A 136,058-nucleotide genomic window follows, 5' to 3' on the forward strand; every position below is an offset into this window, starting at 1 on the left:
CCAGCACAGCAATCTTACAATATTCACTTTGTGAATAGATATACTGAGCACCTGATTATTGGAAGCAGTTGATTATTAGTATTAGTATTTTCTGCTTTAATGATTTTTATCCTGATATATAAAAATTTATTGTACTAGAGGCTAATTCTTTCTAGCACTAGACCCAATAGCAGCTATTCTGCTTCTGCAGATCATTAGTTACCACATTTAGTTGCTATTTTAAATTTAATTTTCATTAGTCTTCTATTTTGTTGGCACTTAATGTGCAAGTTTGTTTTGGTTTTGTATTTATAGAAGAGCCATTAGCATACTAATGTTTATACATAGATAACATAAAAAAATGTTAGTTCGTTCTGGGATTCTATGAGCACTAATTTTTTCCTTTAAAAATGATTCACCTGTTGGTCATTTGGGGAAGTGCAAGACTAGATTTCTTCTAAAACCAGGCAGGTAGAAACCTCAGATTTATACTAGATGAGGGCTTGGAGCCTGGCTGAGCTGACATATACTTATATTTTCCACCCCACTGAGAGGAGGAGAAGGCAGATTTTGCCCAACTTCCCATGCAATACAGATCATAAAGTTTACTTAATATTGGTATAATTTCAGAACCAATGCTCCTAATCCTTTGATCTAAAATCTATGGTAACTGGGGCGCCTGGATGGCTCAGTTGGTTGGGCGTCCGACTTTGGCTCGGGTCATGATCTCATGGTTCCTGAGTTCGAGCCCTGCGTAGGGCTCTGTGCTGACAGCTTGGAGCCTGGAGCCTGCTTGGGATTCTGTGTCTCTCTCTGCGCCCCATCCCCACCCATGCTCTGTCTCTCTCTGTCTCAAAAGTAAATAAAACATTACAAAAAAAAAATGTAAAATCTACTGTAACCTGTTTCACTGCATGATCTCAGCCCCCAGCAAAGTCCTCCGAACCAAATATTTTGGGGTGTATTCAGTCTCACAGGTGTTCACAAAGATGCCTGATCAGGTATCATCTGTTGTTTTCTGCTTCTTTCTCTGGGCCTCCTGGTAGGTAGCTCTAGAGAAACTGGTCCCTCCCCAGCCCTGCTACATTTGCGGGACGCTGCTCCTGATGCTCTGGGTTCTCGAGTTCAAAGCAGTGAAAAACAAGAATCACCGCCCACCCCTTTTTCATGTAACATTTTGTTAGCAAAATACCAGAAATCTCATGTGTCAGCATCTTACTGATTTCCTATAAAAAGGAAGAGATTTTTTTTTTTTTTCTACCTACACCTTCCTTTCCCTCAGATCAAAAAGTAGAATTGTGGGCACCTGGCTGGCTCAGTTAGGAGAGCATGAGTCTCCTGGTCTCGGGGTCATGAGCTCAAGCCCCACATTGAGCATAGAGATTACTTTTTTAAAAATTAAAAAAAAAAAAAAAGAAGTAGAATTGCTAGCTCAAAGGGAGAAGGGGGAAGACAATCATCTACAAACCAAGGGGAGAGGCCTCAGAAGATATTGACTCTGCTCACACCTTGATCTCAGACTTCGGGCCTTCAGAACTGTTAGAAAGTAAATTTGCATTGTTTAAGCCACACAGTCTGTGGTACTTTGTTATGGTGGCCTCAGCAAACTAATGCAGGAAGAAAGAGCTTGAGACTTTGGAAAAACAGAAGTAGCATTGAGGGTCCTGTTAGGTGGTGTCAGTCGTACATGTTTTTGAAATTCTATGTGTAGGGGCGCCTGGGTGGCTTGGTCGGTTAAGCGTCTGACTTAGGCTCAGGTCATGATCTCATGGTCCGTGAGTTCGAGCCCCACGTCAGGCTCTGTGCTGACAGCTCAGAGCCTGGAGCCTGTTTCCGATTCTGTGTCTCCCTCTCTCTCTGCCCCTCCCCTGTTCATGCTCTGTCTCTCTGTGTCTCAAAAATAAATAAACGTTAAAAAAAAAAATTAAAAAAAAAAGAAATTCTATGTGTAACCAAGTGATTCATCAATAGATTTACTTAGTATATGGTGAAACATTCATTCTAGCCATTTCCGTCCCAAGCTCTATGTGTTCTCTGAGTTCCCACAGACATGTACCTGTATTATAAACCTATGTCCACCACTAGATTATGAGCCCCTCAAAAGCAGGGGTTAGGGTGGTATTTCAGTCTTCTTTGTATGTCTGGCACCAAGCACAGAGTAGGTGCTCAACAAATGTTTACAGAGTGAAGGATTTAATAAATAAATAAGTTAATAGGAAAAGGCTACTGGGGCGCCTGGGGGGCTCAGTTGGTTAAGCGTCTTGACTCTTGATTTCAACCCAGGTCATGATCTCACGGTTGGGCTCTGTGCTGGGCATGGAACCTGCTTAAGATTCTCCATCTCTCTCTGCCCCTCCCCCCCGTTCATGCACACTCACGCTCTCCCTCTCTCTCTCTTAAAATTAAATTAAATTAAATTAAACTAAATTAAATTAAAATCTCTTCTTTATTAAAAAAAATGAAAAGCTACTTTAAGCCAAAAGATAACTTGAGGGAGTGTTTTCCTAGGGGATTTACTGTTTCCTCATCGGTTCAGTCAGAGTTGCTGTGGCACCTAGGCACTGGAGCAGAGCCACCCAGAAGCCACTGCACACCCGTCCAGCCGTAAGTGAGGTAACCTGTGTCCTGCCTGAGCAAGCATTTTGGAGGGAACATAACCCAAGGCCCACTGCCCTGGGAAATCTTTTGTGGCCTCCTATCCCTAGGATGGGCCTCCTGATTAGTGCCAGCAAGGGACGCACTAGCTGAAGTAAAAGCTTGGCCCATTCAGACACATCTGTTGTTAAAAGGTTATAATCTCTCCCCTTCTAAACTGCTTTCTTCTTGGGAGCCCTTTGCTTGCTGTGAAACAGGTTTACCCTAAAAGGGGCAGCAAGCTTTTTCTGCAGAGGGCCAGGTCGTAGATACTTCAGACTTTAGGGGCCGTGCAGTCTGCATGTTGCAACTATTGAACTTTGCCCTCAGTGCAAAAACAACCACAGTCATTGTGTAAGGAACATGGCTCTGTTCCAATAAAACTGTGGACACTGCCGTTGGAATTTCATATAACTTTCACGTCACAGACTACCCTTCTTTTGATTTCCTACCATTAAAAAAATGTAAAAATCATTGTTAGAGTGGGGGTTGTACAAAAATAGGCATCCGGCCAGATGTGGCCCACAGGCTATAGTTTGCTTCCTGCAGCACTAAACCAGTATCTTCCCCTTCAACCTTGTCTGTTTCCTTCTGTCTATTCATTTTGCTCCAGTTAAACAATGATATTCAAATGTTACAATTTCTAGAAAGCAAGGGACTCTCAGATCAGTCATTTACAGCTTGGTGGGAATGAGCAAATATCAAGGCTGCTCCTCAGAGCCTGGAGAGATAGTGAAGATTAAGAATACTCCAAAGGAAACAGGAAGACAAAACCAAGTTGAAGCCAATAAAGCCTCACCGCAACTTGCAAAACAGAACTCACTTTGGTTGCCGCTCTCGAAAAGTTAATCTTCCATTGGAAAAGAATGAGTTTATTTCTCTCATCAGAGTAAAGGCCCTCATTTCAGATAAAGGCCCTTATTTCAGATAAATCAAGGAAGTCGTTGATGTGGTCTTGACCTCACACTTCTATGTGTGCGATTAGCTGACCTCAAATTGTGAAGGGCTGGTCCCGGCCACGGTGACTCACAACTGATGCGATCTGGTGTTGTGCCAGTCTGCACAGAATTAGAAGATGGATTATTGTGGATTTGTTTTCCTTTAGGAATTAGGGCTGGCACTGGCTTAGCTTCAGTGCAGCCAAGGTATTAACTGAAATGCATTTCGATCTTAACAGCCGCATCCCATTTAGCCATGTTGACTTTGGAGTGACTTCCAAAGCAATCTCATCAGAGTGAGTCGGCAGATGAAGGCTAACTTTCCTGTCAGACCCCTAGGCAAGGAGAAATGAAATGCACCACATAGGTCTTCCTGCTCCAAAACAAAAACAAAAACAAAAACAAAAACAAAAACAAAAACCTGAAACCAAACGGTGTGAAGTTGGCTTAGGAATATTGGTTGAACTTTCAAATGGATCTCCTTTAGTCAATCAGCTTCAGGAAGATGAAAGGCAAAACATTCAAGGCAGGGGCACCTGGGTAGCTCAGTCGGTTGAGCTTCTGAATCTTGATTTCCGTTGGGGTCATGATCTCATGGTTCGTGGGTTCGAGTCCCGAATCAGGTTTCACACTGACAATGTGCAGCCTCCTTGGGGTTCTCCCTCATTCCCTCTCTCTCTGCCCCTCCTCTGCTCATGCACACGCACGCGCTCTCTCTCTCTCTCTCAAAACAAATACATAAAATTAAAAAAAAATGAGGCAGATAAAAATGCTACCCTGTTGCCGGCCATGCACCATGCTGGAGAGAAGGCTGATTTGAAGTCCTTCCCCGCCTCACGCCCCAATCCTTCCCTGTTTGCTAAGTTCACTAAGCTCTATTGGAGCATATCCATGCCCAGAGGATGGCTGCCTTTGGATGACACTCCCCTTCACTGAGCAGTCACCTAACCTCTGGGAGCCTCAGCTTCCTCATCTGCAAAATGGGGCTTAGGATCCACATCCCAGGATTGCTGTCAGGATTACACGAGATAACACATGTGAGGATGCCTTATAAACTCTACACATATTGGCTTAGAACCCACATAGGAATATGTCCTAGTCAGCTGCCAGGAAACTGAGAAACAGACAGCTGAGTCAGTTACCCAGGTGGTCTTCTTCCCTCTTGCCACATCAATAAGCACTTGTCAAAAGGATGTCTGACTGTGGCAGGAGACATCTGATTTACAGAAACATGCATTTCTTGAAGGGTCAAGACCGGAAATATTTTTTCTGATGCAATTCAATTTGTTAGGATGCCTTCATTTTTATGTGCCGCATCCCTGCCAGGCCAATTCTTAAGATAAGCTTAACAAAAGAGAAAGAAGGTGGTAATGATGAGCTAGTGGCACTGTGCTAGTTGTTTTACAGACATTATTCCATCTCATCTGTACAACAACCCTATGAGGTAGATATTATGCTGCCCATCAGAAGTGGGCTCTGTGCTGACAGCAGAGAGCCCGATATGGGGCTCGAAATCACAAACCATGAGATCACGACCTGAGCCAAAGTCAGATGCTTAACTGACTGAGCCACTCAGGTGCCCAGATGTTGAATGCTTTTTATGTCCAGAGTGTTCTGCTGTGAGACCAGGACAAACCTGAGGAAGCTAGAGTAACCATGGATCGAAGCCCTAGGAAGCACAGCGTCTTCCACGTGAAAAGCCCCCTGATCTGTAACTGCCTTGTTGACTTGCAGTGTTCGTGTTCAGGCATGTGCCTGACTCTTCTGCCTGGCACCTGTGTGATCCTCCTGGGTCAGCTATATCTGGAACTTGTCTGGTGCCTGACTAGCCCTGTACTCCACAATGTCTAGCCTGACTCTAATAGGCCATGTCTCAGTATCCTGAGCTCTTAAATTAGTCCTGAGGAATGGCTAGCTAGTCCTGACCTAAAATGAGTGTGTATGTGGGTGGGCACATGAAGAGTAGCCACTGACATTCAAAAGCTGACCTAGCACACACTCATAAGCCATGTTATTCTCCTATTAGATATTGACGACCTCACAGAATACCAGCTTCAGACAAGGTTATTCCAAGATCATGAAAAACAAGGCCACTTCATACTTTTTGTCCAAGCACTCACAACAGCAGGGTCACGGTGCCAACCACCAAGCACCAAACACCCCTCTTTACGCCAAAAAGAGTGACTTTGTTACTTTTCCCAGGGACAATTTTATACTCATTATAATTTCCCTCCTTATAGGTAAAATGTATTGAGATACTCAATCATAGAAATGCTCCACTGATAGCATCTAATCTAAAGGGAATCTCCCATCTGCTTGGACCCTTCCCTGAGTCACCCCACCAAAGTCCAAATACGTTCTCTCTAACCCCCTCTTACTGAGATGCCCCGAGGTTTTCCATGGTGTACGTTGCTCCTTGCTGCAATAAGGTATGAGCCCAATTTGTTCAACTCCAAGTATGGTCTTGGTGTTCTTTAGCTGTGGTACTGACAACTCAACATTTGTCTAGAAAAGAAGCACCAAGTCTCCCAGTGGTTATATTTTGCTTTACATTCAGAGGTGGCTTCATACAACTGTCATGACCCAGTGGACTTCAGATTGATTATATTCACTCATCCTGGTCATGACCCAGTGGAGTTCAGATCGATTATATTCACTCATCCTCGTCTCATCCAGGTGCCCATTTCCATCCCTGGCTCTTCTCTAGCCCTGATGTCTTCAAGCCACACTCATACATCTGCCAGAATGGTTCTCCTAAAGCCCCTCCCCCATCAGGATTTGTAGCCGTGGATGACACTCTCACAGAGTTATCTTTTTTTTTAAGTTTATTTATTTATTGTGAGAGAGAGAGTGAAAGTCAGGGAGGAGCAGAGGGAGAGAGAGGGAGAGAGAGGGAGAGAGAGGGAGAGAGAGGGAGAGAGAGGGAGAGAGAGGATCCCAAGCAGGCTCTGTGCTGTCAGTGCAGAGCCCAACGTGGGGCTCAAACTCATGAACTCTGAGATCATGACCTGAGCTGAAATCAAGAGTTGGACCCTTAACTGACTGAGCCACCCAGGCTCCCCTCAGAGTTATCTTTTAGTTGAGATAAAATGAACCAGAACCAAGATTTCTAAATCTTTGACTATTGTTTCATTACCTACCACTGTTTTCGCTTCACCCCCACTGACCCTCCAAACTACGACTGCTTTGGGGATTTTTTTTCCTGTCTCCCACAGGACAAAAAAAAAAAAAAAGGCTGATTAGCATGGCTTCTTAGGGTCCTGGAGTAACATAAGAAAGATGAAAACAGGTTAAGCACAAGTCTTACTGTTTCCTGTTGTTGTGGGAGCAAAGCATGAACATCTTCCTTCTTGCTCAAAGGGAGTGTTTTGACTAAGATTTATGTAACTCACCAAAGCCCTTCTCTGACTGCAAAAAATCCTGATTCCTTTCCAGTTTCAACTCTTTCTATCACCCTACCTGCCTATTTACCAAGCAAAGCAACAAGGGAAATAGCCAATGAGGATGAAAGGGTCAGCCTATCAATACAATCTTTGCCCAATTCATAGATGTTTGTGTCCACAAATCCTTCCCCTTGGGAACCCTCAACTTCTTAAGACATCTTATTTCATGGATTCCTCAGCTTAACTCACCTTCTGGCACCAAGGCTATCTCTTCTGTCCTCCCTAATGCCCAGCTTCAACATCTCAGACAAATGCAAACTTTATGGGGCGCCTGGATGGCGCAGTCGGTTAAGGGTCCGACTTCAGCCAGGTCACGATCTTGCGGTCCGTGAGTTCGAGCCCCGCGTCGGGCTCTGGGCTGATGGCTCAGAGCCTGGAGCCTGTTTCCGATTCTGTGTCTCCCTCTCTCTCTGCCCCTCGCCCGTTCATGCTCTGTCTCTCTCTGTCCCAAAAATAAATAAACGTTGAAAAAAAAAAAATTAAAAAAAAAAAAAAACAAATGCAAACTTTATATAAATGCTAAGTATTAACTAGGCAGAAGCCAAAAGCAGTGTTCTAAGAAACAAGAAACAAACCAGAACAGTTTGCTTCGTTGAGTAAGGAAATGCAGAATGATACAGGCATGTAAATGCGCTTCATGCTGGAGAACAAAAGGGAAGAAGCCTAACCCTGCAGCTTGAGTTCCAGTCTTGTCAGCCTAATTGAGGAGCCCACTGTAGACTTCCCAGCTCTATTTGAAGCGTATCCAACACAAGCAAATGCCCACTGTTTGTTGCAGACCAGCAATTTGGCTCTAAATTCCTGGGAACTCATGAAGGCTCTTTTTGTCTAAAACAGAAGAAAACTCAAGCGTCTGGTTCCTTGACTCCTTTCTTCTGGGTCTACTGTGGGTCTGTTCTCTCAATCTCTCTCTATTCCATGAGCCTCAGGTACAGAAACCAGAGCTTTCTTTTTAAGAATTGGCCACAAAAGGGGTGCCTGGGAGGCTCGGTTGGTTAAACGTCTGACCTCGGCTCAGGTCATGATCTCACAGTTCATGGGTTTGCGCCCCGTGTCAGGGTCTGCTTCGGATTCTGTGTCTTTCTGACCCAACCCCACTCACGCTCTATTTCTCTATCTCCCAAAAATAAATAAACACTTTTTAGAAATTAAAAAAAAAAAAAAAAAAAAAGAATTGGCCACAAAGGCTCCCTTTTTCTTGTATCCCACCCTGATCCTGCTAGGCCTCCCAGGATGGAGGGCAGGATCCCCCCCAAAAAGGGACACAGTTGAACTTCTGCAGTAGTTTACATTAATTGAGTACTTGTCATATGCTAGGCGCTCTTCTTGAGAGCTTTGAGATGAGGAAACTAAAGGGACCCCATGAAGAACTGCTTCTTTTCCTGCTTCTATTCTTGCTAGGACCTACACCCCCACTTTACACACACCTTATAGAACAGAAATGTACATCCTCCTTGTAAACGTCAGGATTTCACGATGTCTTTGAAGTCTTCCAGCACAATAGATACCATCTGAGGAGTGACCAGGGGCGGTCTTCATGAAAGTTTTCCAAGACCACTGACTCATCAAGACCCCTGGCGTCAGGGCATAAGTGACTTATGGAGGACAGCTAAGCACTCTTTGTTTCTGGATTACTGGGAGGACACCTGCACCAGACCACCATCCTCAGTAAAAACCCCAGGCCCCAAGCTAAGAGGAGACTCATTCTCCTTTCCTGTCTGAGTCTCCTGGATGCTCTGTCCATATCTACACTCTCTCTATGTCTTTAATAGACTGTGCTCTCATTTACTTTCAGCTCACGTTTGATTTCTGTCCTGTGCAAAGTCAAGGATCCTCTTGGCTGATCCTCTGGGTCCTCAGACCTAGCAAGCCTGCATCAGCTTTATGTGCTTGGATTCATTAAACTCTCATACCCATCCTATGCGCTGAATACTATAATAATCGGCACTTTACACATTAGTAAACTGAAGCACAAAATTAAGTCGCGTGTGCAAATTTAGAAAACTGGTAAGTGGGAAAACTGAAACTTAAGTCTTAAGAGTCTGACCTTGGAGGCCACACTCATCTGCGGCTCGGGGAAGAGAAAGAAAAGGAGGGACTGATCCCAAAATGTTTGTCTATTAGCCACATAGCCATAGAGGTGTGGCCAAGGACGCCATGGTGTCCTGGAGTAAAATCCTTAGGGTTGGAAGTGCTCCTCACACTGGAATCTTAATATTCTTAGCCATAAGCAGGGTTTTCCAAGAGTTATGTGGGTACAGTCAGTTTTGAGGGGACCAATTTCCGTGTCTTCACCCTTCACGTGAGATTTCCTAAAATGGATCTTCTTGTGACCTTACTAGTGATGACTGCAGGCTCTCTCTCCCACCTCACTTCCTCACTAGCCCTTCTTCTAATTTACAACAGAAAAGTACACCTCTCATCCTTCCCAAATGTTGATAAGGTGCATTGGCTCCAGGTTGTAAACCTCTAGTGCACACACAAAGGCCCAGTTGGAAATTCTGGAGCTGAGAAAGTAAATAACTCTAACGATTGCATAATGTGTTTTTTTGGAAATTGATGTTTCCAATTCTTTGCTTTCAACAATTCTTTGCTTTCAACAAGACAAACACTAGTAGAACTGATGGATCACTAAAAATAATTGTTGATGCTAGACCACTACATGACTTTTGACATATAATTCAGGAGTTCCAGAATTGACTGACATTGCTATAATAAAACTCTTCAGATATTTGTGTGAACAAAATTATTCAGTGCTTATATCTATTAAAATGGAAATAGTGTGGAACTTATTAAAGGCACCCTCATTTAAAATGGAGTGGGGAGGCCAGAAGAGGTTGCCCTCACACCCCCACCCATAGCAAACCCAACAGAAGCAGACCCATCAATAGCAGACCCAACAGAAGAGAAGAACCTTGCCACCTGACTCAGCAACAAGCTCAACCAATAAGAAAATATCACAACTTGGCCAATTGGAAACCATCATCATCTGAACACTGAACACTGGCCTCAGCCCCTCCCAACTTTTTTTTTTTCTCTATAAAGCAACTCTATAAAGTTCCTCTCCTTTGACATCAGGACTTACCTGTGGTTTGTCATAGTTTGCATGTCCTGAATTGCAATTACTCTGCTATTCCTGCATAAATCTATTTCACTGACAAAATAACTGGCTCTTTCACTTTTAAGGTCAACGATGGGAATATAATATTACGTTCATTTGTAATATTGTTCACCCACAGGTATATGACTAATTGAGGCCAGGGGAGCGACATTCACTAGAGATGCATTTCCAAAATTATTTGCTTTTTGTCTTTAATAATGATCACAATTAATAATATTGTTTTGATATATTATATATTAATAGTCATTATACTAATATGTCAACCCAGAAGACTGTTTCTTAACACTTAGACAGAGGTTCCCAAGCTCTTGATGAATCAGTAATATTTCCACTGGGTCCCCAAACCAAAATACCTATCCATTCCATTTAGTTCAGTGCTTAGTTTCAAACAACTTAATAAGTATTTATATCCTAACAACATTGTAGCCATGGAAGAGGACTTCAGCTACTCCATTTTGACTTGTCTGTACTTTCTAATTAAGTTCTTCTTTCCAACTTTTCTCTAATTCAGGCAAAAGACCCTGCAGGCAAAGCATCCCCAGATGGGAACCAAACTACCCCCTCAAGCAATTGGGACTGCCCTGAGCCAGCATCACCCCTTGTGATTGATTCCGAGACAGTGATCCACATGACCTTTACTGCCTACCTGCTTGTACCCACCAGCTTTTTTTCCACCTCTTCCTTATATAAACCTGGAAGTATTTTTGGCACTTTGAAGACTTTCTTTGAGATGCTAGTCTTCTGTCTACATCTTCCCGCTGTTGGTCTCACTGAAATAAATTCTTTTCTTGTTTCACCTCCACTCCCGTGTCTTTGGATCAGCGGCAAGTGACTGAACCTGGTCTGAATAGGACCCCCAGAGTCAGGTACTCTTGCACTCGTGCACCCCAGTTACAGCCATTTGCAAAGATAAAGCATAAAGAGGAGAAATCATATCTTTATGTCATTCTTAAATAACCACAATTGCCAATGACATGTGTGTGCCCATTGTATGCTGCACAACTTCGCTAACCTGGGTATCAGATCAGGCCCCACCACCCTCATTTCCTCTTCCAAGCTGGCTTTTGTGCTGACTTGCTTTTTAATCACAGCAACTGCCAGAAAACAAAAAAGAAAAAACACCACCTTTGCAAAAAATATAACATCATCAAAGGAATGTGGTTCGACCTAATGTGAACACTGTGAACTACTTCCAAACTGGTAGTCCATACTGAGTTTCCCTTGAAAATTTAAAATATCCTGCAGTACCCATGTGACTTCATGGACACTTCCCAAATAGTTTGGGAGCTGCAGACTTAGAGCCCTAGGGTCACGGGAAATGTTTCTAAATTTTTCAATGTACACGCACACACACACAAACACGCACACACACACATATAGTTGTCGCTGTAGAGAAAATGGTTGGGTAATTGTAAGATTTACAAGTATAAACTATATTACATCAGAATAATATTCCTGGGAGGAAGTGGAATGGAAGTATACTTTGTTCATGTATCCCTTCAAAAGGATGATATCAGATATCAATTTGATATCGTGCTTAAATATCACTGGATACATTTAAAATAATGATAGGACTTTTGTTTTTATTTATTTATTTTATCTTATTAAAAAAATTTTTTAAGTGTATTTATTTTGAGAGAGAGAATGAGGAGGGGCAGAGAGAGAGAGAGAGAGAGGGGAGAGAGAGAATCCCAAGCAGATTCTGCATTGTCAGTGCAGAGCCTGATGCAGGGCTTGGACTCACAAACCATGAGATCATGACCTGAGCTGAAATCAAGAGTCAGACGCTCAACCGACAGAGGCACCCAGGAGCCTTAGGACTTTTATTTTTAAATATCAGTATTTTTTTTTTAATTTTTTTTTCAACGTTTATTTATTTTTGGGACAGAGAGAGACAGAGCATGAACAGGGGAGGGTCAGAGAGAGAGGGAGACACAGAATCGGAAACAGGCTCCAGGCTCCGAGCCATCAGCCCAGAGCCTGACGCGGGGCTCGAACTCACGGACCGCGAGATCGTGACCTGGCTGAAGTCGGACGCTTAACCGACTGCGCCACCCAGGCGCCCCTTAAATATCAGTATTAATGATATACATCACATCCTTTGCTACTGTTTAAATTTGTGATGAAACATTTAAATGTCAACCTAAATATGTGTGAAGGGGTCATCAGCTTTCAAGATCCTTTCAGGGCAAGGCTTCTCAACTTTGGCACCACTGGTATTTGGGGCTGGGTTAAGTCTTTGCTGTCAGAGGCTGCACCATGCATGGTAGCATGTTCAGCAGCATCCCCGTTCTGTTCTCAATAATGCCAGTAGTCTTTTCTCCCCAGTTGTGACAACCAAAATTGTCTCCAGAGATTGCCAAATGTCCCTGGAAGGCAAAATCACCCCAAGCTGAGAACCATTGTTTTAGGGGTGTTTGAGCAAAAAAAGGTATAAAGACCACAGCTAGATTTATATGAGAAGCAATAAAGCATAATTCTTAGGAACTTGGCCTTTAGTACTTCCGGTTCTATCCTATGTGTGTGGGGGGGTGTGTGGGTGTAGTTTATTTATCTATTTTGAGAGGGAGAGAGCACAGGAGAGACAGAGAGAGACGGAGAGAGACAAAATCCCAGGTAGGCTCCACACCATCACTGCAGAGCCCAACGCAGGGATCAATCCCACAAACTGTGAGATAATGACCTGAGCCGAAATCAAGAGTTAACCAACACTTAACCAACTGAGCCACCCAGGTGCCCCTCTGATTCTACTCTTTCTTGGCTTGGGGAAGATAGCTAATTTCTCCAAGGCTATCTGTTCCCAACACTTCTGTGCGTACCTCCTTGAAGAATCTCCTTGTTTAACGCATCATCTGCCCAAACCTCTCGGGCTGATATTCAGATCTTTTATACCCTGTCCTCATGATGAGGCACCAGCAGTGCAAGCTGAGGGTGGCCAATCACAAGCTAGTTCCTTCCCGCCCTCCCCCCCCCCCCTTATGTGTAGTATTCCTCAGGCACTCTTGGCTGCCCAAGAACAAAGGAAAGGGCAGAAAACAAATGGTTAAACTGGGGAAAAAAGTCTCCATCACTTTACAAATATCTTAGTAATATTATAAGAAAAGGGCAATCTTACCACTAGCCTAATCTCCAGGAACTCCCTACTGTCTTAATGATAATGCTTTGGTAAAGGGAAAAACAACTTTAGTTTGACAATAGCTAGGCTTCCAGTAATCCGTGAGTCTTCTTTAGCATATGGAAATCCCTTTAACTTGACTTTATTTCCCCCAACTCCACAGTACTTAACCAGTCACTCCTCACAACCCTAGTGCAGCTCTTTCTGCCCATGGGTCCTGTCCCAGTGCTTTAATAAAATCACCTTTTTTGTACCAAAGACATCTTCAAGAATTCTTTCTTGGTCTTTGGCTCTGAACCCCCACCACCACTCCAAAACCCCATCACTCATACTATCTATTAACCTCATGTTCTAGGAAGAAAGACACCAGACTTGGGGAACCTGGATGGTTCAGTTGGTTGAGCATCTGACTTCGGTTCGGGTCATGATCTCATGGTTTGTGAGTTCAAGCCCCACATCGGGCTCATTCTCAGTGCAGAGCCTGCTTTGGATCCTCTGTCTGTCTCTCTCTCTCTCTCTTTGTCTCTCTGTCTCTCCCCCACTCACACTTGTGTTCTCTATCAAAAGTAAATAAACATTACCAAAAAAGAGACACACTCAAAATTATGTGATCCAATTTCTCATCTGAGCCTAGTTCCATTCTCTATCACCAAATAACTGTGTGTGGTGTGAGCCCCTCGGTCTATTGCCTGATGGACGTGTGTGTGTGTGTGTGTGTGTGTGTGTGTGTTGGGGGAGAGAGGTGTTGTGAGACTGGCGATCTCAAATTCTCTCTTAAACTTCAGAAGAAGGAGGAGAAGGAGAAAAGGACAGTGAAGAAGGAAGGATTATTCTGTAGACCTTGGCATGAAATTCTTTTCCGGGGAGACAGGACTCACACTGTCCTCATATAGACTATCTCATATAGTCTATGAGTTGTTCTCATATAGGCTATCTTCCCCTTGCCCTCACCCATGCTGCCCCCTGGTCCTCTCTGCCAATTCTGATCCCACCTCTATCCTAAACCTGGTCTACTCACCCAGCCCACACAGCTGTCTTGCTTTCCTAAACTTCTTTAGCGCTCAGGGTCTAGGCCATGCAGTTTAGCAATTATGTTGACCTTGAAAAACAGCCAGTTATTGTACCAGCAAAATATCTTCCCTGGGGGATAGTTGAGGAATTGCAATTGGGGACATGCAAGCTATGGTAAACTATTAGCAGGTCTGAAGAGACAAAGGGAAGGTCAGCTCGTACTAAGTTTTAGGAGGAAATTGGAGAGGTCCGTTTTGAATAAAAGTTTATTAGAGAACAAGTTTGAGGTTGTGGTAGTTCATCCTTGGCTACAAGTGGGGCTTAGTGCGATGTTGCTGGGGCAGGGAGGGACCTTCCTTCTTTTTCTCTCTTTCTTTCTTTTAAATTTATTTTTGAGAGAGAGCACAAGTGGGGAAGGCATAGAGAAAGAGGGAGACAGAGGATCTGAGGCAGGCTCCACGCTGACAACAGGGAGCCTGATGTGGGGCTCGAACTCACAAACCAAGAGATCATGACCTGATCAAAGTCAACCGCTCAACGACTGAGCCACCCAGGCACCCATGTTTCTTTCTTTTAAAAGTATTTTTATTTATTTAAGTAATCTCTACCCCCGATGTGGGGCTCGAACTCACAACCCCAAGAGCAAGAGTCACAGGCTTTACTGACTGAGCTAGCCAAGAGCCCTGCCTTCCTTCTCTTAAGAGGAAGAAATAAAATTTCTATATGAAAAGTGTCCTCCCTTGTCAAGATAAGAACTCTTCCTTCTTCCTGCTGGGTATGCAGGCTGCAAGGAACGGTAAGAACTTGAGAGCTCCCCCTTCAGGGCTTCCCAGCTCCATTTAAAAAAAAAAAAAATGGGTTTTTTGTGATGTTTTTATTTACTTTTGAGAGACAGAGAAAGACAGAGTTGGGGGAGGAGGGGCGGGCAGAGAGAGAGGGAGACAGAATATGAGGCAGGCTCCAGACTCTGAGCTGTCAGCACAGAGCCCGATGCAGGGCTCGAACTCAAAGACTGAGATCATGACCCGAGCCAAAGTTGGATGTGTAACCAACCGAGCCACCCAGGCGGCTCCCCCCCCACCCCCCAGCTCCATTTTAAGTTTCCTTTACTCATTTTCACAATTAGGTACTATCGGGTCACATTGGTCTCCACTTGTTTCTTGTGTCCCTCGTGTGGCCCCCTTGAGATGATGACTTCTTTAGGTCAGAGAGTACCTGACATCCTAATTTAGGGTGTTTGTGTAACAGACTGCATCACACTACACTGAAAGAATACTGGCTAAACGGTTCATTGTCCAGGTCATCATATTTTAGTGTGTGCTACACATTTGGTGTGCGCCCTAGAAAAGTCTCTCTGGAAATGATGGGGTTTGAAAATAAATAGCCACTCCAAGTTATACAAGCATAATCAGGCAGGGCCGTGTCCTGGAAACTCCCCAGTCATTTCACCTCTAATGTGCCCTTCCGTGACTGAAGAGTGACGGGAAGGGCTGGGAACATTTGATACCCAAGCTGCTCTAGTTCATGTACTTTTATAGGCTCTAAGAGCGCTCTCCTAAGTAATTCCCTCAATTGTGGTTCATTAACAGCCGTTAACAATCCCCTTCTGGCCTTAATTAATTACCTTGCCTTGGTGCTAAAGAGGGAGAATGGTTGTCAAGGGCATTATTTGCTCAATTACCCAAAAGCCATAGATGATGTGTGGTAATGAATTGGAAGACGGAACACCCAGCTCTTCTCTGATCCCACAGCTGTAAAACCTCCTCTGCCCTTTAGGGTGTATAACGTCAGCCCTTAGAAAGAGCTTGCATTCAGGGCGACCCTACTGGAATAAGAGGATGTCAGATCTTCATTTTCCTTCCAGCAGAAACACTAAAATTCCACGTTTGTGATAAGGCTCAGCTTTCTAGATAATTCAAGGGCCAAGTACTGAGGCCTCTTGCCTTTCTTTCATTGTCTGCTCCTCCTCATAGCTGGCTTCGTTCATGGACTAGTTGTACCCTATATGGTATAATTAGACTTCCAATTAGAGGGGCTTCTGTTGTAAAACTATATTTTACTTTTTTTTTTTTAATTTTTTTTAACGTGTATTTATTTTTGAGACAGAGAGAGACAGAGCATGAATGGGGGAGGGGCAGAGAGAGAGGGAGACACAGAATCTGAAACAGGCTCCAGGCTCTGAGCCGTCAGCACAGAGCCCGACACGGGGCTCGAACTCACGGACCGCGAGATCGTGACCCGAGCCGAAGTCGGCCACTTAACCGACTGAGCCACCCAGGCGCCCCAAACTATATTTTACTTTTGTTTACTTTAAAAATCATGTGCAATTAGACTTGGGTTTATAATTGTAAAAAGAATGCTTTTTTCTTTTTTTAAAGAAAGCAGTGATCTTCATCAGAAGAGATAATGTTGACCCTATTTGAGACGGTTGCTAAGGAGATACTTGGTGTCATGTTGGAAATAACACATCTTGGAGGGGTAAAGAGCTAAGGTGAAGAGAGGTCAGAGGTCAAGCACCTCTTCTCTAATAGGAAAAAGAGACCATGGCCTTTCCTGTTGTTGTGCTGGTTTATATGCCAGAGATCTTTCTATTTTTACTTAAACCAAGAGAGTAGAAAGCAAGTCTTTCTGATTAAAACAGAAGCTGTCAGTAGTTTGACTTCCTTCTACCCACGTATAACAGATTTTGAACTGACATTGGATTTGGTGTCCTAAAACTTTCAGTTCTGGTGTCAGTGGAGGTGGTGGGTAGGGTTGGCTTAAGAGGGGTTGAAACCGCTTTGAAATTCACACCACTTGAAATGTTCTGAGTACGATTTCTCAATATAATTGTAAGAAAATTACTGTTTAAAAATGTACGCTACAGGGGTGCCTGTGTAGCTCAGTCAGTTAAGCATCTTTCTCTTGATTTCAGCTCAGGTCATGATCTCATAGTTCACGAGATTGAGCCCCGCATCAGGTTCTGCACTTACAGTGCAGAACCAGCTTGAGATTCTCTCTCTCCCTCCCTCTCTGTCCCTTTCCCTCACCTCTCTCTCTCTCTCAAAATAACTAAATACATAAATATTAAAAAATGTGTGCTATATATAACACTAGAGGCATATCAACCTGCATTGCTGAGGAAAAGATCCTTAACTTTGGGTTGTATATGGCAGGGGGTCTGTGTATGCTCACAGATGTGCATTTGGGTGTGTGGTTGGTGCATGAGTGTGTGGTATGTGCAAACATATGTATGTGTATGATGTGTATCTTTGTGTTGTTTTTGTTGGGGGGGGTGGTTGTGGTGGTGTGTGTGTGTGTGTGTGTGTGTGAGGGCTTCACTTGGAAAATAACTCCTGAATCGAGTCTTGAGGAATGAGCGTTCCAGATGGACAAGAAGAGTGAGGACCGTTAGGCAGAATAAGTAGCACTTCAGCAATAGAGAGGCACAGAGGATACGGAAGCTAGAGCCTGCTGACACGGAGTACAAGCTGGGAGATGAGGCTAGATGAGTGGATAACAACCAGCTCACAAAGGTCTTGTCTGCGCATACCCGGGCAAAACAAATGAGAGCAGAGAAAAAGGCAGCTAGTTTGATCAGCAATCAGACAACTATTAAACTGGCAGTGTGGAACTTGTCCTTCTGTGCTGAGACTTGGGAAATCATCCCCGGATGTGTCTGCTCCCTGCCCATTCCTTGGTTCCCTGACCCTCAGGTGCTTACCTTAGCCAATATGTTTGGACTCAACCAGAGACAAACTTTGGTCCATTTCCTTGCTCTGCCTGTTTCCTCCTGGTTTGGCAGACACTTTAGGCTCCGACTCCAGCTTGCTGACTCTGATTCTGCTTCTTTTCAGCTGAATGGCACATCTGGGTCTCTCCTCAGAATGGAGATTTCCAGATCATTTCCTTTGTTCTTATCTCCTTTCTGTATCTTTCATATCCACCTCTCCAACCAAGTGTTTATTTTGGACATTTTTTTCAGTCCATGACACAAACTTCAAATGCCTCTGCTTATTTATCTATTTCTATAAAAGTTTTTTTGTTTATTTCCATTTTGTCTTAAAACACCATTGAATGAAAAATGATGTGCCCTCCCTTCCCCACTGTGATATATTAAGAAATATATTAAGATATATTAAGAAATTTAATTATATATATAATATATATATTATATATAATATAATTATATATTAATATATTAAATATATTAAGATATATTAAGAAATTTGGTCTCTCTCCCCGGTTCCTGGCACAAATATCCTAAAACTCTTGGGATCTCCTCAGTGATAGGCTATCCTTTTGTCATTCATAACGAGCCCTTTTTGAGCTCACCTGAGTTAATGCTAATGAGGTGACTTAGGGTGGGGTCCCTAGATAACCTCCAGACTACAAAGAGGTGTGATTATAGCTAGAACTTTTGGTCACACCCACCCACCTCTGGGAAGGGGAAGGGGGTAGTACAGATGAAGCTCTGTAAAATCTCTTGAACAACAACAGTTGATGAGTTTCCATGTTGGTGGATATACACCCCCATGCCCGGAAGGTGGTACACCCCAGTTTCCTGGGGACAGAAACTCCTGCACTTGGGGGCCCTCCAGACCTCACCCTATGTGCCTCTTCATCTGACTGCTCATCTGTATCTTTTCTAATATCCTTTATAATAAACTGGTGAAAGTAAATAAGAAGCACAGGTGATAACCTGGCTTGGTAGATGGCATTTGAAGTGGGGGGGAGGGGGGAAGCAATCTTGTGGGACCAGGCCCCGGCTATCTCTCCAAGTAAGTAGGGTCAGAATTGAGTTAAATTATGACACCCAGTCGGGGTCTGCTGAGAATTGGAGAATTGCTTGGTGATGTTGGAAAACACATGTGACCCATCAATCAATCCCATTTCGCCATTTAGGCCAAACCAAAAGGTCTCATCATGAGGGTTCTCCCCTCAGTCATGGTTTGGCACAGTCCTTCCTGAAGATCTTCCTAGATGAATTTGGAACCTATCAAAGTTCTTCCAGTTCATCCCTAGACTTAATTATCTGTAGCCCATAAATGCTACTAACAATGAAAACTAAATAATACTTTTTGCATTACTACTTTTCAAATTCCTGATCCCTGTAGATCATGTTTCTGTATCAGAGAAACCATGTTGGCATTCTCATAGAAAGAATGAAATGTCACCAGGAGCTCCCCTGCGGCCTCCCCCTGAGGATAACAAGTGCAGATACACCGGCTGGCATCATGACACCATCAGCCTGGAAGGCTTGCGTAGGGCTCCCTCATTTGAGGCTGTAATGAAAACAGACAGACTTTCTGACTTCAGTGAGCATTTGACATCCAAGCAACTTGACTATAGTATTGTGAGGTGATTTCAGTCTCCCAGTTCACATTTTATCGTATCTTGGTGCATGACTCAGTTCTGTCACATCCCCGTGTGCACCTCATCCAGATTTTCTATGTAAATCCACCAATTTGTAACTTGCAAACTGATCAGATTCTGTCTTCATCTGTCCGGGCTACTATAACAAAAATATCATAGACTGGGTGGCTTCACAACAATTTATTTCTCACAGTCTGGATGCTGGAAAGTCCAAGATCAAGATGTTGGCAGAGTAGGAACCTGGAGAGTGTAGTTCTTGGCTCATAAATGACTGCTGTCTTGCTGTGTCCTCACATAATGGAGAGCTGGATGGAGAAGTGGCAGTATTATAAACTGAACTGTTTCTCCTCAAAATTCATATGTTGAAGCCCTAACCCCTAGGACCTCAGAATGTGACTGTTTTGGGGGGTGCCTGGGTGACTCAATCGGCTAAGAGTCTGACTTCAGCTCAGGTCATGATCTCACAGTTTGTGGGTTCGAGCCCCACCTCTGGCTCTGTGCTGACAGATCAGGGCCTGGAGCCTGTTTTGGATGCCGTGTCTCCTTCCTCTCTCTGCCCCTCTCCTGCACATGCTCTGTCTCTCAAAAATAAACAATAAAGAAAAAAACTGTGACTGTTTTTGGAGGTAAGTCCTTTACGGAGATTAATTAAATTAAAATGAAGACTCTAGGGTGGGCCCTAATCCAATCAGACTGGTGTCTTTATGGGAGGTGGAGATGAGGACACAGAGAGACACTAGGGATGGGTGTGCACAGAGGATGACCCTGTCAGGAGGCAGTGAGAAGGTGGTTATCTCAGAACAAGGAGAGAGGACTCAGAGGAAACTAACCCTGCTGACAATTTGATCTTGGACTTCCTGCCTTGAGAACTGTGAGAAGATACATTTCTGTTGTTTAAGCCACCCAGTCTGTGGTACTTTGTTATGGTGGCCCTAGCAAACTAATGCAGACAGCAACAGACAATTGTTAATAAGCATTTCAACAAACAAGAGGCTTCTTTCTGAGGCTACAGTGTGAACCAGAAATAGAATGGCCTGATGATTGTGTGGATTCACCCTTGTTGCCAGGATATTTGGAAGGAAAGAGCATCCCCCCATGAGTCCCTTGAGAAACTGAAGGGGGCCGATTCCATATCTGGATTCCTGCCGCTACTCAGGGGCCTAGTGCTGAATTATTAGCCATCCATCCCAGCTTTCACCCTCTGTAGCTCAATTACTGTCTGTTAATTCTTCTCAGTGACCACTTTGACTTTGAAATGTACCTTGGTTTATGTGAGAAGTTACCCGGTCATCATTTATAGGTAAAATTGGGGTAATGCGCCTCTCTACAAGAAATCTCTTTCAGCTAGGATCAGAAAACCAAGCAACACTTTCCCAGGATGATTTGCTGATGGAGCCAAGGAGTCAAATGTCAGTGGCTCTGTGGCAGGTTCCTACCAAAAACACAAACAAGCAAGGTAACAAATAAAAAGCAAGATTTAGCATGTTATTTATTTCTTTATGTATTTATTTAGAGAGAATGAGTGCAAATGAGTGAGGGGCGCAGATGGGGCGCCTGGGTGGCTCAGTCGGTTGAGCATCCAACTTCGGCTCTAGTCATGATCTCATGGCCCGTGAGTTCGAGCCCCGTGTCGGGCTCTGTGCTGACAGCTCAGAGCCTGGAGCCTGCTTCAGATTCTGTGTCTCCCTCTCTCTCTGACCCTCCCCCGTCCATGCTCTGTTTCTCTCTGTCTCAAAAATAAATAAACATTAAAAAAAAATTTTAAAAAAAAGGAGTAAGGGGCGCAGATAGAGAGAGAGAGAGAGAGAAAGAATCCCATGAGGGGCAGAGAGAGAGACAGAGTAGTGGGGCTCACCCGAAGCAGAGCTCGAGCTCACCCGATGCCTGCAGGATTCAGAATTACAAACCATGAAATCATGACCTGAGCCGAAGTCAGATGCTTAACGACTGAGCCACCCAGGCACCCAGATTTAGCCTGTTATTATAGGCCTTTGTACCACACAACCTAGAAACCCTCCACTGCCCTCAAGTCTAGGTTACATGGGGCTACATCTGCACCTCCCATCCCTTCCTCCATATTCTTTCAAAGAGTTTCTAAAGAGTTTTAGCTTTTGTGACTTCTCCCATTAAGCCTGCTCCTTAAAGGAATTCACTTTTATGTAGTGCCTCTACATAAATACATGTGGGCCTAGGGAGGGGATCTCACAGTGTATTAGACCTGCTCCTCTGCATTTCCTGCCTCTGCACAGAGCGAAGAAGATTTCCCCTTCTCCCAAGTAAATTTTGTGACAGGCAGAGCTAGATGCAAAATGAAATTTTAAAAGAGCAGCTGTAAAGAGAGTAGACCTAAGTGTTCTTACCACACACACACCAGTTATGTGAGGTCATAGATGTGTTAACTAACCTTAGTGTTGGTAATCATTCCGCAGTATATACGTGTATCAAATCATCAGGGTGTTTACACCTTTTACAATGTTGTATGTCAATTATATCTCAATAAAGCTGGAGAAATAAAAGAGCAGCTCTAATGAGGAAGATGGCCAGCACGTGACAGTAGCTCAGGGAACAATAAAACCTTTATATGAAATCATAGGAATGTAGGGGAAGTGGGCTCCTGGATGCTATTTTGATTTTCAGCATTTCAGGTTAGCACAGATTGAGTTAATGATGTTTTTCTATAGCTCCCAGGCAACACAGCAATGGCAAGGCTCAGACTAGCAGAGAAGCACTTCCTGCAGATTTGGAAGGGATGAGAGGCCAGGAGGCCGGTTGTGCTGTGTCCCCAAGCTGCAGATGCAGAGGAAAGAAGTATTATATCAGGGAGTTTCTTGCACCCTAGGCACATGGCAAAATTCACAGGCCCCCTCCTTGTCAGTTTCACCAGTTTGAATCAACTGCTTCAATTTCAGGGGCTAAGAGTTGTGGTTTTTTTGTTTTTTTTTTTTTTGTTTTGTTTTTAATTGAAGTAACCCCAGAGGTTCAATGATGGAAAACGAGCCACATTAGAGTAGGGAATCATTTAAGAATCCTGAATTCCATTTTACCCCTGGTGTTTATGTTTTCCATGGGAAAGATAAAAAATGTATAGGCTCGGAAAAAGGAAATTTCTGAAACCCTAAAGGGAAAGTGTGAGACGTTTCCTGCTGCTAAAGGATCATTAAAGACCAAAAACGCAGCTTAAACTGGAGGTCCACTGTTGGGATGACTGGTGATTGCTATTCATAAATTTCATGTCAACCTTTTTAAGTCAGTGAAGATCAGTACAGACATTTTGAACTTTATGCTTTACTTCTTTAGAAACATTTTCTCCGCATACCTCTCCTGGAAATATTTATTTACTCAACATTACTTAATTATTCAAAAACCTGACTTATGAATGTTTCATGAGCTTCAGCAAGTGGCGTGTGTGTTTGTGCGAGTGCACAGGCTCACGTTCATGTATGTATATTTTCACGTGCACCCTGTTGTCAACTGTCCAATTGTCTGCATTGGGTCATTCAAACTATAAGCTCCAAGAGAACTACACCTAGGTGTGTTAATGCTGAACTCTATTATTACGTGGTACTCAAAACATAAGCATAACAGACATGGCGAAAGGTAGAGCACCTTTCCTGAAAAAGGAAATGGAATTTTTTTTGGTTATTCATACCATATTATAACCCATATAAACCAACTCACATTGTCATGTTTTGTTATTATATTCAAATATTATGTTCTTTGTACTATAGAATTTTTTTGCAAAGAAAAGCATTCAAGGTAAATGATATAAAGATATTCAACCTGATATGACCTATAAAAGCAGATGTCATAAATATTTAGTCTTCCTCTCAAGCCTTTGGCCTCCAGATAGTTATCTATTTTATGTTAAATGTATTGTATATTGTGTTTTTATTGTTTTTCTTTATTGTGGCAAAATACATAAATTAAAATTTACCCTGTTAACTCTTTTTAGGTAGACAGGTTAGTAGTGTTAAGTAACATTCACATTATTGTGCAATGGATCTCCAGAACTTTTTCATCTTGCAGACCGGAAACTTTATACCCGTTAAACAATTCATCTTTTCTCCTTTTCTCCTTTTCTTAGCTCCTGGTAATCACTATTCTTCTTTCTGTTTCTTTTATTTTCTTTTTTTCTTTTAATGTTTATTTATTCTTGAGACAGAGACAGAGCGTGAACAGGGGAGGGGCAGAGAGAGAGGAAGACACAGAATCTGAAACAGTCTCCAGGCTCTGAGCTGTCAGCACAGAGCCCGACGCAGCGCTCGAACCCACGAAGGGTGAGATCATGACCTGAGCCGAAGTCAGACACTTAACCGACTGAGCCACCCAGGCACCCCCTTTTTCCTGTTTCTAAGAGTTTGCCTGTGTTACTATATATATCATATTAGTGGAATCTTTATTTATCTTTTTTTAAAATATTTTTTTTTTTACATTTATTCAGTTTTGAGAGACAGAGAGAGACAGAGCACAAGCGGGGAAGGGGCAGAGAGAGAGGGAGACACAGAATTCAAAACAGGCTCCAGGCTCCGAGCTGTCAGCACAGATCCTGATGTGGGGCTGGAACTCACAAACCGCGAGATCATGACCTGAGCTGAAGTCAGACGCTTAATCGACTGAGCCACCCAGGCGCCCTTATTTATCTTTTTGTTATTGGCTTGTTTCACTTAGCATAATGTCCTCAAATTTCATCTGATATAGCATGACAGGATTTCCTTCCTTTTTTAAGGTTGGATAATATCCCACTGCATGTATACATCACGTGTTCTTTATCCATTCATCTGTTGATGAACATTTAGCCTGCTTTCACCTCTTGGCTATTGTGAATAGTGCTGTTACGAATATGGGCGTGCAGATATCTCTTCAAGACCTCACTTTCGACCTTTTTGGATATATATCCAGAAGTGGGATCGCTGGCAGTTATATTTTTAATTTTTAAAGAAACTACCACACTGTTTTCCATAGTGGTTGAGCCTTTTTACATTATCACCAATAGTGCACAAGGGCTCCAGTTTCTCCTCACCAACGCTTATTATTTTTTTCTGATAGCTATCCTAACGGGTGTGAATGTTACTGATTTTTAACTAATGGGTTACACAACGTCTAATAGGATCTGCTTCTGTGTCCTATAATGTTCACTATTGAAATAACTTGCTTTATATTTATTCATTCATTCACTCAGACTTTGTTTAGCACCTACTTTGTGCAGGGATAAGGGGATATAAAGACTGTTTAAAAAAACATCTTGCATGCCATCGGAGTTTCATCATGGACAGGCCTATAAATACATAATCAGTACATTACATTTACATCACATAAGCAAAGTGATAAGTGCCAAAATACATTCAGGTAAAATGTAACAGAGCAGTACTAAAGAGGGAGTAATAAGTACTGCTTGGGGAGAGAACCCCAAGGAGGTGATGGTTGAGCTGATTCTTAAAGCATAAAGTTCTTTTCTTTCTTTATTTGTTTAATGTTTATTTATTTTTGAGAGAGAGCAGAAGCAGAGGAGGGAAAGAGAGAGAGGAGGAGACAGAGAATCTGAAGGCTCCACTCTGACAGCAGACAGCCCAATGTGGGGCTTGACCTCATGAACCATGAAATCATGACCTGAGCCAAAAGTGGACACTTAACTGACTGAGCCACCCAGGCACCCCTTAAAGTATAAAGTTCTTAACGGGAGAAGAAGGGAGGCCCAGGGGCTTATATGTGTAAAGGTACAAAGGGATAGAAAAACATTCAAGTTTAGGAAACCACAGGTTGTTTCCCAGGGAGATGGTCCGAGCATAGGATATGCAGTGGAGTGTGACAAAGGCACAAAGGAATGTGACAAAGCAAATGGTAGAGGTGATGCTAAAATGTAAGCAAGAATAACATCTGAAGCATTGGTGGGTCATTCTATAGAAGATGTTAATTCCATGATCAGGGAAGTGAGACTGATGAGGGTGGGGGAGAAGTGGAGAGGACAAGACTGATAAGGAGGACAATTCAGAAATTTCAACTGTCCTAAATACAGGTTGAATTAAATAGGATGTTAATGTAGGACCAGATTCAAAAGATACTTAGGAGTTGAATATGAACTCTGGTGAATGTGAACTTAGGAGATGAATACGGGCTCTGATGAGTTGCTCGATGTGGTGCTTAATGGAAGGAAAGGGATATGGGAATGCTCAGATTTCTGATTTGGGAAATTGCGTGGATGTGATGGCATTAACAGAGATGAGACGGGAGGATAGAGAATAAGCAGGTTGTTGGTGCTACTGAAGTGAAGGCACTAGGAAGACAAGGAGAGAGCAGAGGGGTTCAGTATCTAGAAGATATAGAAAGAGAGATAGCTATAGGGAGCTGGAAATGAGCCTAGAGATCCAGAATGAGGTTTCAGCCAGAACAACATGGACTTGGAAGTCACCACAGATAGGTTTATGAAGCCCACAGGAGGGGATGACATCACTCAGCAGACCACACAGCACAGAAAGAGAACACTGAAGACGAAACTCTGGGAAGCTCAGCAGTTACAGGATGAGAGACATGGGAAAAGGTGAGAAGAGCCAGAAGGAAAGAGTTCTTAGGTTGGCCAGAAAAATGAGATCATGACTGAAAATCATCCAGTGAATTTGGCAACCAGATTATTGTCACTGGAGCAAGAGCGCTTTCAGGGATTTAAAGGTCCTAGAACTCAGATTGCAGTGACCTGAGGGAGGTGAGGAGTTGAAAACCATAAACATGGGATACTCTTCCAAGGTTTTTGTCAGAAGAGGAGGAGAGAGTGGGAGGGTAGCTGGCGAACTGAAAGACAGTTTTTATTTTTTACTTTTTTTTTTCTGAGATAAATATGTTTTTAGGCTGTAAGGAAAAACTGGAAATAGAAGCGGGGGGTGGGGAGGAATTGATTAAACAAGATCCTGAAGTGGAAAGCTTGTTGGGCTTAAATGTTTAAGTGTAGAGACATTAGCACTGGGGACGAGGAGGTAGGAACAGATATTCTGGGCACTTACCTCTCCTGTGTAAGGAGATTCTCTCCTTCTCACTTTATAGCAAGTGTCTTAGTTCCCAGCCAAGATAAAAAATCGATTAACGTCTTTCTCCATTATTAGAATAACAGAAACACAAATCCCACTATCTAAATTTCTAACCCAGTCTTAGTCATTTGAACGCCACTGAAATATTTTGTAAAAAAAATCACCAAAACAACAGACTCTCCTATGTATTATTGCTCCTTATGATTTCCCAGCAAACAGGAACCCTGAGTTTGTCAGTGGCAGGGTTGCTAAGTGACCACATCACTATCTAACATTAGCTATCAAAATGGCCTGACATGCAAAATAACCTTACTGTAAGTGCAAATATGGCTCCATACTTCATTTTGCTTTCCCCTTTCCCCCCCTAAGTTTGGTGGTCTTTAAGGGAACATTTGCTATAAATACAAGGGATTATTGTGTACTTAACAATGAAATTCATTTTAAGGCATTTAGCCCACAGTGCAAAAATAGTACCTATATCCATTCCAGAGGAGTAGCCAGGGAAATGCTTGAGTTGTTAGAGTGATTTCATTTAGAAACACCCCCATCCATTGTACATTTGCATCGTGTTTGTTGCTAGAGAAAAATAGAAAAGATTTGCCTTAAAGAATTATTGATAAAACTTAAGTATCAACATTTTTTTTATGAGCTACAAGGGACTATTTTCATGAGCATAGAACACAAGAGGGTGATAAAGAAATACAATATTTATTATTTATGTTTATATTTATTATTAAAATTATTGATGATAATGTGCTTTGTGTAACACTCTGAGATTTATTATATTTAATGCTTACCAACAGCCATTTTTTTTGGAGAATAGTATTTCTAGGATGGATTTTGATGACTGGGGAGTGGAAAGGAAGTTAATATTGGTAAGGTACCCCCTGGAGTCTGGAAGACTTGCAATCATTTACCTCCGAATTGTGATAATCTCATTTACCTCCCAAATTGTGAAACAGTTGCTATCCTTCGCCATTCAATACATCTACATTTATTAATTTTGGGAAAGAGAGAAACCTACTGGAGTCGCTCCCAGGTGTTATGTGTTAGATCCAGAATAATGTCCTTTCTTTTCTCCACGTGTTCAAGTAGGGCATGATCCCTTAAACTCTGGAAGACTAAAGGATCGCTACCACTTGTACTCTGTCATTACTCATCACTCCTTATAACTCAGGTTACTTTCTAATACTTATAATCATGTACTTTCTAGTATAGAACCATGTTCTTGCTAAGCACCTTCTCCTACCTAGATTGCCTTTTTACTCCCCTTTTAATGCTCATATTCTTTCCTTATCTTTGAAGCCCAGCTAACATTCCACTTTCTAATCCTTCCCCAGTAGTCCCCAAATTCCATGATTGCCTGGTGTGTTGATCTCTAAAACCCTCACTAAGACCAGGAACCAATCAAGCCTGTCTTAGCAACTGACAACTATCTTAGCGACGTTCCAGAATCATGGTGGGTTCACGGATAATATATCGAGTCTTTCTATCAACACGTGATGTGCTAGGACTGGAAAACATCAATATGAACAGAAGACCTTCAAACCTGCCAAAACGGGTAAGTAACAATGTATACAGTATATTCATTAAACCAAAGAGGATGGCATTACTCCTAGATCTTATATAAAAAGCCAATGAAGATGAAACTGATGAGTGGACATTTCGTAAAGTGAAATGTAAAGCTGACATTTTCCTTTTCTGGCCTACCAGATTGGAACTCTCGAGTATGAGCACAAGACTCTGGTTAGCACTGTTACATTAGTTAAACAGGAGACCATTGGACTGGCGTACCTCTAATGCCCTGGCAGCCTGTGTAAGCAAACCCAAATCGAAGTCTGTCAATGCCTCCATTACAAAATCAAAACTGAGGACAACCAATCTCAAACATCCAACTAGGCTTTCAGCTGTAGCCAATCAATCATTTCCTTGGTTTGCTTTCGCCTTTTTGTTATTATTATTATTTTTAATTTTTTTAATGTTTATTTATTTTTGAGAGACAGATCACAAGCAGAGGAGGGGCAGAGAGAGAGGGAGACACAGCATCCAAAGCAGGCTCCAGGCTCTGAGCTGGCAGCACAGAGCCTGACGCGGGGCTTGAACCCACAAACCATGAGATCATGACCTGAGCCGAAGTGGGACGCTTAACCGACTGAGACACCCATGTGCCCCAGCCTTTTCATTATTAAAAGTCTCTCCCTGAGTTAGTTCCTGTCAGTGGAACATACCCAACCACTTCCAGTTTGGCACTGGCAGATTCCAACAGATTTTTGTTCAAATGTTAACCTGTCTCGGTTTATCTTTTAACATTTCTCTATGAAACCTATCGATCGGGGTGCCTGGGTGGCACAGTAGGCTAAGCGTCCGACTTCAGCCAGGTCACGATCTCGCGGTCCGTGAGTTTGAGCCCCGCGTCAGGCTCTGGGCTGATGGCTCAGAGCCTGGAGCCTGTTTCCGACTTCAGCCAGGTCACGATCTCGAGGTCCGTGAGTTCAAGCCCTGCGTCAGGCTCTGGGCTGATGGCTCGGAGCCTGGAGCCTGTTTCATATTCTGTGTCTCCCTCTCTCTCTGCCCCTCCCCCGTTCATGCTCTGTCTCTCTCTGTCCCAAAAATAAATAAACGTTGAAAAAAAAATTTAAGAAAAAAAAAAGTGAAAAAAAAAAAAAAAGAAACCTATCGATCGAATAAAAGGGAACGAGAAACTTGGTGAGTCATACCTGGGTTAGATATTGGGATTCTCATTTATTGGTAATTGGCTTTCTGTTTCCTATAAGAGATATCTCGTTGCAAAATATACCCTCATTTTTCTCCTCAACTTGATTGTTCCCTCTCAAGACAATGGCCTCTTCCATATCTCTTTGTCTCTGGTGGCCGGGTAGGAATCAGCAGGCATTTCAGGTTGTAGACAGTGAATGTGCCATCTATTTCCTCTCGGTAAGGGTTTATAATTCTAATCCCCAAAGTCACCTTCTTTCAAGATCTACAGAAAGCGGTTTGGGAACACTAAGTAGCATTCATCTAGAGGTGAATAACTGGCTTCTAAAAGATTGTGTGTGTACGTGTGTGTGCACGCACACTTCTAGTATATTTTGAACAGGCATCAGATTGTGTTCCCATATCCCCTCTTCATCTAAGCAAAGACTGCATGTATCCGAGATATAGTACATGCAAGTCGTATCTCCATCCACCATGATATAGAGGTGTCTTAAAAAATGCATCTCACTGGAATTTCATTCTAAATGAATACTCAAAAGTAGGCATGCAAAATTAAGAGAAAATTTGAGTGTAGCAAAACTGACTTCGCTATAGTTTCAACACACTTGGAAAATAAAACTTTATACTTGGCAAACTTGGCCAGAAAAACGCACGAAAGTAGTCCATTCTTCTCATCTCTTACACCTTCCGGTCAAAAGTCAATGCCTTTGTGACCCAGGGATCTGTTTGCCTCCATTACAGACTGAGACGTTCATAAAATTTAATGTTGTTCTCATGGATCCACTGGCTAATAAAAAAGCATGGATTTGCGGGCATTGCTACCCTGTTTATGCACAAAAATTATCCTTAACTGAAAGGTGTTTTATGTTCCTTTACTACCCTCTGCTGGTAATTTCTAATATAGCGCTTACTTTTTAAAAAGTTTGACAGAGACACTGTTTTTAACATAAGAGAAAATAATGTTGAAAATCACCAAAAAATGTATTCCATCTTTTCCTAGAAGGCAGTTCTTTCAGTTTGAAATATTAGACCTTATTTTCTAGAACAAATCTGGTCTATATAATTTGGTCTATATAATGTGCTCCCAGTGTCCAGATATTTTTTTCCTCACTTGTATTTGATGACTGGTCAAGAGAATGGAGCCACGTGGAACAGAAAGAGTGAATTCAGCCACAAAAAGTGAATTCACTTACAAATTGAACTAGCACCACACATTATTTAGGTTGATCCATTTACATTACAAAGCATTCTCACACACATCTCTTGTCCTTCAACAATACCTTGAAATAGGTAGGTACACTCTAAAATACAGAACTTTTCCTAAAAAGCAAAAAGGATCACTGAGGTCAGCCTCAGGTAAAATTCTGAAATAGATTCATGTATTTGACCCCTCCAACTATTCCCTAGTTGCCATTTCCTCTATAAACCCCTCCGTCTCTTCCCCAGGCGACCCATGGTCTAACGCTATCAAGATCGCCCTTCAGAAAATAAAAGTATCTGAAAGATTTATTCACAGGAAGTGTCTCCTCTCTCTGGATAATTTGCATCTTAAAAGAAAACCAGAACTAAAGCCAAAGTAACCAGCAGCTTACAGGAAATTACGGAGATTAGCAAGGGAGACATACTTAGAGAGACAGGTTTTCAGTTGCCACTCCAATCAAAAGGTGGTCACTTTAGAATCAGGGCTGCTCCCAGGTTTGCAGGTGTTCCCCATGGGGAAGTTATTGCAATCAGTTTTGTGGGTGTGTGTTAGACTGGGCATGGATTTTGGAGGCAGGCAGATTCAGATTGGATCTCAGCTCTGCCAATTAACAGCTTAGGATCTCGTGCAATTTTCTTAACCTTTCTCAACCTCAGTCTTCTCATCTGGAGATAGGGATAATACCTAGTTTCATAGGGCTGCTGTGAGGATTAATTATAATAAATGCTAGTGCCTTCTCCCTTGATGGTGCCTCTCAGGTGGCAGAATAATCCAAGGTTTTCAAGAGGTTACACAGCAACACCTGATAACTTTAGTAATAAGGTTGTGCAGGTGAATAAGCTCTTTCCTAGGTAATTCTTCATAGAAACATTTCCTGGCAGTATTTCCAAATCAGGCCTGATTAGCTGCTTCATGCAGAATTCCTTCATGCAGAATTCAGGACTCTCTTCTGGATGTGAAATATCCACATAGCTTCATGTTTCTCTCCGTCCACTCTCCTCCTGAGATGTGAAGCCACTATCTTTAGTTAACAACCACTTCTGCTTGGTGTGGTGCAGAGGAACAGAATATGTGTAGGGCTGTTCCTGCTACATGGTCAATGGAAGGACAAGTTATGCATTAGAGCCGATCAACAACACTGACCCAGAGGGTCAGGTACCCAATATCCTTGAGAAACCATCAGCACTCCCTTCACCATCTGCCCGGTCTCAAATGTGTGAGGATGTCTCGGCTGCTGGTTCTATTATCACCCATGTCTTGTCTCTCCTTTTTCTTCAGGGAAGATGCCAAGGAAATAACTCCTTCCCAAAATATTGAGTTCCATAGGGACAGAATTCTCTGAACACAGAAGGTAGTTCAATGAATTTAAGGCTGCTGGCAGGGGTTAAGTGAATCCACCCTGTTTTAATTTTGGCTATAAAAATGTACTGAGGTAGTTCATTCTTCTCATCCATAAATTCTAACCAAAAGTCAAGGCATTAGGGTTTAAATGCCTCATATATTCTGTGAATTAGACTGATGTACTTTACTGCCATGACCTTTTCAATATTCTGTAAATTGCATGACTGAACCAGGAGCTCTCCTCTGTTTACAGCATTACTGACCTCCCTAAGAGGTACACAAGATACATAGATAAATATGCTAAACTCATCAAGGGAAACTTGCCAACGTGGGGTGTGTGTGTGTGTGTGTGTGTGTGTGTGTGTGTGAGGGGGGAATCCCCACACCAGTCCTCTCAATATAGCAGGGAAATGGGACCGCTTCCTTTTCTCTTATATTAAGCATTTGGAAGTGAAGTTCATCAGAGAGCCTTTGTTCTGAGAAGCAGGGAAAAAGGATCACATTCCAAAGATTCTGGAGAAGAGTTCCATACACAGTATGACACACAGGGTAAAGACTTTCTCCCACCTCTCAGCATTTCATCCAGATGTCAGAATTCCCTGAGGGCTGAGACTTATGACTTTGCGCCAGCTCTAAGTACCTGTAATAATAATAGTTAACATTTACTGAGGTCTTCATTGGACCAGGAAAAAATGCTAAGAATTTTAGAGTCATGTTATTCTCATCACAACTTTCTGAGGTGGATACTTTAATAATTTCCATTTTGCAAATGAGGAATTTGGGGGCTCAGACAAGTTAGATAACTTCCCAGAATTAAATGCTAGACCTGGAATTCAAACCCTGGTCATCTGACTTCATTCCCCTGTAGGGTCATAAACATTCACCCCTCTGCTTTCCTGCATAAAGGTGGATAGTCCCAGCTGCTTGCCCTCCAGATCCACCATGGTATTTGCATTGTGGACCACTATCAGCTAATGGCTTAGGGTTACAACTGTTGTTCTCTTCCTATGGGGTATAGGATTTCTTTCACATATGACTGTATATGAGGAATATCCTCTCAGCCAGGCCAAAATTTCTTAGAACTGCGCTGTAGTTGTTGATTCGTCCTACCCAACCCTTCCTCCCTCTCCCTGCAGGTGTGAGACATGCATCATGATGTAAAGCTGTCCCCTTATTCCTGCTTCCTCTTTTACCCTTCACAAACATTGCCCCCAGCAAATCTCTCGCACATCTAATCATGTCTTTGTGCCTGCTTCTTGGAAGGCCCAAACAACACATTATTCCTGCCTTATTCTGACATAAACCTCTCCTTGCCTGCTTACTCCAAGGGTCAAGCAAGCATTGCCAGTGACATTTTAGATTGATGGAATGTCTGTCTTTGAAAGACCTTTGGTGATTTCAAAAGATACTTCCCTCATACTCATTCTATCTTCTTTCTTTGAACAATAATTTTAAAAAATACATGATCTACAATCATGTCCAAATTTCTTCGATATGAGGGACCATAGAAACATTTGACTAAAGCTTGGAGACACAGTGTGTGTGCAGGGACAGGAAAATGAGAAGATCAGCCTTGAAGGGTATTCTCAACAGGTTTAGTTGAACATGGGGCAGAGTGCACCAAGGCTAATTCTGCAAACCAAGTGCTTTGAAATGACAGAAAACAACAACAACAATTCAGTACCACGGTGTATTAAAGACCCCTAGAGATCCCATGGCAAGGACACTGGTTTAAATCCCCACATTCATTATCAAATGGGGATCTGCTTTTTAACATTCCACAGAGCTAGGGATCTGGTGTCTATGCACATAGGTATGTAGAGCTTCAGGTTCGCCTGCCTTCTTCTCATTCCAAGTCTAAAGTCTTTTAATTTTCACCTCAAGGCCTTTTCTTGCTTTCATTTGTTAGTTTGTTCACCCTACTCTGTAAGAGTGGTGGCTGAAAGCTTTTCTTGCTAAGAGGAATTCCTCATCCATCCATCCATCCATCCATCCATTTAAAAAGCATTCATTGAGAACTTGATTCAAAGTTGTGGGCTACACTTTGTGGGAAGTAAACATGAACCTAGTCCCTGACTTCTTGAGAGATTTAGAACTAGAGGAGGAAAGGTAAGGCATGCAAATAAGTTGTCAGGAGCAGCTCTAGAGTTGCTCTAGAGGGCTCTAGAGTTGCTCCTCATAACCATCAGGAAACGTTTTGTGAGAAGTCAACTTTGTGCCTTCACGGATCATCTCCCTTCATATTGATTATAACTCCATTTAATTTTCAAAATGGAAATAACCTTAATGATTATCAAGTAACACATGTATATTAGTTTCCCGGGGCTACTGTAATGAAGTATCACAAAACAAGTGGCTTAAAACAACAGAAATTTATTCTCTCACATTTCTAGACACTAGAGGTCTGAAATCAAGGTGTTGATTTCACCTGGCCTCTTCCTAGCTTCCGGTGGGTGGGCATCAATCCTTGGTGGTTCTTAGACACAACACTTCAATCTCTTTCTCCACCATCACATGGTGTTCTCGCCTCACATAGCTGTGTCTCCTCTTCGTAGGAAGATACTAGTTATATTAGATTAAGGACCCACATTATTCTAGTATGGTTTCATCTTAACTAAGTACATCTGCCAATAGGGTCACACTTTGAGAAGCTGAGGGTTAGGACTTCAACATATATTTTGAGGGAAAAGAATTCAACCTATAACAATATACTCATTATAAAACAATTCAGATGATGATAGCAGAAAAACACAGAGAAGAATGCAAAAGTCACTGCAATGTTGCCACTGAGAAATAACCACTGTTAATATCTTTCCTTTTTTTTTGTTGCATGTATGCATATGAAGAACAGCAATCATATTATACAGACAATTTTGTCTTGCTTTTTCTCAGATTATATCCTGAATATCTTCCAAATCAATAAGTATATTGACAATTGGTAATTGGTACACAATAATTTATCTAATCAAGTACGTACTATGATTGAAAGCACTATAAGCTTCCCATTATTTAGCTTTGTAAAAGACCAAAAAATTCCTAAGTCTTTAGATACTTACACTTTTTATGTAGTCATTTAGTCATTTTGGTATATCCATCATTACCTTTTCCATTTCATTTTACCTACCTTAAAAAAAAAAAAGTTCTTGCTCCAGAACACAAATTATTTCCTAAAGAGAAATTTGTATTGGTTTCTTTCACTCACAAGTCTCAGAAGGCTATTACTCTATGTTTGACATTTTTTTTAAGGTTATACATTTTGAGAGAGAGAGAGAGAGAGAGAGAGAGAGAACCAAGCAGGCTCTACACTGTTAGCACAGAGTGCAGAGCTGACACAGCGCTCAAACTCACGAACCATGAGATCATGACCTGAGCTGAAATCAAGAGTCAGACGCTTAACCAACTGAGCCACCCAGGCATCCCTGTTTGACATTTCTTGTCCGTCATCTCAGAGTTCGGCTATGAGAGCATGGTATTATTTTCTACCTAGGTCAAGTTCAAATTTAAGACAGATGTTTCCTCAAGTGGTTCTGTTTTATTAATAGGTGGAATTGTGTCTGTGCAATGTGCCAGGCCTCAGAGGCAGTGATTTCAAGGATAATCATTTGGGCTTTTCAGAGAAAAGCTCTGGATCTGATTTGAGAAGCTACACAAGTCACCCTTTTTCCAAGCGAGGATATAGTAAGCAGGTTCAGGGAGGTACTTCAGCAGACACTTGATTTCACAGAAGAGAGAGCTAAGTGACGTAATGGATAAAGAAAATCATGTGTGCCGTGTGGTGGCACTAACCAAAAGCAAAGTCTAATGTTTTAATAAAGATGATGTCCCCTTTACCCAATGTACAGATTTTCCTCAACTTACAATGAGGTTAAATTATGGTAAAACCTTAAGTTGAAAATATTAAGTCAAAAACACATTTAATAGACCTTATTGAACATCACAGTTTAGCCTACCCTACTGTAAGCAGGCTTAGAGCATTTACATTAGCTTATGGTTGGCCAAAATAATCTAACACAAAGCCTTTTTTATAAAAAATTATAATAAATTATCCCATGTAACTTATTGTATATTGTACTGAAAGTGAAAAACAGAATGGGTGTGGGCCGCCAGGGTCGCTCAGTCGGTTGAGCATCTGACTTAGTTCAGGTCATGCTCTCACAGTTTCTGAGTTCAAGCCCAACATCGGGCTTGCTGCTGTCAGTGCAGAGTTCACTTCAGATCTTCGGTCCCCCTCTCCCTCTTCTCCTCCTCTGCTCACCCTCTCTCTCAAAAATAAACATTAAAAAAAAAAAACAGCACAGTTGTAGGAGTAAGGATGATAGTAAGTGCATGGGTTGTTTACTCTTGTCATCATGTGGCTGACTGGGAGCTGCAGCTCGCTGCCACTGTCCAGCATCATGAGAGTATCGCACGGCATATTGCTAGCCCCAGGAAAGATCAAAATTGAAAATTCAAAGAATGATTTCTACCAAATGCATATGCATTCCATACCATCATAAAATCAAAAAATCTGAAGTTGAACAATCAAATTGGGGACCGTCTGTACTCCATGGGGCTTTCAGTAGTAGAGTTTTGCTACTTTTAGAGGTAGGTGTGGGAGTCTGCTGAAGCAAGAGAAAATGAAAATGTCTAAGGTTGGATGGCCATATGGAAAAAGAGAAAATTCCATTCTTTATTCTACACTGGATAAATTGCAAATGGATCAGAGACATATTTTTTTTTTAAAAAAGAAAACCACCCAGTACTAGAAATATTAAATGAGTGAAATCCTTTATAACCTGGGAGTGGGGATAACATTTCTGATGACTCAAATTCCAAGCATTAAGGGATGACTCAGAATCTAGAGCATTAAGGGAAGAGACCGATTATAATTTAAACAAATAAAAACACAAAGCAAAAAGCCCAATAAAAGTCGTTAAAAGAGTTCAACCTGTTTTATATTGGGCTAATATGTAAAAAGTTTCCAAATTTTTTTAAAAAGGTTATCTGATAGGAAATAGGCCTTGCTCTCCCTCTATTGGTTACCATTTTTATTAGAGTTTGGTTTACCTTTCCATTGTTTATTTTTGAAAATATAAGCAAGTGTCTATTTGTCTATATATTTCTGACCTCCCTCCACCTTACACAAAAAGGAGCATACTGTACACATTCTTTTGGGCCTTGCTTGTTTCCCTTCATTTCATAGCTGTAGATCTCCAACATTCCTTAAAACTCATCATACTTCACTGTATGTACACATCATTTGAAAAGATGCTCCACCTTACTCATAAAAAGATAAATGCAAAACTGTAATGAGACACCATTTGCCATCTATCAAATTAGCCAAAATCGACTCCGTTAGAGAGGCCGTGGGGAAACAGGAACTCTCATACTTCACAAATGTGAATACAAAATTGTATATCGCCTATGATGGTGAATTTGACAATATTAAACAAAATAACATGTTTTTACCCTCTAACCTAGCAATCCCATTTGTAGGACTCTGTGCTAACGGTCGATTAGCAAAAGCATATTGTGTATGCACAGGGAACTTTTTGTAATAGCAAAAGGCTGGAAATAGTGCGTATATCTATCCATAGGGGCCTGGTTGAATAAACCATGGTACATCCATATATAACCAAAGAGAATTATGTCCAGTTGATTTAAAAGAGTATTTTTGAAGAAAAAAGAAACAAGCTTCATTCAGCAGTCTTATTTAGCAATATTGTTATTATTGTTTTACATATATGTATGTGTGTATATATGTGTACATGGACAAGGCAAATAAGTAATTATGTTAGTATCATTAAGAACCAGTAACTTTCATCTTAAACGAGACAAAAGAAACAAAATCAAAGAGCTCAGTTTGGGAAAAAAGGATTATGACATAGAAAAGGTGCTTAATGTTCAACAGCAGTGTCAGGTTTTTAAGAAAAGGAAAGCTGAGACATCCAAAATCCAAAACAATGTCAAGTTTGAGGGAGGGAGGAGGTTAAAGACAACATAAGTCATTTCTGAAGCAAGAAGAAAAGAGTAGGAATAGGTTCGGTTTAGTCTCTGATGCACCGGATCCTGTTAAAATCGATGGTTCCTCTTCAGTGCCTTTGTCTCTTGATCGCTGTTCCACTTCACCATCCCACCTTTTTGCCAATTTCTGATTCTTCACATCAGTTAACCATCGGTATGTTGCTCCTCCCCGCATCAAGGATCTTTTATTACACCCTATCATAGAATAGTATTCCCTTCCTTACTACACTTCTCTCAGTGGATAATTATGTCCTCATTAATATCATTACTTAATATTCTCCTCCCCAACGCCCCCAAAACTGCCTGTTTTTGCTCTTTATCCTACACCATATTGCATAGTAGGCGCTAAATAAACAGTTGGTACAATGCTTCACTTCCATTGTATTCCCATTTCTTCAGAGAATCTTCTTCAGGCTGGGCAAGGTGGAACGCCTAAGGACTGAACTCCGAAGGGGGCAAAATGATTCTAGCAAAATGTTCTCTACTTAATTCATTCATTCGGGAAATGCGCACTGCTAGGCGACAGGGATACAGCAACGGATAAAATAGATACAGCTCTGTCTCTGTTCTTCCCAAGTTTACGTGCGGGTGAGGAGAGGTGATCTAGTAAACGTAAGCAACATTGCCCGTATTTAACTTGAGTCCATGTGTCCTCCCCTAAATGAATTACATCCCAGAAAAAAGAGAACATCCTGATGGGACCGCTGACGTTTGAGAATGGATCAGCAGCCTAGGGACAAGAGTTGGGGGTGTGCAGTACTGTCCGTCAACAGGATAGCGTGTGGGACTGGAGCGGGCCTCCTAATTGCATATTCCAACGAATGCCGCTTCTGCAGCTGTCGCCTCCCGAAGACTTCGCTCGCCCCGCGCACTCAACTCTCCCATGACAGGTCTTCTTTGTGTATTTAACTACCTATGCGCTAAGATTTGAGCCATCAGTTCCTCAAATACGGGCCAGTTTCCAGAGCCGAAGTAACCTCTAAAGGCCCTGCTTCAGGGGTACCCAGATCAGTGTTTGTACACCCTAACTCAGGCTGCCTCACTTCGGGTCCCGTAGAATCGGTTTCTCCGTTACAGGGCCTTCAGCCTCCGCCAAGTTCTGAAAAAAAATGAGAATGGGGTGTCTATTACATTTCCCCGAATGTATTGTCTCAGTCGCAGGCCAGATATATTAAAATGAGCTTGAAACAATACTTTCCTCCAAAAATACGGCTATGGAGGAGCAAGTGGAACTCACCTTTTTTTCTCTATCTCTTTTCATATTTCTTAGTTGTGCCCACCACGCCCTTCCGCGTCTCACTAGACAGGCAGCTCCTGGCCACTCTCTGAGGTCCTGATTTTGAAATGAGAAACGGGCCAATCAGAGCGCGGAGCGCTGTTTGGCGCTGCCATTTGAGCCTGGGCTGGAAGTGAAGGTGGAAAGATTGCGGCTCCGGAGCTGCAGAGGCGGTGAGGGCGGAGGCATGAGGAGAGTTGCGTGGCTTCAGTGAGCAGACCGGGATGTGCCTGCCGGGGGCTGTAGGCAGGCTGATGGGGGAGGGAAAGAGCAGCCTGTGAAACGGGGTGACGGCGGCGACCAGCCCGGGCGGGGACCGGGACTGGAAGAGGCGCCTGAGCAGCCGGCTGGTCCGGCGGCTGGGCTGGGGTTGGGGACGGGGACTTGAGAGACGAACGTCCAGCTGAGCCTGCCAGCGCAGGAAGGCCGAGGAGAAGGGTCGTGTTTTGCCGTTGGGAAAGAGACGAGGGCGAAGAAAGGATTGGAGGAAGCTGGATCTTAGGAAGTGGCCGGAAGTGCTGAGAAGCTGGTAACAGGCGTCGGTACAAGGAACCGAAAGGATCAGGAAGAAAGAAGGGAGGTCTGTGTAAGTAGCCGAAAAGATCGAGTGACAAAAAAGAGGGCCGGTGTAAGTGAAGGAAAAGTGAGGTGTGGCTATATCAGAGGGAAGTAGGAGAAGACGGTCAGTGCAAGTGGGTTGAGGACCGAGGGAAAAGCCGTGGAAGTGGCTGGGGTCCGGGGCCGGAACAGTGCCAGACTTGGCCGGAAGGCAGCGGAGCGGAGCGCAAACCTGAGAGTGTTTGGAAATTGGAAGACTTGGTGGCGAACGAGGGTCAGAACTGAGATCCTGCCTCGGAGAGTGAGCGACGTGTCCGGGATGTGGGATCGGAGGCTGGTGAGGTTGGCCTTGTTGCAGCAGCTTCGGGCCGTCTATGGCATTAAGGTCAAGAGTGGCCGTGGGCAGTGCGATCGTAGGAGACATGAAACAGCGGCCACGGATACAGCGGTAGGTTCTGGGGAAAGAGGTTTGGGTTAAAAAAAAAAAAAAAAAAGCCCACCCTATCCATCACTTATTACAGGTCATGCTAAGATGTTCATTCTGTATGGATCCAAAGGATCCAAAAGAGAACGTGGCTAAGCGTGACTGATTGAATCCAGATGGTCAACTGCTGAAATTTAAAGAATGACATTGTTGATTCTTTACAGGGATTTTTAATCATTGAGAAAGTTGCAAGGTTTTTCAACCTCGCAACATTGACACTTGGAACTAGATAATTCATTCTTTGGGGTGGGAGGTGGGGGCTGTCCTGTGCATTATGGGATGTGTAGCAGCGTCTCTGGCCTTTACCCACTAGATACCAGTAGCATCTCCCAGTTTTGACAATTAAAAATGTCTCCAGATGTTGCCAATTTATTGTATTTTCCCAAGTAGATCTTAGGAAGGTAGACAAACAGTACCCACCCCACCCCGCGCCACCGTTTTAGAATTAAGATTTGGAAAGGGTCAAGGGGGATCAGTAAGTTTTCTAAATAAGTCAGTAGAGGAGGTGTGACAGAACATTAGAAATAGACTTCAGATAATCTCTCTATATTTACTAATTTGAAAAAAAATAAGCTTGCTGCTTTTTTTTTTGAGATACAAAGCTATTTTAAGTATTTAGAGATGAAAGCTAATAAGATTTGCACAGCTCTTAGTTTATAATTTCTGAAAAAAAAATAAGTACTTGGATAAGAAAGCTAGTAATAAAAATAATTTGTATACCTCTTAATAGCTTATAGATTCTGGAGACAGTAATTTTTGTTGTTTGCAGCTGGTGGCAACATATTTGTTTATATGTAAAAACTGGAGTGGTTTTTCTGGTTGTAAAACTGGTTTTCCAAGGTCTCAAATGTAGTTGGTTTTGAAAGTGTACGAAAGACTTTGTGTCAGAGTTTTTTTCACCCCTTAAGAAAATCAGTACCTACTTTTAGAGTCAGGTAGACCTGAGTTTGTTTGAATCCTGCTCTACCCCTACTAGATATGTGATCTTAGGCTGTTTGTTGAATTTTCCTAAGCTTCAGTTTCCTACTCTATAAAATGGGAATAATGATATCTCTCCTTGGGTCATTTAGGGGATTTAAAAATGGTAAGATCTGTAGATTGGACTAGCACAGTGCCTGTCACATGCCACATATTCAGTTAATGATGGTTGTTACGGCAGTCATTGGTCTAGATCCTAATGGGTAGTCAGGCTAGAAATTGTAATAAAAATATCCTAATAAATATTAAGGTCAAGAGTGGCCATGGGCAGTGAGACCGTAGGAAACATGAAGCAGCAGCCACAGGTATAGCGGTAAGTTCTGGGGAAAGAAATACAGAAGATCGTTGTGTTATAGGAATGGAAACAGGATAAGTAATATTTGAAAACTAGATTTCTTGTAGTTTTCTAAGCACATTCTGTTGACTTACTTAGAAAACTTACTGATCCCCCTTGACCCTTTCCAAATCTTAATTCTAAAACGGTGGCATGGGGTGGGTACTAAGTACATTGTAAGTACATTGTAAATATACTCCAATACACAAAGTTTAAAAAGCATCTTGTTAGTTTTATTTTATGAGCTTATAGCAATTACTGTGAGTCCATTATTGAGAATAATAGACTTGAGGAAAAAACCATGAATTCTGTGTATGTTAAGATATCTCTAGACTTATAATCAGCTTCAGCATCTGATTTTTGCATTTTGTTTGGTTGTCTGGTATCAAGACGATTCTGATTTACCCAAATAAGGGGTTTCCCACACTAACATTTTTTTTTAATAGCTCACCTTGAAATGGGAATTCTAACAGCAACACATATTCTGTGAATGCTTACTCAATCAATGTCAGACACGACCATAAATGTTTTACATCTTTTAATTCATTTAATTCTCTCTGTAACTCTGTGACTGAGGACCTGTGTGAAGGTGCTGAAGCATACAAAATTAATTTGATCAAGATCATTCAGCTAATAAGCAGAAGAGCCAACCTTTGAAACCTGGCAGTCCTGCCACTAGGAGCCTGCTCCCTTAAGCACTATCCTGTACTGCCTTCTGTATTCACCGGTTGAATGGAGCCAGATGCTTGAAAAGGACTGGCAAGATTTTGTTACTCTGTTGAAAAGCTGACAGAGCTGAATGATATTTGTCAACGTAAGGTTAAATAAGGTGCTCTTACCACATAAGTGCGTCGAGAGCATTCTTGGAGAGCAGATGTATCTAAGCTAAATGAATGTTTATGAGACTGGGTATACCCACTTATCCAATTCTGTATAGGCAGATATATACACGCGTGTATTTGTTTTTAAATCCAGGGCAAAACTACAACCTTCTTAATCAGTAACACGTTTTTAAGAAGTTTGAATGTATCCACAAAGATAGTGGCAGATTCTTTATTCACAAGTATGTAACATACAGATTTAGTCTTGGATCTTCAGTGTATTAAGTTTGAATATGAGTAATACATTTGAATGTGACTTTTCACAAATATTTTTCAAAGTAGTTAGATGTGAATTAAATGTTTGCAGAAGAATCCTTTTCTTGGTTACTTCAGAACATAGTTTGAATAGCACTTTTCCACAAAGTGTGGAAAAGAAGATCAGGTCTAAAAATAACCATTTCTGATGTAATTTTAGGAAGTACTCAATGAGTGACAAGAATTACCATTATCAATTTAACTTTTTGTTCATCTTATTATTTATAAGGTGACAGAAGGAAAGTATAAGGTCACTGTTTATAAGGTTACTGAAAGAACCTGTAGTATTTTTAGAAAATGTTAGTGTTTCAGCCAAATTTTGTTTTAAGCATTAACTGGATTGATTTTACATTATGGGATTGGAAACTGATGGAATGCATTACATTGCTTCAGTGCAATGACTTTCTGTATTTTTTTTTTAATTTTAATTCCAATACAGTTAACATGCAGTGTTACATTAGTTTCAGGTATACAGTGTAGTGATTGAACAATTCTATACATTATTCAGTGCTTATCATGATAAGTGTGCTCTTAATCCCCTTCACCTGTCTCACCCATCCCCTCACCCACAATGACTTTATCTTGACTATTTTTGTACTCCTAGCACCTAGCAATGTTTAGGGTATAGTAGTTACCTTTTACCAAATGTCCTCATAGTAATTGTTTTCATTGTCTTGATTGATGATTTCAATTTTTAAAGATTTTCTGAGGTTTTTAATTTGCTTAATATTTAAGAAAACTCATATTATGCCTAATATTTGTGTTAGAATAACTGAATTTGCCATTTTAGGGTAAAATATTTGGAGTACCTTTTAATGTATTGCCCCATTCTGTCGTACCAGAATATGGACATATTCCAAGGTAAGCTAAGTTTGAGATGAAGAAAAATTATTTCAAACTGGTGTTTGAGCGTTTAAAAAGAAATAGTTGATTGACTCTTACACATTTGTTTTGAACTAGCAAATGATTGAATTTCTCAACATTAACTAATGTAATGTCGAAATGTTTTTAAACTTTTACATATTTTAACTTTTTAATTTCTGTTCATTCCTAGGATTGAATTTAAGGTTCAGTAATAAATTAAATGTTTAAAAAGCAAGTTATTTTTGTTCTACTAAGAGTGTTTAGTTCTATACCAATTCTTGTGCTGCAATTCTGACTATATTCAGTAATACACTGAATTTCAAATTCAGTTACAATTTATATATTTTTTTTGTCTTAGAAATGTTGGATGAGAGTATTTTTTTTCTCCTATACAAGTTTTTAAATTTTGTTAGGTTTTCAAAATTGTGATTCCATTATAGTTAACATACAATATTATATTAGTTTCAGGTGAACAATATAGTGATTCAACAATTCTATACATTACTCAGTGCTCATAATGATAGTGTACTCTTTAATCCCTATTTCACCCATCCCCCTACCTACCTCCCCTCTAATAACCATCAGCTTGTTCTCTAGTTAAGAGCGTGTTTCTTGGTTTGTCTGTCTCGCTCTCTCTCTTTTTCTTTTGTGGATAAAAGAATATTTAAGATAACATTCAATAGTATCTGTGAATACAAATTATGTAACACTTGAGCTTTTCTATGTCACTTACTATTTATTTAAAAGTAACCTTTTAGACTAACAGCATCAGAAATTACTTGGGAAGTTTACATCTTAAATAGTTTAAAGACACATGTAAGGAAACTATCTTAGGTCTTACTAATTCATTTCCCCTCTATCCAAAGTAGGGTTTATTCTGGCTACTCTTGTTCAGTAACCTAGGTTTTTAACTGATGCATTGTACAAAAGCATTTATTGAATACTTTGCTGCTTTGGAACAGTTTTCCCTCATTCATCATATAAGTGTAGATCAACAATCTACACTTCACAATCTTTGTAAGGTGAGCACTTACTATTTTGCTTTTTAAATGACCTATGAAAGGTGTGCTTATGATTTTCTACCTTTAGAATTGCAAAATATATCCCCAGTAATGATGACTAAATCTTTTTTGTGATTTCTATGCCCGCTTTAAACAAACAAACTTTAAATTCTGTCAGGCGCCCCCTGGGACACTCAGCCATTGTGCACCAGTACAATGCTATCAGTTGCTTGCTGCTAACATCTATTCTTACTTGTTGGTATCACCTGTTAACTATTAAAGCCAACATCAATGGTTCAAATTTGTTCAGTATAAAGAAATTGAGCACACACTTCTAAGTATGAGAAGGATTGTAAGGACTAGGATATATTTGACTTTTTTTCTGAGAGGTAATGTTAGAGTGAGAAAAACATGTTGCCTTTTTTTGGGCCAGTGTAGTAGATGGTAAATATTTAAAGCTATGTATTCTCTGCAAGGTTACACATGAAGAGAGGATAAAGAAAAGAAGAAGGCCTTAGGGCCCTGGGTTATACTAGCATGAAGAGGTCTGGCAGAAAAAGAGGAGGCAGGAAAGGAGTTTGAGAAGAAGCACTTAGGGTGACAGCAGGAAAACCCGAAGTTATCATGAAAAAGAATATTTTCCAGAAAAGCAGGGAGTGGTCAAGTGTATGAGATGCTGGCAGGACAAACAAGATGAAGACAATTGACCATGGGTTGGTGACCTTGTTGAGAGCTGTTTTGTTGGAGTAATGGGGGTGAGAGTTCATTGGAGAGGGTTGAGAGAGACTGGGATATGAAGTGGGGGCAGTGAAAAAGACACACCCTGTGCTGTGAGCAGAAGCAGAGAAATGGAGTAGGATTGAGAAGGATGTAGAATTAAGCAGCTTATTGAAGTTGTCCTGGATAAAAAGATGGACCATAAACCACTTAGGAAGCAAAAAAGACAACTAGAGGTAACCTTTTTATCGCAAAGATTGAAGGGATTTCTGACACCAAAGCTTCTAAAGACAGTGCTTAGTCTGCTCATGTACTTTGGTAGGAGAATAGGATTTAGTTAGATGTGTATCTGGCCACCTGAAAACAGTTCTTTCTTTCAGTTTTCTTGTTGATGCTTGCACATCTTTAGAAGAGCATATTCACACAGAAGGGCTTTTTAGGAAATCAGGATCTGTTGTTCGTCTGAGAGCCCTAAAGGTAAGCATATTATTGAACTATTATTTTTCATTTGTGCCACTTTTTGATTTGGTTTTTAGAATTTAAATATTTAGAACTATTGCATGAATTACTAATAGAAATTGAATTTGCAAATAGCCTTTTTCATGGCAGAAGAACCTTTTTTTCTAAAAGGAATTGTGCAGCATTTATATAATGCTTTAAGTGTTATTGAGATATAATTGACAAATATTTAACGTATACAACTTAATGCTATATGTATATACTGTGAAATGATTGCCACGATCTATTTATATAATGGTTTAAAAGTTCAGAGTATGTTCAAATTCATGGTCCTTTATTGCTATAAACTATATGAAAGGAAATGTTTTTTTTTTTTTAATTTTAGCTTTCTAAAATGGCATGTTGTATAGTAAAACAAGTGTTAAGAGAAATTTATTTTTTTAATATACATATTTAATGTTTATTTTTTTGCGGGGGCGGGGGGGGAGACAGGATCCAAAGCAGGCTCTGTGTGACAGCAGAGAGCCCAATGTGGGGCTCGAACCCATGAACCATGAAGTCATGACTTTAGGTGAAGTCGGACATTTAACCGACTGAGCCACCCAGGTGCCCCAAGAGAAATTTATTAAAGAAAACTCTCTAGAGTATAAGAAAGGATATTTTTATTTGCAGTAAACTCTTAAGCCCTCAAATACTCAAGATTATTTTATTTATTGCAGAATAAACTGGATCATGGTGAAAGTTGCCTGGCTTCTGCACCACCTTGTGATGTTGCAGGACTTCTTAAGCAGTTTTTCAGGGAATTGCCGGAGCCCATTCTTCCAGTTGATTTGCATGAAGCACTTTTCAAAGCTCAACAGTTAGGAACAGAGGAGAAGAATAAAGCTACATTACTGCTCTCCTGTCTCATGACTGACCACACAACCGATGTATTAAGATACTTCTTTAACTTTCTCAAGAGTGTTTCCCTTAGGTAAGTAATAAGTCTTAGGAAATGACAGTTTGTTAATCAGCTTGATTTACCCTTATAGATAATAAGTTAAAATTACATTTGGAATGGAAATTTTTCTTAAAAAATTATTCCTTACTATAAGAAGTATATCCTGTATAATATAAGAACCAATATACTGAATGATTTAGTATTTTCTCACTGACTTAACATCATCATTATGAATGGCTTATTGGTGTCAGTAGGATTCTTTGTCCACTGAATAGCTTCAGATGACTGTGTTTAAAAAAATTTTTTTTTCTTTTCTTCTCAAATTTGTCCCCCCTCTCAGCTGTCAGTGAGCCTCCTTGTTCTGGACATGCTTGTAGCCTTCTAATACAGTTTTTCTGTGTGTGGGTTTGAAAACCAAATATACATGTTCAATTTGCATGGAAACCCAAAGTGTGGACTCCATGGTTAGCATGGTTTTTATGATATATATTTAAGCACACAGGAGCTATTTTTGGTTATGTCTTATTTCAAGCCAGTCATATAGATGGGTAGACAAAGGGTAACTATTTTGACTTGTGTTTGACTGATAAAGTAAGAAGTCTTCAAAGTGTGCCCGATATATCATTTTAACTCCCTGTCTCTGGGTCAATCTAAGAAAAACCTTGTTTCATTTAAGGTCTAGTGAGAATAAGATGGATAGCAGCAATCTCGCAGTAATATTTGCACCAAACCTTCTTCAGACAAGTGAAGGACATGAGAAGATGTCTGCTAACACAGAAAAAAAGCTCCGAATACAGGCTGCAGTGGTACAGACCCTTATTGACCATGCATCAGATATTGGTAAGATGTAGTTGCTTTATTAAGTAACAGGAGTTGTTTGAGGGAGATCCCATATTCCTCCAAGTGAACTGTGAAGACAGCTGTTAGAAAGTTGATGTATACTATCTGAACATTTTGAGTGAAAGTGGAGGAAAAAATTTTAACTCTGAACGTTTTTGTTTAGGGCATGTTCCAGATTTTATCCAGGAAAAGATACCGGCCATGTTGGGTATTGATGGTCTCTGTGCTACTCCATCATTAGAAGGTTTTGAAGAAGGTGAATGGGAAACTCCTGGTGACTATAAGAGAAAGCCAAGACAAAGTGTAGGAGGTAAGGGGTAGTGGCAGTCCTGTTTTGTGCAGGTATAGCAATATGCTTTTATCTAAAATGTGTTTAAATATAATAAAGATTAAGCTGTGGTGTATATCTTTTGGGGGCTTACAGTATAGTTGGGAAGACATGACACATGCATGTGAAAAGCAAAAATGACAATACAATTTAGTATTGAATGCTAAACCTTTACACAAACGTGAGAGGTGTTCAAAGGAAAAAGTTCCCTGGAGTCAAGGACTCCAAAGAAGAAGTCAAACTGAACGTTCTTGAAAAACGCGTAGAGACTAGGGGAATTGGGTAGAGGGTCAGAATATTTGTATCCTATTGTAGATAAGAAGGATGCTATGAAGAAAGATTTGTGTAGGGAAGTAATCTATCTGTGTCGGTGAACAGACTCACATGACTTGAGTGAGGGGTTCATTGTAAGCTGACATAAACTTAGATGCTGGAAAACCACAAATATTAATATGAATTATTGGTGACAGGTAAATGTTGAATTATAATTGATTATATATGTGCTTTGCATTTCAGATTTTGTTAGTGGAGCATTAAATAAACTTAAATCTAACAGAACACCCTCTATTACGCCTCAACAGGAAAGAAGTGGTAGGTATTATATATTTTTTGTTTAAGTGAAAATTTCTGTATATTATTTAAAAAGTAATCATAACCTAACTTATTTTGGTTTAATTAAATCCAAGTATTATTTCCAGTGGAAATACTGTACTTTAATACTAAGGTGTGACATTACTAATTACGTTGGATATAATGAACCCAAAATTGTAGTTAAGAATTTCTTTTAGTATCTAGTTATATCTTTAGTCTTCTAAATGATGCTTTTCTGTTGAATGTAAGTTGGATGCTATTGAATATGTGAAAATAGCTCCAATCTCATTTTTGTTTAGAACCAGAAGTTTATTATTTTATCTTCCAATTTTTTTTATCTTGGTTTGCTTGTGGCTGAAACTATTCGGCCCAATAACACAATAATAGACCATATGATCACTTGTTTTGTTTTTCAGATTGAAGAAAAGACTGAAGAAATTTAGTGGTTAATACTAATTTATGATGAAAAGCAGAACTAATAAGTAGATCAGTTTGTTTGAACTCCTTGATTATGATTTTTTTTTCTTTTTTCTTTTTTTTTTTTTTAACGTTTATTTATTTTTGAGACAGAGAGAGACAGAGCATGAACAGGGGAGGGTCAGAGAGAGGGAGACACAGAATTGGAAACAGGCTCCAGGCTCCGAGCTGTCAGCACAGAGCCCCACGCGGGGCTCGAACTCACAGACCGTGAGATCGTGACCTGAGCCGAAGTCGGCCGCTCAACCGACTGAGCCACCCAGGCGCCCCACCTTGATTATGATTTTATTCCATATGTTAATATTCTTTAATGTGGATTATATACGTCTTTCAGTCCGTTTGGTTTAAGTTACTATTGTTTGTTAATCTTGCCTATTTGTGACTTTCCTCTTTTCATTTTAAGTAATTGGATGGTGTTAATTTAGTTATAACATATATTTGATAATGTAAACATATTCCCTCATTCCTTGGTTAGCTCTAAGTAATGGCTTTATAAGAAGAAATTATTAGAAGCTTTTGTATTTTATCAACTCTGTGGGAGAAACAACAAATCATTGTTTTTTTTGTTTTTGTTTTTTCAGCTCAGCTACCCATATCACCCATGAATCTTACACCAAATGCTAAGCGTAAACTACCAATAGAGTCTTCTCATGGTTTCTCAAGTAAGAAAAGGAAGTCCATCAAGCACAATTTTAACTTGGAGTTGTTGCCAACTAATCTCTTCAACAATTCTACACCAGCATCAGGTAGCAAATAGAATTTGTATAATTGGGTTGTAAATGTTAACATGAATGCCTATTCTGGGCAAAGTGCTATTTCGTATTAATGCCACCCCGTTTAGGAGCTTTGGCTTTATTCTGTTTATCAAATCTCTGAATTTTTATAAATAAAGTCTCTAACTTCTAAAATAGACACTGGTTCAGTATTATTATGTGTATGTGTATATGTTTTATGACCATGCTGTTTGAAAGTTAGGATAAATAACTCAGAGTGAGAGTTTGGGCTTCTGTGTATAGCACTGGTGCTCAGATACTAGGTGACGGGACATCCTGAATTCCACTTTAGTTACTTCTTGATCTATTGCTAGGGCTGTGTTGCTATCTTCTGTTGAGATTGCCAGTTTGATTTTCTCTAAAGGCAGAGTGGTGGGGTATTGGAGGAACCATTATGGTTGCTGTTGAAGGGCGGTGGGGGGGGGGATTTTTTAGTTTTATACTCAAGTAGCTTTTATAAAAGCTTTAAAAACTTTGTTTATGCTGTTCCTTGTGGCATGGTTTCCAGATGGTTTACTGACCTGCCATTTGCTTCCAAATGACCTCTGAGTTTCTAATGTGGCCAACCAGAGCCTCCAGAGAACAACTGAGTTTTGCTAATTTGAGTATCAGATCTTTGTTAGTGTGATCTTAGATTGAGTTGGCTCCTTCAAGTTGGCTCATAGTCAGTCTTACAAGTTAACCTTATGATCAGCCCAGAAAGAAATGAAATTCTAACTAAGCCCAGAGTCTTCCATCTCAGATTTGTCTCACATTTTGTCAAAATGTGAGTGATCTCTGATTCTTTCAGGTTTTCAGTTTCAGTTAATGTTGAGAATTTTACTTTGACTTTGTTAGCTAAGTGATGAGATCTTCTTCCCAGAAACTTTTTGTTTACGTTATCCAAAAAGTTCAGATTTTCCTTGTTTGTTTTATTAGAAAGTTGAACAGAATAGCAACTTGTTTTTTATGGTCCTTCACAGGTTCTCTGTGGGTTTAAATATAATGATAAGAACTCTAAGGCTCTGTCTGTATTTCTTTGAGTATTCAGAAGTTAGAGACTTAAGTTCTTTTAAACTAACTTACTGTTTTCTTAATTAAGGTTTTTTCCACTTTGGAGTAACTGTTCCCAAATGGCCAATGTGAGCTGTAATTCTGCCTGCCTCTGCTTATAAGCATTATAACATCTGCCCCAAGAAATGAACCTTTTGATTCCTTCTCTCCAAGCTCCCCAAACATAGTTTAAACCTGCTTGTGTTACTGGAAATTCAGTACGAGCCTGCTTAATCAGTGATTTTTTTCATGGACGCGAGACACAAAAAGAACTTCCATGCTCTTCTGCCATCTTGGCTCCTCCCTTCAATGACTTTTTTTTAATAAAAAAATTAGTAAGTTCAATAACCTGTTATTTTAACACCATTTTTCTTTGACCACACTTTCTCAGCCACAATTCAATAAATTCTGTCTGTAAAATTGAAAATAGATTGGCTTCTAATTTTGGATAATAACAGCTATGATGCTTTTTTTAATGTATAAAGGCAGCTATATTAATCTATAATCCATGAATTACCTATTTATAATTTTTTTCTTATATGTGTGATGACTTTGCATTATTCCCTATATTCTGGCTGTGCTTCCTTGTGACCACTGATACATTTTCAAGATTAGACTACAGCTCTAGAATAAACTACCTATGTCACACTGGCTACATTACATTGGCCTCCAAAATTTTTGTCAGCCAAATGCACCCAAAAGTCTCTGTGATGGTTGTATTATTTTCCTTCTGTTTTTTGCAAATAAAAAAAAAACATGCTGTCTCTGTTTGGGGACCTGTGTGAATTTTTCATCAATACAGGTGAGGAGTTCAGAGGGTTCATGTTTATTGAGTATATCCTGGACTTGATTCAAATATAATTCAAATGTATATAGAGCCTTGGTTCATAACTTTTTTCCCTTAATTTTTTATTATAGTTTCATGGTATAGTGTTAAATAACTTAATCAGAATGAGCTGTTGTAACCACTTATTGTTAGCATGGAACTCGTAGGCATGTTTTATAACTGGTTTTTGTTTGCCAGAAATATTGAACAGAGGCAGGTGGACAGCAGTTGGCTAGCCAGGTACATACTAGATACTCGGACTCTAAATTGTTTTCAGTAGCTCATTTTTGGTAATAGCAATAATTAACATTGTGTAACATAGGTACTGTGCTAGACATTTCATATATAAATATATAACAGTAGTTTTTATATTTACTGTAGAAGTCCATTTTCAGAGCTATTTAGTAAGTGGTGGGACAAACTCAAGTCTGCCTGTCTGGAAAGCTTGCTCTTTCTCTAGTCTGCAATAGTGCTCACACCTCCCTTGTATTCTTAAATGAGTTTAAAATAAAACTCTGATATAAAAGTCATGTTTCATCTGACCCTTAATTGCCAACAAAAAATTAAAAGTAAGAAATTGATACTATTTTTTTTTTTTTGAGTTGAGTTGAGTTTATTTGGCTTCTGAAGTTTCTTACCAGAAATTATGTGATTTTGTTGTTGCTTAGGGTTGGATATTAAGACTTTAAACCTAATTGCTACTAATATTTTACACTTGGAAAAGAAAGTATGTGTGGTGTATTATATGTGGTTATTTTTATAGTTCACATTGATACAAGCCCCGAAGGGTCAGCTCAGAGTTCATTCTCTCCTGTAGCCATCAGTGGAAACGATTCGATCAGTACAAGTGTGCTAAGGCGAAGTAAGAGGATTGCAAGTAAAAAAATTTGCAGGTAATACATCCAGGACATTTTGTTTCCATGGATAAACATTTGGTGTATATAGTAAATAAAATGCTTTGTTTGTCTTTCTGCTGAGAAACATATTTGAATCATAATTTTCAAAAATTCTCGCTGCCTTTATTGTCTTATTAATCAGTGCCCTTTGTATATACTCCAGACAAAGAGTCTTAATTTGAGTCCACTTGCTTGCTTAAAATCCTATTGTATGTTGATGTGTGTAATTTTTTTAATTTCCTGCTAATTTAAAGGTAGTCTGTTCTAATGATTCTGGTTTATAAGTGACTAAATAACTCTTGAGATAAATAGGAGAGGCCTCTTTATACACAAATATAATGTGTTCCTATACTGTATTTCTTTTTTTTTTTTAAACGTTTGTTTATTTTTGATCAAGCACCAGTGGGGGTGGGGGGAGAGAGAGGTCAGAGGGTCCGAAGCAGGCTCTGGGCTGACAGCAGTGAGCCCAGTGTGGGACTTGAACTCAGGGACCGTGAGATTATGACCTGACCCAAAGTCAGACACTCAACGGAGTGAGCCACCGAGATGCCCCCATACATGGTATCTCAAAGCTTAACTGATTTTAGAAAATTATTAACTGTTTAATTGCTGGCAATATAATTTGCTCTGGACTTGAAAATTTCATTTTGTGAGAATGCCTCCAGTTTTTATGCTGACATTTTTTAATGCCATTCTATTTTAGGGTGGAATCGGGAAAAGCAGGCTGCTTCTCTCCTAAGATCAGTCGTAAAGAAAAGGTCCGAAGATCTCTTCGTTTGAAATTTAGTCTGGGGAAAAGTAGCAAAGACCCAGTAAGTGTCTTTCACCATTTCATTGATGTTCATATTAGCATAAAGTGTAGATGTGGTGGTGAAAGACCCTCTACCCTGCCTCTCCAGCCACAGTTGCCTTCTCTACTCCCCTTTTATACCAGACTCTTACATGTGAATCAATACTGATTGTTTCCTCCTTTTCTGTTCTGCTTAAACTGATTCATTCCAGTGAGGCTTTTATCCCCAATACTCCATGCAACTGTTCTGAAGGTCATCCATGAATTCAGTGGTGCTCAAACCAGTGATCAGTCCTTGTTAGTCTTCACCTGGCTAGTTACTTGCTCCTCTTTTGCATACTTCCCTTCCTTGCTTCAGGGACACTTTACTCAGTGATTTTCTTCCTTCTTCATGGGTTACTTTTCTAATTCCTTTACATTAGAGTGTCCAAAGCTTTGTCCTTGGACTTCTCTTTTTCTACTCAAAGTGTTCATTAGCTTTAAATGTCCTATATTTGCTTAAGACTTCCAAATGTATATCTCCAGACCAAAATGCTTTCCTGAACAACTTGACTGTTTAGCACCTGCCTACTTGACTTCTCTGCTTGGATGTCCATCCAGTAGACAACTCACCTGTAACCTGTCCCAGATAGAGCTCTCAAGATGCATTTCTTCACTGTTGCTCTTTCTCCAGTCCTCCCCCTCTCCACCAACCACACTCTTACCTGTAGTCTTCACCATCTCACATATGGCGACTCATCTGGCCACTTCGGCCAAAAACCACGTAGGCATTCTTGACTCCTCACATCCTGTGTAAACCAGTAGGGCATCTTGTGTATCTTCTGCTTTCAGAGTATATCAAGACCGACCAATTCTCACTGGCACTACATTTCCACCATTCTCTAAATTCTGTCATCTCCAGCTTGGATCACTGCAATAAGGCCCTACTAGTAGGTCTGCCTGCTTCTACCTTGCTGCAATACTAGAGCCAAAATTATTCTTTTAAAACCCAAGTGAAGTCCTGTCACTCCTCTGCTCAGAATCCTCCAATGACTCCTCATTTCACTCTGAAAAAAAGGTAAAATTCTTATGTTTACAAGTGCCTCTCCACGGGACTGGATCCAGCCTGCCTCTCTGAGCCCTCCTGACTTCAGCCTTGGAGACTGTCCTGGCCTTTCTTCTCTGTGGAATGTTCTTCTCCCTTTTATCCTCGTGGCTCTTACCCTCTCACATTTTTCTTTACTCACCAGTCATCTTCCAATCACTCCTGTTTAAAATGACAGCCCCACCTTTCGTCACTCCAGAGCCTTCTTACCCTGCTTTACTTTTTGCCATAGCACTTCTCACCTTGTGTATTGCGTAATATACAAAATAATTTACGGTTTTTCTTGTCCTGATCAAAATCACCCCATCTAAAATGTTAATTCTGGGGGCGCCTGGGTGGCGCAGTCGGTTAAGCGTCCGATTTCAGCCAGGTCACGATCTTGCGGTCCGTGAGTTCGAGCCCCGCGTCGGGCTCTGGGCTGCTGGCTCAGAGCCTGGAGCCTGTTTCCGATTCTGTGTCTCCCTCTCTCTCTGCCCCTCCCCCGTTCATGCTCTGTCTCTCTCTGTCCCAAAAATAAATAAATGTTGAAAAAAAAAAATTTTTTTTAAAAAATAAAATGTTAATTCTGTGAGATGAAGATTTTGGTCTGTTTGTTTTGTTCACTCACTGTTGTGAACATGCCCTGGCTCAGAGTCCTCACAAAAGAAAGAAATTTTTTAGTTCATGAATATGTGAGGCTGTTTTTATTTTAGATCATAAAATATCAACTAAGAGCCAAGTCAAAAGCTTACAGTTTTCATCAACATGCATGCAAGTAAATTTGTGTTAGCTACAAATTGTTTTTCAATTTTTTATATATTTTTCAATCAGCTGTAGAGGATTTTGATAAATACAAAAAATTTACTTGGTCTTAATATTCTGAATTAACTAGGTTTATTTCTTAACTAAAACATTTTCAATTTTCTTTTCTTCACAGAATGGGTGTCCTGGTGTCGATAGATACGAAAATGTCGGTCGACGACTTGCAAATCAACAAAGTTTAAAAAATAGGATTGAATCTGTAAAAACAGGTCTCCTTTTTAGCCCAGATATTGATGAAAGATTAACAAAGAAAGGTACATTTACATGGTATTGTTAGTTTTATGCAAAAAAACCTACTTTCATTGTTTTTCTGAAAAATTTGTTCCAGCTTGAGATGTAATTGACATATAACCTTCAATTATTTTTATGGTAAAATATATTAAGTAATTTACTCTTCTAGAAATTGAAAATTCATGTTTGAAAAGTAAAAATGTTTGAATTGGGATTGTATGTTTGTATGAACAATTGGAGGATGCTTATAAATACAAAAAGTTTGACGTTTTTATACTAAAAATTATTCTTTTAACACAAATCCTTAACTTAGTGAAATTAAATGCTTAATACCTTTATATGCCATGTGTTTGAATAATACTTGAAATATGTTTCAAATATAAATGATTAAAAAGACTGAACTGCTTTATTTTAGGTTCAAAAAAGATCAGTAAGTCTGAGGAGAACTTATTAACCCCAGAACGTCTAGATGGAACAAGTTACCGGATGTCTTGGACAGGACCTACTAATTCCGGTTTTCAAGAAATGGTGACAAATGAAGTTTCTCCAATCAAGGGAAATCTTGAGGTGGAAAGCTCTTCTTCGGAGCCTGATACTTCAGTTGAAAAGTTACCTGTTAGTTCATATGAACGCACCCTTTCTAATGTGCAGGATAAGCATAACAACAGTGTAACTGGAAGCTCTCTTAGTGGGGATGAAAATCACTTGACCACAGAGACTCTGGTGAAAATTCAGAAAGCATTTTCCAAATCTGGAAGTAATCTTCATGTATTGATAAATCACAGCCAGTCATCAGTAACTAATGTGGGGAAAGTAAAACTAAATGAAACATCTTCTATAGAATACAGTCCAGAGAAAAATCTGTTTGAGACTAATGATTTGACTGTGATAGAATCAAATGAACATCAAACTGGTAAAGAAGAACATAGTTTTCCAGAACAAGACATCTCACTCCATCAAACTCAAAATTTGGATAGAGAAGCAACTGTAAAATGTTATTCAACTCATGTGAAGATTGAACATGAAGAAAGCATTTGTTCAAATATACCTAAAGACTATTCAGTTAAGCAAGAGTTGCCTAGTGATGAACACGTAAAGGAACAGCAGTCTCTGGGGGATAAAGTAAATCCTGAATTAAGGGAGAGCGAGAATATGATCGAAGAGAACTTGGCGAAGCATGCAGCTAGCACTTCTTCCTCAGAGCCCATCACGTGTAACATAACAAACTTGTCCAAATGCAGGCCTGTGAGAATTGTTAAGCAGCAGTCGCTGGTGGAAACCTGCAGCGCTACGGTTTCTGAAAGCTTACAAATGACAGAGCGTGGTAATGTGTCAGACCACATACAGTGGTTTAACAAGCTTTCTTTAAATGAACCAAATAGAACAAAGGCAAAGTCACCTCTTAAGTTTCAGCGTACACCTGTTCGTCAGTCTGTCAGAAGGATTAACTCCTTGTTGGAGTATAGCAGACAACCTGTACGGCACAAATTGGCGAGTCTTGGTGATGCTGCTTCTCCTCTGGTGAAGTCAGTGAGCTGTGACAGTGCTCTTTCCTCTGGTATGGAAAGTACATCAAAAGATTCCTTGATTTCATATACCAAATCAGGTCCTAAAGAACAGAAGTTTACGGGGTGTGGACAGTCCAATGTTGATACAGTTTTGAAATCAAGCATGGAGTTAACTTCTCAATCTTTCTCAAAGACCAAGAGGCCCCCAGACTCCACGAATGCTTCTCTTGGGTCTACCAGAGTTTGTAAACAGGAAGTGGTGTCCAGAGGCCAAATTAAGGTTCCCTTGGATGACCTGACAAATCATGACATATTAAAATCTGTTGTAAATAATAATGCGGGCTTTTCTCCTGGGATAAATATCAGAGTCCTTAGGAAACCATCAGAAAAAGAAAGGGTCTGGTATAAAGGTTCTCCAAAAAATCCCATCGGAAAAGCTCAGTTACTACCAACGAGTAAACCTGTAGACTTGTAATTGGTAGATGTTAATACTTGTTAATGTAAATAAAATTAGCTGTTGGTGATAGGGCTTGCAGGATAATCTGCATGTTGGTTTGTTAGCTCAGGAAGGTTAAGTGATAGATTTTAATTTCAGTGCACAAGCAACTTGAATTCTTACGCTTGTATAAATGACTTGTTTTTCTTAATTATGGCAGTATTTAAATTTTGTAATTGTATTGTGATCTCTTCAAGCAGAGGTTACATTTTACCTTTTGAAAGAAGTTGTTGGCTGGGTTTATGAGAAATTAATTCTTGAAAATTGTATGAATTTTATTTTTAAGTGTGATAGGAAGAGTGAACGAGTTGTGACTATTTCCTGTTATTCCTCCTGAGTCAGAGAAGGTTTCTACAAGAAATTTCTAACCCGTAAAGGGAAGAGATAAGCCCTACAGATCTTATTTCTTGAATTACGTTGATATTTATGGTTTATGCCAGAATCCCTAGAAATTAACTTGCTTCAATAGCAACTTAATCTTTTATTCCAATTTGGGGCAGAATAATTGGGTTTATATGGTCTGTAGATGTGTACAGCCGGTTCCCTTGCACAAAGAATAATGGCTAAAGCAGAATAAGGACTCAAGTGTGCTCTTAGAGAATGATGCTGCAGAAATATTCGATGACTTTTGAGCCATACTATGTTTTATAGTTAATTTGCACAAACATATTTGTAGCTGTTTTGTCCAATATAGGATTTAAAATTATTTAAGGAGGAATAATTAAGCTTGGAAATTTTTAATCAAAGTGATTTCTTACATTCACATACTTGATTTTATAATTTAAAATAGGTGATGTGCCTCTGTACATTTAACTTGGATTCTTAACTTTTGATTCTTATAAAAGCCTATGATGGTTTTGTCTGGTGTGTAAATGTTATTTATTTAGCATAGACATTAAAGGTAACCTTCTGGAAAATGACTTGTCTGAATCTCTAATGAAATTCAAAATACCTTTTAGAATTTGACCCAAATTGTTGAGCAAATCTATCTAAATTTGTATTTTAAGTTATTAGAAGTTAATAATCTTTAAGGAAAGAATAATAGCAACAATGGTGGATATTCTCTAGGTTTTAGAGGAAGGAATATTGCAGGAAGGAATATTGCACTGAAGATAGTTTTACAGGTCAGTTTTTAGAATGTCACATTCAGACGGTGGAGCAGAATAGAACAGCATTACAAATCTACTCAGAGCAGCCAGAGTCATCAGATGTCTGCTTGACCACGTTCTACTTGATAGCAGTACACCTGTTTTATTTCAAAGCGATTTCCTGTCTATTACCTAGGAATCAACCCTTTCTCACTACCAGTAAGAATTTGACTTCTATAAAGACTGAACGCCTGTAGATATGAATACCATGTTTATCTGACATCAAAACAGGTTTGTGATATAAACTGGATATTCATTTCGGCTGTTTATGATATTTCTGATAGTAAGTCGAGATAGGAAACATTCATAAACTTTGAAATAGATATTGTCTGATTCAGAGCAATTTTTTAAATTTCACCTTCCCTCTGGATAAACTTTTAAAGATGTATTAATGTTATTTTATATCCATGGGTATGGGTGAAGTGTTGAATCAGAAGACTAATTCAGTAAGAAGCCATGGGAGATTAATGGTACAATTACCTGAATTAGTGGCTTTTCTGAGAGATTAATAATGAAAGATACTTATTTTTTAAAAAACTACCCACATATTACTCCCATTTTTGTTAGGTGAAAGCCAGCAGTATAGGAAGACTATGAAAGTAAGAAACTTGTACAGTCAGGAAAGTTAAATTTTAGAATTAATCTCTCCACTTTATCTAAAATGGAGATGTTACTCATCTCATGAGGATATTTGGTCAAATGGTATGTGAACGTACTTAGTAAAGTTAGGTTAGGCCCTATGGACATAGGCACCTGGGTGACTCAATAGGTTAACTGTCCCACTCTTGATATCAGCTCAGGTCACGATTTCATGGTTTGTGGAACTGAGCCCCAAGTCGGACTCTGGAGCTGTCATCACAGAGCTTGCTTGGGATTCTCTATCTTCCTCTCTCTCTGCCCCTCCCCCGGCTCACATGCTCACTCTCAAAATTTTTTTAAAAAGTTTGGACATAGGCAGTAACTTAAAGGATTATTTTCACTTTGTTATATACAAGTGTAAATAAAGATCTAATATGAATTTATTTATCATGAGCAACAATACAATTACACAATTACACAGGACTTAAATTAGCAGGCTGCTTGGCAACATTCTATAATCACTAAGAATTTAACATAGTCATTTGATCATCAAGTCCAGGATGTGTATAATTTAAAATCTCAAATTTCAAGGGCAACTGAGTGGCTCAGTTGGTTAAGCGTCCGACTTTGGCTCAGGTCATGATCTCGTGGTTTGTGAGTTCAGGCACTGCATCAGGCTCTGTGCTGACAGCTTAGAGCCTGGAGCCTGCTTCAGATTCTGTGTCTCACTCTCTCTGCCCCTGCCCCGATGGTATTCTGTCTCTCTCAAAAAATAAACATTAAAAAAATTCTTAAATACAAATTTCATATGAAACCTTTTGGTGTATCTTAAACGTCCATTCAACACAAAAGCAGTAAATTGTGATGGCTTCTCCATTTTTCCAAGCATAAAATGAAGATAACAGTAAAAATGTAAAAGTAAAATTCTGGATTGAAAACCTCAGTATGTGTAAATAAAAAATAGTAATCCCCAGCGTTTGTGTTTGAGCCTAAAACCAATAGACCATATTTGTCCTGTTGATTTAGCACTGAAGCAAAAAGCTGGAAACAAGCATCCATGAAAGAAAAGATCATAGGAAGGAGGCTTGGCTGTAAAACCTGAAAGGTCTTGTGTCTGTAGATGATAATGGATTTGCTGCATAGAGCTAAAGAGATCTGGGTGCTACCCTCATCCGGGTACTTATTCTCTGGCCTCCAGGGTTCTTTACTCATCCCCAGTTTTGAACGAAATGTGCCATACTCTATTGTATGGTCTCACGTCTCACTTTTGAATTTGGACTGAATTCACATGTTCAAGGTTGCTCCACAAGTCTTTAACAAAATATTCCAGGGCTACCTGGACAAATTTCTGCAATGTGCAGGGAGTTCAATTTCTTAAGAAATCTTGATAGTCGGTGTGGAAGTTTAGAAATAACAGAACTAACATTCCCAGGTTTTCATGTGGTTTTGGTGTACCATTTTTAGCAGAAGTTTCTAATAAATACAGTTTTCTGTTCCGTGAAAGGGCTCCTGAAAGCACGCTTATGATGTACTCTATCATTAAAAGGTCTTAGGACCTCTTCATCTTTTGTCTCTTACCAGTATTGCCCCCTTCGTCTTCAAGCCGGAATACTTGCAGAAAAAAATTAAAAAGCTGGGAAGTGGCAAAATTAAAGATGTGGTATTGGGGGCGAAGGACAAAAGTGGCGATCTGGCACACTGTTTAGAAAACTGCTTGAGAAGAGGGGAATTACGTCCACAGAGGGCCGGATAGATAAAGAGCCTCCAAGACACGTGCATGTGGAGTGCGAGGGTTGAACCCTGTGTGGCTCACGGCAGGAGGCACCAGCGAGCGTCTGGGTGGCGATCAAGGGCGACCGCGCCTGGCCGCCTCCACCTGCTGGAGGCGCGGTGGGGGCGGAGCTAAGATGCGGAGGGAGGTGACGCACGCGCAAGCCGCATCACCAGGCTCCCGGCTCGACCCTCACCCAGGCCCAGACCGCGGCAGAATCCTTCGGCTGCCCCTCGGTGAGTCCTGCTTTGGTGCCTGCTCGACCCCCTGAAGCCCACCTGAGACACGCGGGTTTTACGGGACTGGCAGGGGAGGGGGCATCCTGCTGAAATCCTTGAGGTGGAGTCTGAGGGCAGACAAAGGCTGGGTGGGGATTAGGAGGTTGGGGTATAAACTGGAGGGGAAGAGTACCGAGGGAGGAAACTGGGTAGCTGATGAAATCAGGACGGTGTTGGCCCGGGGGTTAAATGAAACAAAGACATCCTGCATTCGCACCGGCCAGAGGAAGATGGAGATGGCAGGAGAGGTTGGTGTCTGCCTCCAGCCTTTTACGTCAGAATTGCAGGCTTTGCTGTCTCAGCTCTTTGGGAAACAAGGTTTTATATCTAGGGGTGGCTGGAAAAAGCCTTTCCTTTACAGAGACAGAAAATGGGGGTTATGAATATTGCAGTTTCAAGGAAGCAAATGAATCCTCCAACTCCCCCCCCCCCCCAGAAGAATGGTCAAAAAGGAGGGTTTGCAGAGCCATTGCTTGCAGCGTCCGTCTTAAACAGGTTCAGCTGCAGCAGCGCAGAGCCATTGCTTGCAGCGTCCGTCTTAAACAGGTTCAGCTGCAGCAGCTGCAGAGGGAAGCTGCGTGAATCTTTGTTCTCTTGGTTTGCAGGCTTCTGCTTCCATCGAAGGCAACATTTAGGACAGGTTGACTCCCCAGATCAGTTTTCTCCCTCCCCTTCACCTGTTCTGTCTTCCTTCTCATCACCACCACTTCTTCAAGTTCTAACCTCTAGAGCCCTGAGGCCATATTGCCAACGTTATAGTCACAGTATAGGGGGCTCTGTGCCTGGCACTTTTTTGATGCTCCCAACAATCCTGTAAGACAGACGCTTTCCTCATGCCCGTTTTGCAGAGGAAGCTGAGGCATTCGCCCAGGATCACTCAGCTGGTATGTGGCTGAGTAAGCTTGCCTCTTCTCCCCTAGCAGACTGCAGGGCAGGCCTGAGCTGTGTGTATTTTCATCCCCCTCGGGTCTCAAATGTATTGGATTTTTGCTGAGCTGAGTGAGCTCTTCCCTCCCACCGCTCCTAACCTTTCTGTGCTTCTTTACCATTTGTATCTTCCTAACTCCTTTCTCAGAGCCTCTTTTTCCCCCGAGACTGGGAAGACTCAAGATGTCACTCTCCCTCTCCCTGTCTCAAAATCGAAGCAAGTTCTTCTTGTTGGTTGGTTGGTTTTACTAAGAGAGGAGAGAGTGTTGGGGTTGGGGGTAATGAAGGCTTTCAGGGAACTGCAAGAAGAAGAAAAAAAATAGTGAGAATGGCCATTCCTGTCTAGTCTTCCCAAGGATGTGCGTGCAGAGGGAACTGGCTATCTTGGATTGTTTTGTTTCTTCAGTACTGTTTCAGAGCAGATGCTCTGCCTAGACTGGGCACTTAAGGCCAAAGCAACCCCCTAAGTATTTTTCATTGCAGCCCCAATTGGGTGGTTCTTGAATCACTTACTTGCATCATTGATCATCACAGATGCCGACTGTGGCCATTTGATACATGTTGGTCTTTTTTTTGCAGGTTAACAATGGTTTCTGGGATGGTTTCTACCATGCTATCTGGCCTATTATTTTGGCTGACACTTGGATGGACTCCCACATCTGCTTATAGCCCAAGGACCCCTGACCGGGTCTCAGAAACGGATATCCAGAGGCTGCTCCATGGTGTTATGGAGCAGTTGGGCATTGCCAGGCCACGGGTAGAGTATCCAGCTCACCAGGCCATGAATCTTGTGGGCCCACAGAGCATCGAAGGTATTTACTGTATTCTGCCGATTTGAAGTTTCCAGTAGCATTTAAAATAATTAATACATGCTGAAGAACCTTTACTTCCTCCCTCTGTTTTCCATTTCTTCTTTTTTATTAAAAAAAAATTTTTTTAAGTTTATTTATTTTGAGAGAGAGAGAGAGAGAGAGCGCGCGCGCGCACAGGCAGGGGAGGACAGAGAGAAGGAGAGACAGAATTCCAAGCAGGCTCCTCACCACTAGCGCAGAGCCTGACGCGGGGCTTGAACTCACAAACTGTGAGATCGTGACCTAAGCCAAAGTCGGACACTCAACCGACTGAGCTACCCAGGTGCCCCCAGGTGCCTCCATTTTCTGTTTCTTCTTATTCTACACAATATATACATACATACATCCACATCAGAATATAAGTTTCAAGAGAACAGGGACCTTACCTGTCTAAGTTCACAGCTGTAGCCTTAGCACAAAGTCTGGTACATTAACATTTGACTGAATAAGGGAGCATCTGGCATTATTCCTAAAGAAAGATTAGAACCCAGATCCCATATCTGTCTTCTCCCATACTGATCTTTAGGAAATTGTGTCCCCACCTGGCTGCCTCTTTGAGTCATTGCCAACCAGTATTTGTAAAAGATCGTTAAAATGCAGGATCTGTAGGATCTGACTTGATTCTTAGGGATGATGTCATATAAATCCAAAGGGAGCTGAAAGAGGTGCTGACATTGAGTTTATGTCAAACATTTTTTTGGAAAAAAAATTTTTTAAGTTTATTTATTTTGAGGGAGAGAGAGAGAGAGCACACTCTCAGTGCAGAGCCTGTCTTGGGATTCAGTCTCATTAACTGTGAGATCATGACCAGAGTGGAGCTCAAGAGTCGGACGCTTAACTGATTGAGCCACCCAGGTGCCCTGAGATATTGTGAATTATAACAAATGTTAATCAGATTGTTTTAGTGTGGCAAGACCACTTCCCCCTAGAATGTTTTTTTTCAATTTTTAGCAATACTGTAATACTTTTATTAAAAAACAGTACTTTGTTATTTAATGCTTTATTTATAGAGAGAATCTGAATCTAGTTCTTAGGAGTTGGTGACAAGCAGGTGCCTTTATCTTCACGCCTTGCTTTGTATTCTGATTCTGAATGTTCTCTTTCTCCAGTGAGGTGTAGTCATAAAGCAGTAGCATGGCTAATTTAACTACAAGGGAGCACTCCAAATATTTGCCCATGTGCGTGGGTTCCTAAGGAAAAATGTGAACTCTGAGTTTTGTCAGAATACACAACCAGTAAATGCTATTCTCTATGGCTTGATTATGCATAATTTTGACTAAGTCTGTGATTTCCTAAAAATGCTATCTGTCCTGGAAAACTGTAAGTACAATGGATATGGTTGACTTCATGGTTGATAGAGAAACGATTCCTGGGACGCCTGGGTGGTTCAGTCGGTTGAGGATCATGATCTCATGGTTCGTGAGTTCGAGCCCCGCATTGGGCTCTGGGCTGACAGCTCAGAGCCTGGAGCCTGCTGCAGATTTTGTGTCTCTCTCTTCCTCTGCCCTTCCCTTGCTCACACTCTGTCTCTCTCTCAAAAATAAATAAACATTAAAGAAAAATTAAAAAAAAGAAATGGTTCTCACATCTGTCTTGTTACCCATAGTTGTCAGCCCCTAAGTAAAACTAACTTTGTGGGATTGTTGTCTGTTTAGGTTGGCATTGGATTTCAGAAACGGATTAACCAATAATTTGAATTAGCAAGCATGCAAACTTAGCATAGGGCTTGGATCAGAGCAAATCAGGGCTTCTTGCCACTCCTTTTGGGATCAATCTAAACCCTTCCCACCACCTGCACCTGTCGTTTCTAGCCCACCTATCCATTTCAGACCAGCTTTCTTGAGACCGTAAATATCTGCCCTTCTAGTGCAGGAAGTGCTTGATTAGTCACCCAACTGTTGTCATGGAGAAAGCTCTCCAAGTTTCCATTAATACCTGAGGCCTGATCATCTGTGTGGAAGAAAAACAGCAGCTCCCTGGCAATCAAAAGCTTCTGTTTATCCAGAGCCTCATCTTCTTCGCTCAGTATGCAGTTATTTAGCACCCACCCCAAGGCAGCCAGTGTGCAGGGCGGGGGCAGCTGTGCCCTAAAAGATGCTCAGGCTAGGGCTGGGAGAGGGAGAGAGGTTACTACAGTGCATCATGGCAACTTTTTTGGTAGATGTACAGACAAGCTGCTGTCATGGAAGCAAAGAATAGGAGTAATTTATTCTGCTTGGGAGTAGATAGGGGTGGCTATAAGAAAATGCTCCTGGGGGCGCCTGGGTGGCTCAGTCGGTTAAGCAACAGACTTGGGCTCAGGTCACGATCTCGTGGCTTGTGGGTTCGAGCCCTGTGTTGGACTCTGTGCTGACAGCTCAGAGCCTGGAGCCTGTCTTCGGATTCTGTCTCCCTCTCTCTTTGCCCCTCCTCTGCTTGCTCTCTTTCTGTGTCTCTCAAAAATAAACAAAAGACACTAAAAAAAAAAAGAAAAAAAGAAAATGCTTCTTTAAAGAAGCAACATTTGATTTGCGTTTTGAAGTCTTTTAGGAGTTCATCAGGGAACACTGAGCGAAAAGGCATGGAGGTTTGAGAGAGCATGAATTAGGACAATTTAGAATGAAAAATTCTGTTTCCGTCATTACCCGTGGTGATGTGAGGTCATGGCCATGTTAGGTCACCTCTAACAGTGTCTGTGTAAGGGATGAATACTGGCTTGCATTTAAGTTTTTTATTACTCTATAACAAATTACCTCAAATTTAGCACCTTGCCATAATGCTCATATATTATCTCATAATTTCTTTTGGGCAGGAATCTAGCATGGGTTTGCTGGGCCCCTCTGCTCAGTCTCATCAAGGTGTTTGTTGGCTGGAGCTTGGGGTCCTCTTTCAAACTCATTAAGGTTGTCAGCAGAGTTCAGTTTCTTGCTGCTGTAGGACTGAGGTCCTTTCTTGCTGGCTGTCAGCCAAGGTCCCTCTCAGCTCTTAGAGGCCACCCCAGGTTGTAAGCCACATGGCCCTAGCACAATATGGCAGCTTGCTTCTTCAAAGCCAGAGGGAGAATAAATATCCCTTTAGTCTCCTAATTATAGTGTAATTATGGGAGTGGCCATCCCATCCCCTTTGTCATTTAACAAGGGAGTGATATCTCATTATATTCACAGGTCTCGCCCACACTCGAAGCAGAGGATTATGCAGGGTGAGGACTCCTGGGTGGCAATCTTGGGGGTCATTTTAGCATTCTGCCTATTACAGCTTGGATGAGAGCTAATAGAAAATAGTCCAAAGGCTTTGGGGGAAAAAAGAAACAAAATAAGAAGCCTGGCCTTTTCCCAGTCTTAAACTTTAGCACTTAATTTGTTGGGTGGTCTAATCCTTGTTTATGTGAGTATAGCATCATTTCAACTCATCCATTTATTTGAATCGTCTCTGCTCATTTACTCATGCTAATTCCCAGGCTTCTGACAGATATGTGTAGTATCTTGTATATCCCTTCCAACGTTTATTGTAGGATTCTATTATGAAGGACTAAGTTAGAAAAGTGTTTTGTTTTGTTTTTTATAGAAAGGATAGACGTAATATATGTATGCTGGTATGAATTTTAACATATGTTTAATGTAGGCTATTTTCAAAGACATCTGAATTTCAGTGCCAGCTCCATCATTTAGTAGTGATATGACAGTGAGCAGATTACTTCTCTAAGCTTCCATTTAGCTTGGGGGTAGGATTTGAATTTACTCGCCTGCAAGCAGGTAATATTCCAGTTCAGAAAAAAGTGTTAGCACACATAATTGCACTACTATGAAATCACTTCTCAATGATCATCATCACTTTAGATGACAATTACTGGACTCTCAGTCCCTTGCAAGAAGAGATATTTATTGTCTAATGAATGGCACATCAAAGATGACGTTCTCTTATTTTGTCTACTCTGATTAATTGATCATATGATCCTCAGATTAATCTCATTATTGAAGATCTATATTAGTCCTCAAACAGTAAGGTTATAAACTTGCCTTTTTCTATGGGATACAGGATATAGGATCAGTATGAATTACCATTGGGTCACTGTGGTCAAATATTCCGTTAAAAAACTTTCCCTCCTTTGATCTCATATCCCTTGTAGTTATTGTACTTTTTTTTTTTTTTTTGCTGCCTTTCCCAGCAACTGTTCACCACATACCGATCGCACTTCCCCACTTCCTGATTTCTTCTAGTCCATGGTAGTCCACTGTTCCTGCCACTTATTTACCAGGTCAACAAGTATTTCTTGACTGCCAGGCACTGTTGTAGGTACCGGGGAAAGAAACATGAACCTCAAAGATTGGTAGGACAGGAGAGATATAGTCCCTGAATAAAGAAATAAGTAAAATACATAATAAGTCAAATGGCTCTAAGTGCTATAAAAATATAAAGCAGAGGAGGGGGATGGAGGAAGAAATAACTTAAATAGGGGGAGGGGATTACTCCCTGGGAAGATAAGCAAAACTCTTGAGAGTTGGAGAGTGAACTGTGTGATATGTGGGGGAAGATGTTCCAGGGAAAGAGCTGCACATGCAAAAGCTAGATGGGAGCAAGGAGGCTAGTGTGGCTGGAGCCCAAGACTCAGGAGGACGGTAGGAATGAGGCTTGGCGATGGCAGCAAGGGGAGGTGGGAGGCGCAGTGCGTGGAGACAGATCACTTCACGGGGTCTCTGGCTTTTCCTCTAAGTATGTATCCTTGAAAAGGATCACTCCAGCTGCTGTATGAAAATATTTCTGCAGGAAGGGAGGACTGGAATAGGGGAGATAAGTTGAGAGCCTGCTGTAATCACCTGGAGCAGAGAAGTGTTAGCATGATAGGTAGGGAGGTGGTGAGACATGGTCGGATTGCGGGTATATTTTAAAGTCAGAGCCAACAGGATTTGCTGCTGGGTTGGAGGCAGGAACTGAAAGAAAGAGGACTCACGGGTGACACCAAGATTTTGGCCTGAGGAACTGGAAAGAACGGTTTTCTCCAGGAGGAGCAAACCGAGCTTCTCCAGAAGAGTTCAAGTTCAGTTTTGCATGTGTTCATTTTGAGATGCCTTGGATGGTTCTCATCAAGGCCAACCACCCTTGCCAAATTTACCTACATTCTGCCTTCGTCCTAGTCACCTTTGGCAGCATTCGGCACATTTGACCTTAACCTTTTTATTTTCTTGGTTTTTGTGCCAAGATGGCACGCTTTTGGCTTTCCTCCTTCCCCTTTCCCATTAACCATTTTCTTCCAGTGTTCCTTGGCAGGTTTCTCCTGCTGCTCTAATGCCACCTTTAATTATTAAGTTCTCCGGGGCTCAGTGCTGGGTCCACTTCTTTTATTCTTCTCAATTCTCTGCCTACATGATTGCATTTGTTCTCTTGACTCCAAAAGCTATTTCCTGAACTTGTTTCTTGTATATGTATAGGCTTATGTGAACTGCTAAATTACCACATGTCAATCCTGATTTCTGTACCACCAGCTTCCTCAGCGTGTTTATGTCAGTCTTTTCTGTCTAAATGAATAGTGCTACACTTAGCCATACAGGCAGGCCAAAACCTGGAGTAATCTTCAATATTCTCCATTACATGTCATACCCAAATTATAAGCAATTTATTCATGTCTGTTTCTAAAATACATCTGTAATTTGTCTGTCCTCTCTTTTCGCTGGCTCTACTCCAAACAAGCTGCTTCAGGATACCATTGTGTCTGGCATGGATTTATGAAATTGTCTGTTAGTAACTGTGTTCCTTCTACTTTTCATTTCTTTCAAATTGTTCCCCACAGGAAAGGCAGAGTTAAACTTTAAGAATAAAAGTTTAGGGATGCCTGGGTGGCTCAGTCGGTTGAGTGTCTGACTTCGGCTCAGGTTATGATCTTGTGGTTTGTGGATTCGAGCCCCGTGTCAGGCTCTGTGCTTTGGATTCTGTGTCTCCCTCTCTCTCTGCCCCTCCCCTGCTTGCGCTATGTGTGTGTGTCTCTCTCTCTCAAAAATAAATAAACATTAAAAAATTTTTTAAATAAAATTTAAATCCCATCACTATCACTCTTCATGGTTAGAATCCAATCAGTGGTTTCCTGTTGCACCTTGATTAAAACTAACACTTCTACAGGCACCTGGGTGACTCAGTCGTTTAAGCATCTAACTCTTGATCTTGGTTCAGGTTGTGATCTCATTGCTTGTGGGTTTGAGCTCCACACTGGGCTCCACACTGAGTGTGGAACCTGCTGGGGTATTCTCTCCCTCTCTCTCTCTATCAGCCCCTCCCTTGCTTGTGCGCGCTCTCTCTCTCTCTCTCTCTCTCTCTCTCCAAAAATAGAAACAAAAATAGAATAACACTTCTAGCCATGCCCTGCAAGGACCTACATCTCCTGCACACCCTCCTCCCCAACCTTGCTCTGCCATCCGTCCCTTCAATCCCTTGATCACACCCAGTGCATTTCCCACCTCCAGCTTCCCACTCTTTGTTCTTCCCACTCTGCCTGGTGTACCTTCCTCTTCCATCTCATTTTCAAAGTCGCCTACTCAGAGAGGGCTGCCCTGACCGCTCTGTGTAGCTAACATTCTCCGTCAGTGTTCTTTTATTTTTTTAAACCTCCGTAGCATCTTTTGTAATTTATAATTAAATGTTTGTTTCCTTGTGTATTATCTGTCTCCCCACTGCAACGTAAGCTCCATGAGACTGTTTTATTTACTACTTTATACCAGGACACATAGCAGGCATATAGTAAATATTTGAAGAATGACTATATAATATTAGGCGAAAATAAATATATCTAGTGGCAACAGGTAAGTTCATACTGTTTGACATCTGAATCTATTAAGACTTTTCTCCTTTCAGTTCAAGGAGGATATTTCATTTATATTCTGTGTTTTTAGAAAATCTGCCTAGAAGTTTTTGCCCAGAGCTTGGTGATACATGCTCAGCAAAAAGTCTGGTTTACTTTGATTGTGACTGATAAGCACAGTACAGGTACAAGGTCCTTTCTACTCCTGCCTGTTGAGAAACTGGAAGGACCTTTTGCAGTTCCAAAACTGAACCAGCAGGGGGCCAGCTAGACTCGCAGTGTATCCGAGGAATCCTGAAACTTGGTTACCAGCTTCCTGGTTAAATTGCCAGTTAAGTGGTCACTAGGGAGGAAGCATTTGCCAGAAACATCTGAGAGCATTGGGGGGTTTTATTTCTCCAGAGGCACCTTAAACATGACTTGGTAAGGAGCATCTTTCAAAGTATACATTCTTAGCCCAGAGCAAAATGAAAACACAGAGTAAAGATAAGGACCAACTTGTTTTATAGAGGACAGAATGTTCACTTTGATGGCCAGTAGAACCGAGGCTGAGTCTTGGCCATACTGTTCACAAGCTGTATGTGACCTTGGCAACCTTCCTGAGTCTTAGTTTTCTCATCTATAAAGTAAGGCTTTGAGCCCACTTGCTCACCTGCAGTGAGTGGATGCTGTTAGCAACTGCACTGCAACCTGCCTCCTCTCATTTGGATTATTAGCAACACACTTTCATTCTTTAATGGCTTTCCCCTGATATTATTCTTGATTACTCATCTGGTTAGAAAAACCCCCTTGTATTTCAGCAGCGGCCATCTTCCCCCAAGCCCAAAGTTGTTTACTGGTCCCTGTGACATACCTGAATGGCTCCTGTTGTCATATTGTCCCCAGAAACAAGAGAAGCCACCAGCCAGCAAGGTGATTCAGAGGAGCCATTTGCCATGGGGTAGAGACTCTTGGAAGTCAGGAGCTGCTTTACCAGCTGACAGTAATGTTGGCCTTGGATGAATTCAGTCAGAAAATGTGCTTTAGTTTTTAGAATATTAATAGCCTCTGGTAAAAGTGGGTCTCCTGAGTGCCTCCTGTTTATTTTCCCCACAATTCTAGGCCACCAAATACCTAGCTTTGTGATAACACCAGATAACAAACCACTGGATAGAAATGTATAAACACTGGCATTTAATGGTTTCAAATAATTTTAAAGTTTATTTATTTGCTTGGAGAGAAAAAGCATGCATGTGCATGCATGGTGGGGTGGGGCAGAGAGAAAGAGAAAAAGAGAGAGCTTCCCAAGTAGGGCACTCCTGATGCAGGGCTCGATCTCACGAACCGTGAGATCATAACCTGAGCCAAAATCAAGAGTGGGACACTGAACCGACTGAGCCACCCAAGCACTCCTCAAATAATTTTAAAGCTATATTACCAAACATAAAAATACCAAAATTCTTTTTTACAACACTGACTTTTGGACCTCAATATTTCCATTTCAAAACAAAGAGAACAAGATTGTTTTCCTAATAAATATCAAGAGGAGAAAGAGTCCTTTGTAAGGTAAAGCCTATTTGAAGGGGCACATCCTAAGGAGCATTATTAGCCAGACTTTGGACTCTGTAAATAACTGCAGTGCCTCCATTTTGCCATAGGGAGGCAGCAGTTGCTTCCCATTTGACGGTTGGATGGGAGAGAGACTTAAACACTGAATGGCAGAGGGGCCTCACTTATTTCTGGCTAGCCTCTCTGCAGTTGGAGGAAAGGATGGGGCTGACTCTTGACCCATGTATCCTGACTAAAATCTTTCTAGGCTGGCCCCATCCTGGGGAAGCCAGTGAAAGCAATGGGTTGGACCTTTGAGAAGGCCAGTTTGGCCCATGTCCTTTGGGGTTCCATTCAGCCCACCCTGAACTCAAATCCTTAAAAAAAAGTCCCTGGATGAGTTCCAGTTTTCCATTTTGGTCAATTGCATGGATAATGATAAGAAATTCAAAAGGAGTAGTGGGAGGTTTGGAGTTTTTCGGGGGGAGGTGGAGGCAGGATAGGGAGATGAAAATAATGACTTATTTTTCTGTTGTGTTTAAGTTGCCCTGTGACATCCAGGTGCAGGTGTCCAGGAGGCACTTAGATGTATATGACACGGGAGAGATGCTGGGGTGAGGGAAGAGATTTCAGAGTCCTCCCCATGGTATTGGTGGCTGATGCTGTAGGAACAGGTGAGGGTACCCTGGGTGAGTGTCAAGGAGGAAGAGCAGAGCACCTAAGAAAAAGGCCTGTAAGACTCAGTCTGTGAGGGCCAGGTAGAAGAGTCTATAAGGAAAACAGAGAAAGATTGGCCACAAGGCATCAGAATGATGACGTGTATAGAAAACAAGGAAAGAAAGTGTTTCAGGAACTGGCAGTGATTGCCATGGTAAAAAATCTGCAGAGAAGTCATATGAAATAAGGGCCATCAGGTATAAAACGTTCAACGGGTAGAGCAACACCAGAGTCACTGGGGCACTTGGGCAGAAACCACGGGGCAGGACACAGGGAAGGCACCATGTAAAACCCTGTTCCCAAGAGGCCAGGTAAGGGGGAGAAGACTGACTAAACCTTATGGAAGGCATGGGGGATGGATGCCAGAGAGCTGAAGAAGGTTTTTGTTTAGGTTCTTGGTTTTGGATGGGAGAGATCTGAACTTGTTGAAGTGCGAATTGGCTAGAACCAGTGGAGAGGTAGCCTTGAAGATGTGGGATGAACAGCAGATAACTTGAGTGGTGGAAGTTCCTGAGGGTGTGGGAGGGGATGAGAACTGGAGCACAGGTGGCCTGGGTCTGGTCCTTCCTCCGTGGGCAGAAAGGGAAGAGGCAGAGGGGCATCGGGGTGCAGTGAAGTTTGGAGGTTTAGGCCTCAGTATTTGTTGTAGACACTCTACCATTTCGAGCCACCTGCTCAGAATTAAAATAAGAACACAGGAAGTGCAGTCAGCCTCCCAAATCTCTACTTGTCATCTTATGTATCTCATACACCTTGCCTGTATGTTTTTTGGTATTTTAAAGTATCAGATATCTTCAACTTTTTGTGAACTCGAAAAACTCATTTTGGGGCCCCTGGGTGGCTCAGTCCGTTTAGTATCTGACTCTTGATTTCAGCTCAGGTCATGGTCTCATGGTTTATAAGTTCGAGCCTCAGGTCAGGCTCTGCTCTGACTATGTGGAGCCTGCTTGGGAGTCTTTTTCTCCCTGTCTCTGTCCTTCTGCTCTCATGCACGCATGCATTCTCTCTCTCAAAATAAATAAACTTAAAGAAAAAAGAAAGAACCTCACTTTTCCTATTGTGTTTCCCCTTTACTGTCACAAGACTGCCACACACAAAACACTTCTGACCCCAGATGTGGGGGGGGGGATTTCCCACACCAGGCAATTCTGTGACACTAGTTGGGTGTCCTATAATTTAACTCAATTCTGACATGACCTCCCTGGAGAGAGTGGCAGCTCCCCCAGCTTAAGGGCTCAGTCCCACAAGACTCCCCCACTCCAGATGCCAGCTTCAAGTCCAGACAGTCACCTGTGCTTCTGACTCACTGGCTATGATTCTGAGGTTCCCGCCACCCACTCCTCAGGTTAGATTGATTTGCTAGAGCAGCTCATGGAACTCAGGGAAACACTTACATTTACTGGTTTGTTAAATGATATTATAGAGGAGATAGATGAACGGCCAGATGAAGAGATGCATAGGGCAAAGTCCGGGAGGGTCCCTAGTGAAGGAGCTTCTGTCTCCATGGAGTTGGGGTGCACACCCTCCCAGTGTGGATGTGTTCACCAACCTGGAAGTTCCCTGAACCGTGTACTTTTGGGATTTTATGGAGGCTTCACTCTGTAGGCATGATCAATCATTAAGTCTGTTTTCAGCCCTCACCCCTCTCAAGAGACTAGGGGGCGGGGCGGAAAATCTTAAGCTTCTGATCATGGCTTCATCTTTCTGGTGACCAGTCCTCATCGGGGAGCCACCCAGGTGTCCACCCAGAGTCACTTTATTAGAACAAAATACACTCCGGTCATCCAGGAAATTACAAAGGGTTCCAGAGCCCTGTGTCAGAAACCAGAGTCAAAGACCAAATACTAGAATTCCTAGTACTCTTATCACTTAGGAAATTACAAGGATTTCAGGAGCACTCTGCCAGGAACTAGGACAAAGTCCAAAATATATTTTCTGTTATCTTGCATGGATATATCATCTAACTACTAGTTATTTATTAATTCTGTTACAGCATTTTTGTATTTATGTTATGAAACCCATATATAACTTGTAAAATATAATTCAAGATGAAAAAGACTGTCATCTTTGTCTCCTTTCTTTTTTGATTAATGTAATGAATGTTTTCAGTGAGGCGTTAACCAAGATGACAACTAGAAATAATCTTAATGGGATGTTGGGGAATGTTGTGTGTGCATTTTATATGACTTTGCAACAGTGCAGTACAAAAAATTAGTATGATCTCACTGCATACACAACACGGGAAGTGATGTGAATCCCCCCAAAGTAATGGTTTGTCAAGTGTCACAGTCAAAGTAGTAGGTTTAGTAATTGCAAACAGTGTTTGTTGCATTTTAGCAGATAAGCAGAAATAGTCATCATCCTTGGTCAGGATTGTTGAATTATGTGAATTTTGAGTCATGTTGGCATCTTCGGCTCACCCCTTAAGTAAAATGTGACCATCTTATAATGGCAGAGGGGGTCGTGGAAAACCAGCACAGTTACTGAGATTCAGTTTACTGTGTAACGACTACTAATTTCTGCACCACGTGTCTTCAGGACAATTGCTATGAAGTGCTCACTTCCACACAGGTTGGAACCTGCATGAGTCTGAGCCTCCACATATTTTCATGGAATTCAGGAGAAGTCAGAGTATTCATCAGGGTTTTCCAGAGAATCAGAACAAATGGTCTGTGTATGCATATGTGTGTGTATTTATAAATAAATTATAAAATATGTTTATATTTATATAATATATCATCATAATTATAAGATTTTAATAATTATTAATAACCGTTAATAATTATTTAATAATCATAATGATTAAGTAATTATCAAATAATTAAACTATTAATAACTTATAATATTATAATATACTATTATATACAATATATGATATATAATTATATATAACATAACATTATAATTACGATTATAATCATTTTTTTTTAAATTTTTTTTTTTCAACGTTTATTTATTTTTGGGACAGAGAGAGACAGAGCATGAATGGGGGAGGGGCAGAGAGAGAGGGAGACACAGAATCGGAAACAGGCTCCAGGCTCTGAGCCATCAGCCCAGAGCCTGACGCGGGGCTCGAACTCACGGACCGCGAGATCGTGACCTGGCCGAAGTCGGACGCTTAACCGACTGCGCCACCCAGGCGCCCCACGATTATAATCATTAATAATGATTGCTGTGAGTGGGGTGTTGAAGTCTCCTACTATTATGGTATTACTATCAATGAGTGTATGTTTGTGATTAATTGATTTATATATTTGGGTGCTTTCACATTTGGCGCATAAATGTTTATAATTGTTACGTCTACTTGGTGGATAGACCCCTTGATTATGATATAATGCCCTTCTTCATCTCTTGATACAGTCTTTATTTTAAAGTCTAGATTATCTGATATAAGTGTGGCTACTCCGGCTTTCTTTTGTTGACCATTAGCATGATAGATGATTCTTCATCCCCTTATTTTCAATCTGAAGGTGACTTTAGGTCTAAAGTGGGTGTCTTGTAAATAGCATATAGATGGATCTTGTTTTCTTATCCAATCTGTTACCATGTGTCTTTTGATTGGAGTATTGAGTCCATTGATGTTTAGAGGGAGTCCTAAAAGATAGGAATTTATTGCCATTATGATGTTGTAGAGTTGGAGTTTCTGGTGGTGTTGTCTGGTCCTTTCTAATCTTTGTTGCTTTTGGTATTTATATATGTAGATAGATAGATAGATAGATAGATAGATAGATAGATAGATAGGTTTTTTTTTTTTTTTTCATCTTTTCTCCCCTCAGAGAGTCCCCCTTGAAATTTCTTGCAGGGCTGGTTTAGCGGTCACAAACTCCTTTAATTTTTGTTTGGGAAACTTTTTACCTCTCCTTCTATTTTGAATGACAGCCTTGCTGGATAAAGAATTCGTGGCTGCATATTTTTCTGATTCAGCACATTGACTATATTCTGCCGCTGCTTTCTGGCCTGCCAAGTTTCTGTGGATAGGTCTGCTGCAAACCTGATCTGTCTTCCCTTGTAGGTTAGGGACTTTTTTCCCCTTGCTGCTTTCATGATTCTCTCCGTGCCTGAGTATTTTGTGAATTTGACTATGATATGCCTTGTTGATGGTCGGTGTTTGTTGAATCTAATGTGGGTCCTCTGTGCTTCCTAGATTTTGATGTCTGTGTCTTTCCCCAGGTTAGGTATGTTTTCTGCCATGATCTTCTCACATAACCCTTCTACCCCTATTTCTCTCTCTTCCTCTTCTGGGACCCCTGTGATTCTGATGTTGTTCCTTTTTAATGAGTCACTGATTTCTCTAATTCTTAAATTGTGCTCTTTTGCCTTCATTTCCCTGTTTTTTTCTGCTTCATTAGTCTCTGTAAGTTTGTCCTCTATATCGCTGATTCTCTCTGTTCTGCCCCCTCCATCCTTGCCGCCATGGCATCCATCCATGATTGCAGCTCAGTTATAGCATTTTTCATTTCATTCTATTTTTTACTTCTTTTATCTCTGCAGAAAGAGATTCTAATCTATTTTCTACTCCAGCTAGCATTCTTATTATCGCGATTCTAAATTCTGGTTCAGACATCTTGCTTGTATCTGTGTTGGTTAAATCCCTGGCTGTTGTTTCTTCGTGCTCTTTCTTTTGGGGTGAATTCCTTCATTTTGCATTTTGAAGGGAGAAAAGGAGTTAGTGAGGTAGAAAAATTAAAATTAAAAAAAATATTAAAATTTAAAAAATATTAAAATTAAAAAAGTAAACACACACACAAAATCTAATAAATGATGCTAGATCCTAGGTGTGTGTTTGGTCTGGGTGTTGAAAGTGGTTTGACAGATTAGAAGGAAAAAAAAGGCGGGGGGAAGGAAATCATTTCAGAATTTGAAAAAATGAATACACTGAAGTAGACTAAAATGAGATGATGGGAATAAAATAGAATTTGAAAAAATTTACACAAAAGTAAAGAATATAGTAGAAAAAAATTAAAAATATTTTTAATAAAAATTAAAAATAACAATGAATTTTTTCTCTTTCTGTATTCAAGAACAAGAAAAGAAACGAAAAAGAGAAAAAAATAAAAGGGAAATCGTTTGAAAATTTGAGAAAGTGAATACACTGTCATAGTCTAAAATAAAATGAGAGAAGTAAAATAGAATTGAAAAAATTTGCAAAAAATATAGTAAAAAAATTAAAGAAAAATATTTTAATAGAAATTTAAAGTAAAAATGAAGTTTTTCTCTTTCTGCATTCAAGAAAAAGAAAAATTAAAAAGAGAAAAAAGAAAAAGGAAAAAAGGAAATTGTTTGAAAATTTGAAAAGGTGAATACACTGAAATAAATAGACTAAAATAAAATGATGGAAGTAAGATAGGATTTGAAAAAATTTACACAAAAGTAAAAAATATAGTAAAAAAATTTTTTAAATATTGAAAATAAAAATGAATATTTTCTTTTTCTGTATTCAAGAAAAAGAAAAGCGAAAAAGAGGAAAAAAAAGAAAAAAATTGAATAGATGGATCTGCTAACAGATTCCAGTAGGACTGAAATTACTTAGTTTTCCCCTAGAAGTCAGACTATGAAGCACTTTATAGTCCATAAAGTAAGTAGGTGGTGAGACCTGTGTTCTTGAAGAGCAAGGTTGGCCCAGTTGGGCGGGGCTCAGTGTAACGGCTCTGTTCTCCACTAGATGGCGCTGCTAGCTTACCAGGGTGGATTGTTTCAGCACTTGTACGTGCATATGCGCATGCGCGGGAGTGGTGAAAATGGCGTCACCCAGCTACCCAGTCTCTAGTACCGGAACTCTGTTCTCCCCGATCAGCAATCGTGCACCCGTCCTCTGTCTTCAGCTTGCATCCACTCCCCGCTTCTTCACTGTCCATGACCAGGCCCTAGGCAGTATCTCTCTCCCGAGTTTTGTCTCAGATGTGGCTGTTTTCTCCGGCCCCTTACTTCTGAAGGACTGCAGCTTTGACCCGTTTTGCCCTTCTGCAGGAGGGTCTCACCGAGCAATGTCCAAATGTCGGCTGCACCCAGGAATGCTTGTCGGACCCTGCTGCTGCCGGTGCCCCAAGACTGCAGCCAGGTGCCAGCCCGCCCCGGAAAAAGCTCGTGAGATGGTGTAGCAGCAGCTTTTCAGGGATTATGGAAAATCACAACACGCATCTGGCACCAGGCTTCACTCTTAACGACCTTGTTCCAGCACCAGCAAATGTGGCCGTTTTCCGGGGTCTGCTGGCACCAGGTGGCTTCAACAGTCTCCACCAAATGTCCTTCCAGCAGTGGAACCGATTTTCCCCGTGTGGCCCGCGAGAACCTCCTGGACCGCACTCTGTTCCTGGGGATTCACCCTTCCCACCAGAGCACCACCAGGTATCGAGCTGCGGAGTTGCAGACTTTGAGCTCCCCTTGTTTACAGTCTTAATGGAATTTAAACCCTCTCCTTTCTCCTTTCTCCCTTTTTAGTTTAGTCCCTGCAGCTGTTTCCAATTTTCCACTTTTTCTCCAGCTGCTTTTGGGGAGAGGTGCTTTTTCCGTATTCTCCATCCCCCACCTAGTCTCCATTCTCTCTGCCTGCAAAAGCAGCTCCCTGCCTGCCGCCGGCTTCTCTCTCCCCAAGTTCACCTCTCCACGCCAGGTACCTGCTGAATTCTGTGGTTCAAGTTGTGCATGTTGTTGTGTTAATCCTCCAATCGGTTTTCTAGGTGTGCAGGATGGTTTAGTGTTGGTCTGGCTGTATTTCATGGAAGCGAGACACACAAAAAACTTCCATGCTGTTCCACCATCTTGATTCCTCCCGAGTCTGAAGGCATCTGAAGGCAGAATTCGCTCCTCTTCAGGGGACCTCAGTCTTTTCTCTTAAGGGCCTTGACTGATTGGATGATGTCCCTCCACATTATGGCAGATGGTCTGCTGTACTCAAAGTCTCCTATTTCAGTGTGAACCATATCTAGGAAACACCTTCATAGCAACATCCATCTAACATCTATCTTGGTGTTTGACCACGCAGAACTAGGCACTATAGCTTAGCTAGGCCGACACATTAAATTAACCATCACACCAGAGTAGAGAGTAACACAGTAACACAGTTGCCATCAAGCTGCTGTTTTCTAAGGAAAATGATTATAATCCACATAAAAACAGTATTAACTTTTGGATACCTCTATTAGATTCAGGATCTCAAGTTAGCTTCATGTGTAGTCTTGTGTTTACCCCTCACAATCACTTCCTTGAGATGGGCAAGGAGGGCACGTATTCCTTGCCACGTTTTATAGACATGGGAAGAGAAGCTAAGAGAAGTGACTTATCTGGGGATGCTGCTAGTATTGCATGTGGGTTCACAGCGTGAGCTCAACTCTTGGGTTCTGTTCCGCTCTGTCCAGCACGGTGTACATTTCGTGAGGCTAGTTGATTAAAGGTGTAGATGCAGACAGGGTTGATCTTAGACCAAATTGTGAAATTAGTTTATCTTTAAGGATGATCCTTGCTTGTGGGCTCCCTGTGGATTCTCTGAATTTGCTACTTATAGACTCACTGTGAATCGGCATTTACGATGAGACGTTTCTTGCCTTCCTCCCCAAACTGTAAAATCTGCAGGAGAAGACATCATGGCTGTCTGCTTTTTGTATCTGCAGTGTCCAGACAGGGCCTGGCACATAATAGATGCCTACGGAGTATTTGTTAAAATCACCTTGCTGTATTTGCTCCTTTGAAACAACATTGACCTCCGAGACTCCAGCAAGTGAAACTAGTATTATTTCAGTCAAGATCATCTAGCCTGTAATACAACCTGTAAGCACATTTGGAGCCACCCTAATAATCCTAAACTCACTGGCTTTTCTCATACCTACTCACTCAGGACCCCAGCTCCCCACAAACTGGCTTAAATATTTCTTGAGAGCCCAGAGCATACCCCATGCATGATTATGAACATAACCAATCAGTCTGCTGTCATGGGGGCAGTTACCCATTTCCCCCTTTTTCCTCTTCTTGTCTCCTTCAGCTGGGCACCACCATGTCCTTCAGCCTCCAGCCACTGAGCCGTTGCAGCCTCAGGGAGTCCTGTTGGAATGTGTTGGGTGGGAACGGCAGGGGGAGATCCCTCAGTGTACCTCATGCCCCTAAATCCTAAAGAGTTTTCAAGAAAACAGCTTTCCATTTTGTTCCTCAGTGTTCCCAACAACCCTCCCCACATCCCCCTGCTCTATGCTTTTCGTAGGATTCACATGAGAGTTTGGGCCAAGAGAGAGATATAAGCATGAGACAACATGAGGGCTAAGAATCCCTCCCTTCCCATTAACCACAAAGGCATGATTTATTCCGGTCCTGGCATCGGCAGGCCAGACTCCTCTTTTCTTCAGTCTGAGCTGTTCCTCAGCAGGTCTGTCAGGGCCTCGTACAAATCAGCTTCTGGCAGGTGTGCCCCTACACATGCTGTTCTCTCCGAAACCCAGGCTAGGTTCAAGCTAGGACCTCGTGTCACATCACCTGAGACACGCCGTCTGGAAAAAGCGTGAAACAGCAAGAGTCTCCAGGGAAGCCACAGGGAACAGTTTTCCAGAGATAATTGACAAAGTGGATCAAGCACGTGTGGGAAATGGAGTGGCGGGAGCTAATATTTTATGGTTTGCAAAAATATTTTCCTGTACACTCTGTCTCATTTGATATAACCTTTATAGCAGTGAAAAAAAGTTTCAAGTTGCCCACAATCATCACACAGCCTGAGCTTTACGAGTTCGTTGGCAAGGCCAGCTGTGTTAGGTTTGAGTGTGTCTGTCCAACCAGCTGTCTTCTATCCCTGTAGACTTGTATAATCCTGTGATATTTAGCTGAGAAGCTATAATGATGCCGGGAGTCGTGGTAAACCACATGCGGATTTAGACAGATGGCGCTTCAGGGACGTGAAGCTTCAGGAAGCAGATTTTCTGACAAACTGCCCTCTTGGAACAAATTGGTGCAAATACCTTGGACACCACGGTTCATAAAGAAAGCTATTGAAGCAGGCTGGAAGGGTTTAGCGTACCCCAGTCTGGCACCGCAGTTAAAAGTAAGCGTACATTTTTGACCACGTGGTTGCAGTAGCAGAAGGGCACATGGTGTGGATCACGGGGAAGGTGGTCACGTGCAGCAGAGCAGGAAGAGCACTGGGGCAGGAAACCCGGGCTGGGTCCTGGCTCGGACCTGTGTGGCACTGAGCAAGTCCCTTTAAACTGTAAAGCTGATTTTCCCAGTCTGACCATGGAGATAGGCGATCCTGTCCATCTTACAGGGTTGGTGCAGCAGTCAAGATAAATGATATATAGAAGAGTGTTTTGGACGATATAAAGGGTTACACAAATGCAAGGCATCATTCTCACGGTAGCAGCTTCTTTCATCCTGCCACCTGTGTCTCCAGGTGTACATGGCTTCAGTTTTGGAAGATGGGTCATGTCTATGGTCATATCCTATGTTCTCTGTTCCTTATGTCCTTCTCCTAAGCTTGGCCTGGGAAAACTGCCACCAAAAGTTGTTCATCTTTGGAGGAATGGGCTTCCCTCTGGTCTTAGGAAGTGCTCTGCCCCCCCTCAGTATTGACCTTAGGAGTCAGGGTCATGTGACTATAGTGAGGATGGATGCTTTCCAGAAATCCTGGTAAAGCACAACTTCTTCATACCCAGCCACGCTCTGTTCCATTTCTTGTCCTTGTGACTGGTTAAATATTGTCTTTTTCCGTGAAATGGGTTATAGAAGCATCTTTAAAGTCAAGGAGACCATTTAGTCAGCTGCTAAGCCAAGAGTGAAGCATGCCCACGTAGATGTCAGAATGCCAGTGTAAGGACGGTATGTAGGTGAGCTGGAAATCGTGCCCTCTGTGGCTTGAGAGCAGACTGTCCACGTGTTGGCCTGTCTAGGAGTCAGTGATCAGTACTTCCCCTGAACCATGAATTCTGTCAAAATGTCATCTAACTCATTTCCAGTTTTGTTTATTCAATAAGTAATTATTGAGTGCTTACTACATGCCAGGAACTATTGCCTTCATATTGGTTTAAAAAAAAAACCAGTAAGCACACTAATTTAACACATAGGATCTTTGTAAAATAGGTAGGAGTCAGGCATTCTCTTTGTTTTTAAGTTTATATTTATTTATTTTGAGAGAGAGAGAGAGAGAGGAGTATGCGCACAAGCTGGGAAAGGACAGAGAGAGAGGGAGAGAGAGAATCCATGCTGTCAGCATGGAGCCCAATGCGGGGCTCAATCTCACGAGCCATGAGATCATGACCTGAGCTGAAATCAAGAGTCAGATGCAGTGTATGCTTAACTGACTGAGCCACCTAGGCGCCCCAGGCATTATCTTCTTTTAACCTGTTAGTAGAGGTCAAACTCTGTCTGGAGTAATCCAGTAGTTTTACAGATAATCGGGGATGACGCAGGATTAGGCTGCTTTTTGCCTTACTCCTCCAGTCCCTGGCTGCATTTCCCACTGGTGTTTCAGTCTAAGAGGTGTCCAGAGGTGCAGAGTGACAGAACGCAAGATCAGGAATAATGAACTACGTGTTCTTATGCCATCTCACCCCCGCGAGGTGGGGCCAGCTAAATGAGTGTCAGGAAAAACATATCCAGGGAGCGGCAAAGAGGAGTAGCTGGGCCCACTGTCTGTTCCTGTGACTTACAGTCTTTGTTTGAGAAACTTGGAGTCTAGGTGAGGGAAAAGGACATTAAAGATTGCAACTCATATCTACAGCACACTGGGACAGAAGTCGAGAGCCTCGTGTGTAGGTAAGTGAACAGAAGGGAGCTCTGGAGAAAGATAAGGTGTTGGCCCCCATAAAAGATGTTGCAGATCAGTTGAATATGAGCTGGCGTTCCTACAGGAGGCTGTAGGAGGTGGATCATGGGGACTCATGTTCAGGCAGGAGGAAGTAGGAAGAAATAGACTTTTCAGCTAGTGTGTGTTGAGTGCAGGGTGATGATGGGGAGAGGCAGGGGCAGCCGGGAAGGCTGGACACTTTACGAGTGTCACCAAGTTTCATTGCTTAAGAGAACCTGGGGAACAGGGGGTATGTGGTCGGTATTGTTCAGAGCCCTAAGCTCCCCCAAGGAAGCTCCCTGCCCTCAGAGTGTCCTGTAAGCCCTCTCTCTTTGCTGATAAAAATGCTGCCCCAAATCTGGAGATGCCCTCAATGCCAGCAGCATTGGTAGTAGTGGTATCAGGTGCGAGTGTGGATTAGATATTTCTTTTTCTGTTGGATAAATACATGCACATTTGGCACCAACACCTTTGGGATTTCGGGATGGAGACAGGTGTTTCTTCAGTCACCCAGCATTTACAGCGTCAGAAAGATAATAAAGGGAAGGTGCTTTCTGCAGTGCTCAGCATGTTCTGGACAGTCTATAAGATGGACCTTTGCTATAGCAGCTCCACTTTTTCCATGTGGTTTTTCACTTGGACCCATTTGATTACAAGGTCCCAGAGGGTCAGACACGGACCTCTGGCCAGCACTTTAGAGTAATACGCGGTCTCCAGTGGGTGGTGGCACAGCAGGCAGCGGGAAGAGAAGCGGCCACTGGCATTTGGCCTGACCGAGACAGAGTGATACTTACTCAGAGCCTGAAATGGCCGTGCTGATAGGCCCGTCCAGCTCATGGCTCATGGCAGGCTCATGGTTCCACGGGCCGTTTCCTCCAGTAGCCTGTCAAAGTTTTGCTTTGCACAAAACAGGGATTGTGGCTTAGGGGACGTTTAGTCCAGGCGACTGGCCTGCCCCGCAGAGGCCCCAGGGACCTTCCGATGCCACTTTCTGGTATGACAGCTCAGCAGGCCTGTGTCAGCAAGCCCTACATGGCTTGGACAAGATGCGAGTGACTAACGTTTTCCTCACTAGCAGCAGGAATGGATGGGCCTGCTGGGAAGAATGTCTTTGCTATAAACTATCAAAGACGCCTGTCTTCTGAATTGAACCAGCGGGTCTCCTCTCCTGTCTCTTAGTTTATTTCCTTCTTCTTCGGCTTCTTTTTTTTTCAGTCCTTCGGTGGATGATGGGAGGGACCATTTGTTGAGTTTGTGCAGACTCTGAATAGTCCTTGCTCATTGGAGTGTGCAAAAATATGGCAACGACGCAGGTGCTATTGTCTGAAAATGTTTCCAAAGGGAAAGGGAAGAGCTGTTGTTCTGACAGCAAGTGATGCATTATACTAATTTCACAAGGATTTTTTTTTCGCTTGTGTGGTCAGTGAAGAGAATTTTTGGCAGTTGGCTCTCACTTAACTAGATCTGTATACAGCACACTGGAGCCTGGTAAGTGCCTCTGGTTTTTTTTACAGGCAGAGTTTTGGTGCCTAGGGGTCTGGGCTGTGGACAAGCAGGACGTGCCTGCAGGCAGGGAGTGGTCAGCTTGCTCCCAACTCACCAGATCCATGGCTGCGATGCTTCAGTCTGTTCACCCGTACTCCAGCGGAGAGGACCTCTCTCCCCCTTCCATGACAGCCTTGAGGAGTGTGCGTGAATTAGAGCCTTGCTCCAGTTTGGGCAAAGGCAATGGCGGGATGTCCCACAGCTCCAGCAGACAGTGCCAACACTGTTCTCATGTAGAAGTAGTAGGAGCGAGGGTCTTGGGTCTAGTGTTCTGGTCTCCTTAGACCATTTTTCATGTCTGTGAGCAGTTCTATTAAAAATAGAACTGCATCATTCAATGCAAGGGAAAAGTACAAGAAACCCAAGTGGATGGATGAGCCCCAATCATTCACGTGTAGCTTTGGTTGATAATGAGAGATGCACACAGGACACCTATGCATGTGCCCTTAGGTGCTTCATAAGCTCAGCCTTTCGATCATAGGACAGACCCAATGGGCAGTGTTGGAACGAGAGATCTGCTTTTCACCTATGTTAGCCCCCAGTTACTTAGAAGGTTTGCCTCCGTGAGTTTTTGGTAATCACTGTTGTAGACCCAGAAATTCATTTTTTTTTTCCATCCTATCAACCTGAATATTGACGCTCTAGAATCCAGGGAGAGCACACCATGTTTGAAATGGGTAATTGGTAGATATTAAAAGGTTGGAAGAACTCTTTTTAGAATACCTAACAAAAGGAAACAAAACGTTGAATGATAGTGTTAGTTCTTTAAATGTGGTTCCGGGGGGAAGAGAACTAGTATTTCTGTTTTTATCTACTATTGGCCTTGACATTTTATATACTGTTATTTAAAAATCCTCAAAATGCTATGTGATGATACTCTTTTACAAGGGCAAGTTATAAGATGAGGTATACAGTATGTGGGCAATTGGTCCAGGATTGACCAGCTAAGGGGGACAGGATCTGGATTCAAATCCCTAGATTTGGTCTCTAGAGTTGGTCTCTAGAGCAAGGTTTTCACTCTCAACACTTTTTAAAAAATTTTTTAATGTTTATTTATTTTTGAGAGAGAGAGAGAGAGTCAAAGTGTGAGTAGGAGAGGGAGGGAGACAGAATCTGAAGCAGGCTCCAGGCTCCGAGCTGTCACGAGCTGTGAGATCATGACCTGAGCCAAAGTCAGATGCTTAACTGACTGAGCCACCCAGGCACCCCTCACCCTCAATACTCTTGACATTGGGCCAGAGAGTTCTCTGTTATGGGGGCTGCATCACTGGCCTCTGCCCACTGGATGCCAGTAGAATTCCCTGACTTGTGACAGCCAGAAATGTCTCCAGATACTGACCACTGCCAGTCAACAGTGGAGACCCATTGCTCTACTGTCTATTTTTCCCACCACTGCACTTTCAGAAAGAAATTTAGGGGACCCTTAAAGACTATAGATGTTATGGTTCACTTATGTTTATAGTGATTTTTCTTATTATAACTATAATAAAGTCCATTGTGGATGAATTGGAACATAAATTATTTATAATCTCACCACTTTCAACATTTGGTATATTTCCTTCCAGTATCTTTTTCTATGCATATGTATGTAGTTTTGAAAACTCACACTTTTTTATCTGAATTTTTGGACTTAATATTATATCAGGAACCTTTTGTATGTCATTTAAAAATCGCTATAATTATGTTCAGTAACTGCATTATATCCTCTTATATGTTTATACCACAGTTCAGTTAAGCTTTTCCCAAATGTTGGACATTTAGAGTTTTTCCAGTTTGTCCCCATCATAAACATTGCTTCAGTGAACATATTTGCACATAAATCTTTTTGTAGACTCCTGATAAATTCTTGAGGGTATATATTTCTATGAAAATAAAAATTGGGTCAAGCTTCTATTTTTAGGCTCCATTTCCTCCACACTGTCACATTGCTTTCTGAAAACGTTGGGCTAACCTGGCTGCTTTTTCCTATCTGTTTGTGGGAATCTTGTCTCACTGGTTAGTTAACTAAGATTACCTTTCTTAATCTTTTCATTTGACAGGCAAAAATAACACCTCATTGTTGTCATTTGCATTTGTTTGATTACCAACAAAACTGACCATCTTTCTGTGTATTATATAACTATGTGCTTATTCTCTGAAATATTTGTTAATGAGATGTATTGCTGGTTTAGTAAATCTAAACGTGTCTCACAACTTCAAGATTTGCTACTTTCTTCACAGTTCAGACTTAGAGCTGAAACTCCTTATGCTTTTTTTAAGTAGCCGTAGAGGGAGACGCAGAGCAAGAGCTGGGAGAAGAGATGGAAGGGAATGTTTGTGTATAAATTGTAGATTACCTAACAAGAATTCATGAATCCTGAACTTGAAAAGTGGAGAGACTGGCTTGTGCATGAGGTCCCCAGACTGAGAAATGGTACAAATACCTGGTTGGGGATTTCTTGTGATGGCCACCAGGTGGTGCCATTGGCTCAGAACGACTTCGTTTCTCTGGTGTGGGAGGGTTAGGGAGGGGTATTGATACATATATTCACTAGGTGAATGAGGTGATAAGGAGGCCAAGTGCCAGTCACACACATAGGACATTCTCTAGTCAGCGTTTGTAACTAATCATGGGTTGGCACCCTGCACCTGCATGTGTGGGTGATTTTTATCACTTCCAAAAGATATCCCATTCCCTGTAGCCATCATTCCTCCAACCTCCACACCTCCTCCCCACTGGTAGCCACTAATCCAATTTCTGCCTCAGTGAATCTACCTACTTTGGACATTTCATATAAATGTACAAATGTCTATGAAATATAGGACATACAATAAGCGATCTTCTGTGATAGGGCTGTTTTCTGATGGTTATTATTTCCCCCAGCCCACACTACTCTGGTTTACTTTGTGGGAAGAGACGTCAGGGTAGTTAGTTGATTATTTCAAGTGCTGTAGCATTCACAGGCCTTTTAGGACAAAGAAAACTACCTAGAACAGTGATTTTCTGACCTGATAATAAGAATCACTTGGGAAGCTTTTAGATGTAACAATTCCTGGCCCCCAATATCTCCAGAAATTAAAATTTGGTAGTTCTGGGAAGTTGGGCTGCATAGGATTTTTTGTTTTTTGTTTGTTTTGTTTTGGCGCTCCAGGTGATTCTACCAATAGTCTAACTGTCAGCAATGGGGAGTAAGGTCGTGGAGAAAAGGAAAGCTGCTTTTGAACAGAGATACGAGAATAGAATGGCCTTTCCCTGCAGACTGGATCCACCAGCTGCAGCTTTAAATGCAGTGCATCTCCTGAGAAAGCAGCTGTACCCTCGTCGTCTGCCACATTGCATGCTACAATGCTGGTTCATGTCAGTGTCATCTTTGACTCAGCATGACAACAGTGCATATTTGAAGGCCAGCAAAGCCGATGACATCAGCCTTATTTACTGTTCAGCTGGCAAATATGTGCAATGTGGTATAGCTAAGGGTACACCGAATTAGAAGTCTGAGGCTTGCCACAACGTTGTACTGAATGCCCCCCGAGGGCCGTTGTGACATCCGGTGAGAGTAGGGTGTGAGATGTGGCACATGACATGAAGCAGGGTAGTGAGTCCCAGGTCCGCATGGGACTTTAGAGGGCATCTTGGCCACCTGATCAGTTCATAGTAGAGAAGACTGTGAGCCGTGAGAGGGAAAGTTCCTCACTGAAGGTCATACACCAGCTGTTAGTACAGTCAGGACTAGGGCTAGGGTCAGATCCTCTGCCTCTTTCTCTTTTCCCACTCTGCCTTACTCCACCACATCTCTCCCTTTTGGAATCAGAGGAATCGTATCCAACCACCTTTCATTTTCAGAAGTGAGGAAACCCAGGCCTAATTTGTCCAATGTTCCAGAGCTAATTGATTTATATTTGCTTTGGATGAGTAGGAGTTACAATGATGACAGATGAAAAATCCAAGATGGCGTTCATGGATGGCTTTTAAGAACAGCCCAGAGCAGATCCAAGTTTTATGAGGCCTGAAGCTTATGCAATTTAGAAATCCTCTTTAAGAAAAATAATACAAGGTCACAAATGCAAAATTAGGTCCAAGGCTTTGGAAACCGCCTGTGCAAATGAGGGGCTTCATTCTGAATCTTACACTTCATGTTTCACTGTAAACCCACCTCTAAGAAAAGCAATAGCAAATTCCCTGGGCATATGTGTTCTACCAGATTCTTTCATTTATATTAATAATGTGCGTCCTGCTGAGAACCAGTTAGTTTACCTCCAGTTGCACGGCATTGAGGCTGTTCTGTCAACAAATATGTACTGAGGGTCTGTTCCACATAAAGAATGCTGAAGGAGACAGACGGAGGTGAGGAAGCTGGAGGAGATGAGTCTTGAGCACATAGCAACTGCTGATATGTCTTCTTTCCCCGCTGTGGGACTGTGGTCTGGGCCAGGAGTGCCTAAGGGAGCCTAGCCTCTGTTTCTGTCCCCCAGTTTTGGTCTCAGAGCATCTTCCTCCTCAGATGTTCTTCTCTATCAAATGGGGAATGGACCTCAACATGACTGAAAACCCTTTGGGGTTTCTGGATGGAAAACCTGTCCTGGTTTAAATGTCATTTCTATGGCTGGGCAGCCCCCACCCCCACCCCCCACCCCTCACCAAGTCCCTTAAATATCATATCACCACCTTGAAATGAATTAAAAGTGCATTTATTCATCAGGGCCACTTTCCCCCAAAATGTACGCAGTGCCATTGAAATAACTAGAATAACATGAGTACCCTGCACAATCTCTGTGCATATTATCAAGAAATTTATTTTATTTCCGTTTTGTTAAGTCATCTTCACACAATTCTGTTTATTTAACTGATCACGTTTGCATTAACTCCTATACTTAAAAAAAATCCTGGTTTCTGCCACTTTGTGAAAGATATGACGTGGAGATAGAAATAAATCTAAGGTTGGGCTGCCTGAGTGGCTCAGGCGGTTGAATGTCTGACTCTTGATTACAACTCAGGGTCATGGGATTGAGCCCCATGATCCCAGGTTCGTGGGATTGAGCCCCATGGAGGCTGCTTGAGATTCTCTTTCTCCTTCTGCCCCCATCCCCTACCCCCACTCTCTCTCGAATGAGTGAATGAATGAATGAACGAACAAATCAATCCAGGGTCAGGAGGGGAACGACTTCAATGGAAGGTGTTTTTGTTATGTTTCCTTTATTTCATTTACTGCTACATTTAGTTTTTTTTTTTTTTATATGAAGTTTATTGACAAATTGGTTTCCATACAACACCCAGTGCTCATCCCAAAAGGTGCCCTCCTCAATACCCATCACCCACCCGCCCCTCCCTCCCACCCCCCATCAACCCTCAGTTTGTTCTCAGTTTTTAACAGTCTCTTATGCTTTGGCTCTCTCCCACTCTAACGTCCTTTTTTTTTTTTTTTTTTTTTTTTACATTTAGTTTTTATTGAATTCCTCTGGAGGAATGAAGAGCCGAGCTGCCAAGTCCTAAGTCCCTTTAGGTAAAACCAAGTATTGCTTGTGTCTTACCAATATTTCCCTTTCCATTGGTGAGGGAAAAGGATGAGGCCCTCAGTATCACCCACTTTTACTGTCATTTGGAGACAAACCTTGTGGAAGTTGAAAGGGCGAGGAGGCATTAAAGCCTGGGGCGGTTAACAACATTGTCTTGAAGGGCGGTAGGCATGGACGGTTCCCAGCCGAGTTGAGGAATGGCCAGTTATCCCTGATGTCACAACCAATGCCATCATTCTTGTGTCCCTCCCTGCTTTGAATCATGGATTTCAAACATCCTCAAAAGCTCTTCCCTGGTAATTCCAAAATTCTTAACAAATCAGTGCTAGGAAAAAATAAACAAATATGCAGAAGAGCAGAAAGATAATTAGGATATGGTTTTAATTAAAAATTTTAAGTTTTTCTTCTCAAAATCTCATATAAGCCACTAAATATGAAAAAGCAAACTTCTGGATAGAAAAGCAGTCAAGACCATTACCATCAGAGATTTTGAATTATATAATAAACAAATAGCTTATTCTTTTCTCATTACAATCAAGGGAGTCGAGTCATGGCTATAATTTTAAAACAGTGAATGGCTGTCTATGGAATTAGACTTACCCAGGGATATATCACCCAAGAGGCAGACATAGCCTCCACTGGCCTGTGAATCAGTGAACCTGCTTGCTATTATAGCACTTCTAGTAAAGGGACTACCAAAGAAACACATCTAGTGGGTACTCTCAAACTGCCTGAGATAGGTCAGAACCATTTGGATGCTTGCTCAAACACAGTTACCTCATGACTATCCACTTTGCCAATTATCCAGGCCCATTTTAACGTTTGTTTGTTTGTTTGTTTGTTTATTTATTTGAGACAGAGCATGAACGGGGGAGGGTCAGAGAGAGAGAGGGAGACACAGAATCTGAAACAGGCTCCAAGCTCCGAGCTGTCAGCACAGAGCCCGACGCGGGGCTCGAACTCACGGACCGTGAGATCATGACCTGAGCCGAAGTCAGATGCTCAACCGACTGAGCCACCCAGGCGCCCCTATCCAGGCCCATTTACCTCTGTTCCCGTTCTGCTGGCCCTTTGGCTATCTCTGTGTTTATTGACATCAGAACCAAGGGGATCAAAGTGAACATTTATTAAGTGCTGTTTGTGTCAGTTAATCTTCTCAAGGAAGTATTATCATCAGCCCTGTTTTACAGAGAAGGAAAATGAATATTCAAATAGGTAAGATCTTTTGCCTGGGATCACATAAGTTTCTAAGTATAGAGCTCGTGCATTGTCAAACGATGACCACTTAATATTTGCCAGAATCCATGCAAAAAGCCTTTTACCTTTTTAAATAAATAAAAAGTATTTTATTTTATTTTATCCTCTCACCAGCCCCTTAAGATTAGCATTACTTATATCCTCATTTTACAGTTGAGGTCTTACAGCTGGTGTGAGGGAGCCGAGATTCAAACTCAAGCACATGGATCGCAGAGACTGTATTTTTGCCCCCCAAACCTCCTCTATGAACCTGAGCTATCCAAACTGGACACCAGCCACATGGGGCTACTGATCACTCAAAACGTGACTGGTTTGAATTGTCATGTGCCCTAAGTATAAACCACACACCAGATCTTCAAGATCGTTCAAAAAAAAAAAAAATGCAAAATATCTCATCCGTCATTTTTTACATTAATTACATGTTGAAATGACAATATTTTGGATATATTGGGATAAATAAAGCAAATTACTAAATTTAACTTGTTTCTTTGTACTTTTTGAAATGAGGCTAGTAGACAACTTAAGTCCACCTGTGTGGTTCCCATTATATTTTTACAGGACAGTCCTACAGTTTACTATTCCAAGTAAGGAAGGACTGTGAAATTTACTTAGGCCAACATTGTTTCTCGGCAGATGTTCTAGTTAAAATTTTAGTTGAGGGCATAGCTGGAGAGCCTGAAGCCATTTCAAAATTTTTTTAAATTATTTTTTAAAGCTATTTTTTAAAATGTCTTACAAATGTATGTGTTAAATGTGAGTCTAGATTTATTTGTGAATTTGAATTATGCTTTCTTTATCCCTATTACCGTTTGTGGGTAAGAAAGATTGTCACTGAAAAAAAAAACGTTTATTTATTTTGAGAGAGAGAGACCACATGCACCATGTGTGCAAGCAGGGGAGGGGCAGAAAGAGGGAGAGAGAGAACCCCAAGCAGGCTCTGCACCATCAGCACGGAGCCCAACGCAGGGCTCGATCCCATGAACCATGAGATCATGACCTGAGCTGAAATCAAGAGTCAGATGCTCAACTGACTAAGCCACCCAGGCGCCCTACCATTTTTAAGGTTCAGAAGAAGCATGTGAGTTATAATTTCAGTGTCTACCACACATGGGGTGCCTCACCTGCCTGAGTATGTGTTGCCAGATGCCTCTCTTCTAGACCCCGTTAGTGTGAGTTGTCTGCCACTTTCCACACAGCTTTGTGACCCAAACACCTTTGTGTCTCCTTCAACATGCCATTGGGCCCTCACCCCAGGCATGGTACCTGGCACTTAGCTGACACTCTAATAAGGAGCTAAGCGGTTTTTGTTGTTTTTGATGTTGTTTTCTTCTTTTTGTTTTGTTTTGTTTTCTTAAGTTAGTTGACATACAGTGTAGTCTTGGCTTCACGAGTAGAACCCAGTGATTCATCTCTTACATGTGACACCCAGCGCTCACCCGAAGATGTTGTTTTATTCTTACTAATACCAGGCAGAGATTATGTGGATACAAAAAGAAGAAGTTGGGAATATTTGTGTGAGGTAGGAAAACTACAGGCCAGGGAAACTGTACCAGAGGGTTGTAGAAGATTCCATCTGATTGAACTTCCCACCCCCACCTCCCCAACACACACACCACCTGTTTTCCTTTCCCAGGGCTGGAATTAAAAAAAGAAGAGGGGGGCTCCTGGGTGGCTCAGTCGGTTGAGCATCTGACTTCGGCTCAAGTCATGATCTCACGGTCTGTGAGTTCGAGCCCCGCGTCAGGCTCTGTGCTGACAGCTCAGAGCCTGGAGCCTGCTTCAGATTCTGTCTCCCTCTCTCTCTGCCCCTCCCCCACTCATGCTCTGTCTCTGTCTCTGTCAAAAATAAAAATAAATATTAAAAAAAAAAAAAAAAGAGGGGCATCTGGGTGGCTCCGTCGGTTAAACCACAGATTCTTGGTTTCGGTTCAGGTCATGATCTTGCGGTTTCGTGGGTTCAAACCCTGCATCAGGCTCTGAGGTGAGAGCATGGATCCTGTTTGGGATTCTGTCTCCCTCTTTCTGCCCTTCCCACACTCGCGCTGTCTCTCTCTCTCTCAAAATAAATAAATAAATGAAAAAAATAATTAAAAAAAGAAGAAAAAGGTAATAACTGCTAGAAAATTGGAAACAGTAAAGTGTGTCCTACAAAGAGATCACTGTCCAAAACAAATGTTTACACTAGCTATTTATAAAAGACACCTACTGGGGTGCCTGGGTGGCTCAGTCAGTTGAGCATCCGACTTTAGCTCAGGTCATGATCTCACAGTTTGTGGGTTTGAGCCCCGCGTCCGTCTCTGTGCTGACAGCTCAGAACCTGGAGCCTGCTTTGGATTCTGTGTCTCCCTCTCCTTGCCCCTCCCCTGCTTAATCTCTCCCCCACCACCTCTGAAAAATAAATAAAAACATTAAAAAAAAAAAAAACACCTACTTATTTACAGCAGCTTTGGATGGAGAAAGGGAAGTAGGGAGTCAATAGTCAATGCAGGCACCAGTTTGTTAGGCCAAATGAGACATTTCTTTGTCATGGCCCAGAAGGCCTTCCCTGACTCACATCAAGTCCCCTTGTCTTCATTTATAGGTGCGTAGAGCAGGAACTGCCATATGAGACAATTCTGTTTCTGAGCCCACATTCCCAGTCCAGGCCAGAGTGCTGCTTCCCCGGCCAACACAGACCTCAGAAAGGAGACTCTTGAGAGCAAGTCAGCTGATAGAAGAGGGCTCTGCCCGGCTCCCCTACCTCCATCTCCATCCTGTCCAGAGCGGGCCCATCTCGGTCTCTGCTACCCTTTATCCACACCCCCTTCTCAGCCATGTGTTCCCAGTGATGTGCCTCCCTGTAAAGTCCAGGCTGTGGAGAAGTCCATCCTCAAATGAAACCATCAAAGAGCTTTGAGTCTGGGCCCACCTGGATGGCTCAGTCAGTTAAGTGTCCACTCTTGGTTTCGGCTCACACATGATCTCACAGTTCGTGAGTTCAAGCCCCACATAGGCTCTGCGCTGACAGCACTGAGTCTGCTTAGGATTCTCTCTCCCTCTCTCTCTCTCCCTCTCTCTCTCTCTCTCTCTCTCTCTCTCTCTCAGAATAAATAAGTAAACTTAAAAAAAAAAAAGCTTTGAGTCTGGGACAGAAGATCACTTATGCTGTCATATGTCTTGGTGTTGACATCGTCTGTTGGCTCTCCCTTTCCTTGCTTCCCTGTGTCCCAGGCTTCCGTGGACCTCCTTTATCTTTTCTCTTTGTGTTGGACACTATCTCCTTGCACACCCATCACTAATTATAAACCTCCTAGCCATTTACTTGGCTCTGGTCTGGCCCCTGATGTCCTACTTGAGTTGATTTCTGCCTGCCTTCCAGGACTGGCACTGCCACTGTCCTTTTCCTCACCCAAGAACCTGTACTGTCCCGCTTGTCTCTTTAGGTGGCACATCAGGGGGCTGGGGACTCCTGGGAGGGAAGTCACCACTTTAAGTTACAGTGATTACCACAGAGATTCTCTGAGGTGCAAACATGTCACATAGGAGCAAAGTAGCACGTGGTAGTTAGTACTCATTATCTTTAGTGGAGAACCTTACCTAGAGGAGTGACACACGGACTTGTCACGTCTTTGAGAACAGAGATGTGGGGTGCGGCTCTGGACAAAGGGCATCATCCATCAAGGGGAGCTCAGAAAGGAAGATGAAGTTGGGAGCTTTAAATAACTGCAGCCAGCAGCAGTCTAGATAGGACCAGGTGCTAAAGGGCCTGAGTTTGTATCTTGACTTCTTTACATTTTTCTCCATGTCCTGACCCAATCTCAACCCCTACCACAATTTTTCTTCTATGTCACATTATTTTTTCAACAGTAATTGATACCTCGATTTAAGCTCCACTCTGACGCCCAGTTAAGTCATATAATTTCAGCAAGAATCATAGAATAAAGGTTTTAAGGATCCCAAATGGGTCTGAACCTCAGTACAAAAACATACTTGGCCTCCATACAAATTGCCAAAGAGAGACTTCACTCCGGGCAGCAAATAAAGTTATATGAAGGGATTAAAAGTGCTACTGCAAATTACCTATTAAAGTGGCTTTTTCAAAAACCTACAAAATTCACAGCTATCCTCAAAGTGCCTCATTTTCAAATTAATGTATCTTATTCTAATTTGGGGTTTTGTGCCAAGGTGTGGGGGGTGGGAGGGGTGGAGCTTTTAGTGGCTGCAGAATTAGTTAAATTCACAGAATAAAATTTGAACTTTAGCAAATGAGCAAACAGCCAAAACAAACACCACTTTGGAAAAAAATACACATTTTCTTCTTTTGAAAAGCCAGCAGTGCCTAAGCAAAATACCTTAAAAGTGAACTAAAAAGCTTTTCTAGAATAAACAACTCTGCTTGTGATCCTAAATTGGGAGCATATGTAGATGTGAAACCCACAGATGCGGTACGCTTCGACTCCGAGTTGCTGCCTTCACTGTTTGCGTGTCTCTGAGAAGATGATGATAATGTGGCCTTTGGTCCCAGAGGAGCCTGAGTTTTTTTAGATCCTAGTATGAGGGCGGAAGCAGAAGAAGAAAGGAAAGGAATGAAAACAAATGCCTTACGAGACAGAATATCTGAACAAGGAATTTTATTTTGCTTCTCTGACAGCAGTTTCAACTCCGGTCGGATCTCTCCTGCACCTTTAGGAGGGTGCCAGTCAAGTGCGATCATGATAATGATGATGTCGACCACAATGATAATGTGGGCTACTCGGGGAAGTCCCTGTGAGGGACCAGGCTGGCACTCAGAGCATTAGGATGGTTCTAGCAAACTGCCCGGACCAGCCCCCTGCCCTGAGGCAAATCAGTGAATAAGCCAATTCAGCAGAACTAGAATCATTCCTTTGTTTTTCTGAATTACCAAATGCTGTGTGCTTTGGGGTCACTTGTCATGGGTTTAGAGAATGTGGATTTTGCAACATAAGTCCTCACCATTCTAAACAGCTTCAACTAAATTCCGTTACCAACGAGGAGGAGAGTTGAGGCCATAACACCCATCTCCAACGGTATAAACGAGTCTGTGTTCATCGCCTCATTCTCTCACATGTATTACTCTGTCCCCTCAGTGCTCATGGTCTCCTCCACAAACTGGCACTGACATCAGATATGTGTTTGTGTGGACGTGTTTTATCCCCTATCACTGCATGACAATTCTTAAGAGAAGGGATTATGCCACCTGGGAAAGAATGGAGGATGCCTGCTCTGAAAAGAAAATGAATAGGGTGAGTCCAGGTAGTAACTTAGTTGCTAAATTTTAAGTAAAACTTACCCACTTAGTTTTAAGTGGATGAGGTGGCATTGCTGTTAACAAAAAGTTCAACTGTTTTGAGCCCCTGTTGCTCAGTGCCTCAGATACAGAATTGTGATCATCAGAATGAAGAAATCATAGGATTGTTAATTTGGGCTCTGTTAATTCTGCTGTTAGGAAGTATTGATTGGATCATAAAAGTGGCCAACATTTATTGAGTGCTTACTACATACGTACCAGGCAGCGAGCTAAGCATTTTGCATATAATCTCTTATTTGATCCCCACAAGCATACTATCCCCAAGTTCAAAAGAAGGGACTTAAGATCCAGAGAGATTGGGGTAGTCTCAGATGTGTGACAGAATGTGGACTTGAACCCAGAATCCTAACAACAGGAAGCTAAAAAAGGTTCTTGGTATAAAAGGTGCTGTCCTTTCTGAGGGTCCTCACTAAATGAAAATTAGCTGCTTTTCAAAAACATGTTTGATTTGGGACACTCTCATTTCTTACCAGGAACCAAGGTAAAAATGCCTTAATATAACAGAGTTCATTTTGAGGAAGCACACATAGAGAAATTACTCTTTATCTGTTCTTCTTTTTGGCTCATTTAAATGATTTAGCCCGTAGGAAGCAGAAAGGTGAATGTTAGACATCTAACATTTTAAAATCCCACCCTGAAGGTGACCAGTTTTTTCAGGTATCCCCCCCCCCCCCATTAATAAGAGCTAAGTTGTGTGTCTTTCTCCAGCTCTTTTCTCCATGCTTCTGTGTTCTTTGCTGCCGTGCAGGCAATCAGGTGTAGCAGAGCTACTTGAATGTTGTACTAAGGAGAAAGCCAAGGTGTGGATTATACGGGAAGTGACAAGTTAGTCCTCCCATCTTCGAGAAGCGATAGTACTTTCTGTAAAAATTATGTATTTGCCTCAAATGTGGGGACGAAACAAATCTTGCAGGCCCTTCCTCAGGGTGGCCCTCAGGATCTCCGAGGATGTGGGCTTCTCTTTGTCCCCTCGTGGCCACCTTGGTGCTGCACGCTGGCTGTGTCCCACGTCCTCCCTTTGCATGCCTGCCCTGCGGTCTCTGAAGCCAGGTTCCACTCCACATGTGCCCCATTTTACTCTGCCTTCCTCCAGCCCCGCTCTCAATCAGGAGTGTGGGGGAAAACCAAAGCCAGGCAGCTTTCACTGGAATCACCTATGTGATGCTTCTGTGTCCCAGACCATTGACAAGAGGTGGTGGCTTTGTAAATGATGTATGGGGACACGCAGGAGGAACGAAGGCCCAGACCGCAGGGTATTTTTAGCGTCTGCTGTTTGTGGTGACCTAAGTGAAAACTGCTGGCTCCTGTCCCTTCAGCTGAATGGCTGGTATTCAGAAGAGCGTGCCCACTCCCTGCCAGACGCAGCTCACGGAGCTGCCTTTTTATGAGGTGGCTGACAGGCTCCTTGGCACCAGGCTGCCCGGCCACAAGTCTCCTTTATTGCCCAGCACGGATGCCCGGTGGTGTGGGTCCACGGGCAGCCCTGGTGTGGCACTGCGGGCGGGTGGGGCCGCAGGGGACACCGCCGGCTGTGAGTCTGTCATGGTGTTACCGAATTGTGAGGCAGAGTCCGCAGGGCAGGGGCTGCATCTCGAGGCCCTGAACCCCTGGCACAAGGCTGGCACAGACACCTCCGAACCACAGGAGCGAGGACCACGGTTGGCTCCCCATCCCGGGGTCGTTCTGCTGGGGCCCGGCTGTGGTGGGAAGATGACCCCCCCTGGTCTCTGACCCTTTGGAGCCCCAGAGGGAGCCAGAAAACGTGAGAGCGGCCCCTGTTATTCTGACAGGTCATTCTCCCAACTACTTCTCTGGAGCTAGAGCTGATCTTGGGAAGATGAAAATCCCCTGTAAAGGGTATGGGATGGCTGCATAGGGCCTTTGAGGGGCTCCCCTGGTGCCACGGTGGAGTGGGAACAGTGCTGGGGTCCCAGTCTCCAAATAGCACCAACTTGCTGAGTGACTTCAGGCACGTAACGGTCTCCTAGGACTCGCTTTCTCAGTTATGAGTAGTAATTCTTGTCTTACCTCACTGAAACTTTTTTTTTTTTTAATTTTTTTTTCAATGTTTTTTATTTATTTTTGGGACAGAGAGAGACAGAGCATGAACGGGGGAGGGGCAGAGAGAGAGGGAGACACAGAATCGGAAACAGGCTCCAGGCTCTGAGCCAGCAGCCCAGAGCCTGACGCGGGGCTCAAACTCACGGACTGCGAGATTGTGACCTGGCTGAAGTCGGACGCTTAACCGACTACGCCACCCAGGCGCCCCACTGAAACATTTTTAATGAGGATATAAAAGTACTTTGAAACTATCGAAACTCTAATGGTACCCAAAAGCAATAGTGGTGCAGGACCCCATTTATCTTCTTCAAGTCTGACCTTGACTTACCAAAACTGTGCCCACCAGTTCCAGCCAGGAGGGACTCTTGGATTTTGGTGTGAGGGCATCAGGCTCTGTGAAGGACATCACTTGTGAGAACTTCCCTTCAAGACCAAAGTATTGACTTCTAATTCTCACAGGATTCGTTGAATGAGAAAGGGTGCAATGGGATCGTTTCCTTACGAAATGTGAGCAAATGCCTCTATAATTAGAATAAAACTTTCAATAAAAGGATGTCAACAGTAGCCACAGCTCTTTTATCTGAAATCTCAAGTGGACTTTAGATGCCTCACAGCAGCCACCTGGATGTCACAAATTCTGTGACTGTCTATCAGAGATAATTTAATCTTATTTTATGTATAATTCGAATAAGTCTGGCTCTCTCTCTTTCTAGCCGCTTATCACTGAAAGTGTCATGTGTGAACTGACAACATCATCATTACCCGGGAGCTTGTTAGAAATACGCTCTCAGGCCCCACCCTACCTTGTTCATCAGAACCTGCTTTTTGAGAAGATCCACACGTGATTTACGTGTGCGGTAAAGCAAATTAGAAAAGGGAATTTGCAGGACGTAGGCCCGCTCTTTATTTATATACGTATATACTTCTTTGTGAAAAGGATCTGGGATGACTAGGATTAACAGCTTACAAAGGAGGGAGGGGATGAAGAGCTGTAAAAGCCACAGCAGCTGGGACCGTGTAGTAGGGTGATATCACTGTGCGCACTTCCTTACTCTGAGAACACACTCTGTTGCATCACAATATAGTCATTGATATTGACAATGATGGTCCCAACTTATCAAGAGGAGGGAAAGTCACATTCCAAGGCCACTGTTTAAAGTCTTTACCTAAAATTCATAGTGAACATTTTCCTTTAAAATGGTTAAATAAATGAATCTGGATGTTAAAAAGGGGATGCTTCAGTGATGTGGATACTATATGGAAAACCACATTCTCCAGGAAAGAGGTACGTAAGATGTCACAATAATTGGAAACTTCACTCAGGTTTTTGTTTTGTTTTGTTTTGTTTTTTTAATGCATGACATTGAGGAAAGTCAAATGACCTCAAGGTAAGGTGTGATACCAGAGATTTACGCTATAACTAAACAACTCAACAACTCAACTGATGCAACAAAAAAAGCCCATGACTGTTTGGAGGGCAGTTTTAAATTAACCAGAAAGAAAGCTAGTACCGGGGCGCCTGGGTGGCGCAGTCGGTTAAGCGTCCGACTTCAGCCAGGTCACGATCTCATGGTCTGTGAGTTCGAGCCCCGCGTCAGGCTCTGGGCTGATGGCTCAGAGCCTGGAGCCTGTTTCCGATTCTGTGTCTCCCTCTCTCTCTGCCCCTCCCCTGTTCATGCTCTGTCTCTCTCTGTCCCGAAAATAAATAAACGTTGAAAAAAAAAAAATTTAAAAAAAAAAAAAAAAGAAAGCTAGTACCTTTCCTGGATAAACGAATATTGGAGGTGCGGGGCCCAGCTGGTGGTCCTCGGGAGTCTTGCTGAGAGCTGCCATGTTGACATTGCACACGTCCATGGGGGGGAAGCAGAGATGAGGTTGACCAGATAAGCCAACTGAATGAAACAAGAGAATTGCCAGTCTAAAAGCGACGTACAGAGGAGGGAGAAACCAGGCACAAGGCAGGGGATGGGGATGCAGAAAAGAGCTGAAAGCTGTTAGAGAAGTCCCCCAAGATGTGGAAAAGTGCCTCCACAGATTTTTATGGAGAGTTCCAGCACAGTCCAAGAAGGAGACTTAACAGCTTTGGCCCGGATCAGACCAACCTGGGTCTTCTTCTCCTTCTTCCCCACTCCCTGCTTCCATTGCCCCTGAACAGTACAGCTGACTGACACTTTACTGCCATAACAATGCAAAGAAAATCTGATGGCCTAGAGCTTGAGAATGAACAGCTGCATGGTACCAATTTTATTAAAGGAAGCAAAGTTTATATAAACTGAGCCGAAAACCTATTTGGCAAGAATTAAATATTTTCTTTTTATTCTAGAGACGTTTGTGGAGTGCTAGGATGGAAACAGACAAATTAAGTATCATCACAGGATAGAATTAATTAATTGCCTGAAATAAATTTAAAGCTGTAGTGAAAGATCGTGTCTTTACTGATGGCATTATTTTCTCCATTCGGGGGCCTCTACACTTTGGAAACCTCATGGGCTCTTGACTCCTCTTCCCCTTGTGCACTGTTTGAAATCTTTCTTTTTTTCTACTCATGTTGTGGCCACCCTAACCCTAGTCCTCGTCGCTTCACCCCTGAGTTTCAGCAGTGGCCTTATAGCAGGGCGTCTAAACTTCCTTCCAGTCTACCTTTGTATAGTGTGGTCTTCAGAAGGACACTTGGATACAGTGGCTCTGGAGTAGGGGCATTGGAATTTTTAAAAAATTACTCGTGTGATTCTGATATGACCTTTAGGTGGGAGCGAGGGCTTTAAATTGATGCTAACTTAACATTCTATGTGACATCCAATTATTACATCGCTCTCCTGCCTGGAAAGTGTCATTGCTATTTATTGCTGTATTAATTCATACTTTTCTGCTTGGCATCGGCCTTCTCCCCTCCCATCCAGCTCCTCCCTTCCCCAATAGTGCTCATCACTGATGTTCAAACATTCCTTGCTTGCACCTATTTCTGTGTTGTCATTTGTGGTCTTTCCTTTGCCACCTGCAAGGATGGATCCTGTCTTTCATGAATCAACTCAAGGGTCACCTCTTCCATGGATGTTTTCCTGGCAGATTCCCTGTTTCCTGAATTTCACCTCTTTTGAAGTTTATACCATAATGAATTATGTCAAGGGATGTATCTTATCGTAGATCACTGTTTCATTGTGGTAGCCTTGAAGAACCTAGAATGAAGAACCAGTTAGAGAGCTTGAACCATGTCTTTTACATTTACGTGTTCAACAGCACCTAACGTAACCAATGGTGTGTTCCTCCCTGCAAAAAAGTCATCCGTGTCCTACATGTGGGTTAGATGTTTCTCTTGTCATATGCGTGACATCTTGCTGTATCCCAGTTACATTATGAGTGCATTACAACCCTGCATTTCAAGGGTGTCCTTCTTTGTGTATCCTTTGTCATCTGTAAACTCTGTGAAAGCAGGACCCACATTTACCTGGTTCATCACTGACCTTCCAGCACTTTTAGTCCAAGTCTTGATATGTGGTGTGTGCTCAATACATATTCTTAAAACTGACTAATTAATGATTTTAAAATATGTGTTTGGGGGGCACCTGGGTGGCTCCGTCGATTAAGCGTCTAACTCTTGATTTCAGCTCGGGTCATGATCTCACAGTTCTTGAGTTTGAGCCCTGAATCTGGCTCTGCGCTGACAGCAAGGAACTTCTCTCTCTCCTCTCCAGAGAGAGGAATTCTCTCTCTCCCTCTCTCTCTGCCCCCCCCATAAATAAACTTAAAAAAATATATGTGTTTGGTTGAAACTATGATAGATGGAAGAAATAGCATCCATCACATCATAACGTGTTAATTGACCTGGTTTCAGGTAAAATAAATTAACATAATCTAAACGTAATGAACCAGATAACCAGCATTTGGTTGCAAACTCAACTATATCATTTTTCTAATTATTTCCTATCTGTGGTTTCTTGTCTATAACATTTAAGCTCCTGGAGAGCAAAGTATAGCATTTGTTACTTCCATGTATCTCCCACAGTCCCTACCTCAGTGTTTCTTGATTCGATGTCATTAAATGTAGTTTTAAAAGAGCCTGTGTTATAATGTATCTGCTTGGTGCTGAACATCTGCTTCCTAACAAGTGCTGCATTCATTTTAATGGCACTGGTGCACAGAGGTAAACAGAGCCTTGGCAGGCCTTCCATAAAGGAAACTGTGTTTGCTTCCTTCATTAATTACTAATGGAGCATTAAGAAGACATGTATTCTCCCTTAAGCCAAGTTGGATAATTCCTGGCACTTAAGGCTAGGGTGCTTTCAAAAGTTGAGACATGTATTCACACAGCAGAAAGCATGCCCTATGGCAAGCACAGGGGTGGCTCCACTGCCAAGACCGTACAAAGCTTCAAATATATCAGTACCAAGTGTACTGTGCTGTCCGTTGGACCTTTTGCAAGTCTTGGGTTAATGTGGGATAATAAATATAAATCCCTAGAATGTCTCTGAAGGCAGGCATCACAACAAGACTTGGAAAAACCACCAGAAAGATACATAAAGTTACAAATAAAAGGATGATCAAAGATTTACCAAGCAAAACAACAGAATGAGAGTGGCAATGATAATAGAAGAAAGATGATTTGTGAATTAATTTTTTACTTAACAGCCAATTAATAATAATTAAAATAAGAATTTATGTTCTCGAATGTGGCAACTAACACAGCATCAAAATGCTAAGCAAAAACCGCAATAAGAGATTGAGAGATTTATTGGTAATAATAGATTTTAACACATAACCATCAGAGTAGGATGGGTTAAGCCATCAGATTATGATAGATATAAAAATACATCTCATTTTAAATATTTACATGGATATTTTCAAAAAAATATGTTTTTTTAATGCGGAAATTTTGCAGGCTACTCATTCTCATTACAAAATAACGAATTATAATATAAATGTAAATGAAACAATCCAGCCACATGATGATATCTATATTTGGGGGCTAGAGGAATTTGAAATTAAAGGAGGTACAATTATCCTTTTAAGGATAAACTTTAATCAGACGTAATAAATTAAGACAGAGTAATACAAAGTCACTTCAAAGACAGTGTGATTCCTAAGACACTAAGATCTAACCATGATTGTACTGAATATATTAGTATTTCCAAAGAAAAAAATGTGTCATTCCATAGGGGAGCTGGTTCAGTCAAAAAAGCAAAAAAAAAAAAAAAAAGTGTCAAAGCAATAACCTTGGCACAGCTCCTCCAGGGGAAAAGGGTGCCTCATCCAACTGGACTGAAACAATATAACCTATTGGCAAGACTGTCCTCTCTGGAGGTACAAGTGTGGCTCTTGTAGCCTGATTTTGGTACTAAATTCATGCACACCAACCAAGGCACCTTTTGGCTCTTCATGTATAGGATGTACAAGTCATTAAGAGAGCTATGTCCCAATAAAATTATTAAATAGGAATTCATTCCAAGAAAAGTCTGCTTTAGTGCTGGTAAAGTAAGCTTCCTGAACCTTATAGGATATTAAGTCTACAAGAAGATAAAGAGTCTCGAAATTGGCATACGTTATGTATAAGTAAAGCAAATTACACAGTGTAAGTTGTTTTTATTTACTGCTGTGCCTTGGTGCTCAGAGAAGGTTTGCTATGAAGGAGGCACTTAAATATTTGTTGAAAGAATGAAATAAGTGAGGAAGGGCAGAATTATTTAACAAATGCAGGTGGGATAATCGGTTACTTATTTCATAGGCACTGAAACACGTAAGGACTAAAGAGTTCATGTAAAAACTAGAAAAACTAAAATATCCAAATTTTGGTAGTACTTCTGAAAGGACAACGATTTTGTAAATTTAAAAGGTCAAGAAGAAATCACAAAGGAGAATAACAGCAGTAAATCTGATGACATAAATATTAAAAGCTTATGTTTGCAAAATATTGCAATATATAATAACCAGAATTCAAAGTCAGACAAAATGGGGAAGTGCTGCAGGGAATGTAACAGCCAATGTCTTGTCACCTTTATTATGTAACGTTTTCATGCAAATTGATAAGAGAAACATTAATATTCCAAGAGCTAACAGACAACTTGCATGAAGAAATTAGAGCTCATAAATAAACACATGGAAATATATTTGAGTTGGCAATCAAAGACATTCAAAATAAGACAGTAGTTTTTCTAGACACCTTTTAAATTAGCAAGAAAAACAAAAATTATTTTTATAAAACTCAATGCTGGTACAGATGTTAAAAATGGTGTTCTTATATTTTGTTGATGTTATTTTATAAATTGGTACCTCCTTTTTGGAAAACAGCTTGGCAATATGATATAAGGGGCCATAAAAATATTTATAGCCTTTGACCCAGTAATTTGACTTCTGGGAATCTATCCTGAGAAAAATTAATCCAAAATATGGAAAAAATTAAATTCCTAAGAGTAAATTGGGAAATACTGAATTTCCCACAACAGGGGAATGATTAATATGTTGTGGTAGAGCCACTGCATAAAAAACAAACATAGCCACTTATAATTATGTGACTAGAGACCATGCAGCCACATGGGATGATGCTAGTGCTTTAATATTAAATGAAAAATGAATACACACTTATATATAAAAAGATATGCAGAGGAGAAAGGATTGGAATAAATATAACAAGTTTTAAATGGTTCTACAATGGCAGGAGGACAGTGACTTTTTTTCTTTATTTCATTTCATTTCATTTCATTTCATTTCATTTCATTTATTTCATATCATTTTTATTTTTTTGGAAATGTGTTGTCTTTCAGCCTGTTCTCATACCTGGATGCAATTGCCTCTCTTTCCCTTTCTCTTCCCCTACCCTGCCACCAAATGTCACCCAAGTTCCAACTGGTTTAAGAAGCCCTCCCCATCCTATCAGCCAAATGAAACTCTTCCTTAACTATGCTCCCATAGTCCTGTATTAACACTTCTCTTATGGTATCTCATGTGCCTTGTATGAAAATGATACACATGCAGCAGGTGTCTGTTTCTACAACTAACGCTGTAAGCCTTAAAGGGCAGGAGCTATTTGATTCCTGTTCTCTCCCTCTACAGCATGGATCACAGTGCTCTGCCTGTATGGTATGCCTGAGTAAATATTAGTTGAAATGAATTTAATTGCATTGAAGTAAACTACTCTGATTCCCTGGCAGGTGGAGCTCATGAAGGTCTTCAGCACTTGGGTCCTTTTGGCAACATCCCAAACATTGTGGCAGAGTTGACTGGTGACAACATTCCTAAGGACTTTAGTGAAGACCAGGGTTACCCGGACCCTCCAAATCCCTGTCCCGTTGGAAAAACAGGTAACGGGCATGCCCTTGGGTTCTCATGGATGGTAGATAGAGTCTTTGGGAGGAAATTAAAAATTCTAACATCAGCTACAAATATTCTGAGAAATAGTATTTCTATTCTAATGACCCCCTATGTATTTGCAAGTAGATTGTAATGAGCCACTATGTCTTCATAAGTAGATTGGAAAGAGAAATTTATTCTAAAACCGTTGGTGCATTCTGGTGGTCAGATACACCCACATCAGACTCTCTTGCCAAAGCTTTGCATTCTCTCCCTCTTTAGGAATTGATCCGTTTTTTTCTGCACTTGCTACTATTATAATAACAATGGCGAAAGATTTTCTTCTTTTTGCCTTTTCTATGCTATAGTTGCTTCCCATTTTTACTATCTTTGGAACTTACTAGTTTGTGGATTATCCATGTCCGTCTGTTTTCCTTACTTCCTTTGACAATCATCGTTTCAACCATGTCACAAACAGCACCTATCCCGAAATATTTCTTTGGAGTCAGGAGGTGACATGAGAGACAGGGCCCAGGACGATAAGAAGTTGGTTAACGAAGAAGGTTGAAACTTTCTTTGCTACTCATGTGTCCCTCCCACTTTCCTACTCCCTAATGCCAAAAAGCATGAATGTAAGCGGGCTACACTTATGGTAGGCTTCAAGCAGCTTACCTGGGTGGTTAAGAGTGGTGGCTCTAAACTCAGACTACCTGGAGGCACCTGAGTGGCTCAGTAAGTTAAGCATCCAACTCTTGCTTCCTGCTCAGGTGATCATCTTGAGGTTCGTGAGATCAAGCCCCATGTTGAGCTCTGCACTGATAGCATGGAGCCTAGAATTCTCTCTCCCTGTCTCTATGCTCTTCCCCCTGTTTTTGTGCTCTCTTTCAAAATAAATACGTAAACATTAAAAAAAACACACTGAATTCAAAACCAAGGTCAAGATTCGTGACCTCGAATGAGTTAACTAACCACTTTGCACCTCGGTTTCCTCATTTGCAAAATGGGGGTCGGTGTGGGAATTAAATGAAATTACCCACGTTAAGCACTCGGCGCAGCACTTCCCACAAAGTAAAAAATTCGTTAAATGGCATCCTGATTATAATTGGTTTTGCCACTAATAAATAACGCTCTCGTGGAGCTTGTGTTAACTTCTAGCACCAGAGTAGTCTTTTCCTGCAAGCCTACAATAATAGTGGGTATTTATTATCCCTGCTTTGCATGTATGGAAACTGAATCTTAGAGCATAGCGTGTCCAAGCTTATCTATGTAGCAAGTAGCTGAGCCAAGACTCAAACCCAGGCCTAGCTGATTCAGGACCGTGTGCTCAAACACCATGACATATTGCCTTGCTCACTGGCCCCTCAGATTTTCTTAAACACAATGCAGGCTTTCTCTGAAAGAGGCTTTCCCTGAAAGATATTCCTCCTTTCATTTAGGGTAGGTGTCTGATTTCTGTGGGGTACAGAGCCTCTGCAACAACCAGAGTCACTGGATGTAACCTAGCCAATGTAGAAATACTGGCCCATGACCTCAGGAAAATCTGAATCATTGCACCAAGCCAATCACTTTAGCCACGTTTTACATGCTCATAGCGTTTGGGATGGGTAGAAGGAAAAACCAGTTCAGAATTTGAAGAGCTATAGTCTTCATGGGGATTTGGTTAAACTGATTAGATACGATATGGTACAGTGGTTCTTAAAGTGTGGTCCCAGACCAGCAGCATCAGCATTACCTGGAAACTTGTTGGAAATGCAAATTTTCAGGCCTTACCTCAGACCGACCAGGTCAGAAACCCCTGGGATAGGACCCAGAAGTCTGTATTCTAACCTGCCTTCCATGTGATTCTGGTGCCTGCTAAAGTTTGAGAACCACTGTTGTAGGAGATTGGACAGAGTTTGAGCTGAGAGATCTGAGGTCTAGTCCTAACTGTTGTATGTCAGTCCACTACCCTGCGCCTCAGTTTCTTCATTTGTAAAATGAAGACATAGTCAGTGCCTTAAAGGACATAAATGTTGTTCTAGGTTAACCTGAGAAAGGAAAAAGTCCAGATCTGTGTAATCAAGCACTAGTTTTATGCATGCCAGAGCTCTGAGACGAGGCAGTCAAGGTGGGCTGGTACAGTTGGGTCAAATTACAACTCCCAGACCCCTTCTTGTTACACACTGTCTGCCATTTTCTTTGCTATTTTCCACTAAGCTAACGTTTCTCATTCTTTGTTCTACCATTATTTTCATTCTAAAAAGGAAATCACTAGCTAAATTTAGATATTATTTGTAAGAAATTGCTTGAGTTATGCTTCACTGAGAATCGTGACACCACACAGTTGAGCAATCCAAGAATAAAACCTTGGCTTCTGGGACGCCTGGGTGATTCAGTCAGTTAAGCATCTGACTTCACTCAGGTCATGATCTTATGGTTCGTGGGTTTGAGCCCCGCGTCGGGCTCTGTGCTGACAGCTCAGAGCCTGGAGCCTGCTTCAGATTCTGTGTCTCCCTCTCTCTCCACCCCTCCCCTGCTCACACTCTGTCTGTCTCTCTCTCAAAAATAAATAAACATTAAAAAAAAAAAACCTTGGCTTCCCTCTCCCAGGCCATGCTCTCCTCTGAATCATGGCCCAGCCACCCAGGATAGAGCAGCAGAACATGAAGAGGCCATCCCCAGGGATAGGATGTGAATCCCAGGGCACACTTTCAGGCCCCGAGGTACCACCATTCCCAGAGCAGGGCTTTATCTCTAGATCTCAGTCTGGGCCCACTCCTAAGTACTCAAGAAACAATTATGAAATGGTTGTAAAGCTGCCATATGCAGACTATCTGAACTCTTTTGACTGGCTATCCCTTTCCTACAGGTTAATTGCTGCAGATGAAGAAGTTAGATAAATAGTTCAGTGAAAAGTAGGGAGCCACGTTAGGGATTTGTTCGAATGCTAATGACTTGTACACGAGAGCTTCATGCTGCTGAGACAGTGGGTGCTTCAAGCTGTTGGAAGGCTTCATTCAGACCGGTCTCGCGAGACTGAACTATCTGGCTGGTTGTAGTGGATCCCTTGTAGCACTGACTTTGATGCAAAGGGACTCTCTTTCCTCCCCCTAGCCCTGCACAAAACTCACAATCCGTCCTCTGCTCCCCACCTCCCCATCCTTTTAAGCTGCTGTCTAAAAGCACATTAGAGACAGGAAAAAAAGGACTCGTTTTCAGAGTATCATGTCTCATAATGATAAGGCTTAGGTAAAAGCAGTAGTGAAGTGGAATAACCTTTCTTGGGTTTGATTGAAAGACATGCTTTATTTCAAAGAGCAGTCACAGTATAAATTGTCATTTAAAGAGAGACGGTGGCAAGGAAACGATAGCAGGTGCTCTACATGTGATCAACTCTGTTCCTCACAGCTACCCAGTCAAGTCCTTGATTCTGTCCCTCTTATACATGAACAGATGGGCTTAGAGAGGCAAAGGTAACCTTCCCAAGGAAGTAAGACCATCTGTCAGTTATGAGCCAGGATGGGAACCCTGAGCTCTTGGTCTGTCTGACTCCAGACTTACCCCATCACCACTATAACACACACCAATACTGTCTGGTGATTGTTGTTGTTCTTACATAATGTGCTTTCTCCAAGAAGCCGAAATTGTTTCTAAAGAGCTCACGCAAGAGAAAACACAGTGACGCGTGTGGAATGGAAGTATACTAGTTAAGGAAATATTTGCTCTCATAACAGATAGAAAATCATGGTGGTAACACAATAGAAGTTTCTTTCTCACTCGTGTGAAATCCTGCCAGAGGTGGGTGAGGGTATGGCAGAGGTAGATGGTTCAGCAACCCAGACTGCCATCTTTCATCTTTACACTTGACACCCACAGTTACCCTGGTCGGCAGCAGGTAGCAAGCAGAACAACAGATGGGAGTGGGGGGTGGGAGGGAGAGGGGAGCATCCAGGAGGTTTTTATGGGCCAGTCCTGGAAGTGGAATACATCACTTCTGCCCACATTCCACTGGCACGAACTTGGGTATATGACTCGACCTGACTGCAGGCAGGGCAAGACTGGGAAATTAGCTGGGTGCCGAGGGGGAAAGAAAAGTGGGTTTGGTGAACTGCCAACCAGTCTCTGCCACAGGTGGGCAGAGGAGTGAGAGTTCAGGATGAGCAAATCCAGTGGGAAAGTGACTTAGAGTGACTGATGTGGATAGATTCTGGCCTGTGGATATCTAGTTGTTTTTAATAAGTTAACTCTTAGAACCACAACAGATACCTTGGCCATTCCTCAAAAGCCTTTTGCTGTTTGCAGTAGATGATGGATGTCTGGAAAACACCCCGGACACAGCAGAGTTCAGTCGAGAATTCCAGCTGCACCAGCACCTCTTTGATCCAGAACATGACTATCCAGGCTTGGGCAAGTGGGTAAGTCAGATCTTAATGACTAGTAGATGTTACACTCTGGTACTGATGGCACAGATGAGCAATAGGGTGGGGTGAGAGAAGAAAAAATGTTTAGAAGGTGATTTTTTTCAGAAATTTCTGGTTGAGAGGCATGTTAGTTAATTACCAAACCACATGCATGTCTAGGACGCTATATAACAACCCATCCCAAGTCAGTGATCTCTAACCTGCTCATCAGCTGTAGTCTCCAAAGGCTTCTACTCTCGTCTCCTCCACAGCCTGTGTAAGTCTTGTCAGTGTTTCACAAAGCACATATAGGAAGTATATGGGTTGTGGGTTTTTTTGGTAAAAAAAAAAAAAAATTGCCAATTATCTCTAGACTGAGGGAGATGATCTCTGCAGGACCAAGGAAAAATGATGCCAGAAGCTTAGACACAGACAGATGTAATTCTGCTCTATGGAAAGAGAAGGAAAATTCCAAAACGTGTACCAGTGAACTTGCTGTCAGTACCCGGCAAGAATCTATAACTGTCCGTTAAGAAAATTGCAAGCATTTGGAAGGAGAAATCATCACCATTTGGCATATGTTTGTTAAAAACAAGTTTTGTCGATCTATTTGCCAGCGTTATTCATTGGCTTTGCCAGCTTGATGAGGGAAATGAAGTGAACGTGGTGTATTTGGACTTCGGCAAAGTACTTGATGAGATCTTTCATGATCTCCTGTTGAAAGAGGTGGGGAGATACAGCCTTGGCAAGAGAACATCACTGGGAGGGAGCTTGTTGAAGAGTCCATCCATGTCCATAGGGAGAGAGACTCCACATGGTGTCCTGCATGTCTTAGTACTACCCCATTCCACATATTAAATATGAAATTGTAATAAAATATTTTGAATAAAAAATATTGAACAGGTACTTACCAGATTCTCAAATGATGACACAAAGTTGGAAGGTAGAGCACTAAATGACAGAGTCGGGATTCGAGAAGATCCCAACAGGCTGGAACAATGGGTCAAACAGGATCACAGTTGAATGGGAATGGAGCTATGTTCCTGTGGTTGGGCCCGTGTAATCAGATGTTGAGAAAAGTGGAAAAATCCTAAGGAGTGTTAATTCATGGATAAGCAGGTGGTCGGTACATCTGTGGAATGAGTGAATGAGCAGATATTCCTGCCTAAGCACTTCTAGAGCTACTTGTCCCTGCTCAGCTCATTGCTGGCAGCTGACCTTGATTCTTTCATTACTGGGACTATCTTAGTCTTAGGAGTAACCTCCTTCCCTTCCTTTTACACTGTTTTAGAGAAAGGTGCCTCTCCTCATTAATTACCACTTTCATTTCTCCATTATCTTGCTTTAACATTGCATTCAGTTGCTTCCACCTACCCTCACCGTATACACTTTCCCATCTTAAAACAACAAAGCAATTTTACTTTTGCTTTCTCCAATATGCAATAATTCTTTTAAAAAATTTAATGTTTATTTTTGAGAGAGAGAGAGAGAATGAGTGGGAGAGGGGCAAAGAGAATGGGAGACACAGAATCCGAAGCAGGCTCCAGGCTCTGAGCACAGAGCCTGGTGTGGGGCTCGAACCTACAAACCACAAGATCATGACCTGGGCCGAAGTGAGATGCTTAACCGACTGAGTCACCCAGGCGCCCCTCCAATATGCAATAATTCTATTTCTCTTCTTTTTCACAAACAGTTTGGTTAGGGAGAGTTGGTTTGTGGAGCCATTCTGAAGCCTACTAGTAGAATTGAAACATGTCAAATTACAGAGGTAGACATCTATAGGTTCTTGAATAGGAGACTGAAATCATGAAAGTCTTCTATAAAAGAAATTATTTCTGGTGGCATATGGAAGGATGAAAGAGAGAAGAGTAGATTAAAGGAAATAAAAAAGTGTAGGAAGTAATTCCAGTTATGAAGGCCATGAACATAGTAAATTTGAGTGAACCTCGTCAACGTGATTAGAATCTAAGACATTTCGAAGGCAGATGGGGAGCCAATTAGAACTGGTATATGGCATAAATATAGTAGGAGGAGGATGGAAGAGCTATGTCAGGTTTATGTGAAATGGATGGCATGAACTTTTCTTCTGATGGAAATTTTTAAAGAAAGGAATAAAGAAGAGAGGGAGGTAGGAGGAAAAGAGGGGAGCAGAGAAGGTGGGGAAGAGCAGGAGATAACAGAGGAGCCCTAGGAAGGAATCCGCAGGAGATGGGCAAATCCACAGAAGCAAGGGCCAGTTTCAGCAAAGAACAAGTGGAAGATGCTAGGCCTGCTTCGTTCCAGATGCTGTGCTAGGTGCTTGATCTATAACAGTCTCTGAGACATGGTGCTGGTCTTCAATGAACTTACCACCTTGTGGTTGAGAAGAAATGTGAAAACACAACGAACCCAACGTAGCACGGTCCACCTTCATGTTCTAGCTATGCTGTGATCACTAGGAGGTACAATTACTGGCAAAGAGGGAAGATAAGGGCAGATAAGGAATATCTAAGATGGAGGGCTTGCACAACCAATTGTACAATTGCCAGCGAGGAAGTTGAAGGCAACACTGAAGTCTAAGGTGAGAAGGGCCCCTGAAGAACGGGTAGGTTGGAAATGAGCAAAAGGAAGCAAGAGTGAGACTGGGGAAAGTGTGAGTGAGGGCAGAGAGCCCTTTTGAGGAAGCAGGAAAGATGGAAACTTCTCTCCTGCCAACTTTCCTTGCCTCTTCTTGAAAGCCTGGATAGATTACTATTACAGATCAATGACCAGGAACAATGTTTACATGCCTTTTATCATCAGTAATTATGTTTATTTAAACCTAAGTTTCTCTCATTTATTTTCTCAGTACCACCTGGCAGTGAACATGATTTGCTTGAACTTCACATGGTAGTGGGAATCGAGTACAGTAGTCTTCCCTTATCCAAGGGGGATGGAATGACGGTCTCAAGCTTGTCCTAAGCTCAACCAGATTTTAAGTTAACAACGTAATTATCTTAAACAAGAACAGTGCACACAAGACCACGATTCCTTATATGCTAATAATGTTTGCCTGTCTTTGACATTGGCTGGAGCTCAGCTGGGTCTTTAGCAATGATTCATATATTAGAAATATCAGCGTCTGTCTCGTTTCCTGCATTACTTTCCCTTTGTTAATGTATCAAGACACATTTTTTTAAATGCACATCACATGCCTTCCAGGCCCTGTGTTGCGTGATGGGAATGGAGATTAAGAATAATAGTAATTGTATTTTATTATATGATAGTAAATAGTAATATTTATTAAGCATGTACTGTGTGCCAGACACTGTGCTAAATACATGAATTATCTCACTCAATCTGCCCATCCCAAACACACCCATTTTACAGATGAGAAAATACAGGCTTAGGGGGTGTGAGTAGCCTGCTCAACACCACAGAGCTGATTATCAGCAGAGGTAGGATTTGAACTAGATCTTCTGACTCCAGGAGTTCTTTAAAAACTGGTAGATTTCTTATCTTTTCATGGCTCATGGCTCATCATGTGTCCTGTACTGTGGTCCCATCAAGTCCTGCCTAGGACTGGCTATCTTTTGGATGGTGTGTGTGCCCCCAGTGTGGAGTGGCTATACCCAAAGGCTGGCTCTTGTGGGTGTCAGTCACCCCCTCCTTCACACAGTAATTGCTGACTGCTGCTTAGGAAAAAGTTTTCTTGAAAAGCAAATATTTCTCCTTTCCAAGCGCTGTTCATATCTTTTCCTCAGCCCGCTGGGTGATTAGGGTCTCTTTCTCCCATGGAACCAGCTGATCATGGCCAGAGCCGACTCCATGAGAGGAACTAGAAGCAAGGACTTTCTCTGCCTTTCCTTGTGTTTCAGGACCTCAACACAGCTGAAGAGTCGAATCCTCTTCACTTTGGGTTCGTCTCATGTTTCCATGTGATTAGGTTTGAATTCTGCCTTTCTGATATGTTCCTCTTAGTGTTTCACATCAGGAGGCACATGATGTCACTCTGTCCCAGAATTGGTGACTTGCTCTAAGTGATGCCTGCCAGGTTTCTCAAGTGTAAAATTACTGGGTTTTTTTTTTTCCCCTTTGAAATTAATCATCTGTGGGGAGGTACGTTGCAACTGTATAAATTGTTTGGTCCCCATTAAACTTTCAGCCAACAATCTTAGTCTTCATCGATGATACTCACTAAAATCAGTCATAACCATCGTACTTGTAAAACAGTGATTTTTAAACTCTATTACTCATTCTGCATTTACTGGTTGCCATTTGACTCTAAACAACAGTCCCCCCTTTTATTCATTTATTTATTTAAAAATCTGTTTATTTATTATCAGTATGGATTGGTTAATTCCTATTATTTATTTTGGCATTCACTCTGTCCTAGATATAGCCAGCAGGAGTCTCCAAGTTGGCTTCTCTTTCCCTTTGACACATCTCATCACTTCTTGAGCACGTTCTTACTTTATGGGACAATTAGATGTTTCAACTCCATTGATCCTTAAACTTTCCCTGCCCTAGCCCTGGATTCAGACATTCTCCATTCCCTGGTTCCATTTAGGAATGGAATTTGAAACCAAGATCTGGGCAGTTGTCCAAAATCTTGATGGCACAATAGAAAGCCCTTTTTGTGAACTCAAACCTGCTACTCACATGGAAAACAGGCTCACCGCTCCCCCATCCCTACCCTGTCTACAAGGAATGGGTATCAGGAGAGGGGGCTGTTTTCTTCTCATTCTTTTTGTATACTTCTTTTCCCCCCCACTGTACCTGCAGCCCTTGCCCCACATCCATACAGTAATAGCAGGGCTAGTCGGGAATGCCCCAGCCACTTTCATGCAGGGATGGGAAACTCTCATCCGGCTAATCCTAACCCTGGCTCTTAGGGAAACCCAGGGACTGTCTCTGGGAGGACAACTTGGTAGACCTTTGGCATTTCTTTTCGAATGAAGGTTCTTATTTGTATAATCTGCCCCACAACCTTCTCTTTTTTTATATAACTTGTTTTATTTTTTATTTTTTAAAATTTACATCCAAATTAGTTAGCATAAAGTGCAACAATGATTTCAGGTTGTGCCCCTTACCCATTTAGCCCATCCCCCCTTCCACAACCACTCCAGTAACCCTCTGTTCTCCATATTTAAGGGTCTCTTCTGTTTTGTCCCCCTCCCTGTTTTTATATTATTCTTGTTTCCCTTCCCTTATGTTCATCTGTTCTTTGTCTTAAAGTCCTCATATGAGTGAAGTCATATGATGTTTGTCTTTCTCTGACTAATTTCACTTAGCATAATACCCTCCAGTTCCATCCACGTAGTTGCAAATGGCAAGATTTCATTCTTTTTGATTGCTGAGTAATACTCCATTGTGCTTTATCCATTCATCCATCTGCTTTATCCACATCTGCTTTATCCATTCATCCATCGATGGACATTTGGGCTCTTAACATACTTTGGCTCTTGTTGATAGTGCTGCTATAAACATGGGGGCGCATGTGTCCCTTCAAAACAGCACACCTGTATCCCGTGGATAAATGCCTAGTAGTGCAATTGCTGGGTGGTAGGGTAGTTCTATTTTTAGTTTTTTGAGGAACCTCCATACTGTTTTCCAGAGTGGCTGCACCAGCGTGCATTCCCATGCCCCACAACCTTCTGAAGGAGTTGAACTGAATCGATGCTGCCTTGACCCCCCGGGTGGTGCAGTGGAAGTTTGCCACCCACGGTTGACCAGCTGCCCCACCCCCTCGTTCCAGCTCTGGGCCCCCTGCGCTCCTGCCCACACAGGCAGATGGACCTGATGGTGCACGTGAAGAGCCTCTGTCCTGACCTCCCAGCCCCCAGAGCCCTTCCCCAGCCTTGGTGCAAAGTCCCAGATGTTCTCTGCACAACAGGAGTTGTTACGTCCACAGAAATGCAACTCCAGAGGACAAGAATGAGCCTCCCGGCGATGTGCTTGTTCTTTGAGACTGTGATCTGCACATCTGCCTTTTCTCCCTTCTAATATTAGATTGACCAGTTTCCCAAGTGAGCAGGAGGCTGTGGCCAGTATTGGCCTATTGGGTACTCTAGATCCTTCACTCCCTGGTGCAGCCTCCCTGCATAGTTGAGGTTGGGCAAGAGATCCACATTGTAAATTGCGGGTGGGGTAGATTTTAATGAACATGAAAATGATGAAGCTCATTCTTGGCATCTGTCCTTTGTATTTCCAAATGTACCATTAAAAAAAAAAATCTCTATATCCAAAACAGTTCAGAGGATACAAGTGTTGTATAAACTTGGTCCCTAACAGAACTCTGTCATCTCTTTAAAAAAAAATCAATGGCAGTATATTTTATTTAGAGTAAGATGCAATCATCTCTTTTATGCATTATTTCCCTTTGGATGAAAAAAAAAACACAAGTAAGTCCCCCCAATACCCCTTCTCCCATTTTGCCTTCAGATTAAGTGTTCTGTCTTTTATAATCTCAGTAGGGAAACCTGTGGAACTTGTGTCTGATATTCTAGAGCTCATTTAAATCCACTATGTGCTTGAAATACAGCAATATGTGGAAACACTTACACAAACTGTGGTAACAGAGCCCATTTTTTTTTTCTTCCCCCAACATAGCTTTCCTTCTGCCAAGAAGTTTTTTGGCAGTTTTTAAAAGGTTCACTCTATTAAAAATGTTATAGACCAAATGGTTTTCCGATTGTCTTGACTGGGGGCACTGACTTAAGCCACAGGAGGAAAGGTTGCAGAAGTCAGGATGTCTCATTTATTTACATAGAGGATTGTTATTAATAGTCAGACACTCCTCTAGAGAACAGTTTATGTGTACAGCTCATAAAAAGGGAGTTGGATACAAAAGTAAAATGAGATAAAACTGTTTGTTTTAAACAAAGGCTGTTCAAAGTGAGGAGCTGAGTTTCCAGTGCCTCTTGTGTTTTAGAATGTCGTATTTTCCTGTTTATATGATTGTTGGTGACACTGGTGTGCCTCGGGGCATTGCAGAGAACTTTATTAAAAGCTACACAACCACCAGTCTTTCTCTTGTGGTCTATCTTTCTGACGCGACATTCCTTTCATCTAACTTTGTTTCCAAAATATGTGTGTGCAAATATCCAGGGGGACACACCAAGTATCGCTTCTAAAATAGACGTTCACCAAATTTGATCCATAACTTCTGTGTTCGTGTTTTCTTTTCTCCCCATTCTAGAACAAGAAACTCCTTTACGAGAAGATGAAGGGAGGACAGACACGAAAGCGGAGGGTAACGTGTGGCTGGCTGAGCTGCTGCTGGTGGGATGCCTGGAGCTTTCTGAGTGTGACCCCTCAGTTGTCGGAAAGTAGCAGAGGCCTTTCATGAGCCATCCTGGGAGGGCGGAACTCGGGTCCCGTGGAACGAGGGCCATGCTCTTGGTTTCTGGGGTGGCCTCCCCACGACTCCGCACATGGTGTTTTTTTTTTTTTTAATTTTTTTAATGTTTTTTATTTATTTTTGAGACAGAGAGAGACAGAGCATGAACGGGGGAGGGGCAGAGAGAGAGGGAGACACAGAATCGGAAGCAGGCTCCAGGCTCTGAGCCATCAGCCCAGAGCCCGACGCGGGGCTCGAACTCACGGACCGTGAGATCGTGACCTGAGCCGAAGTCGGACTCTTAACCGACTGAGCCACCCAGGCGCCCCTCCGCACATGGTTTTGAGTGGAGGGCTGTTGCGTGGTGATCCCACCACCTCCACTGCATTCGCGAAATGGGTGTAGCGTCCCTCCCGTGGGTGTGGGAATTTGGGGAGCACGTGAGGGTGTCTTTCCTTAGAGGGGCTCTGGGCCACTGGGGCAGCTGTGCACACATCTGCACTGATTCTATAAACACAAAAGACAGGAACAAGGACGTGCTTGCTGAACTGCAAGCTCCAGGCAATAATTTTGAAGGAATGTAGGGGCAAAGGATGAGATGAACAAACCTCATTCCTCCTACATAGCTTTTCTTCACCTAGCCCAGCCCCCTTCCCCAGCCTTGGCACAAATTGATGTGAAACGCTCTTCATCTGTTACATTTGTTTGCCAACCGGTGAATTTGCTGCCGGCTTCCTCATTTACCATCTCAGGGCTGCCCGTGGTGGGATGTTGGTCTGGGTGTTGTGCTTTGAGCCACTATGGTGTTGCCTCTTGTAAAGCTGAATGTCAAGTCTGCTTTGGGTTTCCAATGTATTGAATGGCAGCGAGACTGAATAAGTGATCAGTGACTATTCTGACAATCCACTGGTGCTCTAGTGGATAGAAGTGCCTGGCAACCCCCTCCTCTCCTCCTCTGACCAGGTGGAGGAAAAAGTTAAAGTCCTGTTATTATATAGCAAAGTGCCATGTAGTAACCACATTAGTTAAATGTACAAACCAAACCATATACTCAAGGCCACTATTTCTTAAAAACAGCAAGTGCCTGGATCTCGGCAAAGTTTGGGAATCTGGGCAGTGGTAGTTGTGGCCATTCTGCACAGTTTTGCCAAATCCAGTCCGAGTGCTTGAGAAGGCATAGATCTGGACACGGCATTAATTCACAGGCCCCCACAACAGAAAGTTCCAAGCCCCTCTGCTGCCTGACACGTGGCCAGTTTTGAGAAGCAAAGTTGTCTGGAAACTGATCTTCTTTGGGAGGGTTAGCAGGGTTATTAGGGGTTTTTCTTGGGTGATTACAGTTTCCAGTGGCAAATGGTGACAGGAAGGGTCTGAAGGGTGTAATGTGGTCTTGAGAGAACATCAAGAAATTCTATTTCAGGACCTCAGAATACACATAATTTACCGGTAAGATGGCTCGAGTATCTCCCCATGGCACAACAAGAACATTTCCAAATAAGACCAATGACCGACCCAAAATGAAAAACTTAGCATGAAGCTTTAATTGTCTCTACTTCCTGGCTCACCGTTCCTTGTGCCCTGACTCAGCTAGTGACTGTGGGTCAGGATTTAGGTCATTTTTCCATGAGACCAGTGATTACCAAAACTCAGAATTCTGGCTAGGACACATGTTATAAAGGATTGTACTTTGGTCTCAACTTCCTCCACATAGGAAAGGCCTAGAATTTATGAAAATAAGGGTCATTTTGACCCAGTTGTATCAAATTCTTCCTGTTCTCAGACATCTACAAAAACCCATGGTCATGCCATAAATCCTGACCCCCCTGGGGACTCAGGGGGACACAGAACTTGCTTCCCCTGCCATCAGGCCTCATGTGATGCTCCCATTGATTGAAGAGTTTAATCACCTGCTCAAGTGCACCCATTACCAAGGCTTTCTCCAGTGAAGCTCAGTATCTGCTGTGGGTTTCCAAGGCTCCCAATGGTTCTTCCAGTTATGAAATGGGAAAAAAAATGTTCTCTCTGTAACCTAGCCAGTCCCTCTCACCCAGGAGAGGAGATAGATACGTAAGTGCCTTGAGTTCTTCAGAGGATTCTTAAAATCAAGTATCATTATTATTATTCCTTTTAAGTATAGGATTCAATACTGATAAACATTTATCAAAAAAGTTCAAGTGATTGCTCCTTTTGCTTCCTCACTAATTTACTCCCCCCCCCGACCCCCACCCCCCAGTATTTGGCATTTTCTGGGTCTAGGCGGAAGGACTTGCTCCTTTGAAAGTCCCTTTACCCAGAGGGTTTCTCCCGAAAGTTACAACAGACCCCCAGGTAGTTTTATGTAACTTTATGTATTTGCTTAAATCTAATTGAATTCCACTTGCTTCATGAGTAGAAAGTCAACTCCCCTTTGCAAACTTTAACCATTAAGATGGATCTTGTTAATATCTGAGATCTACTATTTATCTTAAAGAGCTTATCAACCTTTTATTCCCATATTTGATAAATATGGAAATCTCATATCCTTTTTTAATGTCTTAGAATTTTCAGGTAAATATTGTTACTAAAAAACAATAAAGTTTTATGATATTGAGTACACTTTTTCAGTGCACGCTTGTGTCACCTACCCGGAAATTTTAATATGACTCTCTGGAGTCAGCCAGGCCATTCTCGTTGACAATCTCTATGTAGAAAGCATTTTAGTTATTTTAAACATGTTAAAGATGCCTTCCCAGCAAAGTACTATGTTTTTGTGACGTGTCACTTTTCAGATATGAGGACGTTGCACACTTTGTAATTCTCAGTTTGTAATGCATTTTTGCTGGATGGGTTGGGCCTTTCATGATTCATGCGTTTAGCTGTCAGAATGTGGAAGGGCTTTTACAAAATCTCTTTCGGAGAATGACCTGATCACCCTTCAAAAGAGCCAAGGCAGACAATGTCCCCTTGTCTATAGAGACCCACCTGTGAACTGCCTCCATTCATCCATGGGGACTTGGGATGGATGATCATTTGTAACTACAGCCTCTTATATTTTTGTCCAGTTATTGGAAGGGAACTTCAATAAACAAATACCTTCCAAAACTTTCGAAATTTTTTCTGCTTGGTAAATACTATGTTATAAAGCTCCAATTACTAGTTCAAATCCAAACCTCAAAAAGTGGATATGTATTAAAGAAGGAATGGAAAAACCTTGACTCATTCAGAATAGCAACAGATGAGAGATTTCAAAGTCTTGAGTCCAAAGTAAAGGCACCTTGTGCAGAGCTTACTTCTTTTCTTTAGCTTTTGAACTGGAAGGTGGAAATGATTGCTAGGGTCACTGATGAATCCTCTTTAGGTAGAATGGAAGAATTAGGTAGCATGTAAAAATCAATACAGCAACAGGATGTCCTATGACCAGTCTACAGACACTAATTCCTACTTGATCTGTTGCCTTCTTTAGAACATTCTTATAAAATATACTTTAATGCATTTCACATTCTCTCTTCCACTAAATAAGGCCATAGAACAATAATTTTATTTCATATGGGGCTTGGTATCTAAGTCGTAGTGAGAACTTGTTAGCTGATTCACTCCAAAGCTTTGTGCCAAAGAACTCTTCGGTTGTGTGCAAGACACAATTAAAGACATCTGTCAGTCAAACAGGGTTTCTCAGGCCACTGAGATTTTGAAGATGCACTGAAATAATCATGTGGTAGGTGGTAGGTACCACTGTTACCTTGTTTTTAACCCAATAGGCCAGACACAATTCTCACTCACGTCTTTTCTTTTGTGAGATGTCTGTATCTGATGTTCAGGTATAATACCAAACTTTTTTTTTTTTCCAGAGTATCAATCCATATCTACAAGGACAGAGACTGGACAACGTTGTCGCAAAGAAGTCGGTCCCCCATTTTTCAGATGAGGATCAGGACCCAGAGTAGGGTAAAGATGCTGGGTAAAAACCCACACGGCCCGTAGGCCTCAGTACTGCTTACGTGCACGTGTTATTAGAGCCCCTGTGAATGGCAGCATGTTTCTAATTTAGACTAGTATGGATGAAAAGCAGCTGTATTTTGATATTGCATTGTCCTTCACACCGATAGCTCTGCTTTCTACCAAATTAGAATAAGAGCTCTTTTCTTTTTAAATGTGGATCTGCAACGGGCATTGAAATTAAGGTGTATATATCAACAACAGTAAAAAGCAAGACTATGAATGAAATGTCCTCAGATTTCTTGCAATTTAAAATGGTGTTTTGGGCTGTGCTGTTTTGGCCAAGTCCGTAGAAAGCTGGCATTTGATTTTGATTATGTAGTTCACCCAGCCCTTGGGCATTGTTACACATCAATAAAGAAGGTTGTACTCAAGAGGAGGAGCAGACACATTTCACTTGCCTACATCTTAATAAATGTGTATGCAAGCCTTGGTGGGTGAAGCTTTTTTCTTTAGATCATTATAAAAACAATTTACGTGCTTGCTAGAACAAACTCACAACACGATCTCATTTGATCTTAACACTAATGCTGTGATGTAAGTGCGGCTGGTAGTAGTATCCCCATTTTACACGTGGTAGGACTGAGACTCTGGGCTTCCACAAAAATCTAGAAGTGGAGCATGCAGTGCAAGATGACTGAGGTCTTTGGCTTTGAGTTACTGTGTCTTATTCAGCAAATACTGGGTTTCTAACACATGCCAGGCACAGAGCTGGGCTCTGTGGGTGCTTCGGGGGCTCAGACTGACCCCACCCATTCCTCAGGCAGCAGAGTATGTAATCCAGGTCGCAAGACATCTCTCCGTGAGCACAGAATAGGTCGGTCAGCGACACTCCGCTTTTAAAGTTTAGCGCTACAGACGCAGGCACGCTCCCCTGCCTGTTTCTGAAAAGATGTGCAATTTTCAACCAGCTGAGTCTTCCCAAGCCAGAAAGGCAATTCAAGGGAAGGCTGGCAGGATGCAGTTCACTGGTGAGGTTGTTTCCATGCCTTTTACAACTCTTCACTGTAAAGAAGACAACAGTTTCAGGCTTTGATATCATTGGCCTCAATTTCCTGGTCTATAAAAGGGAGACAGCAGTGAGAAAGCACTGAGGAGAAAGATCATTCTTGGTTTTAATTTTAATGAGTGCACATTAAGTCTAAATGCCAGTGATTTATCTAATAGAAACAGCTTGACTGCCTTCGTTAACACAGGAGTCTGTTACTATCACTTATAAAAACCAAGAAAGGTATTGGCACGTTTTTTCATAGCAAGAGGCATTTTTTTCTAGAGAGCATCAGCAGGCAGTTTTGCCACATCTCATAGCATGATTTCAGCAGCACCCTCGCCACCTGATTCCAAAAGATAGTTCCCTTGCGTTCTAGAGCCATACAGAGCTGGGAAGGCTTACCCTATGAATCTTGTGTTTTGTGGGCATGTAGTTACTTTTCATTTCAGTTTTAACTCTCTTAGAAAAACCAAAGGATACCTCTTTTTCTGAGATTGGACAGAAGGAAGGAAAAATGGCTACAAGATGTTTTGAGGCCCCAAGGAAGGAAGCGTAGGCAAAACAGGAGGAGATAAGGTCACTGTGCCTGTGTTTGTCCCAGTTGCCCTCAGATGGGTTCTTAGCCCTCCCCTGTTGTCTGAATGACAGACTGGGTTTCCAAGGCTCCCAGGTCAGCTGACCTCTGCCTGCATTTAATATGAGGTCACTGAGAGGAGAGTAAAGGTGAGAGATGGCAGAAAACAAGGTAATTTGTTTTCTGTCTCCGTAGCTGCATCTTCCCCTTAAGGGCCCATCTCCCACTAGGTGAGTATGGCTCCAGCCATCTTGCCTCTTCCCCTGGTCCCAGCGGCTCCAGGAGGCCATGGCCTCTGCCATATTGTTAATCTCTGGGTTATTTCACTCACCCTAGTAGGCTCTTCCATCACCCATGTAACCAGTTTTCTATATTAAATTCCTTCTGTTTGAAATCTTTAGAATGTTTTCTGTTTTCCTGATTGGACCTTGACTGATACAATCATCCATCCGGGGAATCAAGAATTAAGCACTGTGAGAAAAATGTAGAACAACCAATGTGGGGAACAGATAGCATGATGCTTCTTGATTTTTAATGTAAATATGATGCATTTGGGGGAATATTGTTAAAAATGCACACTCTGATGCAGTAGGTCCAGGGTAGACCTCAGATTTTGGCATTTCTTGTAAGGTGATGCTGATGCTGCTGGTCCATGAACAGCATCTGAGTAGCACAGAAATAGAGGATTAGGAAAAGCTGAATGGAAGTGGGGGAACTGCCCTGACACCAACTTAATTTAGTCTGAATCTATAAGGACCCTGTCAGCATTGTGTGGTAACCTTATCCAGCCACTCTCAGCACCTTGGGAAGAAAAGCAGAGAGGACAGTCAACGGGAGTGAGCCTCATGGAGGAACATCAAGAAGTCAAAGATCCTAAAACACCAGAGAAAGCAAACGAAGTTGTCCCATTTGAGATCTGAGCCTTTGTTATGGGTTGAGCCAAGACCAGTGATCCGAGAGGTCAAAAGAATGTAGGAAATGATGTGGACCAAAAATAAAGTCAAGGAGTTGGCAGTTAGGGGGACGATGAGTTTGGATTCTTGACAAAGGAAAATTTTCAAGTGATGGTAAATGATGTCTCAGTTGGGACAACTACAAAAAGGAGTCAGAATAGCGTGGAGCTAAAGATCAATGGACTCGGGAGAAGTAGAAAAACCATGAGGTCAGGGAACAAAAGGCAGAAGCATCAATGTGGGAGGTAAAGTCTTCACGTTAGAGGGGGTCAGGTTACCAAAGTTCTGTACAAAGTCAAAGCTCCACCACAAGCTTGTAGAGTAGTACAGGGTAAAACTGAGAGCCAGGATATTCTGACACTAACTGGAATGCTATGTGTCTACACATTTTTATTTCTTCTTACGAAGTTCTAGATTCTCAAAGGGATCTGTGACCCTCAAAATGTTAGAAATCGCTGTTGAGAGTAGCAGTGTGAGCCATGTTGGCAGTCACTAAGGAATATAAATGTTTGTTATGAGGGGTCCTTGAGAAAGAAAGAAGAGGACAGAAAAACTTCTCCCGTGTAGATTTCCAAAAGAGATCTTCGTGGTCAACCACTATCAATGACATCACCAGTGGGTGAAAAACCAAGAGTTAATTCCTGATGGTTAGATCAGGCCAGCAGCACCTGAACCCACTGGTCAATCAGAGCAAAAAGAGATGGATATTATATGCCTCCTGGTGTGATTAATAAGAAACAATGTCAAGGAAATATTCTTGTCAAAACAATCTAACCTAAAACTCTAGATTTAACTCCCTGTCAACAGTAAGCACAGGGAGGAGAGAAACATGTTAAACACACTGCTGAGAAGCAATCACCAAAATCTAGAATGGGGGAGACTACAGGACAAGAGACCTAGCATTTTTCAATGAATAAATAGCAGGAATTGAAAACAAGGAGGTGGAAACTGTTCAGATTTTGTTTAATGCTTATTTATATTGAGAAAGAGAGAGAATGAAAGCAGGGGAGGGGCAGAGAGAGAGAGGGAGAGGGAGACAGAATCCCAACCAGGCTCTGTGCTGTCAGTGCAGAGCCCAACTTGGGGCTCAAACTCATGAACAGTGAGACCATGATCTGAGCTGAAATCAAGAGTTGGACATTTAACCAACTGAGCCACCCAGGTGCCCCACTGTTAATAGATTTTAAAAGACTTAAGAGACGTAACAAACCAAATACAATGTGTGAGTCTTATTAGTATCCTGACTCAAATCAAATTAAAAAAACATTGATGTGGGGCGCCTGGGTGGCTCAGTTGAGTGTCCGACTCAGCTCAGGTCATGATCTCATGGTTCATGAGTTTGAGCCCTCATTGGGCTCTGTGCTGACAGCTCGGATCCTGGAGCCTGCTTCGGATTCTGTGTCTCCCTCTCTCTGCCCCCAACCAACTCATATTCTGTCTCTGTCTCTCTCAAAAATAAATAAACGTTAAAAAAAAAAAAAAACATTGATGAGACAATTGACTAATGACTGGCTGGATATTTGGTTTATTTAAGGGTTACATGGTATTATGGCTATATTTTCTGAAGAGAGCCCTTATTTCTTAGGGATAAATTCTGAATTATTTATAGATAAAATGGTAAGATGTCTTGGAGTTCCTTTAAAATAATCCAGTGGTAGTGATGGTAGGAGGGGTATTGGGGGTATAGATCACTCAAGATTGTCTCTAAATTGATATTTGTTGAAGCTGGGTCATGGGTACATGGGGATTCGTTGTACTTCTATCTCTACTTTCGTGATTACTTGAAATTTTCTACAATACAGCCACAATTAATGGTTTACGAGTAGGTTATGTATGGTAAGCACTGACCTAGAAATAACAACATCGGACAAGGTATACCGCTTTACTGGATAAGGCTATGGAAAAGGTGAGGAAGCAAAAAGGAAGATTAATGAAGAGAATTTCCCTGGAGTGTTGTGAAGGGACCTAGCAGAGGGTTCCACGGAAGAGACAATCTGGTGGTAGCGGTGGTGATGGGTCAGAGTCCGTGGGAGGAGAAGGGATTGTCATAGAGAAAGGTGACTGGAAGCAGTAAAGAAGGGGGACCTTCATAAGACTGACAGATGCAAAAAGGCCATTTCTTTCTGGGGAGTCTGGGCTGGATCCACAGAAGAAACACACCAATTTTCCTGGGAGCTGGAAGGGTTATTAACTCACCTCTGGGGTCTGTTTTTCTGTAACGCTCCAGCCAAGGATCTTTGACAACAGGAAGGTTGTTTACATTTCTCCCTGCCACCTATCCACAACACACACACACACACACACACAGAACTAAAGAAGATGAAAGAAAGAAGAAAAAAGAATACCGAGCACAGTGGCCACAATGTAAGGCAAATGTGCCAGCATCATCAGCCATTAGACCTGATAGAACTCCCGCTGTGCGCACAGCCAGCTGGAGGCCCTGGGGAGCAGTTACACAGCATGAGGAAGACACACAGCCTTAGCACTGGAGGCATTTACATTGGGAACATTCTAGAAGAGAATTTCCTCCATTCTTGCTGCTAGGAGAGAGAAAGTAGACCAAATTTCCTATTTACCCAGCTAGATACAAAAGGCACCAGAACCACTCTTTCCTCCTCCCCCTTCCTTTGAAACTTTCAGAGATACCAAGCTTCACTGAGAAATGTCACAGATAACAGTCATAGCCCGAGGCATGGGGTCTGGGACCAGAAGTCTCCAGTTCTGTATCTGCCACAGCATCACATAGTGATCACTAAGGTGCCACTGCCTTGGCCCAGGGGGACAAGGGAGCCAAGAAAACAGAAATATTTTTTTTTATTTTTTTTTTAAATTTTTTTTTTTTTCAACGTTTATTTATTTTTGGGACAGAGAGAGACAGAGCATGAACGGGGGAGGGGCAGAGAGAGAGGGAGACACAGAATGGGAAACAGGCTCCAGGCTCTGAGCCATCAGCCCAGAGCCCGACGTGGGGCTCGAACTCACGGACCGTGAGATCGTGACCTGGCTGAAGTCGGACGCTTAACCGACTGCGCCACCCAGGCGCCCCAGAAATATTTTTTTTTAAATAGCAAATGTCAGGTAGATTATCTGCTAGAGGAAGTTAGTCCTCCAGGGAGGACTATGGAGCAGATGCCAGAATCCTCAGGGGGTGGTGGGTGAGGGAAGGGTGTAGTTAACCATTACACTTACTACTTGGCTAGTGGGCATGCACAGAAAAGAAAGAGAAAAAATAGTAAGTGGTGTGGGTTGAAAATCATTGAGAGCACTGTTCCTGGGGGGTTTTTTCATTCAAAGACTTCTAGAAAATACTGATGTAGGTATAAGTGTGCGGGGAGAGAAGCACCACCAAGAGATGGGAAGGTGGCAGCAATAAAGCTAAACCAATGAAGCCAAGGCTGTGTGAAAAGGTCCACATTTCGGGGGGGGGGGGCATTGCGAGTCAGATGGAATGGTAAACAAAGACGATGGAGTTCAAGGTTGCTGAGCTGGGGCAGGGTTGGGCAGGATGTTGTAGGAGCTCCTGTTCAAAGCCTAGCAAATTTCACATCTGTGAAAGCCTCCATTTCTAGACCCAGTGATCTCATTATTACCACAAAATTGAAGATGAAACACAATAGTCACTGCTTTTTTTCTGATACCCAAGAACTGCACCAGTTTAGTGAAATCTCACCTGGAGCCCTTTTCTAGTGATGGTGCTGGGAGTCGGCAGACACATAGTTTGAGGAGTATCCACGAGAGCATCCAAATGGCAAGGAGCACCTGGTGGGCTGCTGGGTTCCTGGTGGGCTGCTGGGTTCCTCGTCTCTGTGCAATCAACATAAATACGTGGTCTTTTATGGTTTCAATAATCATTCAGGTACATGCCTGGCAGGTGGTCCAGAATCTCCTTCCATAGGGCTCTTCCAAACAATTGTCTAAGAACCGTAGGAAACATCATCAGTCTGGAGTGGGGGGAGCAAGGATTGCTTGAGCACTGTCAGTAACTACGGGCATTTCTTTTAAAGAAAAAATTTTTAATGTTTATTTCTTTTAATGTTTATTTATTTTTGAGACAGAGAGAGACAGAGGGGGGCAGAGAGAGAGAGAGGGAGACACAGAATCTGAAACAGGCTCCAGGCTCTGAGCTGTCAGCACAGAACCTGAGGTGGGGCTCGAAATCACAAACCGGGAGATCATGACCTGAGCCGAAGTCGGATGCTCAGCCGAATGAGCCACCCAGGTGCCCCAGGTATTTCTTGCCTATAGCATTACTGGTGAAACTTGACCTTGCTTAATGTTTAGATATTTATCTAGACTCACATCCCAGGATGGCTGCCGTGGGGCTCCAGAACCGGGCTGTGAAGTTAAAACGTGCTGAATTCACCGTCACAGCTCCTTTCTAGAGTACAATCCCGTTCCAGGAGCATGTAGAACTGCTCCAATATGTGCCACCTTACCAGCCTCTTCCCTCACTCTCTCTTCAAGGACCACTCAAAACCAGACCAGGTCTAGCTATGCCCTTTCCCAGAACACTGGCCTCTGCCATACTAGAGAAGCTGGCATTTGAAACAGCCCTTTCATTGGGCAACCAGTTGACTCTTGAGAGAGCATTGCTGCACATACAAGTGGAAGATAGCTGAGATTCTTTCTGAGGTTCTGTGATTCATTCACAAATACCTCACGTGTCATGACTGTGCCAGGTGGGGAGACAAAAATGATTTATGAGCCCAAGGAACCCACAATGCAGAGAGCCTGAGAGGGTAGCGGGAGTCATGGCAGAATCTGTGCAGATACTCTGAAGACCCACAAAAGGACAGCTAACCCAGAATGAGTGGATCAGGAAAGGAAGCCAGAAGGTCTCGAAGAGGTTTTCTTTGCCTAAAGCATTTTGCCTTCAAAACCAAGAGGGAGAATGGAAGCTGAGTATCGAAGAGGTTTTCAAAACCAAGAGGGAGAATGGAAGGCAGAATGCTTCAGGCAAAGAAAAATAAATAAATCAAAAGCATGAAGGAATGTGCAAAACTATAGACAATAGCACGCATCAGGGTTCAGTTTGGAAGTAGCATAAAGGATAATACACCAAGGAAAGCTAAGAGATAAGCCTGGTGACAGAGGCAGAGCCCATGAGAGCCTTATGGACCACACTAAAGGGTTTGGAGAGTCCCAACAGGATTTTCTAAGAGGTAGGGACATTATCAAGCTCATATTTTACAAAGATCCCTGGGGACAGTGTGCAGACAAGGCCAGAGGATGTTCAAGTCTATAATCTAGACAAGAAAGAATAGAAGGGGGGAGAGCAAGGGAACTAGAAATAATGAAAGTTCAGGGCACAGAGAAATTCCAGGCCTTATGAGCCTGAGAAGCAATTTGTTGTTGTTGTTGTTGTCGTTTTTAATTTTTTAATTTTTTTATTTATTTTTGAAGGAGAGAGAGAGAGCATGAGCGGGGGAGGAACAGAGAGAGAGGGAGACACAGAATCCGAAGCAGGCTCCAGGCTCTGAGCTGTCAGCACAGAGCCTGATGCGGGGCTCAAACTCACGGACCAGGAGATCATGACCTGAGCCAAAGTCGGAGGCTCAGCTGAATGAGCCACCCAGGCACCCTGCCTTAGGAGCTATTTGTAAAGCTAGGCAGACTCAGTGTTGGCTATGTGTGCCATCTTTATCTCATTATGTCAGAATATTTAGGCTTAAGTCTGGGAGAATATGAACTCCAATGTAATGGGTAGATATTCTTCCCAGCAATTTTCACCTAGATATACATTGAGGTCAGAGGTCATTCTTTCCCCCAGAACAGGTAGCGCTGTCTCTCTTCTCACTCTCCTCTGTGATATGAGACCTCACACATACTTCCAGTCTCTGCAGCAGGGCATAACAATAAGAGTTACTATATACACAGAGCAAGTTTTATACATGTGGTTCATTGAATCCTCCTTCCTCACATTTTTTCCAGGAAGCAATTGAAGCTAAAAGGTTACATGACTTAACCAAGACTCCACAGCTAGTAAGTGGCAGAGTTGGAACTTGAGGTTAGATCTCTTGGACACTCTTCCCCTCTATACACTCTGCTACTTGACACTCATTTGCTTAGTATGTGTCTGCCTCACTCTACTGGATTATAAACTCTTTGAGACCGTGGATTGTGCCTCATTTTTCTTTCTATCCTGGTACTTTGCTTAGGGCCTGACAAAGGCATTAACTTCTGAATGAATGAACTTTGTGGGAGGTTTTAAAGAAGTCATAAAAACATAGGGAAGGGAAGCAAAAATAATATACAAACAGGAAGGGGGACAAAACCTAAGAGACTCTTAAATATAGAGAATAGAGGGCTGCTGGAGGGGTTGTGGGGGGGGATGGGCTAAATGGGTAAGGGGCATTAAGGAATCTACTCCTGAAATCATTGTTGCACTATACGCTAACTTGGATGTAAATTAAAACAAATAAATTATTAAAAAATTAAAAAATAAAGAAGTCATAAAAGGTTGATCACCCAGACTATGTATAAAGAAGGAAGGGGAGTATTATTGCCTCTTACTTGGGTACAGTTGACATATTGGCATTAAGCTGTACATATGATTCTCAAGTCCTTTTAACACCAGCCAGTAGAACTTCCCCCCTCTTTCCTGAGTCACTGCCCAAATGGCAGCAGTTAAGAAATGTCAGGGCACAGAATTCTAGCCAAATGCTTCAATTTGCTGCACTCCAGGGATAGCTGTGCATGACCTATTTATTAGAGAACTAGACCAGACCACTGTAGTGGTCCTGCTTACCTTGAGGGCAAATCTGTGGGCAGGCTCAGCATTGGGTTACATCACAGGCTTTCATCTGCCAGTGAGCCTCTGACCATGGGAACGTCCCGGAAGCATGTAAGCAGCACACAGGGCATATGCCGCCTTTAACTACATCACGTGCTCTGGCAACACCTTTGGGAATTAGAATAAAGTGACTTTGGGAAATGTTGGCCAGTCAATGGGGACCTTGCCTACAGCCCAGGAAGACAGCCCCAAGGAAGAGTCAGTGAGGGGATTCAGTTCCATCCCTCCCCCCCCACAAAATTCCCAGGACATTCACGAGATCCACCGAAAGCCAGACCTATTTGAAGAGGCATATCTCTTGAAAAAGGAACATTCCCTGAAGCCCGGGGTTTTCTAGCAGCCTAAACACAGCAAAACTTGAGGTGCTGGCGTTTTGCATGCTTAACTTCCTGTTTCTAAAGGAAAAGAGAGACTTTACCAAGACTTTGTGGCTGTCAGGCTGTTCCCTCCAAACAGTCTGGTGACTTCACTGTGGATGAATCAGAAACATATGGATCAAATTTCCTCCTAAAATACACTTCGGTTTGGCAATTAAAAGAAAATGTGTACGATATAGCAGATTTGGTGGCCACCAGCCCTGCAAGAAGGGGGTGGCCAAAATTATCATAACTATTTATTGAAAGAAAACTTGATTGCTAATGGGCACAGAAGAAACCATGGCAAAAACTGGCAAGAGATTTGTGGATGGCACATCTTGGCTTCTGAAGCTTGTAAGCAAAGACAGGGTGTTTACAAAGATTCTAGTGGAAATGTGCTCTTGAATTTGGGTTTAGAAACATTGACTTAGAAGTTATAAAGAAAGATTCTTTTAGGAAAAGAGGTGCTACAGATTGGAATGAGATAGACCTAAAAACTCCTTCTAACAGACTGACTATTCTACTGTTTAATGAACTTAATATGGCAGTACAGCTTGTCAATAAGCAGAAACCCACAGAAACCAAAAATGTATACACAGGAAACATAAAAATGCTTGTAATAGTTCTTAGCAGAGGCAATTGAAGACACGAAGAGCGAGAAACATCTTAATAAACCAATTTGGCAATTTATAGTGATTTATCCACAAGCAGGGCATCATATGAATTTTTCATTTTTTAGTGTCACTTTCCTGGGTAGGATTCATCACAATGACATTCATTTATTCATTCGTTTATTCTTTCACTAGTAACTTACCTAGGACCTATTCCAGATGCCAAATAATGAGCCATGCTCTGGGATTTGAGTGTCTTATACAAAGATGTTCACGACACTGACTCTTCCCTCGTGTAGTTTGTAGCAAAACACACAAATAAATCTTTAGCTATCTGTGTGCAAATTGTTATGTACTTGATCCTGTACCATCACAATTTAGCAGAGTAGTTAGGCACAAAAACTTTGTAAATAGATTTGCATTTGACCTTGAGTTCTGCTGCTTACAAGTTGGGTGACCTTGAGTAAGTTATTTCATCTCACTGGGTTTTAGTTCTTTCATTCGACATCTGAAAAAAGGTAATACCTGCCTCATCAAACTGATGTGAGGAGAAATTCCCTGCAATACAGCACCGATACCAAACTTTGATTTAGATACCAAATTTGGGATTAGTCAGATTTCAGTGCAAGAAACAAATTCTTTGCTCTGAATACTCCAGATAAAAGCGATTTAATACAAGGAATTGGGCACTTACAAAATTATTTGATGACGGGGAGGAGCAAGAGGCAGGGACCCACATCTGGGCTTAACTGGTCTCCAACGTAGCTGGGACGCATCAGAGATCAGGGTGCATTGGCTGATCACACTGCTGGGACTGATGTATGGTACCCCCAAAGCCATTGTTCCGACAGGAATGCTGAATTTGCCTGCAGCTACTGTCTCTCATAGCAGAAACATTAGCAGAAAAATAGTTTTCCTCTTTTCATCTTCAAAATTGTGTGGGAGTGTATTTATTTGGTGTTTTAGTGCTTCCAGAATCCTAGTTGCCAGGGAATCAGCCAATGTAATTTTTAGCTTTCTAGCCCCTGTAACACAAAAAGGAACATAGAAATTGATGGAAGTAAGTATTGCGTGCCAGCTGACCATGCCCAAGATTTAAAGTACTTACCACAGTGTTAACATACGAGAAGGGCTTGAATGTTAACTATGATTATGATAGATACACAAATCTAAGACAGCATTCATAAACTATTATTCTAAGAAGTGAAGGTAGTCCATATCATATTTTCCTTCTCCACTGTGTCTAAAGCATATAATCAAGGAAATTAGATTTTCCATATCTGAAGCACAGGTAAATTGAATGCTCTGTCAAAGGTCTAGCCTAGTTGTTCTGATCTCAGTTCCCCAGTGCAGCATTTTGTTTTTTATTTTTTAATGTTCATTTATTTTTGAGAGAGAGAGAGCCTGCGCGCGAGTGGGAGAGGGGCAGCGAGAGGGAAACAGAGGATCTGAAGTGGGCTCTGCACTGACAGCAAAGAGCCCAACACGGGACTCGAACTCACATACCGTGAGACCATGACCTGAGCAGAAGTCGGACACTTAACTGACTGAGCCGCCCAGGCGTCCCTCTAATGCACCATTTGATAACAGCTCCAAAGGAGAAAGTGTGGTAAGATGGTAGATGATGAAATTTCAGAGATTACTCTCTTTTCAAAAAAAGAAACAAACCCTCTTATCTGATGTGATAAAGTAGGTTCTGAAGAAAATGAGTAATTATAGCAGGGATGTAAATAAAACTCAAGCTTTGTCCCGGGTGTTGACATGGGACCATTTTCCATCTCGCATACAGTGGCATGAACAAAAAGATGAAGGTGGAGTCAGTTTTTAGTTTAGCTTTTTTTCTTTTTCCAGTTTTTCACTATACTTTGGTTTTCTATTTTTGTTGGTTTTTGAATTGGACTTTTAGCTGATTTGTCCTGTACGGCTTTTGGAAGCTTTCAGATTGAATGATGCTATTTTCCAGGGTTTGATGGGGACTAATGCATCATATTTAGATGGTTCCAGTTATTCAGTAAGGTCATGTTACTTTGCAACTAGTCAATCGTATCCTAGAGAACTCGGAATGAGGTTGGCATAAGAAAGATGGGGTTATTTTTATTGTAACAGCAGATGAACTTAGAAAGTGAAAGGGGCCAGTGGAAGAGCCAGAAAGACAATGGACAGATGCCCCAACAGCCTATTCCTCCTCACCCCCTCCCAACAACACACAAGAAATTTTTCCAAGTCACTTTTTACATATGCCTTGACTATTGATTCATCAAAGATGTCTTCAATGGATTCACAACTCAAACCACATTGCAGTGTTTTTTTTTTCTAATAAAGAAAAGGATTGAAAATGTAAATATAGTATTTCTTCTATTTTTACAAATGAATGCGCTCAATACAAAACACTGTCAGCAGCTAATACTATGTTAATACGCTCAGATCAACTGGTTACACAAGTGAAACGGTAACATTCCCAAGTGAAATGTGATCAAATGCTTTCACATGCAGTTTGCCTTCTTCCTCCACTTCTTAGCAGAAAGAGCTTTTTTGGATACATTTTGTCAACACTGACAGAGTAAACAGCTTTTTCAAGAGACTGGAGTGTTTTCCTTCTGATTCATTGTGGATGCCTACAAGAGTACTTCCTTTTAAGTTAAAGCATTTTACAAATTCTTTCTACTGAATCAATTTACATACTTTTATCACCACTGTTTTTTAATAAGTAACTTTTCTTTCTTACTCAAAATTCATTTCACTGTGTCCCAACCTTTCTGCGATGCTTGGAGAAAAGAAGCAGAGTTCATTTAAAACACTCTTGTTTATGATGGATGAAACCACAAACTTTTTGTGATGTTAACTCGCTCACAAAAAGAGAATCTGAACTTCAGAGTATTTTGTGTTTGGAGAGAAGGCACACCAAGGAGAATGGGCTCATTTCAATTCAATATATTATAGGAAGGAAAAGATCAAGGAAGAGCTGGTCTTAAAACTGTCAAAATATGAGAATTTGATGGGAAGAAAGAAGGAAAACAGAGCAGTTGGAAATGCAAAGATAAAAGAGTTGGATCCAGACACATCTATGTAATTTCCCAGAAATGGAAACTGTACTGGCAATTTGGAAAGAGATATCAAGAAACAATATGCATTAAATGTTGAGTGTTTCTTGTAGCAGTGAACTTGGAAGGCTCTTAGAACACATGGCATGATGGTCTCGTGATTCATCTACATATGGCCTTGTGCTTGGTGACTGACAAAGGGAGAAACCAAGTTTCATAAGGAATTAAACACAGAAGAGGAAGCTAAACACTATTTCAGAAAACGACTCTGAGAAGCTTCTGGGTCAACAGCAGAGTATTAACTAACTCAGCCTATTAAATACACATGGGAGAGAGTAAACAACTCTATTAATAATAATGTGTCATTTCTTCTGTTTTCTTGATGGTGCAACAATTGACTTGTCTAAGGTTGATTACGTAGTTATTGGTGGTTGAGTTTAGGTGCAAAAAGAGTTCTTTCCACAACACCAGTGATTCCCCATCCTGGCTACTTGTCAGAATCATCTCAAGGGCTTTGCAAAAATACAGATTCTTGGGCCCAAGCCCAGGAAATTCTGGTTCAGTAGTCTAGAGCAAGCCCTGAGAATCAAATATTTTTTAAGAGGTTCAGATACATGGTCCTCTGGCGGGAAACAGTGGCCACAGCTGCAAGCAGGTAGCATGAGAACGGGTGAAGATAAGGGGCCAGGAGAGAAGGGGGTGGAACAGAGGAACAGAGGAAACTGCTGCAAAACTACACCAGCCACAAGTCTCTGAAAATCCTCCCAGATCTGAAAAAATGCTTTGGCGTCACCTGCATTTATTTCTGAGACCCCAGGCCTTCCTAACCAGCCCACCCCCTCCTAGATGGCCATGAGATACTCCTGTGGTTTGAAGCTGTGCTTTCAGAAGTCACAACAACCATGGTAAAATGCCGCTGCCACACCGTGTATCCCCCAAGATGAATTATGATGAGATATTTAGGTCTCCATCAAAAAATAATAATAATAATAATAATAATAATAATAATAATAACAAAGAGGCATTTGGAGCTATGAGTGCCCTAAATGTGGACTTGGCTAGTTATGTGACACTTTTTCAAAAAAAAAAAAAAAAAGTACGCAATCAAATCAGTGGCACAAATGTGTATCAATCCTGGCCACATACATAAATGTTCTTTCTTTCATTCAATATCGCCTTTATCTTTTGTGCTCTATTTCACCACACTAAGCGAAAATATCTGTCCACGAGTCTTTAAGATCTCTCAGAAGTGCAAGGGGAATAGTGCATTATCAAATTTTCACCAAAAGTTACCATGGCGTTTTTTAGCAGAGTGGATATTATCTTATTTGGCAGGCCGTGAAGCTTCCTCACCTCTCTGGGGTCTTCGGAATGTGGTCTCATGATTGGTTTTACAAGAGAAGTTACTAGGGATATGGTGGACGTTCCAAGAGCGAGTCTATATCCTTACTGCTGGCTGTTCCTTACTGGGTGGGGCACACACAGAGCACAGGGATGTATTCTCTGATTCCACAACAAAACTAAA

The 136,058-nt window shown here is 41.9% G+C and overlaps 2 protein-coding genes across 3 annotated transcripts; both read left to right on the top strand.

The window, feature by feature from the left end:
- The first annotated feature begins 39,278 nt into the window (after positions 1-39,278).
- Positions 39,279-58,209, top strand: ARHGAP11A (Rho GTPase activating protein 11A). Its single transcript, XM_047075349.1, has 12 exons — positions 39,279-40,154; positions 43,429-43,499; positions 45,601-45,697; positions 46,399-46,652; positions 47,296-47,459; positions 47,623-47,769; positions 48,304-48,378; positions 49,437-49,601; positions 52,250-52,379; positions 53,086-53,194; positions 55,173-55,311; positions 55,704-58,209. Exons 1-12 carry the CDS (start codon positions 40,026-40,028, stop codon positions 57,269-57,271), a joined length of 3,048 nt encoding a protein of 1,015 aa, XP_046931305.1. The 5' UTR covers positions 39,279-40,025; the 3' UTR covers positions 57,272-58,209.
- Positions 58,210-60,975: 2,766 nt separating this feature from the next.
- On the top strand, positions 60,976-121,634 carry SCG5 (secretogranin V). 2 transcript variants are annotated; one of them, XM_047075350.1, is made up of 6 exons: positions 60,976-61,026; positions 62,575-62,807; positions 105,422-105,571; positions 109,842-109,954; positions 117,099-117,152; positions 121,067-121,634. In XM_047075350.1, the coding sequence occupies exons 2-6, from the start codon at positions 62,582-62,584 to the stop codon at positions 121,160-121,162; spliced, it is 639 nt and encodes a 212-aa protein (XP_046931306.1). In that variant the 5' UTR covers positions 60,976-61,026; positions 62,575-62,581; the 3' UTR covers positions 121,163-121,634. The 2 variants fall into 2 exon arrangements, with proteins under 2 accessions (XP_046931306.1, XP_046931307.1); XM_047075351.1 differs by having other exon boundaries at positions 109,845-109,954.
- Positions 121,635-136,058: the final 14,424 nt, after the last annotated feature.

The sequence above is a fragment of the Lynx rufus genome, unplaced genomic scaffold, assembly GCF_022079265.1.
Source record: "Lynx rufus isolate CCGP_SWC_20201006 ecotype Redwood Valley unplaced genomic scaffold, mLynRuf1.p SCAF_13, whole genome shotgun sequence".
NCBI lineage: Eukaryota > Metazoa > Chordata > Mammalia > Carnivora > Felidae > Lynx > Lynx rufus.

Excerpts from the sequence above, each read along its gene's own strand:
- SCG5 (XM_047075350.1), top strand. The coding sequence starts at position 62,582 with ATGGTTTCTGGGATGGTTTCTACCATGCTATCTGGCCTATTATTTTGG. Across the intron at positions 105,572-109,841 it reads CTGTCCCGTTGGAAAAACAG|TAGATGATGGATGTCTGGAA; the intron begins GTAACGGGCATG and ends TGCTGTTTGCAG. Across the intron at positions 109,955-117,098 it reads ATCCAGGCTTGGGCAAGTGG|AACAAGAAACTCCTTTACGA; the intron begins GTAAGTCAGATC and ends TCCCCATTCTAG.
- ARHGAP11A (XM_047075349.1), top strand. The coding sequence starts at position 40,026 with ATGTGGGATCGGAGGCTGGTGAGGTTGGCCTTGTTGCAGCAGCTTCGG. Across the intron at positions 40,155-43,428 it reads CAGCGGCCACGGATACAGCG|GGTAAAATATTTGGAGTACC; the intron begins GTAGGTTCTGGG and ends TTGCCATTTTAG. Across the intron at positions 49,602-52,249 it reads CAATTCTACACCAGCATCAG|TTCACATTGATACAAGCCCC; the intron begins GTAGCAAATAGA and ends TTATTTTTATAG.